The sequence below is a fragment of the Vanessa tameamea genome, chromosome 24, assembly GCF_037043105.1.
Source record: "Vanessa tameamea isolate UH-Manoa-2023 chromosome 24, ilVanTame1 primary haplotype, whole genome shotgun sequence".
NCBI classification, from domain to species: Eukaryota; Metazoa; Arthropoda; class Insecta; order Lepidoptera; family Nymphalidae; genus Vanessa; species Vanessa tameamea.
In genome coordinates, this window is record NC_087332.1 from 5140695 (window position 1) to 5269329 (window position 128635).

General features: G+C 31.6%; 7 protein-coding genes across 9 annotated transcripts; 3 read left to right on the top strand and 4 right to left on the bottom strand.

The window, feature by feature from the left end:
• Nucleotides 1-1712: 1712 nt before the first annotated feature.
• LOC135194115 (zinc finger protein 420-like) lies at nt 1713-10019 on the top strand. Its single transcript, XM_064218793.1, has 13 exons — nt 1713-1911; nt 2141-2275; nt 2440-3051; nt 4074-4207; nt 4295-4616; nt 5257-5390; nt 5804-5878; nt 6007-6136; nt 6606-6739; nt 7175-7271; nt 7626-7739; nt 8139-8252; nt 8755-10019. The coding sequence occupies exons 1-13, from the start codon at nt 1804-1806 to the stop codon at nt 8980-8982; spliced, it is 2337 nt and encodes a 778-aa protein (XP_064074863.1). The 5' UTR covers nt 1713-1803; the 3' UTR covers nt 8983-10019.
• A 646-nt stretch (nt 10020-10665) lies between these two features.
• LOC113402710 (sideroflexin-1-3) lies at nt 10666-28982 on the bottom strand. The gene is made up of 9 exons (XM_026643020.2): nt 28798-28982; nt 25806-25971; nt 25006-25160; nt 24605-24722; nt 24180-24255; nt 14782-14867; nt 14111-14238; nt 11758-11942; nt 10666-11202 (listed from the first exon to the last, which is right to left on the bottom strand). The coding sequence occupies exons 2-9, from the start codon at nt 25952-25954 to the stop codon at nt 11143-11145; spliced, it is 957 nt and encodes a 318-aa protein (XP_026498805.1). The 5' UTR covers nt 25955-25971; nt 28798-28982; the 3' UTR covers nt 10666-11142.
• Nucleotides 28983-29370: 388 nt separating this feature from the next.
• On the top strand, nt 29371-35250 carry LOC113402750 (isocitrate dehydrogenase [NAD] subunit beta, mitochondrial). Of its 2 annotated transcripts, none has more exons than XM_026643061.2 (9): nt 29371-29537; nt 29844-29933; nt 31909-32001; nt 32549-32665; nt 32898-33105; nt 33602-33765; nt 33962-34171; nt 34352-34488; nt 34990-35250. In XM_026643061.2, the coding sequence occupies exons 1-9, from the start codon at nt 29496-29498 to the stop codon at nt 35084-35086; spliced, it is 1158 nt and encodes a 385-aa protein (XP_026498846.2). In that variant the 5' UTR covers nt 29371-29495; the 3' UTR covers nt 35087-35250. The 2 variants fall into 2 exon arrangements, with proteins under 2 accessions (XP_026498846.2, XP_026498847.2); XM_026643062.2 differs by having other exon boundaries at nt 29372-29537; nt 29844-29900.
• Nucleotides 35242-37728, bottom strand: LOC113402752 (uncharacterized). Its single transcript, XM_026643064.2, has 4 exons — nt 37397-37728; nt 36601-36856; nt 36157-36276; nt 35242-35442 (listed from the first exon to the last, which is right to left on the bottom strand). The coding sequence occupies exons 1-4, from the start codon at nt 37597-37599 to the stop codon at nt 35353-35355; spliced, it is 669 nt and encodes a 222-aa protein (XP_026498849.1). The 5' UTR covers nt 37600-37728; the 3' UTR covers nt 35242-35352.
• Nucleotides 37729-38233: 505 nt separating this feature from the next.
• On the bottom strand, nt 38234-63992 carry LOC113402749 (ileal sodium/bile acid cotransporter-like). 2 transcript variants are annotated; one of them, XM_026643059.2, is made up of 12 exons: nt 63842-63992; nt 51036-51212; nt 49735-49887; nt 44097-44227; nt 43662-43781; nt 42991-43165; nt 42644-42906; nt 42368-42554; nt 41739-41814; nt 41143-41156; nt 40228-40334; nt 38234-39447 (listed from the first exon to the last, which is right to left on the bottom strand). In XM_026643059.2, the coding sequence occupies exons 1-12, from the start codon at nt 63843-63845 to the stop codon at nt 39421-39423; spliced, it is 1434 nt and encodes a 477-aa protein (XP_026498844.2). In that variant the 5' UTR covers nt 63846-63992; the 3' UTR covers nt 38234-39420. The 2 variants fall into 2 exon arrangements, with proteins under 2 accessions (XP_026498844.2, XP_026498845.2); XM_026643060.2 differs by lacking the exon at nt 41143-41156.
• Nucleotides 63993-68123: 4131 nt separating this feature from the next.
• LOC113402706 (E3 ubiquitin-protein ligase MARCHF5) lies at nt 68124-77287 on the top strand. Its single transcript, XM_026643014.2, has 4 exons — nt 68124-68552; nt 70681-70926; nt 75059-75249; nt 76692-77287. The coding sequence occupies exons 1-4, from the start codon at nt 68373-68375 to the stop codon at nt 77059-77061; spliced, it is 987 nt and encodes a 328-aa protein (XP_026498799.1). The 5' UTR covers nt 68124-68372; the 3' UTR covers nt 77062-77287.
• Nucleotides 77288-88071: 10784 nt separating this feature from the next.
• Nucleotides 88072-91682, bottom strand: LOC113402708 (general transcription factor IIH subunit 3). Its single transcript, XM_026643015.2, has 9 exons — nt 91521-91682; nt 91241-91421; nt 90832-90930; nt 90530-90626; nt 90312-90428; nt 89987-90115; nt 89694-89829; nt 88664-88700; nt 88072-88517 (listed from the first exon to the last, which is right to left on the bottom strand). The coding sequence occupies exons 1-9, from the start codon at nt 91534-91536 to the stop codon at nt 88454-88456; spliced, it is 876 nt and encodes a 291-aa protein (XP_026498800.1). The 5' UTR covers nt 91537-91682; the 3' UTR covers nt 88072-88453.
• Between the last annotated feature and the right edge of the window lie 36953 nt (nt 91683-128635).

The window sequence follows — 128635 nt, forward strand, 5'->3', positions numbered from 1 at the left end:
ATCTTAAAAAGTCTTGCAACATTTTCAATTTATATAAAATGTATTCTGTGACTAATATTTTGGATATTGATTTTCAATGATGGAAATATTTATGTCTTGAATTTGCTGATGTACTTATTTTTACCTTGACTACTCTCAATTTTATCACATTTATCCTATTTACTAGTTTTTGAAGATAAATCTCTGTTTGTAGATATAATGTTGTTAATGATTTTTAAATCAATTCCATCTAACTTAAAATGAAACTGCAAACATTTTTAGCACTGGTAATAATAAAATCAAATGCAAATAATAACAAAATGTTACCTTTTCTACAATTTGAAATGTAAATTTTTAATAACATATTACAACTTAAATCGGAAAGTTATTAATTTTTATGCATTCTGTAATATAAATATATCTTTGTTATAGATAGCTATAAATAATATTAACTAAATAACAAAATATTCTATTACCATAACGTGAGATTAAATAGATCTTGGCACCTAGCTAGTTATAATTTTGTAGCAGCATAAGGTATATATATATATAAATGATTTTATTCAACATTAGTGTGAAGTTATGTAACAAGTAACTTGTAATCATTTAATAAACGTTTTTTTAAACGAAAAGATTAAAATTGTTTTACTTTACAACTCATCCTATGTTTTTGATTGACACGTGTAAATTGGCTGTCATTGTCTGTAAAGGTTTTTAGTGATTTCTAAGATTATACGAAACAATAAAGTATATCTATACTAATATTATAAAAGCGACAGTAACCCTTTTTGTCTGTTTGCTTTTTACGCTTTCGTGGCCAAATTACTGAATTGAATTTGTTGAAATTTGGTATGAAACAAACTTTAACTCCGCGGAAGGACATAAGCTTTTTTTATATCTAACGACTAACTCCTAACTCTTGAGCGCAGTTGCGGGTGAAAACAAGTATATATATATATAAATTATGTATGTATATAATAAATCACACCGATTAGTAGACGAGTCAGAAGCGTAACATACCCCGTATAAAAAATTGTTTGGGGGCCCTTAGGAAGGATAAAGATATCTCACAAAAGAAAAAAAAATGCATAAAATCAAAAGAAATATTTATTCATCATAATAATAATTATCAGCTACTTTTTTTAAAAGTTTTGGGCACTTTTAAGAAATTGCTGTTTTTGACTTTTGTCATGGAAGTATTTTAAATATAACTCTTTCTCTGTACGTCTTATTTTTCTTCTGTCTCATGTAAAGAAATGGGTACATGATGAGTCAGAGATGAGTTAAAATACTTCCAATTCTCATCCACCTACCAATTATCGATATCGCCGCCTAAGACCTAGCTATGCACGCCACTTCGTGCGCGTTTAAATTAAGTAAGTTACTTCTTATTACTTCAGCTATCTGCCAGTGAAAGTCCCATCAAAATTGGTCCAGCCTTTCTAGAGATTAGCCGGAACAGACAGACACAAATTGAAAAATATGTTATTTTGGTATATGTACCGTGTATACATATACATTTAGTAAAAAGCGGTTATTTTAATATTACAAACAGACACTCCAATTTTATTATATGTACATATAGAAGATAATAATAAATCTGCAATATTTTTGTATTAAAAATGTAGGGATTGAAATTATGTCTTAAAATTGTTTTTTTCTGTAACAATATTATTTAATTTATATCTATAATATTCATTATCTGTGTTCATTGTTTAAATAGCAAACTTCAACTTGCGTTGATTTGTGTTTGGTTTGTGGTTATATCCTTTAATATTTTATTTATTATTATAATGTGTAAATGTTGAGATAAAAGTTGTCGATATGTTTGATTTAAAAGCTTGCACAGTGTGCTTGAAGAGTGATGTTAAAATCTTCAGTATGAACATAGATCAATTAAGAAACGAATATAATTTAGCATCAGGTTTAAAGGTAAGCTGTCTAAACATTTCTAAATGAAATGAAATTATTAATAATAAATAAAAAACATTTTACATTTAATGTTATTGAATGTTATTTATAATATGTTTTTACTCTTTTTAGTTTTAACACAATTTGTTATCATAACAATAAAATATGAAGGTTTATATTATAAATTGGTGATGTTATAATGATACGTTTTTTTTTATTATTTTAAATTATGGTTTATGTTCATTTACAGACCCATAGTCATAATGGCTTACCGGAATATTTATGTTATCAGTGTGTTGCCTATGTTAGAAATTTCAAGAAATTTCGTGATAAATGCCAACGCACGTATTATGCATTGCAAGAAATTTTGTATAGAAATAAAGAGGTAAACTATTCAACTTTAATAAATAACATATTTTTGATTTAAAATTATATAAATAGTTATTCATTTTTTTCTTTTATTTGTTGTGTTATATATAATTCGTTTTAAATTTTATTGAAATATCAATGTCTTTAAAATAATTAATTTTATTAATAACTTTATTTCAGATCACCAAGTCAATAATTGCAGAATTAGATAGTAATGTATTAAATATTAAACCATCACTGTCATATCTCGCTCCAGACCATCTCAGGACGGGTTATGAAAGACTTAAATTCAAATGGGTAAATCAGAATAGAATTGGTATAAAACATCAAGATAATATACCTGTTGTACAATATACAACAACATCCGATGATTTTAGTTTTGAAGTGCCTGTAAACAATCAAAAACTCTTAACAGAATTGTTAGATGTATGTGTTAAACAAGAAGACAATGCAATACCACACTATGAGGAGCCATTTGCACCCGACAATATAGAATTAGAGTCTGAAAAAAATGATGAAAGTTTCTTTGATAACAATTTTGATGAATGTGATGGGGAAGATAATGTTTATGAAAATAATGATGAACAACCTAAAGTAGTTGAACAAACTGATGTAGATGGTATGAATTTAGAGGAGGAGTATGCAACAATGGTACCCATATCAAAGAAGGAGGCTAAGGCTGTTGTTGATGTGTACAAAATGTTCGCACACGGCAAGTATCAGTGTAAAGTGTGTAAGAAAGCATATTATAATGAAAATCGTCTGACAGCACACATGAGAATGCACGATAAGGTAACTAATATTCAAATAAATATTCTTTATGTGTGCAATAATGTTATTGTTTTCTATTGAATTTCCAAAACAAAATTAATCAGAAAAAGTTAGTCAATGTTTTTACAGATATTATTATATTAAATTACACAATTGATGTATGTTTAAGCACAAAGCCTCTCACTTTATTTTTAGGTGAAGAGCAACAACAATTTAGTCTGATTGTGTAATAATGTACCTTAATTAATTATTTTATTTCTACTTCTGTCTACTTTTTGGTGTTTTTAGTAATAACTTAGAGTTGAGGCTAATTATGAAGGTAATATTGTACAAGTATATAACTTGAACAAACTTTTTTTATATTAAAGCCTATATAAAAATAAAAAATAGTTACTGTACAAATCATGACCATGTCTTATCGCAATTCCAATACTCTTTCAACAAATTAATCAGTGGAGGGCAATAAGGCGAGGTGTTATACTTGAGGTGTTTCAATTTGTAAGTACATTTATATTAGTAAATAAGCACCAGCATAGAACAATTTGGGCATATGAAAATTTAGCCTTTAGGTTTTCCTAGGTAATATTTGCTACAAATGTTACCAAATCAATAATAATTGGCACAGTTAAAACCCTAGATTTAATAGTTTGTGTCAGAAAAGTGCATGAAGTGTAAGACCCATGTGTTGATACATGTGTTGACCCATGAGTCATAACAATTGTCATTGAGTGAAATAATCAAAGTAACATTTAAATTTGCTGTGAAGTTTAATTTTGCACTATGGCCATAAGTGTTTCATAAATAGGCTTGTATGAAAATATGATAAAATTAGTTTATATAATATGTCAAATGAACATTGTCAACATATCAAATATCACTAGACTCAAAACACTTGAACAAATACCAATTACAGTATGTCATCAGAGTCAATATCAAACTCAAATAGAATATATTCTGCTATTAAAAAATATATAAGCTAAAAGATGTTGCGAAATGTTGGTATGTTAATTGTTAAATAATATTTTAGAATAATTCTTTTTCAGCACACAAGTGGAACATTCTTCTGTGCACTGTGCAGTTATTATTACAGAACTGAATTTCTTCTAAAAACCCATATGACTGAAAAACATATGTATAAATATTTATGTAAAAAGTGTCCTGAAGTTAGTTTTGACAGGTAACATTTATGTACTTCGTGTTTGTAAATGTGTTTCATTCTTACAGAATAAATATGCTGACATAAGTCATTTATATAACTTTTCAGGACATCAGCAAAACAACATTTTATCTGGAGTCACTTACAAAAAGGTTCAAAGAAAGACGCTAGCTGGTGTGAGACCCAACCGTCAGGTGTTTCCAAAGATAGTAAAAAGAACAAATTGTTTATACGTCCTATAAGAAATACAAAAAAACTCCCGCAAGATTTTCCCATTTACTCTCCAATAAGTCAAGAAGAACAATATGCTTTAGTGAAGGACCGACAGAAGACGAAAAACTATATTGATTCACCATACAAGTGCGAATTTTGTTTTAAAGGCTTTAGAGAAGTTGCGACATTTGAAAAGCATATGAAGAAACATGATCCAGTAAGTCTGTCAGAATTACATAAAATTTTAATAAAAAAAAGCTACCAATTTCAAATAAATTTCTGAGAAAATAAATTATAAATAAAATTCGAGCCCATAAAAAATTTTTGTTGGTATTTTTTCAAATTTTAATGGGACCTAATGGGAAGCATGTTTATAAATTTAGCAGTTCAGGTAGCAAACATAAAAAAGAATGCAATTGAGAACCCGCTTTGTTTTTGAAGTTGGTTAAAAAACATATTATTCCAGATCATGAACTATAAAATTATGCTAGTTAAGGCCAATTCTGTTCTATTTGTACTAACTCAATATTTTAATAATTACCTAATTCTTTAAAAAATATGTTATTATATATTATTTTTGCAGTCAATCTATCATGATAAGTACAGTAACAACCTCATTGTTGAGAAGGTTAGGATCCTCCATTAGGTTTGCTTTCAGCATAGAGCTTCTGCGTGGGAAATGAAATATAATAGTAAATGAAGTATATGAAAGATCTGTGGTTGCACGAGCTTGAGCCTAATTTTCTACTAAAACTTGTGCTAACCACCTTCTTAAGGCCACCTTACCACAACCATAAGGGTTGGCATGTTATATAAACGAAATGTGTTATCCCATTTTTTGTTTCCTTGAATTTTAGATATGTTCCGGAAAACTCCAATGTGATGCATGCAAAATATATTGTCCGGACACAAGGAAGATGTACAAACATATGAATATGAGCCATTTGTTTAAGTATTCTTGTCAAATGTGCAGCTATGTGTGTTTTAGCAGGTAACAATTTAATTTTATCGACAAATCTATTACTAGATAATTTTAAAAACAAATGTGAGGCATAACACTATGACCAATATTTTATATATTTATATGGTTTAATGCTATTATAATTTGTAACATATGATAATCATACACTACAAGTAGCAGGCTTGTGCATTGTTCTCCACATTAAGTACTAATGGTAGAATTATATTATATTACAATAACTTGTTTGGCTGTCAAGATACTTCCATTATCATAACTCCAAAAATAATTATTCATTATTAATTTGCTCTCATATTATTTACACAAGGTTGGTGTAGTGTGTTAAAACAAGTAAACACATAATACCCTATCTACTCATCACAACCCTATCTATGTTGGTAGAGTTGTAGTCAGTTCTTAAAGTATAATTCTATTTTTTATTACAGAGGTCAAGCTAAAATGCACTATCGATGGCACAAAAACGTAACATACTCGTGTCCTCATTGTAAAAAAGAATTTTCGTAAGTAAAAAAATACGTTTGAAATTATTATTTTTAGTAACCTCTACTTGATAGAATTATTCGAACCGCCTGCCTTGCTAAATCATATATTTAATTTTATTATTATAATACATATATTTATATTTTAGTAAAGCATCGACAAGACTGACTCACATACGTATAAAGCACCCATCAATGAACATCTGCAATTTGTGTGGCCGTAGCTTTGTGAGCGTCACCGGCCTGTACTGTCACAAGAAACTAGCGCACAGTAAAGAGGTTAGTTAGTTAACTTGTCATTTTTATTCATACTTTTAAAGTATGTGTGGTAGGAATTTTTCTGAAAATCATATAAACCCAATAAGATCTTGCAGTTTAATAAAGTTTTTTTTTTATGACATAATTTTTTCAATACAATTTTTCTTTTTTCTTTATTGTGTCTATAGTAGAAGGTTGTTAATATGTGATATACATTTTAATTTTATTATAATTTTGAAATGAATGTGAAATTCGATTCTTATTTATCCCGTCGCTTACTTTATTTTTTTTATTTAAGTATTAAATAAAAAAAATATTATTAAAGTTGGTTATATTAATATTATATTCTTATAACAAAATCTTATAATCTAATATAATTCTTAAAATCTTATAACCAACATTAATATAATATTATATTATATTAATGTTGGTTATAAGATTTTTTTATTTTGGTGATAACGAAATTTGCAAATGTGCATATCTCTTTTAGGAAGTAGAGGAGACCACAGGTGAAGCAGATACATCCCACCCTCTGTACTGTGCGGAGTGTGGGATTCAGTTCCGAGACGAGACCGCCTTCGCGACGCACTTCGGCTCCTCCAATAAGCACGCCGATACCAATCTGTTAGTACACTTGTATCTGTATATCAATACTTTGGATTACAAAGGGCGTAAAGGACATTTTGCCGAAAATAACTTTTTGATGGTGTCATACTCAGTTTTTCACGGTCTTTCAATCAGTCGTATACACATTACGATTTGTGGTGTAAAAGTCATATATTAGCCCACGTTGGTCGGCACTGCCAATGTTCAATCAAAAGCTTGAATTTTTAAGAAACTTCTTCCAATTCTCAGCCATTATATAATGTCGTAGATTAATAAAGCCATAGGTTTAAAACTTATTTTTCGTTCATTGCTACTCCAGAAAACTCCTGTTTTGTCCCTTACGCCCTTTTTAACCCAAACTATGACATTGTAATCCTCGATTACATACTGCTGCTGTAATATAAGCTCGCCTGCCCCGCGTCGGCGCCGACTGTAGCGTGTGTGTGTCCGCAGCTCTATCAAGCCGGTGGGGGGGCGGCGCGGGCGGCCGCGCGCGGCGCACAGCGGCGTCGTCAACACCGGCGTGCCCACCTCCTCCACCTGCGAGATTGTGAGCACTCCTCCGCCGCTACCCGACGCGGACCCGACGCGGACCCGACGCGGACCGACGCGCGATCGCACATGAGCGTCTTATTACGTTGGCTCGCAGCGATACTAACATTTCTGTAGAAGTTTATCTAGTACGGCTATACGCGTTCCAGTGTTACGATAATTCATATCAATTCCTGGGACGTTTATGTCGGTCATATGTTGTAACTTATTGAAATTTATGTCGAAATTCCACCTAGATTGTTTTCTTAAAAAAATATTGATTGATTACATTATAAAAAAATATTAGAATAATCCTCATCTATCATACTATATCCTTACGAACTAAATTGGCGTCATTGTACCCCGCCCACAGTGTAACAAGTACCTCTTGAACGACTCACAAGCGCGGCGGCACTACGACGCGGAGCACCCCGGCGCGCACTACCTCAAGCGCTACATGTGCGACATCTGCGGACACACCACCCGGGTACGTACATATGCACTCCGTCCGTAGTGCAACTGGTACTTATCTGACGACTTCAATATTATTTTAATTATAAGTAATCTCTACTGGCACGCATCATCATATAACTTTGTATTAAACAGTGATATAAATGGACCTACCATTTATATCACAGTTGTGCAAAATACGGTATGTAAAATTATAGTCAATATAAAAAACGGGATTCTTGTGAGCTGTGCACAGCGTTTTCACTGTACTAGTTTGATAGGAACGCTATCTTGCTATTCTATTTATCGCATACAAATGATTGCTATCATTTATATCGAATTGCTCAAGTTTTCTTAAGCTTAAGTCATGCCCAACACAATCAGTGTCCGTAGCTGTTATTTCTTAAAAAAAAAAATATTTGGTTGTTTTTTCTAGCAATACGCAAATCTGACGGTACATATGCGTACGCACACATTGGAGAAGCCTTACGCGTGTCCGCATTGCGAGCGACGCTTCAGCATGCCGAGCAACAGAGATAGGCATCTAGTTGTGAGTTCTTGAAAATTTCACTGTATTTTTCAGTAAAAATGTATTAAATTTACGAGTGTAATCTAAAGTTGTACAGTCAGTATAATATATAATAAGTACCAGTATACCAAATTACCAAAGACATAGAAATATATAAAGTGATTAATAATATTCATACAACCAAAGTCGTCTAAATACTTAAAACATCCATTTTGCTCAAATATTGTGGGAGTACTTACATACATCGTCAAATATGTCATCCAAAAATAAAGCAAAAATATGGAACACACAATTACCTTATCGTAACACATTTTACATATTTATGACGTATTATAATAGTTTTTGTAATGAAAAGTACAATTTCATTCGTCTAATCGATTAATACACCATTTAGGAGGCATGTGACCTCTTTTCTCTCTCTAAAATAGTTTTTGAAGTAAAAAAATACCAATCCATAATCTAGGCTGGCACTTGCTCTCCTCTCGAAGAGAACAGCATTACATGCAATGGTCGTTTGACGCAGGTGCACACGGGCGAGAAGCGCTACCAGTGCCAGCACTGCAACCGGCGCTTCACGCAGAGCAGCGCCGTGAAGCTGCACATCCAGACGGTGCACCTGAAGATCCCGTACGCGCCGTGGGACAAGAAGAACCGCAAGCGGCGCCGCGAGCCCGAGCCGCCCGCGCCCCCCGCGCCGCCCGCGCCGCCCGCCGGGAACTACCTCAGCGCCTACATCACCTACAGCGAGTGAGCGCTACGCGTACTACGTACTACGCGCTACGTCATTGCGTAACGAGCTTACGGGGGGAGAATGACGAATCAGTCTTTCAACAGGCATGCTTAACATTGTGACGTCACATACGTCAGCGGTCGACGTACCAGTATTATGAAAGAATGATATTAAAACAGTTTCGTTGTGAAACTTTATATTATGTTAAAAGTATATCATTCAATTACTTAACTTGAACATACATTGATATATTAATTTGTAATTAATCGATTGTAATTATTTGAATTGTGATATTTTTGGCAGAATCGACTGTATGTCGCAAATAGTTCCCTGGGTGACAAAATGTTTAAAATCAAAGTAAATATTCTACAGTTTCCTTTTAAACTATGTTTGAAAAATAAAGTCTTATTTGAGTACTTAGTTAGGTTTAAATAAGCCTCGCTCAGTCACTATTCCCCGTTTTTTTACTTTTTTAGTAAGACAAATCTCTAAAAAATTTTTTTTAGTGTAAGGCATGTAAAAATAAATTATTCTGTATATTTTGTCATATAAATGGTATACTTAATACAAATGTAAATATATATGAAATACATAAAGTGCTTAAGATTTATTAAGGCAATAAACTTTAAATATGTTTCCTAACAAAAATATGAATATGAGATGAGGTTAATTTAACGGAAGACCGGCTGAGTTTTCATTACATATATTTTGTTTTATAATTTATCTGAGTAAACCTGCATACTCACCAATCTGAAATGGGGCAGTATAGTAGGTTCAGCTCTTAATTTTTAATGCTTAGGCTTTAGCCAACAGAAGGATATTTATGGATGGTTACTTTCTCATATTATTATTAATGAAATGTATCATTTTGTTTAATTTAGAAATATACATAGGTAACTTAATTGTGATTTAAAATGTATTTGTTCTAATAAGTAAGATATAATAAGTAAACTGTCGCAGGTTGTATAACCATTATGAGTTTGAATATTATTATGCATTCAACATCAAGCTACTTTTTGTATTAAATGAAATTACGTTTTTTAACAATGTTCCAATAAATTTAAATGTATTTTTTTTTAAATCATATTATAAATATTTATTAAATTTTCCATTGTAAAGTATATTTTAAAAATTATATATAACTTGCTATATTATTTCTTTTATTTACCTTTCTCATATATTTTAATACGATAGCAAACTACACGCCCGCTTCGCAAGGCACGAATTATAACAAAGTTAATTTTAATGTTTTATATGAATCAATAATAACAGATTTACTAAATCTATAATTTAACAGGACTACAGCTATAGCTATCTCTTTTTCGAGTTGATATGTATATTTTTAGTTCTCCATAAACTTTCGAGTGATTGCATACAACAGCAACGGTGCCTTTTGGATGTATCGAAGGAATCGACACAAACTTATTAATAAACTCTTACCTAATTCAAATTTAGAATCACAAAATTGACGGTAAAACAGGTTCACACGGTTCGAATTAAATTTAACGACAATGATTAAGAAAAAAATATTGAATTGATTCAACAAAATTCGTAAGCTTGGAAACTTTTATTGAATTAATATTTATTTCTTCAATTTGATTAAATCATTTCAAGTCGTGGAATCGATGCGTGTGAACGGGGCTTTAACGAAATGTTTTTATTGATGTTTTGACTTCGGGTAAAAAATATATTTAAATAATAACATTTATTTGTACATATATTTAATAACAGATAAATTTTATATTTCAAACATAATATGGAACAGCTGTTTATTGTCGCTTTCTCTTATATTAATTGACGTCACAATTGGCAAATAAATAATTGGAATACTTCATAGTTATTGCTAAATTAATCATTTGAGCCGTTTGTTTTAAACTATATCATTAAATGTACAATCATAATTCCTATTTTAAAACGATAAAACCAAAACTCAACATACAAACTTATATAACAATAATAAAATAAATACTCAAAAAAAATATTGAATTCCAAAAATATTCAGATCTATATTAGAACAAATCACATTTAGGAATGTTTTGTTGCCAATTAATTAATAAATGCATTATTTTAAATTAAATAAAAAAAACATCTAAATTGCTTCTAAGTCTTAATTACGTTTTGACTGCGTTCACAAATTTCTTCTTTACAATGTTTATTTTGTACTACATTTCTGGCGCAAGCTTATAGACCCTTGTTGAAGTATACTTCATTAATCTTGGGGTAATTCTTCTTAACCGAATCCTGTAAACAAATCAATAAAAAATTATCATTTAGTCATTCAATCGTTTAGTTCACTTTAAAGCGTTATTCGATCAAAAACAAAAAGATTAAAAAATGTCGATGATCCCTTAATCATTGCTTTATAGTCATTTATGTAAAATTAGTCCATGTTATGGAGGAATAACGTATCACATTTCTTTAATTTGGAAGTCTCCGTGACTGTTCAAGCTAGTAAGATAAATTAATCATAATAATCATCATCATCATGATGAATATATAAATATATATACCGACTCATAAACTGTATCAAGGTTCAGGATTACTTTCGAATATTTTTGATGAGTATACAAACTTTTTAGATACTAATCTACTAAATCAATCAATACAATTACTAAATCTAAATGAAAATATCGAGAGTCGAGACTATCCATTAATTATTTTAAAAAAAAATACATTTTAAAAATAGAACTGCAGTAAAAGTTATAATTATAGCCGAGAAATTAATGTATGCATAGAATTCTAAAGATTTCATTATCGTGGTGGCGGGCCCGCGTATAAAGGTAAAGGCATGCATACCCTGAGCTCTGGGTCGAGACTGTCGACGGAGATGGAGGCGCGCTGGTCGAAGATGGCGCAGCACAGCGGCGTCGCGAACGTCACGCACAGACCCACCATGAACAGCTGGAACGGCACCACCATGGCCGGCCGGCGGTCGAACAGCCCGCGCCGCGCCGCGATGCTCGTGATGATCGGGGTCACCGCTACGGACGGCGAACAATATTCATATTTGTTGATTGGGGAAGTACCGTCGTTGCAGTGCCATTTTTGATAGTATGCTTTTATTAAATGCTGTTTGTCGCCCGCGGCTTCACACCAGCGTTGCAGAACAGTTTGACTATCGATAGTTGACCTCGAAAACTATTCAGGATATCGATAGTACTATTGATAGTATCGTTTTGATTATACTATCGATAGTACAGCCGTAATCAGTGTTTCTCAAGGAGAGCTATCGATACTACCGACAGTTTTGGACTATCGATAGTTTAGATTAAAAGTAATGGTTTTTGTAATACTATCGATAGTATTGCTCATGGGGAGCTATCGATACTATAGATAGTATAGACACGTGACAATACTATCGATAGACTATAGATACTATCGCTAATACCCTAACTATCGATAGACTATCGATTAACCATCGATTGACTATCGATAGTTACGGTATTAGCGATAGTATCGATAGTCTATCGATAGTATTGTCACGTGTCTATACTATTGTCACGTGTCTACACTTAAAAGGTATTACTCGTGTAAATATAAATGTACGTACATTTGTGTGTGCTCGTAAACTCATTCAATCAATAGCTCGCGAAAGATTGACAATTTTAAATTGAGTCTAATTTGTTTGTATCTTATTTTTAACAACAATAAAATATATTTCGTAACAACCTCTGTTTGCAATTTATATCCAAAGAATATTTTCTTTTCAGAATTCTTAAGTCTGCACGTATTATATTTTGTATATGGATAATTGTTTCCATCTATTTCTTATATATGTACACTAATATTATAGATGCGAAAGTAACTGTCTGTCAAGCTAGTTTGAACCTCAATAACCGATATTGGCTACTTTTTTATACCTATAACGTGACGACAAACCCCTAAAACGCGAGTCAAGTCGCGGATGACAACTAGTCAGTGGCGTAGCATGGGGGGGGCTCGGAGTGGACGGTCCGCACCGTGCGGCACTTTGCCGGGGGCGGCGCTACGGAGGTGGCAGTTAGAGAAAAAAAAGTTAATTTCTTTCAGTGTTTTTTTCGTCATTTTTTTTGTTGTTACCAAATACCCAGGTACCTATGCAGGTTCTATGCATGGGTGATGCCAGCGCAAGCTTTCTCAATAACTATTATTTAGGAAACTTATTTCGTTTCAATGTTATTTTAAATAAATATAAAATATGTCTCCTTACGCATTCTTTGTACTTCACCGTAATACGGTAATGACAGACCGTCGTTTCAAAAGGCATCGATGACTTTGAGTAAAAAGCAAGATATAAAAACAAGCTTGCGGATTGTTGCCCCAATTTGTCGATTTCGCGGCTTATGAAACTACGTACATATTCATATTCTGCGTATCTAGTTTGCAGTATAAATCCTTTGATGAATTGACTTGGGCAGTACATACCTAATATAATAGTTGGTAAACGGCCTTTTGAGCTAAAAGCTACTGGTAGAAAAACAGCAAAGATACGCGTTACGGTTACGCGTACATTGTTGCAACACGAATTACACCTTGGAGGCAATCGACAGCATTTTTTGCTTACAGTACCCCTAGTACGAGTTACAATACTTCATGCGTTCAGGTTAGTGTTATTCAATAAAAGTACTCTTTTTAGCATGCCTCAAATTTTTTATAATGGATTGCAAAAATAAGAGGGCTGCTAATTTGGAATCGGCACCGGGTGATAGTGACCTATGCTACGCCACTGCAACTAGAATGTAATATTTCTTAAATATAGACCAAACGATAAGCATATCAATAATATATTTGCGCAAACACTTGTACACTTAAATATGTCCTGTTGTGTAGAATATGGTGCGTCTCGTGGTCGAAGATCGTGGCCGAAATCGGTCATGAGGAAACCACTACATTAATACGTATATTATGGAAAAAACATAATCTATCCTCGGGTGAAAAAAGTAAGATAATCATATACCTATACTAATAATATAAAGAGATAAAATTTGTTTGTTTGTATGTAAAGGGATAATTTCCAGAACTAATGATACAATTCTAAAAAAAAAAGATCACTGGTAGAAGCCTACTTTATTCCTGTCTTCATTTTCTATTTTCATAAATTGCACCGTATGCAATTGCAGTGGATTCAATGTAGTAAATTTTCAAAAAATATCACATAAATAGTACTCACTCATTCCAGGCAACGCCATGAGAATACGTGAAAAGCAAACCAAGCCGATACCGTATTTGGCGGCTCTCTTGGAGTTACCCACTCGCGTTCCGTCAGCCGTAAAAACTGGCGTACCGTTTATTAGCTCCCTGGAACAAAAACAAATGGTAGATTATTGCTAGTGACTTTGCAGGAATTACTACCTTTGTGGACAAAAATTCTCAGACTCAAAAATCACTTAGACTCAGCCTTAAGTCTTCACTTAAGCCTAATTGATACAAGTATATCTCTTTATAATAATATTCTTTATAAAGTTTACATTGAATCTTGAATCTAATCAAATACATTAAGATGATCCCAAAGACATATTCCAAACAATTTTCTACTATAATTATCATCTGTGTAGTTGGATTTCAGAATTTCGTATTTCGTAATCAAAGTTTTCGTAGCTATGTTCTAAAAGACGTATCTGCTCATTTTGACCTGATGATTAGTGATATCTTGTGGACATTAATGCCGTAGTCTGTGTTACAAATATTTAATGATGCCTCACATCAACACTGGCACAGCACGAAATAGGTGCGAATCTCTTTGATGATCCTTCCGTCAAAGCGTACCCACGTTTTCCTTTCAAATTAATTTGCTATCAGGTGTTTGGTTAAGAATTTTATAGAGAAATAAAAAATATATACCCGCTTCTCATCATGGGTATATTGATGAAATTAGCTCCGCAGACCGCCGCAAACGGTACCAAGCGAGCGTAGATTGGGCTCATATTCTGTAATAAATAGAAAATCAATGTTAAAAATTCTCGTGAGATGTGTATGTAGTATTAAATCATTGGATAAGTTTTAAAACACAAATATTGCATCAGAAATCGGTAATAAAAACTTTATATTTTATTTAAGATTATCTGGAAACGGAATGGATTAACTTTTACAAATAAACAAAAGTTGCAGCAAAATGTCGACCATCATTGGATAGACAAGCTGGCAACAAAAACTACCATTGAGGAAATGTCCAGAATAACTTCTGTCATTGAGGGAGAAGTTTACTAGTAATGAATCTTAGTAGTTAAATTCACAAATTATTCTATAGTAATGTCTTCATCACCTTTTGCGTTTTTCAATTCAAATATATTTCATGACTGCCTTTGGCCGTATATACATGAAAAGATTATGAATTTTAATATTTATTTCCTATTAAAAACCAATAACTTTCCGTTATTTTCAGAAATCGTGTTTTATGACGGCCATGTTTTAAAAGATTCCGCTCCTTCGTACGCAATATCATCTATCAAATTATGCAACAGAGTTTTTTCGGAGAAAAATCACAATTTTTTTTTAAACGATAGTTATGAATTAGGCAGTAACAGCCTGTGCATGTCCTACTGCTGGGCTAAGCCATACTATACTAATACCAAAACGCTGATCCAATGCAGGTTGGCAAATAGGGAAAAATTTAATTGACAGTTTTTGGTTATTATCACAATACTATGCTCCTATACGTAAGAAGGCGGTGGCCGTGACGTGAGCAGAAGAAATTGTGTATTTTGATTTATTAAACGTTGACATCATATAAGTGATGAATGGCGAGCCATGGCGTTTTGTATACAAAAATAACTTTGTTGTTGCCGAGTGCAGTTCCAAGGTACAGTGGTTCACAAAGCAACCTATACTATTTACAGTTAGTAAATAACAGATAATAAAAAGATATACCTACTAATGACCTGATAAGCTACTTTTGTTGATAATAATAAATACCAACAGTTGTGTATTGTAAAGACGAAAAATTTACAACGTTCAGGTTTTTTTATTATTCATAGATTCATAAATTCAAATCATTTATAAAAAACCATTACAGAGTATAAAACAAAGTCGCGTAGCGTTGTCTGTCTCTGGGTATGCTTAGATCTTTAAAATTACACAACAGATTTTGATACGTTTTTTTTTAATAGATAGATTGATTCAAGAGGAATCTTAAAATGTATACCTAATACATGCACAATATAGTAGACTAATAATTTTAGAGGTTTCTAAAGTGATGTCGTAAATAAACACATTTTTTGCGCTTACATTACATAGCGGTTTGTATTGTCTAACGACTGAAAAACTGTGAACGTTGTAAGACATTCTGTAGTATATTTAGTATCAGAATTGCAGCCGTGCGAAGCCGGGCGGGTCGCTAGTATAAAAGCATATTATTCAAAACGGGATTATATTATATACATATATAATTGTATTTGGCTAACATAACTTTGTATTTTAAATGTTAAAAAAGAGTAACTCCCTACTAAATTTCTTGTATTGTTATATAATTCTCCGGTAGAATCTACATTCTGAACCGGTGGTAGCTTCACCTGTTATAGTTTGTAAAGTGACGATTCCAAAGTGCTTGTAAAAGCCTACTTGAATAAAGTATATTTTGATTTTGAAATCATTTTGACCCTGTCAACTTTTCCCTCTAATTGTTTATGAAACGTTTATCATTTTTAAAAAAAACATGTCGAGGAACGTATGAATTGAGGCAAATAACGTAATCAATTATCATATTTTAAAAATTCAATTCATTATCATTAGCGTGATAAGATTATTTCACATCTATTTAATACATGCCTTAGTAATTTTTTGTCGTGAATAAACACGAATAGGTATAGGATACGTAAGTTGGTACTTTATATAATTTCTTAAATAGTATCAAGTAAGTACTAATAGACAAAAAAATAATTAATTAGTTTTCGTTCGAAATGTTATAATTCTGGCTAATTTATAATTCAAATATTAACAATAATTTATTAAAAATAAAACCGAAAACAATCAATCAATGTCGTCTTTCTGTAAGGTTGATTGATTGTATGGGCAATTTATCAAAATTAAGGAAGAAACGAAAATTTCAGTAATAAGTTTAAAAAAAAACAATTGAACATAAAACATACGAGTACCTAGATAGCTGTATTTGTCGTTCACACGTAAACACTATTCGCGTGAGCTGCACTCTGCAAGCCTGGCGACCTAGGTAATAATATAAGGCTTGAGTCTCGATGTTTCCAGTGTGTACACTCCAGTGCCTCGGAAAGCACGTGAAGTCGTGCACTTGTACACCATAATATGTCTAGCGTAGTTGGCTGGTCTGCCTTGAGATTGGCCAGGAACAAAGGACGGCATTATCATCATCATATGGCGAGCAAAGGGAAGGAGTAGCATCTCATGTGGGTCTCATCCGACAGTGTACTCAGAAGTTTGAAATAAGGGTGACAAAAATTGCCAGACTGTCACCTCCCGAAGTTTATTAATTGGGATTAATATATTTAATGAACAGAAAAATGTAATTAAAAATAGCGTTTTTGAAAGCAGAACTCTACCTTACCCTGTCTTATTCCATTCAATTCCACCGAGTATTAGTGGAATTTAACTCCCTAAAATTCCACCCTTTCAGTTTGAGGGCAAATTGCAGAATGAGAGTGAAAATATCTATTTTCACGAAGAGACTATGCGGCTACGAAGTAATTAACAGTTACAAAACGCTGATTAATCCTTGAACTCGGAGCATTCTTAAATATGCATGTATCTATCTATCAATATGTTCAAATTAACGCACCTTTTTTAGGTATCTAATATTTCACACCTTTATTTCACAATTTAATTACTACAAGTCGAAGCCTAAGCTATTTTTTGTTTAATTATAGCCAAAAACAAAATTTCAGAAGCAATTATTCCAATTTTTATGAGAAAGATATTTAAATAGCCCAAAAACATGTCCTCAATGACACAAAAAAATATAGTTTTATCTGATTATGATTACGGATGAAAGCATGTTCTGTTTGAGCCCTTGAACTTACAATCTAATCATATAAAGAATAAATGATTGATAGAAAGAAACCCCACTTAATAATGTAGGATAACGAAAACCATTGTAATCTATCGTTCTGTAACTAATTACCCCTCTATTAAATACTATCAACGGATTATGTGTTTAGGTGGTTTTATCGTAAAATCGCTCTTGCATTTTAATTTTAATATCAATCGTATAATATACGTATTTTAATAGTTACAGTAAAATGTACAGTCGTGTTTTTTAGGTGATTTTCCTAATCATTGCAGACAAAGTTCCGGTTTCGAATCCCGGAGGAATAATATGATAAATCAAATCAAAATCAAAATATTCTTTATTCAAGTAGGCTCATAAAGACATTTTTGAATCGTTTTGTAATTACATTAAATTATTTTATATGACATTGTCTTATTTAACTTCAGATTCAGCATAGATAGTCTTAGATAGACTTCTGGTCTACTGCTAAATATATTTACGTGATACTGTTAAAACTAATCAAAGTAACTCATAAGAAAGTAAACTGTAACTACCCGATGTCACAGTTAATAACTATTTTTTGGGATAATACATACCTTTTTACATCAGATTCGCCAAAAACTTAATAAATGATAATAATAAAATTTAAAACAATCGTTAAGGAACGTTTGTGTGCTAAAAGACAGTACAAAACAAATTATTTTTTTAGACGAATGTGCGCCTTGGAAATGATACGTATAGGCTATATATTAAAAAAAAAAAGAATTTTGCCATATTAATAAAAATCATAATTGTTACACTTGAACCATAAAGAAATTCCCGCAAAATTTACGCTGGTTCTTCTCACGTCCTAGGTGTTTATTTCCGTAATGACGGTAAATTCTTGAGAATTAATAAGAAAGAGGATCGCTTCTATTACGAATAAAGATTTCAGACTTTGACTTAAATGAGATTGAGATTTAGACTAATTTAACTACTTTTTTTATTTCTATAATTTCGAAAATTATAGAAAGGGACATTGGGTACCTAACTCTCGAGGTTATATATACCACCCCCTCTAAAACTCAGGCGAAGCAGCAGGCGGAAACTAGTACGCTACGAGTATAAGGAATACTAGGTTTGAAATTTAAAAACGTGGAAATAAATATTGACTTAAATTTTAAATGATATCTGAATTAGTTTTCTAATACGCTAAAACGAATCTAAATCTTTGTAATCGATAATAATCTATATTCCATAATACACTGTGACAGATAAAAAATAAGAATTCAAAACGTCATTGAAATTTAAAAATAGAAGCGCTAATATGGAAACAAATTGACTCGAGTCATTTAGTAAATATATCGTATTGTAAACATCGATTCACTCACGAAGGCGCGTCCCTCACGTCCCCGGTGTCCTTGTCCTTAGATAAGGACAGCAAAAAAAATACAACAGTATTATATTATTTTGAGCCGAGATGGCCCAGTGGTTAGAATGCGTGCATCTTAACCCATAATTTCGGGTTCAAACCGAGGCAGGAACCACTGAATTTTCATGTGCTTAATTTGTGTTTATAATTCATCTCCTGCTCGGCGGTGAAGGAAAACATCGTGAGCAAACCTGCATGTGTCTAATTTCAACAAAATTCTGCCACATGTGTATTCCACCAAACCGCATTGGAGCAGCGTGGTGAAATATGCTCCAGACCTTCTCCTCAAAGGGAGAGGAGGCCTTAGCCCAGCAGTAGGTAATTTACAGGCTGCTAATGTATATTATTTTGGTAATGCACGCCTATAATTTAACATGGAGGCGCGATCCTTCGTGAGTGAATCTGTAAGTCAAATCTGAGAGATTGTGTACACTGTATTTACCGCATTATACCCCGCGACACACCTCTCTGACGTTAGTTGTTGACAAATCAAACAGATGTCGTTGATAAGGTGATATTATTGTACAAGTTTATTGAGGAATCGCAATTTTCCTAATCTTATCTTTATGACGCGTGTGTACACATGGTCGATTGACGTTTCAAGAGTCAAGACTAAATAGATGTTCTTGAGAGTATTTTCTCAGCTCTCCGAGATCTCTGGATTTTGTAACTGCGATTTATCCCAGAACGCTTTTTTTATTTTTTTGTTTATTAAATAGGTAACGGGCGGGCAAATTGCCCACCTGATGGTAATTGGCCATATATATATTACACCACACATAGTGGTAAGATATTTTAACTATTACTTTCATCGCCAATGCACCACCAACTATAGGAACTCAGATTTTTTATCTGTGGGCTGTAGTTACACTGGCTCACTCACCATTGCTGTTTGGCGATAGAATATATGACGAATGAGTGGTACCCACCCATAATAAGCCCAACAAAGCCAGACGGGCTTGCACGAAGCCCTATCGCCAAGTAGCGATTATTACGATTTGGCATTTAATAATATAATTTAAAAAACAACTTTAAATACAAGTATTTATCCGTCTTTCATACAGCGAGGTGGCACATAACAGAAGATTAGGTTCGTTCAGAACTTCAAACCCAGAAGAGCTAAATCGTAGCAATCTGTTTATTTTCCAACCGGCATTGAAACAGCGTCGTGGATAAGCTCCAAACTATCTAGGCTATTTCTATTAATTCCTTAGCCCAGCTGTGTGATATTAAAAAGTTACTTGATTTTTTATGAAATTCAGTATACTTGATTGTCTTGTCATCGTACTGATGTCTGATACAATAGTGTGCAAAATATATTTAACAACGGTTTAATGATTTTTTTTAAAATTATGTTGAAATATGTGACTCACACATACTAATAGGTTAAGTTAAATAAAAATTGTAGAAATGCTGCAGCATCACGATCGTGATAAACATCGTGGTAACCAAGATTTATGAGACTGTAAATATTTAAGATTATGGCTATTCAAGCCTCCAAATAAGTTTAAAAAGGTATTTCGTCTATGGATTTTATAAATATACATTATAATTTCTAACATTAGGAGTAATCTTTAATACATGATTTGAAACGACATAATTAATTGAATTTTAGTTAAATTAAACTCAGATCGAGATAAAATATGAATTTTATGATAAATGTACGTAAGAGAAATATTGACAGTTAACTTTCAAATTCATCAATTAGAATTAATAAATTAAAAACAAAAGATACGTCTGATAGATTAAAAAAGGTACTTTGTAAATATCTATATACAAAACATATCTCATTGGGCAGAACACATTTTTATCTTCGTATGAAATTGTTTTACATTTTAACAGGATACTAAAAAGCTATCTCATCTAAATCCATAAGACTGGTAAGAGCTTACATTTATCAATCTATTGTATAAGCCTACATCATTTACGGTGGCGAGGAGCCAATGCAAGAACCTTGCCAAGGAGGGTTGGCTTCGATCTAGTAAACGCCCGTAAGTCTGACACATGATATTTTTCATGCTTTCCGCCGATCCCAGTAAATGGAATAATTGCTATCGACCTAATCTACACTAATATTATAAAGTAATTCTGTATGTTGCTGTGGCCAAACGACATAACCGAATTTGATGAAATTTTGTGTAAAGAAAGCCTGAACTCCATAAACTCGTTTAACTCGAGCGAAGCTGCGTGTGACAACTTGTTTTATATAAAACGGATGTTGGTATTGTTAGGCTATATCATATTAGAAAATAACTAGTAATTTTGTCTATGTCTAAATGTCATTATATTTGATTAGATCGAAACGAAGAAGAAATGAAATTCTTTTTTTTTATGAACTAAATATAACGACTCAAGGAGTATGCTATATTGGATACGTCTTATGTGCCCTATCATATAATCATGACGTCGATCGTAATGTGATCTTTCGTTGACATAACAATTGCACGACTGATTATGATAAATATTTGTCTTTCGTATTGTGAATTTATTGTAACGAAACGTTCTTGAATAATGAAATGTCATAAAAAGATTGTATAGCATAACATATATATATTCAATATAAGTATTTTTTGACTACCTCGTTGGTCTAGTGGCTAATCATAAGTAGGTTCAAAGCCCTGGCCGGGCCGATAACTTTTTGTCAAAAAAAATCTTGATAGCAGGCCGGAGTTCTCGACCCAGTGATATTCATCCTTATAACTGGCCTTACCCAGCCAAGATCTGGGCATCGCGATTTTTCTTATAACACCAGAAATAGCTCATCCCGGCTACCGGGTCATTTAGTTCGACAGGGGATAGCTATATTCTTTATTGTAATTCGCCGCAAGATGGCGTTACCATATATCGTAAAATCGATTGCCATGACAAGTCTTATGTTTACACAGGCGGGGCAACGTTTATCCGATTTTGTACACAGTGTATATGACAAAAACAACTTTATTCATATGATATCCATATATACCGGCAAACAGCGATACTAAGATTTGTTGTGCTCTGGTTATAAAGGTGTAACTACCAGAACCGTCTCAAGCTATGTTGGGTCCCTTGGGCACCCTTGAATTTGGGTCCATTTTGGTAGATATTTACTACGATGTACAAATAATTTGCTTATAGCCAGGCCTTAAGTATAGTTTAAAATAAACGGTGCGGTAATTTTCGTAAATTCCTAGGTATCTGATTGGTTGTACAATCTTAAGGCTATAGTATATATATTTCTATCATGATGAGCACGTCTGTAGCTTTCTACTTTTAATATCGGCTATCGTCACAAGCCTTTTGTTAAATACGTTAGTTATTTCTTACAAATATGACAATTTCGAAAATATAATGTATAGCAGTCAACGTGAGCATAAACGTGTGAAACAAATTGTTGGTTCTTCGGGGCCCTCTAAGGACGGGGGCCCTAGGCACGTGCCCGTGTGCCTTGTGGTAAAGTAAGGTAACGTAAGGTAAAGACGGTATTGGTAACTACAAGCACAAGGAACATAACATCCGAAGTCACATTGATGGGAGGCGCATTGGCGATGTAAGGAATACCAAAAATTTCTTACGGCGCCCACATATATGGGCAGTCACGACAACTTACAATTAATATAAATAAATAACTGTATAGCTTTAGTATTTTATAAATTGAAACTCAGTCGGTAGGTAGGAATAATAAATATTCGTCAGTTTTTTGAACCGAGTTGATAAGAGATGCTATGTCGTCAGTTGAGAGCTAAGCTCGGAACGATTGCGCAAATTATATCAGAGAGTGTTATTCATAACAAATCTCTGTAAATATACGATAATGAAAACTATCGTCGTGAAAAACAAATGCCACGCGTGACGTCATACAAGTTCGCGATTGGAAATGGATTCCCATACCTCGACGACCTTGAAAACTTTGCCATTAATTAGTTATCAATCATTTATCTCTTTCTGTGATCGCTAATCTGACATTCGAAAGAAAAAGATGCAAGACAATATTTCTTGATTAATTTATAACACAACACTACTCCTCTGAAATACTTATATCGACTTTAATTATACTTCCAATAGACTGGGGGATCGCTCTCCAAGTTCTTTTAAAGATTTTTACTCTTTTTTCTTAAAGAATACTAAGAATACAATTGTTTGTCATTAAGCATATAATTATGTAAGTTCAAGATGACACACGCTTGAGATTTATACATATTATTGCTAATTATGTTCCGTAATAGAACAATCTTCGCGAAAACATAAGGAACTTAGGTACAAAAGAGCCTGTAAAAGTCCCACTGCTGCGCTAAGGCCTATGCCTTTGAGGGCGCTAGGAGTTGATTGCAAACGCTGCTCTACCGCGGGTTGATGGATACACGTGTGGCAGAATTTCATTGAAATTAAACACGTGCAGGTTTCCGCACAACGTTTTCCTTCACCACCGAACTCCATTCGACATCCATTATAAACATAAATTATTCACATGAAAATTCAGTGCTTGCCTCGTTTGAACCCACATCATCGGTTAAGATGCATGCGTTCTAACCACTCGGCCATTTCCGCTCTCGAATTAGGTATACTCTATTCCAACCATAACAGGATAAAAGCCAAATAAACAACATTTGACAGCAAATTGACTCGATACCATTGGTCGAGAGCTCGATTTATCTATGATATTCACTATGGATTTACGAAAAAAAATTGCGTTTTGAACGTCGACGAAACTGTTATCGGAATTTTGGAAGTGGATATAAGTAGTTAAGTGTTGTATTATAAATAAAGATATATTAATCATAAACTCTTAGTAGGGCACAACATAGCTGAGTCATTAGAAATACGTAAATCTAAAGTTTGTTTATATTCTTTCCTACTTCCATTGGAATGGGACATAAGTTGCGATTAGTAATTTACCTTGACTTTGCTGTTGAGGAAGAGAGCGGTGGACAGCGCGCCTCCGCAGGCTGCGCAGTAGGACGCTACCAGCTGTCTGGTAAACGAAGTCTTAAGTTACTTCACGAACGGTTAAATCAACAAATATTATTTTCTTTTGTTTATTATAACATTTTTTTTTAAAGTTTAACTTTAGAATGCATTGACTTGCATGCTTTTAGTACTTTTAGTCTTAGGGCTTGACGGACCGCCATCCCATCGGATTATAAGAATGCATTTGCGCTTTAGCTACTCGTTCCACCCTTAGTATAAAAATAATTACATTGTATTGTGTAACACTGTAATTACTATTTATTAAAATTTCGATTAGTTCATTCGTTTACGTGACCTAGTATTATTTATGCAGCAAAGTTAAGTAAATTTATATATAAAAGGACTTTACTCACGAGGTAGGTAGAGGCGCGTCTCCAGATCTATTCGTGTAGTTAACGACGGCGTTGAACGTTTGATTCACCCATTGCCAGAACGCTGTGGCGGCGGTCGTCTTGTAGAACGTTATCATACCTGCACGATGGAACATTATTTTATAAACGAAATATGAACAAGTAAATGTATTTACTGTATTGTTGAAAATCGTTAGGTTAACTGACAAATTAAGGGCCATACATTAAGGGCCACTTAATGGTAGGGAAGTATTTCTTCACATAAGTAAACTATCTCTTCAAGAAGGGATACATTTTAATTAAAATGATACTCATGAATCATAATAAAAGTTAGAACAGCTTTTTAAATAGTCAAGCTTAATTCTAATCGTAATAATTCGTTAATCATCCCGATATGAACTCACAGCCAGTGATGATCGTGTTCATCGGCGCCTGAGCGGCCATGCGACCGAGCACGAACATCTTTTCGCCTGAATCCGGATGGAAGGCACTGTCGTATAAATACTTAGTCGCCCAGAGTTTATCTTCGTTGTAACCAGGTGGCATCCTACGTGACTTTCTACAGAGTAAAAAAGATAAACTAAGCAATTAATAGGCATTTTTATGGTAAACCTGCTGCCTAACATACAAAATTATATTTAGCTGTACATGTATATATGCATATCTTTTTTATGTTTTAGGGAGGCGAGCAAATGGGCCACCTGATGCTAAGTGATCACCACCCACCGCGGCGGCGCTGGTGGAAATGTTAACCATTCCTTATATCGCCAATGCTCTACCAACCCTGACTCACTCACCCTTCAAACACAACAATACTAAGTATTACTGTTTGGTGGTGGAATATCTCATGAGTGGGTGGTGCGTATCCAGACGGGCTTGTGCAAAACTGATCAAAATAACATTTGAATCAGGTCAGACAAGCAGCACTGAATTTTCAAGTATTACGTTGTTTTTCTAATTCATCGTGCTCGGCGGTGAAGAAAACATCGCGAGGAAACCTGCATATGTCTAATTTCAATGAAATTCGGCATTATGTGTATCCACCTACTCACGTGGGAGTAGCGTGGTGTAATAAACTCCTAACCTTCTCCTAAAATGTAGATAAGACCCAGTAGTGGGACATTTACAGTGCAGTTGATGCTTGCTTTTTGAAAAAAAAATTGTTATAGTTGTGAAATATATTATACTGAATAAATATTAGTACCTGAATTCGGTGACAACACGCTTTGCTTCCTCCAAATCCGAATTGCTGGCAAAGGCGTTCATGGGGTTGGTCAAGAGGAGGAAATGCTTCGCACGACCCATATACGTGCTCTGATCATAGCGGGGCTTGTCCAAGTTTATGTGGCTCATTGTAAAGGATGACTAGGCTAGAAGATAAATATTACATTACATTCACAGGCATTTTTCTTCTATACTTCCACGGATTTGTATTTTTGTTTTCATAATTCGAGCAAGAAGTTCGTTTGGCTCAATATAAAAAAAAAAAAAACATATTAAGTTACTATAATGGGTTTTAAGTTTTAAATTCACCGAAACATTGAGTATACTCAAACGGAGAACGGCAATATTGGGTGGGTATTCCATACAAAAGAATACGTAAAATGTTTTTGTACTGTTAAATATTGTATTTTTTTACGAGTAGTGTTTTAAGTAAATAACCGTACTACGTAGTACGTGTCCTAGAATGCGTAGGTAATTTTGAAATAATTAAAAGTCATGTTGAGTCGTAGTGTCTCGCCGTAGGTATGGTAGGTCTCTAGGTAGAGGTAGCATTTAATCTTTCCAATTAAGTAGACCAAGACAAAATAATCTTGAAAACAAAGATCAATAGGTTTTTCCGTTAAAATGAAACAAAAACGGCATCGAAGCTTTATTTTATGAAGATATGATTATCTTATTATTAAATATCAAACATTTTTAACACATCATTGTGACGTCGAGTGATTAGCGTCAGGCACACCTCTATTCGCCGTAGATTTAACGTGACGTGAAGTACAAACGAGCGTCGGGGAAATTTTGGATATATTACGCTCAATGTGACGTAAAATCATAGCTTTTTTCATACATTAAATTAGAGATAGAGTTATAAACATCACACTGATTAATAAATATATTGGAAGAAAATTTTAACTGGGACTAATAGACTTTACGAACACTACGTAATATACATATGACTATCAACTATAGACACACTGGACGTACATTCGGCGTTTCCAATAAATGTTTCCAAAGTTTACATAAATATGCCATTTTACCAAATTTCGCAAACAACATATTTTTAAATATTTTTGATTAATCGCCAAGTTTTGTATACTCTACATAGTCAATAAGTAATGAGCAACGTTATCCGTGAATTACAAGGTTTATAGATAAGCCCTGCTGCAGCAACTAAATGAGTTCACAGTGTCATGTTCGTTCGAATTTTAAATTCTATCTTATATTTTATAGTAGTTAATAAAACGTATTTAGTTTGCTTAAAAGTGATTTGCATCATTTTGCTATCGACGTATTTTAGTTTATGAATACCGTAAACATACTAAAAGCTCAAAATACATTGAAATAAGTAATATGGCAGATGCTAGTTTATAAAATTACTTAAATAATTTATACTTTATAGTAGAACATTATTAAAATTGAAAATACAAATAGTAGAAGGATAAAGCTCTATTCATTTCCAGAACCGCTAACCGCTATTTGATAGGATCAAAATTAATTTGATCCTATCAAAATAATTCACATTAGTGAATCCTTAATGTAAATCTTACATAATAAAATTAATTATTTTATTTATTTTAAATGTTAATTAGATATAATTCTAAAATTGTTCTGTAATAAATACTTTGTTTGCGGTGATTTTAAATCAATTTTAATATTATGTTAAAAGACCATACCGATCTAATAAGTTCGTAATAAATTTGTATGAACAATGGTAATGATTCTGAACTATGATAACTTAATGAAACAAATAAACAAGAGCATGTCACGGACATGTCTTATCTAACGAAAATTCTACTTAAGTAATGTAAACGATAACAATGTTCCATAAAAAAAAATCAGTACAAAGTATTATTCATTTAACGTAGTAAGTTTCTATGGGATTACTATAGTATTTATGACAAGATATTTATTTGCCAAAGGGCTATAATTCAATATAAGGGTCTATGCCGTATGTCCTTATAATATTAAATATATTCAAAGTATTAATACATATACGTGACAAGCCAGATACACTACACAGTGTGTAATTTTCAGTGTAAAAATTTCAATCAGTTTTCTTACACATTTAGTTACCGATTACAAATATTTCTTTCATATTAGTACCTACTTTAAAAAAAATACAGTGTTACAGATAGTGACACTTATATATACGTATACTAATTACCATTAATTTCTTAAGCTGCGTCATAATCGGGTGAAATACAAATGAATTAATTAACAAGAAGGAATATTTATGAATAATAAAAACAAAGGGTGATTATTAATAAATAATAAGATAAATGAAAATGAATGATAATACATATATTTTTAAAATAAATTATCGATTTTGAAAGAGGATTTGTCCAAACCTCAATCCGCCGTTGTAAGTCGCAAAAATTATTCAAACGTATAAATATATGTTTATTTATTCGAAATACGAAAAGTAGTCAAATTATACATATTATTTTATGTACAGAAGGTCACTACTTACAAGTAATTCAGTGAAGTATTTTGTAAAATTGATAATTTTCTATTAATCGCGTCTCGCGTGTAATGAATTTTATCGTAAATGTATAAATCGTAAAGATGATAATATATTTCTCAAATACTCAATAAAAAATCGCCAAAACTTCGTCTCCATTGATTTCGATTGATACATACGGATTCCATTCCATTGATACATACGGATGGATTTATTGATTATTATATATTGATAGTAAAATGTAGAATACTATGTAGACCGATTAAAAAATGTCCTTTTTGTGCACTTTTTCTAATAATTCTGTTTAAAAACTACGTTTATACGAATGACCCTTGGTCGACTACTATTATGATTGATCAATAAATGAAACAATAGGTATGCTATGTTATAAGAAAAAAAATATATATTTTAAATTACAGATCAATTTTATTATTTTTAAGGGCCATATTTTTTTTATTATAATACCTAATATTGTAGAATTAAATGTATAATATATACATATTATTTCACTTACCTATGAATTTTATAAAAAAAATTGGCAATCTAAAATTTTAATTAGTAAACAAGATTTATTCACCACGTTTAAATGATTACACTCATTGTTTTTAGATTATATATTCACTTATAAAATTTATCGCAATATTAAGTTCAAATGTTGCGCCGTCAAAAGACCACGAAAAATGACGTAAAAATCAATCGACTGCTGAACAGATGCCTCAAGAGTTGCCAGTTCTTAAAGTAAATAAAAAGTTGAACTTATTACTAAAACTTTTTCCGTTATTAATCGAATGGGAATTATTTCCTTAAAATAGTAAAAAAATATTAGAATTTTAAAAATTTTGTCGTCAAACCATATTTTATAACGCAACATGAAAGTAAACAATTAAAACACGTTTCATTTCAATCATTACATGTTTTTCGTCAAATTTTGAAATTAAAAATTTATGGCATAATTATAAAATAATTTTTGGCCATCATAATGATTAGTATTGTTAACTGAAATATATACATAATATATAATAGCGATCGTTAGTAAAAAATAATGATAAATAGATTTTCGTAAATCATTTATGTACTATTTACATTTATTTGACGTTACAGTGAGTTAACGTCAAATGGAGTTGGCGAAGTTACGTCTTGTCAGCTAATACGATCCAAAAATACTTTTGCTGAAAAATTAACCTTTTTTGAAGGTCTTATACATTACAGACAATGTCCCTTATAACCAGAAACGTATTCCGTGCCTTGGTCCAGGTAAAGTATTAATCGTTTCTTATATACCATTATAATTTAAATTAAATATTTATAATAAAAAAAAATTGAAGCTGTTTCGTAACTACTATGTACGTTAAGTTGAAATTTATTTTTGTAGTAGACAAAGTACATAAAGTACATACATAATATGTATATGTAATAAAACTAAATTAATCTATCAAATGCAATCTATTGCGACTGTTCTTGAGCCTTGAGATTAATTTACACCAAGTAGCTCACGTGATCGCAATGTCACTTATAAACATTTTTAAGAATTCCAAATTTCTTATACGTAATATATTTCAGGGAACACAACATGCCAGCAAAGGTTTGCACACGAGTGCGGTAAACTCTGACAAAAACGTATGTTTCGCGCCACTTTCAATCAGCACCTTGGTGAGAATACTAACTGTTTTACTAATGGTGCGACCTTTCAAAATAAAGCAGAAACATCCCCTTGTAATCCATTCACAACAATGCAATCAATTATTAAAGAAAATAATAAGTTTAAAATTGAGTTGTTTGTATTCTTTTAAAAAAAAAATATTGTGATGATTTACTTTCTTCCAAAAGTATATTTTAATTTGCACTAGATTCTTAACTGATAAAGTTGTTTGTTATAACTATTAAATCAATAAATTACTATATTAATAATATATAATTCATACAATATAATAATAATAAATATGGTATTTTGATTAAATTTCAATATTATACATATAATATTAAATTTGTATTGCATATTTATCTATAAATTTAGTAAATGTCCCACTGATTGGCCTTCTCTACTTTTGAAGAGAATGTTTTGCAGTTAATTCCACTATGTTGGTCAGAGACAGTGTGATAGATACACATGTGGTTCAAGTTCCTCGCAATGTTTTCCCTTACTACTTGGCAGTAAGGGGGTGAATTTTTAAAAAAAGGCACGCATGTAGTTTTGTTTACTGAAGCTAGAAACTGCAATATTAATTTGATATTCATATGTCATAGCTAATGAGCCATTTTGGCTCATTAAATAAAATATTATTATTATATTTGTAATTTCATCAACTTTTCAGAACAGAATTCTAAACTCCATAGTTGTTTTTACTAGTTCTGTATACTAGGAAAAGTAAATGAACCTTAATCTTTAGAAAAATATTATAGATTATCTCTTCACTTTTATATTCATTATTTTCTGCTTTATTTTATATTCAGAACAAATATTGTAAAAAAATCCTTTAATTTGTTATAATTTGAATGTAATTGGCATTTAATTTTATCCTTATTGAGTTGGAATCAAAATTCTAAATTAAAAAAAATAAATAAATATGTAATATTTTTAAGTTTATTTATCAGGATCCACATGTTCATCTCAAGATGAAAATGTAAGATTATTTGTTTTAAAAATGCATGAATATACCAGTGTAATAAAAAGCCATTCTATTCAATTTTTAAAAATTTTGAAAATGGACTTTTTTAAATTTAGACTATTGAATAAGGCAAAGGGATATTATATAAAGAATAGAATGGTTATGAATAATTAGCATGAAACATGAGGTCTCTGGTTGATTGAAATTAATTTTTATTAGATGTTATATTTATTGTAAGAGGCAGATCCAGAAACAAATTTATAGTGTGAACATAGCTCTTTTTAATTGTTTTTGGTTTAAAATTGGGGGTTTGGACCTACTGGATCATTAACCTGGATCTGTCCATAGCATGTATCCTGCACTCTCATATATGATTCAAGCCTTTGTGTTGTCCAGTGCATTGTAACAAGTAACACCATGTTGTGTGTTGTCCACAAACATTACATAAATATACCTTGCTATTAAATATATATATTTATAATTTCTTGATATGTGTATTAGTTAAGATTAAAAAAATATTTATTCTGTTTTTAAGTTTTTGGTAAAATTTGTATTATTTTATTACTATAATATTAAACTGTTTATATTAATTATATTTTAAAGGTAAACTGTTTCGATCCACATCCGAAAAGGTATAGATGTATTATGTGGTATAGGTTAAGTAAAAGACATTATTTTTACAGTGGATATATTATTTTAACAGGTAGGTATTTAATATCTTTATAATTCATATAGTCGTTGCATTGGAAAATAAATAAAATGATATATTGTACATAGTATAAATTATATCAATGTTTCTTTTTAATTATTTTTTTTAAATATGTTAACTTTTTTTAACTTTATATTGTTTCGATAAGTCTATTGTATATATTAACTGTGATTATTTTTATTACAAGTTGAAATTGATGCCAATGCTAAGCTAACTAAGTATCGATAAATAAAATGTTTCACAAGTTTTAAGTGTAAAAATGTCGGTATTTTTAATGTTGCCATAAATAAAATAAAGTTTTATGATACAGCAAACAAGCAAGGAGGGACGTATCAAGTGCACACTTATTCCCGGTGATGGCGTCGGACCAGAACTTGTTTATTCCGTTCAAGAAGTTTTCAAGGTATGTTTCTTTGTGTTTAATTTAAATAATATTTTTTTACCTTTTTTTTTAAGTAGAAAGGCAAATGGGCGAATAAAACCTTAGAAGTTTGTCACCTTAATAGAAGAAATAATAATTATTTTAATATTTTTATTTCACCTGTGATGATGAAAACCAAGATGATATGTCCCTTTTACCTGTTATTACACTAGTCCACTCAGACTTCAAACTAGAATCAAAATATAAAGTATAACAAAAATCATGATGGTAAAATATTGTGAACATGTAGAGTTAGTGATACTCAGACTAAATCAAAATGAGTGCAGAATGTAAACAAATACGTATATCGGTAGAGCATTAAAAATATTGTAGGTTTTTTTTACCATAGGCTTATGAAGATGTTTCGCTTGAAAAATGTACAAGTTGACTTAATAGACGCTATATTTATTTATTGGCATTATGTAATCGCTATTTTTTTTTAAATTTTTAGTGAAATTATTGAAGTGCTACACTACAACTTTAAACTGCAACTTTTTTTCGTGAAATATATATCTTTGCTCCTTTGCAGGCGGCAGGCATCCCCGTGGACTTCGAATCCTTCTTTTTCTCCGAAGTGAACCCCACGTTGAGCGCGCCGCTGGAAGATGTCGTAGGCTCTATTGCAAGAAATAAGATTTGTATAAAGGTCAGAATTAAATGTGGAAAATAAATGGTAATTTTTGTACCAGGCAAATAGTTATAAACAAAAACATAAAAATTGAAAAAGGATTAATTCTGATTATAATATAAAGGTTGATCTAAAATATTAATTTTTTTTTTCGTCTCTTCAATTTAATGATTTCTGTCACTATCAATGTATATAAAGTGACTTACAATTAAAAAAAAAAAAATGTATATCTATGTAATTATATTTCCAGGGTATCTTAGCAACTCCTGATTTCTCCCATACTGGCGAGCTACAAACTCTTAACATGAAACTGCGTAACGCTTTGGATCTGTATGCCAACGTCGTCCACGTTAAATCGCTTCCCAATGTGAAGAGCCGTCACCAGGACGTCGACTGCATCATCATCAGAGAGCAGACAGAAGGCGAATACTCTGCCCTTGAACACGAATCTGTGCCTGGTTAGTATTAATTTAAGTTGATTCATATATTTTTTAAACAATAGTTCTGTTCTGCTCTGCCTGCTCTTGTCTATAAACTTTTTAGAGCACAAATAATAATATTATAGTTTATATCAAGATCTCATGGCAGCACATATACATACAAAGATACTTGATAAGACTAGCCACAGTTGACCCTTAATAAATAATAATCAAACACCCATTTGCATTATCTGACTTAAACTGAGGAACTGAATGTAATTTGGCACAGTGATAAAGATGCGGATCCGGAAAGATCATGTCTCCTTTGGTATGGATTTGTAACCAAACACCCGCACAGCGGCCCCTCCTTCCCTCACACGTGGGCGAAGCTAGTAATAAATAAAAAGAAATATCAAAAGTATTATAAATATACCTTTTAGTTTTGCCAAACGTAATTAACGAAAAGATTTTAGTATAAAAACCCTCCAAACATTCAACATATTTACTGTATTGATCCGCGCCATCACGAACACAGGAGTGGTGGAGTGTCTGAAGATCATAACGGCCGCCAAGTCGGAGCGTATCGCGAAGTTCGCGTTCGACTACGCCGTGAAGCTGCGCCGGCGCAAGGTGACGGCCGTGCACAAGGCCAACATCATGAAGCTGGGCGACGGACTCTTCCTGCGCAGCTGCGAGGAGGTATCGCCGCTCGTACATACACCTGCCGTTTTGTTTCGGCTCATAAGAATAATTTCTCAAATTGCAATTAGAATAATAGTATAGTTTCCAAACGACGATGTCCGGAATTTTCAATAATCATACTTTTCGGTTTTAAATAAATTTGATGTGTTGGATTTCCTCTCTCATAATTACAATATAATTTTCCTTTCTCTAGATTGCGAAGCTGTACCCCCGCATCCAGTTCGAGAAGATGATCGTGGACAACTGCACGATGCAGATGGTGTCGAACCCGAACCAATTCGACGTGATGGTGACGCCCAACCTGTACGGTAACATCGTGGACAACCTCGCCAGCGGGCTGGTGGGCGGTGCCGGCGTGGTGGCCGGAGCCTCCTACAGTGCAGACTGCGCCGTCTTCGAGCAGGTAAGGGTCGCTACTGGTGATACCTTCCACCAATCACATACCGACACATGTGGACGAGTGGGTGATGCAACAGGTGTCGTTAGATTGATCTATTGAACAGTAGGCTTTTATACGAAAATAAATATTGTCTACACGTGTCCCTTTGTCGGGCCGATTCTAAGTTGCGTGCGCGTGTCGCAGGGCGCGCGCCACGTGTTCTCGGGCGCGGTGGGCAAGAACATCGCCAACCCGACCGCCATGCTGCTGTGCTCCGCCAACCTGCTGGCGCACGTCAACCTGAACTCCTACTCCAAGATGATCAAGAACGCCCTTAACAAGTTTGTACCTCACATTTTATTTTACCCCCTATATATTTACTTATCATAGGTGAGTCGCAAATGACCACACTTTATTAGCGCTGATTGGCTGATATTAACTTTACGGACGAATGCGATGATAGGCTACTATGAGGTTATAAATCAATTCATAATCTATGAAGCCAATCAGCGTTAATAGTTTCCAATTGTCCTATACCAACTAGGATTTTTGTTATGATCCTAAAAGTAGCTCTGACGATTGTCAAAACCTTCCTACCTATTTAAATGATTCCGGACATTTGTAATTGTTCTAAGATTCGATGTACATAGTTGCCCTAATTTATTTATTTTTCTTTTATAATTGTTATTTATAAAAACCTTAAGTGGGGTGGCATCATTTGAGTAAAGAGATTGTATATAAAACAATCAGCACCAATGTTTATTTGTAAGTCATATTACGAAACGTTGTGATAATAACACTGGGAAACGGTTTTATTTTAAACTTTTTTTTCCTCATTACAGAGTCCTGACAGACGGAAAAGTCAGAACAAAGGACCTCGGTGGTCAGTCCACAACTAAAGATTTCACATACGCTGTCATTCACTGCCTGACTACCTAAACCAAATGTAGACAATTTACTCATAGAGTAATAAGTGTAATTTATTTAAATGTTATTTATATATTTTTTTGTTCTAAAATGTGATCTGTAATCAATAGACGGCATAGTAACAGTATTGTTAAGTATTTAATGTTACCAGAAATAAAATTCCATAAATTGGTTAATGGTTTATTATTTAAAATATGCGAAATGATTATCTGGAGTAGTTTTCGAAGTATTTTTGTATGTCGTGTTGTTTTATACAAAGTTTTAAGACATTTAGATGTTCAGTCAAAACCAGCCTGTGGTATAACTCTATGAGCAGCTAGCTTCTTTATTCGATCCGATATCACATACTTGAGCGCATTCGGTGGTACCTAAAAATATAATATTATTTTAATATAACTTTATTACTGTAGCCTATTCCATTAGCGGGAGAAGTAAAAATATACTTTATGGATTCGCGAAAAAATACCGTTATGAATGTAAATACGGCATAAGTAGGTAATAGTCTCGAATTATAAATCACCACCAATAGATTCCGTATATAAGACGCACTACAAATCAATGCAGTTGCGTTGATACAACTTGGAAAATTATATGTTATGAAAAAAGACGAGTAACATTTTACCGGTAGAAAAATGTTATTCGTTATTAAATACGTCCATTTTAGCAGAGTTCAAGTTATAATGGTTGACGAGTATATTGTATATGGAGTATTTGCTATATGAAGCCGTAGCGCTCGTCACCTTTGAAAAGTATGTCGGTATAGTTACTACTCTATATAGATCTAAGATTTATTTATCTCTACTAGGACCATGGGCCATACATGTGTCTTATACGAATGTTTTACATTTTGATCTTCAGTCCTAAAGTATCTAATAATGGAAATATCTATTACGAGCCTTATGACTTATTTAATTGGACGTACTTGCAATAAAAATTGTATTGAATGTGATCATCAATTAAAATTAGTAAAGACTAAGAATTTCTTTAAAATTAAATTATATACATTTATTTTATAATTTCTCATCTATGAATATAGGTATTAATAAATTAAGAAATGTATACCAAATATTTTTTTCGCATACCTTTACAGGGTCTCTGTACCAATCTTCTTTAGATAATCTTCTGTAGACTTTGAATTCAGGCAAGTGGCAAATTTGATTGATTCTTGGGAGCAAAAGATCCAAAGGTTTACCTTGGCCTTTCTGATAAATAAGATCAACATTTTTTAAATTAATTAGTTATACAGTATATTATTTTATCCAATTACATATAATTTGATTGCAATTATTCTTTTTAAAAACTCTGTCACGTAAATAGTATAAAGAAGTAAAACTGCGAAGCTCAATTTATATAATAACTTCATAGACTAAAACCTATTAACCAGTTTTTCAGTTAGGCATTACAATAAAACCTTTCCTTATTATTAACAAAGAATGAATTTTGCCCGACACGCGCAAAAGGAATGCTAATTTTTTTTTTATACCAAAAAGTTTATATTTCAATACTTGTTCTGTCTTATTACGTACCCTAACTGGAGTCGATCTGAAGTCTTTTTTCGGTCCAGCGATTTGACTGATATAGTCCATGTGCTTTTTCCATTCACTTTCTGTCCATCCTCGTTTCTTCTTGACGTCTTTCGTATCTTGTTTCTTAAGATCAAGCACGCAGTTCGCTAGTTTAGAATAACAAGTCGCATTGGCGGCTTCGATCATACGATCAATTCGTTCTATACGTTCTGCACTGAATCTATTCTTGTACATTCGTTTTATTATAAGGAAACGACTGAAAGAATGAAAATTTAGAATGTATAAAAACAACGACATGTTTTTTATTGTTCGTTATATGCCTTTTGTTTATAAACTGATAATAATAATGTTTTATTAATAGTAATCATATAAGATTTTACCAATATTTTTACTTACTATTTTTACAATGCTGAAGTAAAAATAGTGGTAAAATATAAAGTACGAAGGTACTTTATAGAATAGGACGGTCTATGGTTAGCCAAGAATTAAAGTTCTTACAAAATTATGAAAGATTCATAATTGGTTAGAACATGTGAATCATTATTAATATCACTGACTTTTATGAGCTTAATTTAAATTATACGTCCGTTTAAAATGTTATAATACACTATCTCTTACCCGCTCGCTTCGCTGGGGATTAAATAAAACCTTTTTTCAATATAGGGAAATTCAAAAAATCAATAAACTATAACGTCGATTAGTTATGACATATATGCATGTAATACTTCTATATCTTGTATTCTACGGCGATAGGTACGCGTTGTTAGCATATGAAATATCTTATATTTTTACCAACCGTAAGTAGGGCCAAGCGGCGTCATTCACTCTGTCAGATATGTGACTATTAATTGCAGATTTCCTTATTCCCCTGGGAGTCAATGCTGGCATACCTTCACCTGTATCTATGATGTATTTCCTAGGTATGCTAAGAATATTTAACCTCTTCGATATCTTGTATGGGTATGTGCTCGTCGGAGGATCATACTTAGGCTTACCCATTGTGCTAGCTACTCAGAGAGTTATACGGTTCGTGGGAGATGGTTAGGAATTACATTTTTCACTATTTATTTTATTGGCTTATCGGCCATTGCAGTATAGTTTTTGAACATGTCTGACAGATTAACTTTTCTATTATAAAGTTTGTCAAAAACGATGTATATAAAAAGAAGGTTTAATATTAAAACCGTAATGTTTACTTTTTAGAATGTTAATTACAATCCAATATAATTAAAATTTTCAATCATATTGTTATTAACGACTTTTTCGAATTTAGTTTCTATATGTAGGAATATAAGAACTACTTTTGTATGACTGTGATATGGTAGAGAATTTACTATACTTATATGGTACAATTTTTTGTCAGAAATTATCATAATAAAATAATTAATAAGAGCTTAAGTGATCTCGTGGTCCCACACGTATCATACTCGAAGTTTGTTGGTTAAAATTTAGGGAGTGAGTTTTCATGTACTTTTATAATTCATGTTATTATTAAGAAACCTGTCAGATTAAATTCATTGACACGTATCCAATAACACTGTAACATTATGGAATAATCCTCCTCTTTAGGCTAGACTTTTACTAGCATTCACACAACGGGTTCCTTTTTATCGTTTGGGAAATTAAAACTGCATTCTTTCATTCAATAGTTGTCTTTTATAGTAAATACAATGACATCCAATAACAAAATACCGATCTCATAACAATCATTTCTTATTTCAAGTCTTTTCACATCTGTTTCACCTATAAAACCAGTCATATGAAAATCCGACATGTTCTGCTAGAGATCACTTTACTACAACAGAAATAATTTTTTTTCGAATTAAATTGAGAAGTCGACATTAACATTTAGACTTCATTGAAAATTACTATTTTCGCTTATAAAGTTGATGAAACATCAACTTTTTTAATAAGGTACGTAAATACTGCCTCATAAACACCCGATAAAAAAGTTCTTAATTCTACACTTATAGTTTATTTCAATAGAAATCATACGAATTGAAAAGTACATAATTGAAAGTTTCATTGAATTGACGTAATTTTTGAGCTGTTTTTATGTACCTGCGCTATTGAAATATACTATAAATCAATAATAATTCAATAAAGTGTAACAAACTTAAAAATGGTACAAAATTACAATCATATTCAAACATACATATATACCGAAAATTTTATAGGTGAATTTTAACAAACGATATTTTAAAAATATTTTATAAAAAAAACCACGTTGGAATTAAAAAAAAAAAAAAATTTAGAATAGAATAGTACACTTACGTGTACTTTTAATTTTAACAAATAATAATTAAAAAACAATTTTTATTTAAATAAATAATTCCCGTAAAAGATTTTTATGTTTCGATATTCTTTATACGAATTAGACTTTTTTTAGTCCATAGACAATACTGAGCCAAAACATATGAAGGCCCTGCTACGATATGTAAAGTAAGTATGTTTTTGTAAATGCGTTATCAAATATAATGTATACGAAACGCATATATTAAAAAAAAGTTATCAAAAAATTTGTTCATAAATTTTCATATAAAATATTTCAAAACATTTTTATTCATTCATAATCAATTAGTTTCTCCATTAAAATTAGTATAATTGTATAAAAGAAAAACAGCAGCACCACAGACAATTTTTTTTATAGTTAGACATTTCCTTTAAAATAATAAATCGCTACAAAATCGAAGAATACATCAATATATCAATCATAAAAAATATTGATATATTTTCGCCTATGGCCCTGATTAAACGTGAAGATTTTGTTGGTAATAATTGTAGACTCTATTGCAACGTAATAACTGGTACACGGTGAGCTTACGAAGAAGATGCCCAATTCTCCTCCTATAAACAAAATAATATATATATGAAAAATAAATGGATTGACGTTAAATAACTTAATAATGTTTAGCCAATAAAATAGGCAATATTAATGCGTTAAAAAAATTTAAGATTCCGTATTTAAAAACACGCAATTGACGCACTTATATTACGTTGTACATTGAATTAAACATTACAACGTATTTTAGATAAATGTATCAAGTTTTCAGATATTATTTTATGGGTTTGTTTTCGAATATTGTAAACCCAAAATTAAATAAAATAGAATATTATAATATTACAAAAAATATTTTTCCCATAATATTTCAATTATACGTGCAGTGCAATTTATAGCTTCAAGAAGTATCAACATTATTTACAAAATATATAAATAAATAAAAATAGTTCATTAATATTATACACATAATAGATAAATATATTTGATAGCTTCAATAATTAAGTTATTTGAATATATGTACCATACCAAATAACTCAATTATTGAAGCTATTTGACCATATGGTCATTATATATACTTTGTAATGTTGTGTTCCGGTTTAAAGGGTGAAAGAGCCAGTTTAATTACAGGCACAAGGGATATAACATCTTAGTTCCTGATATTGCTGCCTTGGCGAAGTAGGGATCCGTAATATTTCTTACACCGCCAATGTCTACGGGCTGTGGTGACCACTTACTTTCAGGTAGTTTTCAAAAATATTTCATTATGAATAAAACTTCACGTATTCTAAACTGTTTTGGTAGGCAGTTAAACTAAACTTGCTTCTAAAGTCCTAAAGCATTGAGACCTGTTTATTTGACATCAATGGTAGAGATGACGCCGGGCTCAGGGGCCTCGGAAACTGGTTTGAGGTCGTCTTCCAAGATTTTTTTGTGGGCATTTTTGTTTCTGACGCTGTGGATATAAATTTGTTGGTTATTATATATTTATTAAATATAATTTAGCTATTTACAAAGCTGAAAATTACTATTAATTTTAAAAGAATACTTTGTTTATATGCTGTATAGAGAAATAGAACCAAAGACGATTAAAAATATATTAAACTTCAAATTATATTTGATAAAAATAAAAAAATAAAATAAAAATAATAGCATCATAACAATAGCCTTATTCTCTACAGCAGTAGTAACTTCACCATAAAAATTGCTTAAAGCCATTTGTAATTCGAACATGAGAAATAGTGTAATTTATTTTACCTTTAATCTTATAATCTAGTTCAAATTATTTTAATAGGAAGGTAAAAAATTACTTGTAAAGTTATACTGGTTAAGCAAAGAGAGGTATTATATGGTATAAATTGAATAATTCGATGTCAATCTTAAATCCATTGAAAATATATATTTCTTCATATTAATATGGAGAAGGGACTCAAATAACAACACCCAAGTCAATTAATTTTAATTACATAAATGAATATCGTGAAATTTATTACTTGAATAGTTAGTAAATTTATTAATAAATTTAAGATACTTTAGTAAAACAAAATACCGAACGCTCATTGGTCGCCTCGCGTCATCGGTTGCTATTGACTAATGACCATTTGGATTAATCTCAAATTATTTAAATTGACTAGCATTTCGGAAACTAGAGCTAAAAGTTCTGACATTGAAAATACGGAGTATACACATTTCTCATGTTTAATATCACATGCATTGACAACATCCCAAGCGACCACCACCCCTTTATGATATTGAATACGTACGCTTACATCCCCTGCTATGGCGCGTATGGGAATGATGACATGGTATGGAAAATAGAAAATTTAGTTTTAAAAACTTTTGAATACCGCATAATTTTTAATTTTTTGGTTGGACTAACCCACAGATAACATTAACCCATTCTGTACTTTTAATAAGTGCATTATTTGTGCATTTTACCAAATTTTTTGTTTTTGTATTACCATAGACAATAATGTGAAAAACGGTTTTACGAAGAAGATTTTATATAAAATAAAAGAAAGTTTTGTTTTTGAAATGAGTTTGATATAACTTCCATCATAAGATTTTCGTGTCATATAAAATTTATCTCCTTATGTCGTCGAGTAAAGTCGATAATTCTTAATTAACACATTTTTTGTGCAAGAGCAAGGGCAACCGTAAACCCTGTACTCAAAACATAAAAATGATCCCAGAACAAAAACCCAATCAATCGAATTAATGAATCCCCCAGGAAAGCGTGTCAACCACTTGAATCTTATTTTAAGAAATATATTCTTTGCAATATATCTCTTAGCATTTTGTTTAAAATTCACAACAACACATCAACTACACGCTTTAGTTAATATAGTTTTATACATACCAGGACATAATCTTCTGTATTATGTATACGATGGTATTTGGTACAGGTGTCATGATCGCTACTGACACTGGTACCACTGAAAAAGCAAAATATACACATTTAAATTTATGTTATAAAGGATATACATGTTATGGACAGTATGCGATTATTTTGTAATGTTTTAGTTTATTTTTCATCTTTATATATATTTTATACAATGTAATACAAATTAAAGTAATTCTGATTCGGGAGACAAAACATTGTTCAGAAATTACAAAAATAATATTTTGGAGTTTAAACGGCCTTTAAACGACCTAGCTTGTGAAGGCTATGTGATATATTGTGGCCCTAAATATTCCATTGCTCTCGCTACTCCATAAAACACGTGTAGATAAAATATGGCAGAATTTCATCCAAAACATGATTTATTAACCCAAGTGAAGCCGACGTTCCTTTTACCGCCGAGATTGTAATGAATAAATAAAAATTACGCATGTATGACTCATTGACGTCTAACCGGATTTGAGTTCATAATCGGTTAAGAAGGTTTTTCGTCCAGACGCAGGAGAAATCATCGTAAGATGGCTTCGTATCTAGCTATCTAAGCGGGTTATCTCGGCTCAAGTTTGCTATGAAGTTGCTCTGCTCACCCGTGGTGAGGTCGGCCTCCGGCTGCGGCAGCGCGTACCGCAGCAGGAAGATGGCGATGCCGGTGTTCTGGATACCGATTTCGACAGAAATGGCGATTGCGTCTTCGTGCGACTGTCCCAGCAAGCGAGCACCCACGTAGCCCACAGCGTAGCCTAGCCATGGGATGCATATACCCGCTACTACTATCTGCAATCATAACGATTGTTGACATTTTTTTTAGATTCTGATGTGATAGAACATTACGTACAAAATCTCATCAATAATTTATTACTAACCTCCCAAGAGAACAGTTCGAAAATGTACAAATTCGTCACTATTGCGAATATAATGATGAACAAGAGAAGTGTGGTCGAAAATCCTTTGAGGATCCGGACCATGAACGCTGCCACCCTTGGCGTGAGCTTCTGCATGGCCAAGCCGATCATTAAGGGGATAATGAGGCCGGCGACGAACGTAGCTATGCGAACGTATGGCACCACGATGCTCGCATTTGCGAACACAACTTGTCCGAGAGAGAACAGCCAGGCTGGCATGAATGCTGCAAAAACATTACAAAATAAAATAAAATATAATTGTATTTTTTTTTAATCAGTCAATTCGAATATAAATAAATGAAACCTACCGAACGAAGCCAGGGTAGATATGGTGGTCATGGCCAGCGATAAATTAAGATTTCCTCCCAATATGAATGTCCATATATTCGACGCTCCGCCACCGGGCGATACGCCCGTGAAAAACATTCCTAATCGCATAGCGGGCGAGTTCGGGAATATAAGAAAACCGAGACCGAATGATATCTGCGGAAAAAATTTAAGACAACTTATAGGTCATCAAGTATTATTATTTAACTTCCTTATAAAGTATTAGGGATATAATACTATTGACAAAACACGCTTCTGACTTACGCCTTGTAGGCATTTCTACCATCCTCTCTAGAATATAGTAAACGGGGTTAAGACAATAGTCCAGTTGATTCTTATAATCTTGTCACGTGAATAAGATCATCACCAACATCTGTGATCAAGTGACCACCGGAATAGATTCATTGACTATTCAAACGACCTGAAAGTATTCAGGCGCACGAGCAACTGTTTTAAGTAGACTGCTACTGGAATTTTCCGTGAGAAAAATCCAATAACTTTTTCAATCCAGGACCTTGAAGTCTGCGGCCTTATATACTAGGTAATAAATCAACAAGAGTCAAAGGTTTGAATATATTCTACCCAACAAATAAATAAAGTTTACTTAACAGTAATAAAGGAGTTGAATAAGTAAAGGGTAAAAAAATCTTACCAGAGGCATGAAGATGAACTGTCCAAACATACCGATGGCTGGACCGATGGGTCTCTTCAGCACGCCCTTAACAGTGGGCCAGTGCATCGCACATCCAAAGTTAATGAAGATCAATGAAACCTGAAAAAAATGTCCATTGCTTCGATAAGTTTTTTATTACTTAAAACTAACTTTGTTTTTACACAAATTTATATGAGTATGTAGCAGGCTGTACTTAAGTAATGGCTTAGTATTTTATACTCGTGGATAACACAGAGAGATGAGTTAGTGTTTTACTTACAAATCAGAAATAAATAAATGTATGGCTTACTTAGCAATTAAGCCGCAATACAACAATATAAATTATTCGTATTTGGTGGCAAAATTGGTGATAAATATGACTGGTGTATGACCAGCCATATTTATCCTACAAAAAACATTTAAAAATGAACTTACAAATACAGCAACACTGGTTGTGAATATTGTATCTATAATACGCTGTGGCCTCGTCACTGTAATTGGCAGAGTGCCATTTACGATATACTGTGCAGTACCACGATTTGCTTCGACTACTAATTCTGTTCGACCTGAAAAAAAAAGAAAATAAAAATCATAAAAATATTGTCCTATATATATTTGCTGTACTTAAAATAATATAGTTTTGTAGGTTTTATTTTTTACTTTAAATCCACAAAGCCACAAGTTTAAAATTATAAAAATCATATTACGAAGTCTTTAGAAAAGAGAAAGGGATTAATCTTAGGTAGAACCAACATTACGATCAGGGTTTAAATTAAATTATATCTTATAAAATGATTGTAACGATGATGTCCTTAAAACTTTCGGACACGGCTAATCAAGGCCCAATACCCAAATGCGCGGGACATATTATGTAGTGTATTTATTTTGCCTTTTTCTTTTTCTCCATTCCTAAAATCCGATAGGGAAATCGAACACGACTGGGAAGAGTTCAAGCGCAGAACGAACTACTTTAATTACTTTCCGAGACACGTGAGTATAATTCCTGCAGACTATCTATCTTTTTTTGGAATTGTAAAAACAGACTTTGAAACTGCCGGCCACGTTTCAAGCAAACCCATTAAATAATTACCCGGGCTTGATCCCAAAAACCTTTGCACCTGCACTATTACAAGATATTCGCTAAACCAACGAGACGGCGATGAAAGTGATTGTGAGTCTACTTGGGTAACGTACTTGTTGTGTGTGAAAGGACAGACATCCAGATCAATGAACCCAGATGCAGTAATGAATTCGCATTTTCATAGAAATGTTATAAATTTCTATATACAAAGTAAATAACATGGTAGCGTTTTTTTTTTCATGTATGATATATATATGTATATAATTATTTATTTATTTGGGAAACAAACAATTATAATTACACTTAATAGTAAAAAAACAAATATAAGAAAAACATAAATGAATCAAGTTTCCACTTAAAATTAATACAAACAAATGACAACTTACATTAAAAATAAAAACAAAAACAGAAAGTATAAAAAGCAAGTGAAACAGTTACAGTTTAGTAATATGATGTAAACTAAATTTAAATTCACTAATTTTCGAGTTAAATATATCTAATTCTTTACAATGTATGTTATAATTTTTACACGAACTTAACAAGAACATATTCTTTGAATAGTCACATTTACAAAGGGGTACAAAAAATAAAGTTTGGATCTCGCGTTAAGGCGGGGACATTTAAAAAGTACATTATTAAGAAGACTCTTAGAATCAACAATGTTATGGACAATTTTATATTAAAAAATTTGGTCTCTTATATTTCTACGCACGTTTAACGGGACGATACCATAGACATCACTATTTTCAGTATTATCGGAAGAGCCACCTCTAAATTGCAAATGTTTCAAAAATTTTGACTGAATTTTTTCTATTTTATTTATATACGTTTTATAATAAGGATTCCAAACTGTAGAGCAATATTCCAAGATAGACCTAACAAAAGCATTAAAAAGTAGAATAAAGGTAAAGCTATTTTTAAATTCCTTAGTCAACGTTAGAATAAATCCTAGCATTTGATACGCTTTAGCTGTTATATAATTAATATGATAAGTAAAGTCAGAAACTCTGACCAGACCGGTATTCTGCAATTTATAGTCAAATAATATTGGCCTCAGTCTCCTTGTGAATGTTAGAATGCTACATCTTTTTATATTTAAGCGTAAAAGGTTTTTATCACATTAATTATCCAAATTATTGATCAGATCAGTTTGAAGTAATAAACAATCTTGAGGCGACTTTATTATTTTGAAAATTTTCATGTCATCCGCATAAAGTAATATGTTACAATTATGAATATATCGAATAATGTCATTGATAAAAATATTAAATAATAATGGCCCGAGATGAGATCCTTGAGGAACACCAGAGGTAACGGGCACAAACGATGAACAAAAACCTTTGTTAGAAACAGCTTGACTACGATCCCTCAAATAAGATTCGAGCCAACGAAGCAAGTCACCGTGAATACCAACGGCAGTGAGTTTTTTGACCAACAGAGAATGAGAGATCTTATCAAAGGCTTTCGAATAGTCAGTGTATACAACATCCACCTGACCACCATTGTCCATCACTGTAGCAAGTTGATGAGTAAACTCACAAAGATTCGTTTCAGTAGATCTACCATTGATGAATCCGTGTTGCTGGTCGATGATAAGCGGCCTTAGAACGAAATATAACTGATCATATATAATTTTTTAAATAATTTAGCTACAGTATTTAGTTTAGATATAGGTCGATAATTTTAAATGTAATGCTTATCACCGGTCTTATAAATTGGTACAACAAATGATTGTTTCCATGCTTTTATGAAATTTTAGTTTTTCATTAGTTATAATTATTAAAGCCCTAGTATACCAGGGAGGATACCTTAGACCATAACATTTTTTGGTAGGAACGTACTTTTTAATAATAACGCTAATTACTTGGTAGAAATTACTTAGTGCTGCTTCTATGTCATTCATATCTATAACTTCAGACCAATCAATCTGAGAAAACTCTAAATTTATGGCATCATAATCAGCAGCACAAAAGATAGACACGGTCTGAATAGGAGGGCGCAGTGTAAGGGTGGCTGATGTGCGAGTATTTGTAAGTAAAGCAGGGTGATGACAGTCCTCACTTATCAACGGTTCTTTACAGTGACTGACGTTACAGTCAACATCACTGATAACCAAATCAAGAAATCTATCATTAATATTGGGAACAACATTAAATTGATTAAAATTTGTAAATTGTAGAAAACTATATAATAACTGAACACAAGTATCATTAGTATTTGCATTTAAAATATTATTAGAACAAGGATCAGAATAGCTCCACGTAGCGGCACTAATGTTAAAATCACCTAATATCAAAAAGTGATCATGAGGTTTATTCACATAAGAATTTGAAACAGATTCAAAAAAGTTATCAAGGCTATCCGACTGATATCGGCAATGAGGAAAATAGCAACAAAAGAGTTGTAGCACACTGGAAGTAGGCCGTTTGTTTATCTGCAAAGTAACCTGTATCACATCTGCCACAACACCAGGGAATGCAATAGGCTTAGATTCGATGACTATGAAACCACGTCTAACTGCTACAAGCACACCTCCACCCATCCGATCCCCTCTCAATGCATAATCACGGTCACATCTGTATACATTGGAACGATTATCGAATAGTTCAGCATCAAAGATTCCAGGAGCCAACCATGTTTCACTTAAACTAATAAGATCATAATCATTATTCAATAAGCTCCTGAACCTCGGACATTTTGGTAATAAATAGAAAGGTTATTCGAACACATTATATAAGGAAGTTTTTAAAATACACATATTAATGTCATTAAGTAGGAGTGGCAATTCCGACAACACTTACAGTAGACAATATGATATAAAAATAATAAATAAATATCCCAGACGTGCAAAAAATGTAATTTATAACATGAATAACAAAAACAATAATTAAAATTATACTCATACATATTAGAAAAAATAAAATAACTATAACAATACGAATAAAAAAAAAACATATTAAACAATCTCTGATAGCAAACCTTTTGTCAAATAAAATAATCTCAATTGAGATCATTCCTACTTTATTTTGTTTAAATCAGAGACGCTAGAAATATGTATAATGGGACTTGTATCTGATCGACGTACCATAATAGCACAATTCTTAACCCATGTTTGTATATAGATATTTGTTCTCCTTCGCTTTCACAAAGAAACTTATTATCACTAGTCAAGTGATCATTAAAAAATATTTGCGCTTTATTGTCATTAAAGCCAAGATCTTTAGCGCCTAATTTAAATTTCCTCGCTTTACTTAAGAAATCGTCTTTTTTATAGTGACCGACCAATCAAAATCAATATAGAAGTCACTTGAAATTTAAAATAGATTAACCGGTCTTGCAATGTTAAATTCCAGAAATGACCTCACATAAACCACTTAGCATACACTTTTGACATTAGTTAAGCACTGTCAAAGTTGATAGAAAATACACAGTTAAGGATTAATTCTAAATCTGTTTTAAATTTTTTGTAGAGACCATACATAACACAATTTCACCTTTAGTATAAAATGTTTGGTCCAAAATAGTCACAAACGATAGATGATAGCTATTGACTCAAAACTTTATAAAATAACACTGTTTCACTTTACTAAATTAAGTTTTACTATTTTTATTTTAAATACGGAGTCACTATAATAGTAATTAACAATATATGCATCTCTTTTTAGCAACAATGCTTTTATATTTAAGAAAATCTCTATCGCTCTGTGAGGAACACATTGTATAAAATCTGATGCTAAATTCGAAGTTATTTCATAAGAATATCGCTTGTTTAAAATGTAAATTTAATTGTATATAAATATTTAATCCACATCAAAGGTCATATGGGTAAACGATAATAACCGATAAACGAATGCAAAGTATAATAATCAAGGAATTAATGTTTATCGAATTTTATGAATATCATTTAAAAATAAATGAATATCAGCCCGATTACATTTAGTAATTATAAAATTATACAACAATATATAATAACAAGAATATTAAACTATATATATATAGCTATATATACTAGCAGTGAGTTTATATATATAAACTCACTGCTTGTTTACCTACGGTCGGCACCTGCGTTAAAATTGTATACATATCCGTTTTTATTAAACTAACAATCTCTACAGGCTTTTGTTTTGTATCATGTTTGTAGTAGAGCTGGCCCTACTGGCCTTTACAGCGTCACCGGAAGATGGGGCGAGTGCTAGACTCAGCCGTTTGAAGTTTGAGCCCTTTCGAGCTCGCGAGTGACGTTCGTCCTGAGGGTGTCTCGTATGAGATCGCACCTCGGCTCAGACCGTAGTCGTTGGGGAAAAATCTTCACAGGTGTATTTGCTGTACCTTTGGTGTATTTATTTTTTGGGTCGACATGATTTTATTTCAAGGCTCTCAATTGAACTTTCTCGATCAAAATTTTAATGCCTTAAATTCTTTATACCGTTATATTTTTGTTTGTGTATTTTTGGTGTTGTTTGCCAGTTGTGTTTACGGTTTACTTCTTTGCCTAAAGTTACATAGCTTATAACATTCATCAATAACACTATCTCTCTATACTATCAAAGACTTATCTAATGCAAAAAATGAAACAGGTATGCAAGAGGTATCTGAATGTAGACTTGAATTAAATTAATTGAATGGGTTTTATTAATTGCAGGACTCGCAGGGCTGCAAACCATACGATTTATTTAATTTAATAAAGTTATGGATTATTTCGCATTATCGTCTATTTTTGACTTTGACTTGACTTAGCTGGGGGGCCCTTGAACCCACGGGGCCCTGGGCTGAAGTCCAAAAAGCTATATGGTGGATCCGGCCCTGATCACAGTTAAGTAGTATGAACTATTCCAATTTCAATTTGACGAGTCAGCTCGCATTGTGACGGTAACTGAAGTCTTTACGAAATACATTGTGTATTCCGTGACAAACAGTAAAAGTTAATGTTATTAATAAAATAAACGCTCACGGTTCATTTCGTATTAAAAATGAATTAATAAGTCTACTTACCAAGAAAATGTCCATCTACCCTCAATCTGCCTTCAAAACTACCCTTATTAACATCTAAATCTGTGAGGAGATACGTCGAATTCCATTTTCCTGACGCTATATGTTCTTTTTCCGTAATTAGCGATAATTTATCACCTACTTGCAGATCTGATCCTGTAAAAATACAATTCATGTTATTAATAAAGCAATAAAAGCTGGATTACGATTTATTTACTTTAGTACCAATACGCTGTAAATACTTATGTTTGTGTGTTACTCACATTATGGTATTCAGATTTTTTTTTTTTTTACAAAAATGCAAAGATCTTTATTCACCAATAGAAATATGCCAAAAAATTGTTTGTTCACAATAGTTATATTTTATAACACTCAATTTCTTTAGTGTTCCATTACTTAGATAGTATGAGAATAATTGTTTTGATTAAAAGGAATAGAGGTATTCCAATAACAGGAGGGGTAAAGACAAATAAACAATTTTGACATTGAATTGACGGGATGTCATTGGTTTTTGGAGATCTTGAATAAATAATCTAAAGCATTCATTATGTATTCGTGAAAAAATTGTGTGTTGAATATCGGTCGCTTGCAACCGAGAACTTTGGAAGTAAAATAAAAACATTCTAAATAAGTACTGTTTTTGTGAATAACATAGCAAAGCAAGTCGCATGAAATATGTAAGGTTTGCTTATGTACTCCTTTGTCTATTGTAATAAATAAGGTGTATACTTTTTTCTACAATATCTGCAAAGCAAGGTACTCCGAAAGTACACTATTAAATTTGTTGGTGTTTACATATAAAAATATATAAATTGGTCCATAATTTGTACAGAGTGATTTTCGATATTGATGATAAAATCAACTAAGTATATTTATGGAAGCTGGGCTATTATCAACAATAAAATATTCAAAAATAATAATGAAAAATAAACTATTCGTTCGAAAAAAATAATACTCTACATTGTAATACCACGGCTAGGTTACTTATTTACATAACATATATACAATAGTATTATTAACAACAACTAGAACTTGTTTCTAAAATTTGAATCATGTGTTTCCTCTGTTTATAAATGTTCAATGAATATTAATTTCATTTATTAACAAATAATAATGATTAAATTTAAGAATGTTTGCATGTTATATATCATTAAATGTATATCGTGTTGTTGCGTAAATAAGTAAATATACAATTAGTTAAAAAAACAGAAGATTATTTTTTTGTTTATTAAATTTTTTGGCTAAAGTTTTGATTAAGAAAAAATGTATTTTATTTTATGGCTAATTAAAGTATACTTCCTTACCTGTGACAGTAACGTTGACGTAATAATATTCGCCCATGTGAATCTCCACCGTTTCCGACAGGAATTTGGCGAGGTAGTTCGGTGCTGCTTGGCACAGCACCCACATAGGACAAATTGCCACTATGTATAAAATTATTAGATGTAGTGGCCATATTGGACACATCCTGGATGCATACACTAAAACAAAGAAGATATGTATCAATATATATGTATATACTTTATACCATACGGCTAAAAAAAATTACGAAGACAATATTCTTAACATCCACGATAATATTGAGACGGTTTTTGGGTTTGGACTACTTGTGGGTTTTTTTTATACAATTATGATATATGAATAATATACCCTGGAAGCGATATCTTTGCGTTGAGACATAAGTTAATTAGTTTGAACTAATCCGGATCCACTATTAACTTCGACGTGTTAACTCGAGTGAAAACCGAAGGCGAACGTCAAATAATCCTTAAATAATAACTTAGTGTAACATAAGAATAAATCATTCAGTTATGTCATGTTTGTAAGCATTGATGGAATACTTTACTTTTACGCGTATAAAATACCGACAAAATTAACTCACTTTTGTTTAATATATTTATTATTCCTAATTAATAAAAACTAATATCACAATATTTACTAAACTAAAACACTTTGTACATTATATGTACAGCTAAGCTAATATTATGTCTGGCTGGACTCGAAGCCAGACTTAAAGAGAACTTATAAATTTTTTATTTTATTAATACCATATATATATTTATAAATTAGGGTTTAATTAAATTATTTTGACGATCATTGTATCTTTATGTCAATCGGATAAGGTTTAAAATTGATAAGCAATTTCGCTTTGTTTTCGAACCGATCGTGGACGATGTCACGTAGAGATAAACGACGATAACAATGTATTTAGTTAATTTATCACTAATTTATCTTTAAGCTATTATCTAATAATATAGGAGTTACAATCTGTAAGGATTCTGTGGTTTTACTAAAAAAATACCTGTTTCATTTTTTTCTTATTTATTTTATATGTAAAAATAACAGTCAATGAATGTTCCACTGTTGGAGAAGGGCGTCGTCACCTCTCGAGAAGAAGGTTTGGAACTTTTTCCATGAAATTGCTACGTGTTGTGGGTTAGTGTATACACACGTGTCGTAATTTCAACTGACACGTGCATTTCCTCACGATGTTCTCCTTTATCGCCGAGCACGAGAACGACTATATAATTCTTCATAACCATAAATTAACTACATGACAACTAAATGGTGCTGGGTCGGGTTTGAATATATTTCGCTAACATTTTTTCTTTGAAAAAACACATCGGTTCTAGATACAATTGCAATTCATAAAAGCTCTTAAAAAGTGTGTCCTTCGTGCGGTTTACTCGACTGTTATCAGAATATTTAAATGCTTGACCTTGATGCGAATCCTAATGACGTTCCACTTAATTTTTCTACTGAGTGCTACATAAAAGGTTTTATATGTTAAGGATTTATATATAAAAGTTAAGAATAATTATAAGGTCCGTTAGTTTATACTAGATGTAACTTACTAGATTGTAAGATAAGATAAGATCGAAAAATAATAAAAACAATATCCTAACCGAAAGTATCGGATATATTTATAAGTTTTATTATAAATTAGTCGCCTGCGATTTCGCTTGCATTTTAGGGGATTAGTTATAAAGATGTAGTCTATGTCCTTTCCTTTAGCTCAAGCTTGCTTTATAACAAATTTCATCAAATTCGGTTCTGTTGTTTTAACGGTGAAAGGCCAACAGACATAAAGACAGAATTACTTTCGCATTTATAATATTAGTACAGATTAAATGCTCCGATCACAATTTTCTTACAATTTACAATCTGTCTCAGAACGATTAGAAACTATCAGACCCTACAGTGCAATGAACATATACAAACTTTAAAATATATTGTTGGAATAAACATCTTAGCCGAGCGACATCTGCGTCATGTCAAACAACTTTAAAAAAAAAAAAGGCGGGAGTTGTTTTTTGGCGGCAGACAGATTGGATCGCAATTATCATATTGACTGTGTAGTGTTGAGGTTATTTCTCTTGTAGATTAAATGTATTTTTTTCTTTTGTGTTAGATTGATTATTATTGTAAATTAAAGGTCATTGTTGTAAAGGTTAGCCTATTTGTTTATTTTTTTCATTCAGTACTTCCTATTTCTGGTTCTAAAAATATACATTTATTTAAATATGATAAATATTTAAATAAATCTATATTTAAGTTGCATTTTTATAAGATAATAAAACATACAGAAACATATGTAGGTGTTGTTATCGTTACGGAATAACAAATATTGTAATACTATGCAAAGGTGAACTACTTGTTATAAATTATTTAAATAACGTTATAATTTAAATAACGCAATAGATTTTGTGTATATAATTTTAAGATAGTATGCCTTTATTATCTGCACAATAGATTGAATTGTTGAACACAGTTTTCCGGTTATAAAACCTGTCCCCTAAAGACGCATTTTGTCAGGAGCAAACTTCAATGGAATCTTGTTATAATAATAAGAACAATTTCTTTGGATTCATTCGATTTATTTATTTAAAAGTAGACTGGCAAGTTGCCACCTAATGGTAACTTGACACCACCGCTCAAAGAAGAAGGCACTGTAAAACATTTTATCTATCCACTAAATAGTCAATGCGTCACCAACTTGAGAACCAAGAAAGTATTGTGCCTACTGTTACTAATATACTGTTACAAGGGACCACAGCAGTTTCTCGAGCAAAAAAAGCTCTGCCGAACAACATTAATATACATATATTACGACCTACTGGGAAGAACTACATGGAAAGCCAGTCTACGATTATTGACGTCACGACTTAATTGATAACTAAGTACGTGGTAACTCTGACTGTTATTTCGCCTTGTCTTCATGACTTGGTATGACGGTAAAGGTTATTTTCAATTACCATCGATAAATTAAGGACGGCCAACATATATAACAATTCGTATTTTTCTCGGGCAAAAATATTAACAATTCCTTGTATGTATATGAGCCTTGGGGACTATGTTATATACCTTGCGCCTGTAGTGACATTGGCTCACTCACCCAGAAAAACAATAATACTAAATATTGCTGTTTGGCATGTTTGTGGTACCTACACGTACAGTCAAGTCAAATAAACAAGGGGTATTTACGAGGATACTACCTGAGTTATCTATGACGTATAGGAAAACACGTATAGATAATAGATAGATAATATCTTTTGCAATATAATGTTATCTCACTAAATTGGGTCATTTATCTAAATGTTGTCTTTTAACGTGGGTACTCGTTATCTTGTTAGGAATATAGTCAATACGATAACTCATCTTCGTTTAATATCCTTTTGACATGTACATAGCGTATTTTTTTTACAATAAATTAAAATACCCTTCTTGGTGGTAGGGCTATGTGCAAGCCCGTCTGGGTAGGTACCACCCACTCATCTGATATTCTACCGCCAAACAGCAGCACTCAGTATTGTTGTGTTCCGGTTTGAAGGGTGTAACTACAGGCACAAGCCTGTAGTTACACTGGCTCACTCACCCCTGGACGTAACATCTTAGTTCCTGATGTTGGTGGCGCATTGGTGATGTAAGGAATGGTTGATGTTTCTTGTGACGCCACGCCACGACGTGGGCGGTGGTGACCATTTACCATCAGGTGGCCCATTTGCTCGTAAATTTGTACTATTATTAATAATAAGTAGTCTTCACTATCATAAATAAATAATTCTATATAATAATAAAGGTTTATGCTTGAAGGATTTATGACTATTAGCGATCATGTAGGTATACCATCAGGTGACCCAACAATTGCTTATTTGCCTATCTTAAAATAAATTCTACAATATGAGCTTCAGCTATGGTCCATGACTTGGACATCATCGGCCAGATTGGCCCCACCCCCACTTGCAACGCTTGGGTTTACTGCATCCACTACACCCTGGATTAAGAAGGCCCTTGGGTGCCGTGAGCTTAAATCAGTCATTAATGACTGTTTAATTATGTATCAAAATAATATTATACTTTTTTTTAACTTAAAAGGTTATCTATTCTATTATTAATATGTATGCAGGGGATAATATCTGGAACTAATGATATAATTCTAAAAATGTTTTCACTGGTAGAAAGCTATATCGTTCCTGAGTGCTATAGAGTATAAATTATATTTATAGCATATTATTTACTTTATTAATAAACTAAAAGCGTGCGATGCCGGATGGGTCGCATATTATATTATACACAATAACTTGGAAAAGTAGAAAATCTCGAACATGTGTTACAATCTAATCGTTTAAAGTAATAAAATATGAGTAAACGTAAAAAAATACCAATATATTTATTTATTAGTAATAGTGATTAAGCTTCTAAAGTAAAGTGGTGTTCTGTTTAAGGCTTCCTATCCGTCATATATTGAGTAAAAATGTAAATTAAGCTACAGCTTGCAAATAAAACCTTCACGAATACATAGTAATACATTTTGAATAATCGTAACTTTGCTGTGTTGTCCGTATTTTTAGTAGTTCATATAGCCACGTGTTTATGTTTTAAGCCAGCATCACAATCGAACTTCCGGGATTCCAATTTTAAATGCCATCTTCATTTTTTATTTGCATTTTTTAATTCTTGTATGCCAGTCTTATTCACTCCAGGAAGTGATATTGATCTTAGGAATCTGAATTTGTAGGCTGATTTGTACCTATTCAGCCTGCCCTGGCCATACGACAATTAAAACTAAATGTTGTTGGAATATTAGAGCCTTAATGATAAAGTCATTAAGGCTCTAATATTCCAACACACTAGCCACTAATTTAACTGGCCCTAATCGCCCTTTAATCGAAATTATTTGTAAGCTATTCGTATTATTCGTTATCATGAACTCGAGAACAATAGACACTTGTTTGTTAACAGGACATCGTCTGTCATTGTCAGGCTCGCTTTAAGATTATTATTGCCTCTAGTTATTGAATGAATGCGAATTCCTGATAGGCAGTTATTGTTTAAGATTATCAAAGCTATTTATATAAGTATAACCTTACCATGCGGATGCTGCTGTAATGTCTTAACGTTTATATCATAATTTTAGCCAATCTCATTTTTTGAAGACCCTTTGTTCTAAATATTGCTGTCTATGTGTTTGTATCTTAATAATAAAACTATATCACTGACGGATTGACAGCGTAAGCAGCGAGTGGGTCTGGAAGCATACAATTTTGCAAAGAAGCTACTTATGTAGGATAAGCAAACATTGTAAAAATAATTTTGAAAAATGATCTCGTAAGTTGGCTTATGAACGACCAATATTGTATGAGACTTGGTTATTTTTAAAGTATGAAATATATTAAAAATGTATTAGGTTTCGGTATTGCGGATCCGGATCTAAACACATTGTTTATATTTTTAGTAAGAATATTAATTGACATGGCTTTAATTCCAATACATAGTATAACATCACACAAACAAGTGGATTAAATATTTTATTCTGAAATTTCAATTGTATTGACTCTCGGACCGCGCCTGGCACATCTATCATATCGCACATATTAATCAAATAATTAAATTATTACACCAAAGATACAGACAAGTGACTATACCCAATGAGCGCCAAATGCATATATGCCAGTTAAAAAAAAAAAAAAACAATATAAAATAAGAATTTATGTTGATCGTTTATGTCAATGATAAAGTAATTATTAACCTTGAAATTGTCATTGATATTAACATTACTTTGCACGCATAGACCGTACGAAAATTGTATACTTGTGAAACGAAGAGTTTCTTAAATTTAATATTAATTCTCAATAATTACTTGAGTGAAACACCAATTACCACTGCAACGGAATTAGTCATCGCTTTAAATGTTCTAAATAAAGAGACTTCGCAATTTGCACATAGGCATTAGATATCGTGCAGTGTAATTTTCGATATCATAGTACACTTCAAATATCGTCTTCCTAACTGAAGTTTAACACGAAATAGTAAAAAATATACCAATATGTATGTATTGTATGTACACGATGGCTATGCCCTTATTTTTAAGCCCTTCCAAAGAGTGAGAAATTTGAATTTAATAATGTTAAAATCAGGATCATTTGTACTTTATAAATTGGATTGTAAAAACTGCAAATAAAATAACCGGTTTAATTATAAGTCTAACAGGCCACAAGATTATTTTATATATTTAATGATGCGCTTGTTCTTAACTGTATCTTGGAATGTGTAGCATTTCTTTACGTGTTGTCAATCAGTTTTAAATTTTTCAATTTCAGTTCAAATTTATAAGACGGGTAATGATTTTAAATGTCGTAAAAAGTTGGATACAAGATGAACGATTTGATACACACAAACACGACATGTTAAAAGCTTACAAAAATAAGGGGTTTTGTCTAAATCTGATGATGATTCACGACAAGATCGAGCTAGGATATTTTTAATTTTAGGTTCTTTTTTTTTTTTATTGTTATACATACATACAACAATTTTTTTCACAAAGTAATAAGCAAAAACGCTTTTCACCCTCTCAACCCCCTAGCGTTCACCCCAGAGGGTTGAAAATTTTAATTTGTTATTATTTTAACGTCCCTAACCACATATCAAAAAATCATAATGATACTAATTACTTGACCTTCACGGGCTTTATTGACTGGCCTATAAACCAAGAATGTAATTGAATCGAAAATTCTTTACTACTTTTAATTATTTCCGTTTGCTTTTATTATGAAACCCTGATGATGAAGTAAGTACCTATTTTTCTATATTTATTTTCTATGTTCGAAATTCAATAGTGCGAATGAAACCGATACAGTATAATTATATAATTTTTACGTTATATGGCCGCTACGCTGGTCATTAAATATATGCCTATGTAGATTTACTGTATTCTTTCATTTTCAAACCTAGCTGTACTAAATGTATGCTGTATAGATAACATAAAATATGTATTTATTAAAAAAAATATGTTTATTGTTATAACGAGCAGTCATCGCACCGGTATAGCAAGTACCTACTACTTTATAAAGGTTTCAATTTAAGTGTTATAATTATAAAGAACTGATAAACTTTATAACTTATGAGGTTTCTCCGCCACCTCAAAAAAGGGGTAAGAATATGTTTTTCGCAATAACTGGGTAATTACTTTCCGTCATGATACCAAAATTTGGACTATAAACATTTTAATTTTTATACGCTCTACAATTTAGGTTATATGAATTATCCACATACGGTTAGGCGTTATTGAGATATCGAACGAGAAAGTGATGCCGTATCGGTTTACATGTACTGGACTAAATAATGAGTTTATTTGGTGGGAGGGCTGTTTGCAAGGCCGCCTTGGGCGGTACTCACTCATCATATATTCTACTGTCAAGCAGCAATTCTCAGGATTTTTGTGTTTCGGTTTAAATAATGAGTAAGTCAGTGTAACTACAGACACAAGAGACATCACTCAGTTTCCAAGGCTGGCGGCACATCGGCGATGTAAGGAAATGTTAAATTTCTTACGGAGCCATTGTTTATAGGCAGTTATGAGTGATGACCACCAATGATGAGGTGGCACGTTTTATTGTATATAACGCTTTAAAAAAAACTTCTGATCTATATTAATAACATTAATATGCCATGTAATGATTTGGACATTTTGTCACACGAATACATAATAAACAAATATAAATAATATATTTAAATTTATTTATATAAAATGTAAAAACTAATTTAAATAATGGATCGATAAAATTCATTATCAAATGTATATAGTAGAGTATGTTTTTGTGCTATTCTTACATATAAAACGACTACTTAAGTGCTCTTTTGAAATAATATTTTATTTACAAGTAGGTATAATGCGGTTAATATAAAATTCTATCTTTTATCACTGTCCCTATATAATATAAATAACCCTTTCCCAGTCCCGTATATGTCACTCCAATTATTGACTGTAATAAGTAATCAATTATTATTTTCTACACACACAACGAAAAATAGTTGCTAGCATTGAAAAAAATAAATATTAATCCAACTATAAGATTACGATGTTTAATCTATATTATGTCAAGGATTATCAACTCGTGGCTCTACTAGTTAGTTGTAGTATTCCATTGAGGTTTACAAGACTGCAACTAAATTACCTTGACCATTCTATAGCGTTACATATATGTATGAATCGCTTTGCATAGCATGAATCCGATTTATATATATCATCAATCATCCTATCTACTGGAAACTTTTAGCATGTGTGAGATTTATGAGGAAAAAATGGAAGATTCTGTTCATATTTTAAGGCTTTCTACTCGTTTGGATGTAATTAAACACAAATAGAAACTCATTAGTGGTTGCTCGGTTTTAAGCCCACAATCTTCTAACAATGGGTCACATCGGCTAAATATGCTAAACATTTTTGCAGATAATTTACCAAACATCAACCAATCAATTGTTGTGATTCAATTTGAATGCTTAATGACCTCGTGATATTACAGAAACAAGGAGTAAAGATTAAGTTATTTAAAGGCGCCCCAAACCATGGAATCTAAGATATTTATAGTAGCGGCACGCTATGATGGCCGTTTTGACGTTTGCCCGCTCATGAAGTTTCGTATTTAATAAATAATTACATCAAAGGAGCAAATTGTTGTTCTTTATTGTCAATAGTGACGTGCAGGTAGTCATAAAATTTATCGAATGTGATTTCTAAACTACAAATATTAGGGTACCGCGAAGATAACTTTTTTATTTATTTTTTTGCGTAAACGTGTACGTCACACTCTCACACTCGACCTCGTAGTCGGTGTTATATTTGTGTTGACAGTAAATATTTTATCTATTTTATAAATTATTTAAATTATTTTATTTTATTTATATATGTTTATTGTAGAAAATGATAATAGAAATAATATTAGTATTCAGAACAGGCAACAGAACGTTTTTATAATTCATTCTAATTCCAATTTTTGATTTAAATTGATTTCGTTCGAATATATTACTTAAACTTATTTTATATTTTTTTTATTAAACCTTTTTAATCAGATACTACTTGCAACAAAAACTTGAATTAAATTACTTGCAAAAAACAAAGATTTGAATATATTATATCGATAATAAATTTACATTTCACATCACTTTTTTAATGTGTCAAAACGGCCATCGTATCTTGCCGCTAGAATAGTAAATAAAATCTACTTCTTTCAAAGCCAATGGCTATGGACGATTCTCCCGCAAGTAAATTATTTGCGAGAATCTTCATAAGATAATTAAAAAAAACAAATAGTCTAAGAGCTTTTATTGCAAGAGATTAATTAATCGGGACTGTCCGCAAACCATAAAAGATGCCCGGCACTGAACTCCAACCTATCATTGTTGATAGCAATTAATGACTTTCCTGCCATTTGATAAGGATTGTTAATTAAGCAACTATATTCAAATTGTTATAAATTATTATTAAATATCTTATTTATTACAAAATGCGGTATAAAAGGTCTTTGGTTCTTTTTCAGATTGATTCACTTCCACCTTTATCCAGCCATATGTCAGAAAGATATGCAAATATAATATTAAGACAAAATTATATAAGAAAAAATATTCCTTTTTCAAATTCTTGACAATAGACTACTGCTGCCCCTAGTTGATATTTTTTTAATCGTCAACGGAAACAGGCTAATTACATTCGATCATAAAATATTGAAATCCGACTTCAAGAAGTTACGCTATATTGATACGAACAATCGTTCAATTTACTATGATATCCGTGAATATGAAAACCAATAGCTTGCATTATTTAATCATCATTTATTTTTATCTGCGTTCTATCCACTTGGTAAGAAATGGGTTATTCATTATAATAATAACAATTGCATGTAATCAAATAATAAGATGAATACGTTTGTTAGTTTATCTAATTGATAAACAGATGCCATGTTTTATCTTTAAAACAGTTTAGGCTTATTTTTATATATTTGCAATAAATAATAGTTGGTAGGTAGGTTACAACTAGTGTACGACCGAATGCAGTCATAATCACAGGATATATTTATGCTGCCGAGACGATGTGTCATAAACTCATATGTTAGGATCTAATAGGTGAGGTTCAGTTGTTCCATAGTATATATTTATGGATCTAATCTATGAACTTAATTACATATTTATAATATTTTTGGTTAATGCAAAAATTAATACAATAACAAAATTTGAAGCCAATATTTGGCGCCGTTGTAGAATTGAAAGTGATTTGCTAGTCGATCGATAATACATCGAACAATAATAGTTTGTACTTTGAAAAATACTTTTTGGTGAAATTTTAATGATGGATTTCTTAAGTCGTTGATTGCTTTCAACGTCAAGTTTGACAACAAGTTTGACAGTTTCTGTATTTTTGTGAAAAAAACACTATTGATACAAGAATCGAAGTTTATAATCATACTTTATTTACAACTAAGAGTGGAAAGTTTCGAATTTGAGTGTTAACTTTTTTATTTTGCTACATCTATGTATAGTTATACTATTAGTTTCCTCTTGACTGAATGCATATTGCATTATAACTCATAAATATTTAATACAGCCAAAGCAAAATGTTTCCATAAGGTACCTCGGATAAGCCTGAATAAAACATTGCTTTTAAAATCCACACTGAGACGTATTGACGAGAATAAAAACGGAATATGCAATTGAGTGTGAATGTACGTGCGAAGGTGTTTATAAAGCTCTGATATTTCACTCTAATATAACTCTTATAGGGATAGTCATAAGATCTATATATTTCTACATGAGTACCATGGAAACCAGTTTTAGCTGCATCGATTATTTTTTATACAGACTCGCCGTGTAATGTACGTTCTGCGTTATCGAGTCTACTTTGAGAAAGGATCCACTAACATATTTTCCGACGACGATATTAATTGCTACAAAGCATGCGCTTTTTCTTTTCTTTTCAACCAAAAATAGGAGCCGACCCTATGAGAAAATCTTCAATTGCGACAAGCTTGTTGGTAAGTAGGTCTTAATCTAACCTAACAGTTATAATATGGTATACAATAAAATTACGTTTCCATGAGTTAACGAACAGTATCAAAATGTAACATATTATGTCAGTTGATGTTCAATATTGTTTTAAATTATTTCATGACTGCAGTGGATAAACCAATAATCTATTATGATATTATTAGTGTCCATCTAGAAATTCGACCATATACATGATATTTTCGAGAAACATTATACCTATAAACTTGTATGTTTCGTTTTTTTTTTTATTGATAACACTATAGCTCGTCAATTGACAACAGATGAGAAAATTTACTTAACAGTGTTGTCTTTGCCTATTATAATATAGATTAAAAAAAAAAACTATATATTTGTCTTTTTAGTGCGTCTAAAACGATCAATGAAAATAAATAAACATAGCTAAAATTAAATTATGATGCGGACTATACAATATTATTTCCAACAACATTAATTCGTTTAAACTATTCATTAATTCATGAATATTAAATATTCGTTCAATTATATTTTTTCAGGGAAAAATTGGCACATTTTTAGGTAATATCTATTACACATCCACATCCGTTCAACCCATCAATCGACATTAAGAAATATGAATCATACGAGGATATTTATAGATAATTTTAGTAAATGTTTTTAAATTCATAATTACAATTTTATAAACATGTTTCTATCTTCGGTCATTAATACAAATAAAAAACGCATATCATGTAGCGTATTTATAAACTTTTTTACTGTTCAGTTATCTTTATGCAATTGCTGTGCAAATGTTTTGTACATCGAATGCTGTGTAAAAAGTAAAACTATATAAATGTTTAATTGTTTAAATGCCATCCTATAAATATCTTTCAGGTGGACTAAAACCTCTTTTCTTTAGACTGGTTTGAGAAAAGAATGATTTGACGCGGCTTAAAGTAGAGTGAACTGGCAACAATCGTCACGCAAGGAAAAAGCTTTATGCTTCCCTTCTCTCTATTTTTATATCTATTATATCTCTTTCTATATTTTGTGTATAGGGTTTTAAATAATATTATTTAAGCTACATATTTTAGTATTAATATTTTTATTCATACGAAATTTTTAAAAATATTTTTATTTTTTGTCATCTAATTAATCTCAAACGTTGTTAATTTTTTTCGTTTTTAATTATGTCTATCATATAATATATAACGTCCAACCTAGTGACCCACGATGCAACTCTTTTTTCACGATGTTATGCCTAAGCATCGAACATAATTATAAACACAAATTAAGCACACGAGCATTGAGTGGTTTTTGCTCAGGTTAGAAACAGCAATCTTTGCTAAAACTACGTATCTTAATGACTACAATATCAGTTAATGTTAACGAGATCATCCAATCCAAGATATCCATACTGGTTTCGTAAGTGAAACTTCAGCAAGAAGTGAAGATCATCCTGATTATGCATCATACATAATGAAACGTTATACGAAAAAAAGTATTTATAAATTAATTAGATCGATATAAATAAATGTTAGGATAATATTATTTTAATATGCACATAAATAATACGAAGGTTTGTAAGATGATTTGTTTATTATACCAATTAAATGTATGCATATATTTTTTAAATACCTTTTTTAATTGTTTGTTTAATCTTATTCTAGATCTTCCACATTACGCAATTCGAATATTTTTCAATGGAAATTTATCCGGAAACTACATAAACCAATCATTATTTACATACCTTATTTTAAACACTTTATAATTATTTATATGTTCAGGCATAATAACATGTAACGCAATATTAAAGTAGATCACGTGATCGACTTACCCATCAAATGACGTAACAATAATAAAACAGGCTTCTAATTCAATTTAAGAGAAAGTGACAAACTCGTAAATTTAATCGTCAAACGCGAGGCGGCTATCGCGGCACCGCTTGCTTTCGTCACTGGCATAAAATAAAAAATTCGCCGTAAGTTCGCACAACCAATCCGAACGAATGCTGTCCCCCACTTAATGTATCAAGGCTACTGAGTATCATACCGCATTCCCGCTCCAAGAAATCGCGACTCGCGATTGTATCAGTTTTTTATAAAGTTTAATTTTACTTTACTACCATTTTAATAAAGTTATAATTATTAATTACATACTACATTATAATTTTTACGTTTAAATATACAAGTTTTATTTCATAACTTTTTACTTATTTATATTCAAATTAATTGTAAAATAATAAAAACTACGTATCACATTTTAAGACAATTGGGTAAATAAAAATGATTACTCCTTATAAATATTTTATGCTATGCTATACTCCTTATTACTATTTTAATTATGTATATAATTTTGTCCCTATTTATAAAAATAATCTCTTGTGGGGGTCCGGGGTTATAGCCTTGGCCCTCCTCTAAATTCGGTCTCGGTGGTTACTTAAACTCTAGCTCTGCACGCTGTTTGTAATTGATAATGATGATCAACAACGTCTTCTCTTGCTTCGGAAAGCATGAAAAGCCGTTGGCCCTGCTTGCGACTAGTTTCTGGAGTTTCTGGCCGTATCTAACTTCCATCAGATTATGAGAATTTGGGAATAATGCTTATTTGTTTTTGTAGGGTACACATTTGAACGTTAAGAACATTGTTAACATATATCTTCTGCACAATTGCTACTGTTCTCTACTTCAAATCGACCCCAACTAGTCAAAAGAACATTATCAATCACAGTAGTTCACTTCAAACCGGAACTCATAAAGTAAGCATAATATGATTAATGTTACGTCAGATATGATCACGAGTCCTTGGAATATTTTCCTAACTTTTCAATTGAAGGATATACGCAAATTGGATTATTTGACATAGGTTATTAATGTTACACCATTAATTAAAATAATTACAAAATAAAATTAAAATGGGTTTTCCTCTGACTGTATATTCCTGTTTCTAGTAACTATTTTTCCTTATATAATAAGTCTTAAATATAGTAATATCAATTAACACATAAATAACTGTGATTTTTAAATATGACTAAGGCGAAGGAGAATGCTGTATAATTTTGAAGATATCATCTGTAGTAATATTACAAATGCTGTAGTCTAACGTCTGTCTGTCTGTGGCTCATTCACGACCAAAACACTGAACGTATTTGATGGAATTTGGTATGAAGCAAACTTGAAGCCCAAGAAAGAAGACAGGCTACTTTTTGTGCCTTACACGTGTAGACGAAACCCTACAACGCAAGCGAAGCCGCGGGCGACGCGGACAACTTGTTAATTACTTTAATAACAACAATATTAAATGAATGGAAATGCACTTTTTTATGATATCGTTAAGTGGACGAGCAAATGGGCCACCTGATGGTAAATGATCACCACCGCCCATAGACAATGGCACTGTTAGAAATATTAACCATTCCTTACACCGCCAATGCGACACCAACCTTGGAAACTGAGATGTTATGTTCCTTGTGCCTGTAGTTACACTGGCTCACTCACCCTTCAAAACGGAACACAACAATACGGAGTACTGCTGTTTGGCGGTAGAATATCTGATGAGTGGGTGGTACCTACCCAGACTTGCACAAAGCCTACCACCAAGTAAAGCACTATAGCCTGCTCTACTGAGTGACAGCTCATAGGCCAGCTGATTAAAAGATCCCATACTGTTAAAGCACTAACCATCAGGTGGCCTTTTTGGCAGTCCAAGTATATATAAAGCACAAATATAAAAAAATGAAGTGTTAATATATTAGAATCAGTCACAAATCATGGTTTCTTGTAATGGATGAGATCAAAATAAAAATCAGGGTTATAATTTTGTTATAACAAGAATGATCTGCATGTGTACCCTCATTTTGGATGTGTCCCTCTAATGGGAGAGCAATGCCTTTGTTATAATTTTTCACTGCATATAAATAAGCGAAAGAAACAATTCTGGTGTGATTCTGAGCAGGACCAATGTTTGTTTTTAAAAATGAAACTTCATCTTGAACATTTTGATTTGAGAAATTTATTAAACAAAACAATGAGTCATAAACACTGGAGGTTAGTTAATTTCTCGTTTTGGTAGTCTCCTCTCAAACAAATTATTTTACATCAAAATATTCGAAACTTAATAAAATATTCGAGCTTCTGTTACTCTGTTAATTAGTTTCTTTTTATACAGTTACAGGGCTTACCCATCATGTTAGCATCATTCGTTCAGTTTCTTAAAGACATATATATTGAGTATCAATCCATTTCAAAGATTGTACTGAATCGATTTACGAATCGTGTTCAGAACAGAATTCGTTATTGTAAGATAATTATGACATTGAAAATTTAAGTGTATCGATATCTGGGTAGAACTTTCTTCAAATTAATCATTACACTGTATATCGTAATATAGTATATCTTTAAAATATGCCGCAGATGATAAGTTATGCTTTTTGGATATTTTGTCCTGTTTTTTCATGGTGTGTAACCTGAAGGTTATTCTAAAAAATATTATTCAATCCTTCTGCCACTTGCATATCAATATTTTCAACTTAGTAGCTAATGGAGATAGTGTTTCATTGCATTGTTCATCCACAGGTTCTGAAAATATAAAGCAATTTTGTTTCAATTTTTATTTGTTTTCAGTTGATGTATAATAATAAAAATTAAAAAGAAAATATTACCAAAGAATAGGTGTAAAAAATGACAGAAAATAATACTTTTTGTAGTAGAGCCGATTCAAAAATTAAAAAAAGAAACTACTAAATATTTGTTCATTTTAAATGGATCTAATGTAAATTGCTTACCTTCAATAACTTGGTTTTCTATTTAATCTGGATTATTATAGAAATAATTACTGCACTGGAGTTTCAGGTTAATTCCAAAATTCGTTTTTACCGGGAAGATATCAAATACAACCAGACAAATTAAGAATACAGTTGTCAATGATGGAACAGGTTCATTTTGTCTTGATGAACCAATACTTGACTTTAATCTACTTCAATTTTAAAATCTAAGATAGTCTGATAGTAGATAATAAACAACACAAAGTATGAATAACTCATGAGATGATTGCTTTTGTCTGTTTAAGGTCCCTGGGCCAGTTCATGTACATTTTTTTTTTCTTACTATGTAACACTTAAAAGGATAGGATGAGTATAAGCATTCTAAAGTATTATATTTGAAATTGGCAAAAAAGTCACATCCATTGCTGTAACTTTTTTTAAGAAGGCATTTTTAAGAAGGCAAGAAACGTTGATTATGTAAAACATTTGGAAATGTAAAAGGTACTTCGAGGTAATTTTTGATGCTAAGTTATGTCATCCTTATGATCATACAATAAAGTAACTTATATTAATTGCAGAGCAAGATAATACGCACATCTTTATGCATTACAACTAAGTAACTAAATGTTGTAAAAGAAAATATACTTACATTATTTCTTGGAATTCCTTACTTTAAATTCTTGAATGGAGGATAATTCTCCAATGTTAAAATCGATGAATATTTTACACTATTTAATATTAAGTCTTTCATATAGTTATTTCGTGAAATATTTAATACACATTTTTATTCATACTACAACTTTGTGGAGACGTTTGCCCAAAGTTGCAAGTCGATTTCTAGTTTCTACACAGTTACACAGTACTCTACTGCCTAGACAGTGACAGATGACAGTTGGAACACGAAGTTAGACATATATAACATGAGGTATCACGAAATAATCTGTGCCTTCTGAGTACACATAAAAACCACAAAAAAATCAAGTGTTTGACATTGGATAATTGACAGTTTTAATTGTCGATGAGGTTATCGCGGATAAAGATTCGCAGATAAAAATATTTCTTTATAATCTCGTTTTTTAATTTGTTTAAATTAAACTATTAGTCGTCATATAAAATATGAAATAAACATTTTTCTACTATTATGTATTTAAAAAAAGCAAGAGACATATCTATATATAAGATAAGGCTAAATTATAATGAAAGCAAAGCGTTAGTATAGAGCCTAAACATTTCGAAAATATACATGTGTACTAAGAACTGTATGGTGCAATATATTTGCTTTTTCCAAGATATAAAAACTACAACAAAAATGAAATAGTGCCATAAGCCATTGACAACTTGTCAAGTGCCAAGTTAATTGAAAGATTATCAAAGGAAAGTTATGTCGAAGTCGAACTGTCGTCTTGATTGACGACCTGTCGGTGACGAAAACGAAAAACACATTGATTTCAAAAGTCATACATTACAGAGACCAACCATTTGACTAATAAGTTTGTTTTAATAATTATAGTGTTGTTTCCACAATATATTTTAACCCCTTAATATTAATTCTTAGAGTTTTTTGTATTACTATCCGTTTTTCGCCTGTGTAAATACGCAATTTATAATGCCTAGTGAGGACAAAGCAGTTTTTGGACAGCAAGGTTCAGAAGGAGTTAATACTCAGGCGTTGCAATCTCCAGAAGATGAAAATGCTAAGTCTTGTTGGGTTTGTTTCGCCACGGAGGCCGATGATAGGCTCGCTGCTTGGGTTCAGCCATGTAAATGCATTGGCACTACGAAATGGGTGAGTAAAAGCAATAAAAAAATATTTGCGATCTATTTATTTATAAGTGACAATATAACGTAGTACAGCCAAGTAATTTTTACAAATTCTAAAAAAAATGTAGAAAACATATTTGATGTTAATAATGTTCAATCAGTCGGAATTTTGGGACAACTATCTGCTGTAAATGTTGTTGTAATAATTGTTATCTTTTCTATTAATGAATCATATAAGTTATTTACCTAATTATTTAAATGCCAATAACTAGAACCATTTTCAAAATTGGACAAAAAAAAAGTGATGTTACTGATGATATTATATTATGAATTTGTTGGTAGATTGATTTACCTCTCAGTATTTATTTTGGACTTGTTTTTTTTTTAATTTTAAATATATGCTATAAATTATAGATTATAAATACACATTTATGTTCAGTAATCCTAGTAACTTATTATCCTAATACTAAATACCCTGGTGTTTTTTTAGCATCTTAATTTCTGCATAAACAGAAATCACTATTGTGACAACCCAATCTATTCCCCCAGTGTAAACTAAAATATATGATTTTGATTAAAATATTGAACCTTATTTTAAAATAAATAAAGACTATTTTTATTTGTAATTAAGTAAATATAATAAACATGTTATTATGAAGTCTGAAGGTCATTTTACAATATGTTATAAATAAATATATTAATTTATATAATATAATTGAAGTAAAAAAATTTTACAAAATATCATTATTAATATTTGAAACAATTAAAAGTTTATACTTTAAAAAGTTATTATCTTAAATCCATTCTTATAGTATTTAAAATAATTTTGTTTATTAATTTTGATGAAATTTGGTATGAAGCAAATTTTAGTCCAAAGGATGGATAAATGATAAAAAAGCTAGCTTTTTTACTCTTCAAGAGGGTAAAGTTAGAGATGAACAGTCACATGCAAAATCTTGAAGCATTTTCATTACAAACAAAAAAAATCACACTTTAATAGTGTATTCAGCTAGTTCATTGAGTATGGTACAGTCCTACTAAATAAGAAACTTTGTGTAAGCATGTCTAGGTAGGAAAGATCCGCTCATATTCTTTAACTGCAATGTTGCAATACTTAGTTTTTTGTTCCCATTTGGAGGGTGCATGTACCAGTACTGTCAATATCTTAGGGCAGTGTTGACTACTCATCATAGGGTGGCCCATTTGCCGGTCGGCAAAATTGATGAGACCTGATTCTGACACAGACATGTACTAATTAAGTACTGATTTCAAAAATTGTTATCAAAATGTAATCAGAAAATTTTTATATGATTTAGTAAAATTATGGATAAGATTATACATAAACAATTACATTTTAAGTGTTCTTGGTGTAAAGTAAGTTATTTCTTTTAAATGCATATATTGTCATGTCTGCATTTTTATATTATTGTATATTGTAAAGTATTATGCACAATTATTCACTTTTTTATGAACAGTCTAGTCTCTTTTATAAATTATTTTTGTGAGAAAGTTCTTTGACATATTAAAAACTCTTGACTGATAGGATGTTTTGCATTCAGGCTAACAATGCATTTAAAACAAATAAATCAATGTCTTCCTTGTCTGGATTTTATTCACTTATATATCAGATATGTGTTTTTTTTTGTTGTGAAATTTTTATTTCAAGATTGCAATTCTTGTTATCTATTCACTTAGAGCACCAAGTTAGTCTCCATGTAGAATAAAAGTATATTTGTGGAGTGTGTTATATATCTTTGTTGTTGTTTTTTTCAAACAAAGAGCATATATAAGCCCACTTTCAAATAATCTGTGTCCTATCAGTACAACTCAGCCATAAAATAAATGTATAAAAAAATTATGAACTTTGATTGTGTTATGAGATATAGGGAAATATATTGATCTTACAGTATGAATATTTGAATTAATGTTAACTGTGTAATTTGGTTGACTTGTTCGATATGTTTATAACACCAGATTTGGCTCATAATTTGCTATTTAAAAAAAAAAAACCATGTTACAGATATATATCTTTATATAAATTTACATTATAAATTAAAATTATTTTTGTATTTTGAATAACACATACATACTATTGTAGTAATTCAAATATTAAAAAGTATTTTTTATAAGCTTAAATTTTATAATCCTTCCAGGTTCATCAGAGTTGTCTCCAGCGGTGGGTAGATGAGAAACAACGTGGAAATATAAGCAGAAAAGTATTGTGTCCTCAGTGTAAAGCAGAATATATTGTTGTCTTTCCTTCGATGGGCGCTTTTGTTGCACTACTCGATGCTTTGGAAGAGATCACATATAAAATAAGCCCGTTTATAGCTGGCGGTGTCTTACTAGGCTCAATATACTGGATAGCGATTACTTATGGTGCTGTTACTGTTATGCAGGTTAGTTGATACATTTTATAATCATTGTAGATACTGAGATTGCTCTGTTGATACAAAACATGAAAATTAACTGAAGGTTGATATTTTCAAGGCCTTGTTTTGGGTTTAATAGTAATTAATATTAATTCATTCTACTCATATTTTCCCCTGGCTACGCCAAAGGGCATTGTTATTAAAACTTTGGCTATTTAAACATTTATTTACTAAAGTTGTATACTTCATTGAAACTTTTTACTGTACTATACATATTATAGTATTTTTCTGAATTTTCTTAATTGCTTGCCAATTATATACAAGTATCTCTAAACGTTTAAAGTTTAACATGATAATTATTATTATCTAGGTTGCGTAATAATATTCATCTTTGGCTAATTAGACTTTCGACTAGCGAGTGACAAGTGCATAAACGGAATATCATCGTCATTTGTATACAAAACAAGCTATCAGATTAACCGTAAACTTCGAGTCATTTCATTATAGACTATTTTGAAATATCGTTAAATATATACGAACGTAGTATATAGTAGTAGTTCACATTGAAACGTGCATACGATAAATTTTATTTGTAGAAAATGTTTATATGATAAATTTAACATTTTATTATTTTGGTAAAGATTCATACTGTGTTTCAAATCAGATCTAAAGGTATTGGGGGAAGTGGGCAAACTTATAAATATTTTTCTCTATAAATATAACGCAGTTTAATTCATCGACATCATCTGTCGCCTGTTATGTTATTGAGAAATAAAATGTAAAGCAAGAAAGGACACATTTATGGTAGTCTTATTGTAAAACATTTTTTTTCGTCTTTTTCCGTGTTTCATTTTATAGTACATAGTTCGTTAAGGAAAGAAAAACTGTGATTAGCGGGAGACTCAATTAAGTTTAATTCGTATTAATTGATCTACTCGTTTTCGAGTCATTTATGCGTCAAACATATAACCTCGTTTATTTTGTGTTATCTAGAGTAAATAAAAACAAAACACAAACGAACACACACATTCTTACTTTTACACACACATTACACAACACGTTCATTGCACACATGCATTACACAAGAGAAAGGAGCGGCTTAGTTAGATATTTACAAGAAAATGTGTAACTAATTCTGATAAATGACCGTTGGGATAAGGCGCTGACAGCTGATGAATAGGTCTCCTAGTTTGGCTGCAGATGGCTTGTTTTATTTAATATCTCAGTAAACTCATGAGTGTTGAGAGAAATTCTGATGTACTCATCTCATTTTCGAAAATAAATAATGATGTCTTATTAAAACCAAAAGAAGATTTAAATCAATTCAAATATTTTTTTTTATATAATCGGAATGATATAATAATAGGTTTGACAAAATTATTTAAATCCCAATACATCCAAATTTGTCAGACGTTTTAAAGTTATGATGGAACAAAGAGACTCACATATATATAATTGGAACCCATAAAATATTATATTTCTTTTTTGTCTTTAAAATCTATATAGAATATATTATATCGCAAAAGTGTAATGAAAATAAATTTGTTAATCTCGGAATAATTATTCAATATCTGCGTTCGATATCAGCGTTTTATTGAGAGTAGTTTATCAGAGTATTATAAGTACTTATATATTTAGGGTATAGCGATTTCATTAATAATTGGATACAAATTAATTGGTTTTCTTATTAATGAGCAATATCTTTGAATAATACGTAACGCAATGAAAACAGTTTATTAGGAACAGTGTGATTACGCACGTAATATTTATTTTTTTACAAATATAGCTTTTTTATAGTAAAGTAACATTTTTAACGCAGTAGGAACTGCTTGGCTATGGTTTTCATTCGGTTTGAGGAGAAGATTAGGGTCTAATTCCACCACGATGCTCCAATGTGGATTAGTGGGTACACAAGGGACAGATTTTCATTCAGTACATGTTGTTTAGGTTGCCTCACGATGATTTCACCGCTGAGCACGGGATAAATATTAAAAACAAAATAGGCATATGACATTTTAGTGGATAATTGCTTGCCTGGGTTTGGTAATCTTCGTGTAAGAATGAGGTGTTAAACCACTCGCCCATCTCGGATGTAATCTTTTTGAAGCTTATTTAATTACTGAAAAATAAGATTGGACATAAAATGTAATTGAACCAACTTTGTGGTTTGTTTGTTGACAGGATTATTTATATATTTTTAATTTAACATAACAATAGCAACTGTTTCAGCTTACAGTGTCTGAACTTGAATTTTTGATTAGTGTGATTGGTTACGGTTAGGCCATTGTCAAATTTAATAAATATTCATAAAGAGCTGATGCGCGTTATGTCTTGCGATGCCTGTTAAATGTATTAATTTGTAAACAATTATTCGATACTATCGGCGGGTCATTTATGTATATTGTACATTGATTATTTTTTACTAGAAACTTTTAGGTATGTATAGCAGAAATATTTATCGCAATAAACGCAAACATTGAAAAAAAGCTAATGATTCTTCGATTTGATCTTGAAAATAAAATTTGTTGGTGCTTTGACATTCGTTATCCGCGCGTCGAAATACATAATATGTATACCAATATTTAATTTAATCGGAGGTATGGGCGGTAATTTATCCGGAAGTAACATCTTAAATAACATAATAAGTATTTTTTTATAAAAAATAAAAAAAAAACGAAGTACAAAGTACAGACTAAATATTAGTACTAATGATTCTCGATTTTCCATAACGTACCGAATTTTTTGTTGTTATTAAACGTGTTGGCTGTTTGTATAACGTGCCTTTACCGTTGTGTTCTAATATTGTGTTAAACTCGTGTTTAACCACTTAACATGTTTATTATACTGTATACAGTTATTGTATTAAATGTTTACAATGTTTAAAACTATTTCGAAAGATTTTATATTTTTTTTAGTTGATGAGTCTGTTGTTTGTTTGCCGAACAGATAATATAGATATAAGGAATTTTACAATGTCTTTGTTTCGTAAATTTAGAATTACATTATTATGTCTTTGTTTTACAAATTTTCTAATTTTTTAAAGAAAGTAAAGAAATGAACAGTGAAAGTACTTATACTAAAAGCACATGCATGACAAATGAAAACATGAACATTTCCAAAAAAAAAATAGTAAAAAAACGAAACTCAAATAAGATTAACAATTTCAAATTTTCAGCCTCATACGAAACATATAATAACGATCTCTCAATATATGAATATATTGATAGGAAATAATATAATCTGTATAAATAATTTAAATTACGATTGTTTAAATTTAATAGAACACACACAATACACACACAAACACAAATTCCAATGGTACCGATACTTAACAATTTTGGTCTTGAATTGACATAATATAATTGGTCGAGATTTAAATTACTTTTTTCTTTCTTGCATTTTTTTTATTTGTGCCAAAATAGCGTATTTCGCCAATGTCACGTGCAATTCTGGCATTTTAAATGGAGGCGAAGTTATTTGAAAGTAAAATTGAATTAGATGTCAGTAGTTACTGACCTTTATTTATAAATACACAGGAACTGATCGAATACTGAAGAGGAACTTTGTAATATTAATAAGCCCAGCTTTATGAGCAAATCGTATAGAAAATAAGTTTTATATTTGTTGATGCTCATGCTGCTATTGAAATATAGTATACGTAATTAATATTAATGGGCTGTAATAAAAGAGCGAGTGTTGTTACCGGTTTTTCTCGGTTAAATCCACGTTTCTAAACGAATTACCGTAATCATGCCTTTCTACGGACCTCAACTCTTGACAATTATTCTATCACTAAACAGTTATATTAAGAATTTATAAGCGTATCATTCATTTATTACGTAAGACGATTTAGGGGGGAGTGGGTCGACCATGTCTTATGTTTTCTTACAAGAGGGTGGAAGGAGACTCGATAGTTGTTACGTAAGATAAAAAAAATGCTCAAAGATTATTTATTAAAAAAAAATGTTTCTTTGAAACATATACATTGAAATAAACTAAACGTGTATTCATTTTTTCCTTTAGATTCTTATGTACATACGTAATAAATATTAAACAGGGGGAGGGGGTCGGCCTGTTCTTATTTTTTCTAATAATGGGGGGGAGGGGTCAAAAACAAGCGAAAATAGTCTTACGTAATAAATAACTTATATATTTTTAGGTGGTTGGCCATAGAGAAGGTCTAGAAATGATGGAGTCAGCCGATCCTCTGGTGCTACTCGTCCTGTTACCAACAATACCAGTAACGCTGATCAGCGCTAAGATGTACAACTGGGAGGACTCGGTGCTTCTCTTCTTGAGAAAATATTGTGCGAAGATCCCAGCTCTTGCGTATATACTACCGTTTGGAAAGTGAGTACAAAAAACAAAACTTATACAATTTTGATTTGCTGAGTTTTGGTAATACAGAAAATTAAATACTAATTTGTATTGGGGATCTAAGTTTTAGAACCTCAGATCATCTCTTTCTTATGTCATGATATTATCTATTCTGAACCAAGGTATTTTTTATTTTGAATATTGGTAAGTAAATGTTTTTTTAGATTTTAGAAATGAATATGAACAACCTTATTATAAGCCCATTTCGTATACAAGAGAATCCGTATCCGTCTTCGTCATCTTAATATACAGGTGTGTGTTTTACACGTTTAAGAGCCAACAAATCACTCAGAATTTATCCTGAACGGTTATACCATCCGCATTTATTTACAAATGTGTTCTATATAGATATGGGCTTTAAAAACTATCCTTATATCTCAAGTCAATCGGATTATTGGTTGTTTTGCCTGTTTGCTCTGGGCATTCGTATGCTTTCATACAAAGCACATGCCCTTTGCCCGACCCTACGTATGTAATTATCCTTTCTTGAGAAGACTATTTAGGCGGGTTATCTGTTCCGTTCTCAGTATTGTCTCGTACATTACTGGATCCTTTTATGATATGCTTAAAATAAATCGGATTGGCTACGGGTACTTTCTAATTTTGTGACGTTATTCCGATCTTTCTTGCATTTATAACCATTCTGAAAACCAAAAAGGCTATTGAAAAATATTGTAAGTATAATTAATTCAAAAATTCTATAGTTTTGATTGTTAAAATCAATCGTTGTAAATAAATTATTACAATTAGAATTACCTTTCGGAGTTGTAGAAATAGACAATAGAACAACAATAGACAATAGAACAAACTATTCACACGTTTTTAACCCTCCAACCGATAGAAGAATCGGTAGTTTTATTTAGCTAGTAAAATTATGAAAATGAAAAATGAAAATGAAAATAAATTATGATTGAATGATGAAAATTATGATCATGAATATGAAGTTGAACATTATATGTTTATGTTATGTTATGAATATGAAGTATTTATAGTTCGGAATAAGTATAAGTACTCGTTTACCTTAATTAGTCAAATATATAAATATAGATAATATTAAAATAAAATTTAAGTAGGATTCCTAATATTATAAATGTAAAAACAAAAATCTTGCTTTCGTGCGAAAATGTAAATTTATTTTTTCCAATTCATATTTAAATTTTTCTTGTATATTATATATTAGAATTAAAAAAAAACCCTAAGAACAGATTGAAGTTATCGCAAATTGTATTTTTTTTTATTGGCTGAGCCATTCTTCAAACCGGAACATAACAATACTAAGTATTTCTGCTTGGCGCTAGAAAATATGATGAGTGGTTGGTACCTACCCAGACGGGCCCGCAGAACTAGTATTTTTCAGTCTAATATATTCGTTTTAGTATAATAACAAATTAACAGTGTTTTCTGTATTATTTCAGCGTGGAGGGTGACAGAGGTGCGATCGTATCAGGACAAAATAACAACGCAAATCAAAATGGAAACTCAAATTTATCACCAACTAGAATATTTTGTTCCGCATTGCTATTACCGACAATTTCAACATTAATCGGCAAAATATTTTTCCGTTCAGTCCAAAATAACCTCCACCGAACCATACTAGGTGGTCTGACGTATATCACAATCAAAGGAGCTCTCAAAATATATCACAAACAAATGTTATACATTAGACATTCGAGTAGGAAAATTCTAGATTACACAGAGTCGAATTTAAAATTATATAGAAGTGCAATGACTTCGAATACAACTGATGTCGTTTCCAGTACTAACGACTCTGAACAAGTTATATAAATTTTTAGAAATTGTTAAAAATAACGTTATTTTTTTAAACGTAAATCGTGTGACGAAACGTCTTGTAACGGTTGTACTTACAGTACATATGGCATGTGATAAACACGTAATTGACTGTTGTGTATTTTTATTCTACCTTTTTTATAAGATAACTTATAATTCTTTTATTTTATTGCGCTAGAATATTTAAAAAAATCATTATTCTGCGATGACAAGTTTTTTTTTTTAATAATAGCAGCTTCTATAAATAAATGAATACTATATTTTTTAATTTGGTTTTTAATTGATCAGTTTTACATTATAATCAAACGGAATATGTTGCTTTAATTAAATTAAAAACAAAAATTAATAAATAACAATTCAATACTCTTTACATATTTAGGAAATAAACGAAGTAAACGACTTGTAATACACCGTCTAAAGTTGCATGTAAACGTATATTTTTATTATATTGTACTTGCCAATAGACAAATACTAGTATTGCTAAACTATTTTACTGTTTGTTCTTTATTTTTAACACGTGGCAACTAATACGGAACGCGTTAATACGCCATACGAACATTTTTATGTGCCTAAGTTTAATTTTCTTATGAAATATTGAAAAAATAAATAAAAATTATATACCACACTTATTTACTTGAATAAGTTGGCCCATATACATTTTATTACCTGCGGTTTATTTTTACATTTTAAAAATATCATTTTTATTTCATTTCGTAAACCGACAAATTGCATAATTTATTGCATTATGAATCGGCACGTTTTTTTTTATAAAAAGATATATTCAATACTTTATTTCGATGTTCCCATAAAAGCCTCTTTGAAATAATTTTGGATAACGAGATTGATCGAAAATGATTCGAGTTTAACCAACCATTTTTTCATAAGGCAATATAATTTGGCGGCACCTAATTTGACGTAGCGAGTTAAAATATTCACATTTAACAACCGAATACGACATCATGTAGACCGATCTGCTTCACTTCCACAGATATACCAAATAACGCAGTGCCAAGTAGAAAATATGTCCGTCCAGTTGTCGGTTTTCAGTTGCATATCAAAGGAGTCATAAGATAAATATTTATATTTACCGTCCACACTCGGTTCGATCAATAGCAATACACTATTTGCGATATTTTGGCATATTTGAGTTATTTGTGCGTTTAATATATGTGTGCATTCATAATGTACGTAATATTTGCAAAAACATTGAATATTTGACAAAGTGATACCGCTGCGAAAGTAAGCTAAGTCTAGTGAAATGTTGCCATTAAACTAAAATTCTCATTTAAAAGATAAATTTCTGTTTAATTATTTGAATAATCTACAATAAAATATAGCAATTCAAAGAGATCCTTTTCGAGGAAGAACTGAGAAAATAGTATACGATTTGCATATATTGTATATCTTTACTTTACGGCAACCTTTGTCATTGCCATTTTTATATTTTGTATAATAATATATGTATGTAATATCTGTGCCTGTAACAACAGAAACTATTAGATGAGCCGAACAGTTATGATTTAATCATTAGAAATTTAATTAATTAGTAAGTACGTTAAATTATTTGAGTGTTGATTAATTTAAACGATATTAATAAAGCAACACTAATACTAAAATGTAAATAAAAATAGCTTATGTCAAAAATAAAAGAAAATTATATAAATATTGTCATCATGTTTTTGTTTTATTGAAAATTGTAAATATTTTGCTATCATAACATAAAATTATAGAATAATACTAAATATATAAATATATTTTTTCTGTGCTCTTTTATAGCTGTGATCATTATATCGTCGCTTTGGAAAATGTAATAGAAAACAAATATCACAAACAACTCTGTGTGAGAGTGGTAAAACATTAAATAATATTGATTCATTGTAATAATATCATATAAATATAAATTGAAATATGTATAAAGTCATAAAAAATCTCTATTTTCTTCTATATTTAGAGTATAAACATTGAGTTCGGACTGAGAGAAGCTTCTAGTGCTAAATTAAGCTACTGCATCTAACGCCGTGAAGTTATTATGTTACTTGCGCCACAAATGATAAATCACGATTTTCTACAATTGATATGTGTCCATTATTGTCACCGTGTTTGCGTTTAATATTGCCTGGTATTCATACTAAAGTCTATTCCAATCGAAGAAGGAATAAAGATAAACGTAAAATAGATTCACGTATGCTACGCGATATGCTTATAGATCAAGTATTTGCAACGGGATATTTACAAGTTTTTTATTTTTATTTGGTGGAGATCGATATTTCGACATTATCTACGAATGTCTTGTTCATGAGAATCTTAAAATCTTATGCTAATAGATCATCTATACTGGGCACTACTAACAGCTCTGGACCAATATATGTTTATAATATGCCACTATTCCTCTAAACTACTTATATCCAAAGTTCCGATCGTAGTGTTGAATATCATAGATTATTCAAGCTCTCGACCAATGATATTGCGTCAATTCTATGTCATGTTTATTTCACTTTTGTCCTCTTTTTAGTTGGAATAGACTATAGCTATGATACTGACGTCAATAGCATTAATTTCACGATAAGTATATTTGACTTAACATTTAAAACTGCAAATGAAATGTCTCACACTCGTCAGTCACAATCTTTAAGCTAATCAAAGAGTAACCTTATTGAGATTAAGATTTATTTTCGCCGTAACAGATTATATCTTCTAGCTGAAACTACTTGAATATTACTTAATGTAGAAACTTTTTTGTTAATTATTTATTTCATAGACACATAGCGTTGTCATTACACGATGGAAGTCTCACATAAGTGACCGCTCTGAAAAGAACCGCAGTGCTCGACGAAAGCCTGTAACGAAGACCAATCAGTACTTTTGGTACCACGGTCCTCATGATTGCTGTATTTTGTATTGTTTTCAAAGCTGGATAATTCGTTCAATCCATTCTCCATGTTCATAGTTTAGAAATCTACCATGACAAATGAATGTTTTTAGATAGACAGGCAATCAAATTTATTACTAGCATATTGAATGCCAAATTGTCTAATATTATTGTAAAACTGTATTTTTAACGCTGTCCTGGTAAAGAGACTCGTAGGGTTTTGTCGTCATAAGCGTGAAGAATTAAAATCTATTTTATTAAATATTAATCTCTAGAATTCGTCACTTTAAAATGTATAATGTGTTACTATAATATAAAATTGTACAATCAGTGACAACACTATGGGAATAAAAAAATTATTATTAATGATTTTTCTTTGAATAAATTAACGGATTTTCATGAAAATCTGTTTTTTTTTTCACTTTGTTTTAACTATCTATCATTTTGGCAGTTAAGCACTTCTAATTTTATTCGTTTCTGACAGATCTGCTGCTCAAAACAGAAACTACTAATAGTTAACAGTCACTAATATATATATATTCCAATGTCAGGATGAGTAAAGATAAACAAAACTTAGATTTACATATTCTATGTGATTTGCTATTAGCTCAGCTTAAAACAGCTCCTGATAAATATATGTTTATTTCTAATACTGCTCTATTTCACTTAACGACTGCTTCTAAAGTACCGATCACAAGTCTACCGAAATTCAAAACCAAACGTCAATGTCATGTCAATTTATGGTCAAAGAAGTTTATTTAATTTAACTCCTCCTGCCATTGGAATAGGCTGCAGTTATAACATGGCGCTTATTATATTATATGTTTTGTTATAACGTTTATTCTTTTGTTTTGTACAGTTATCGTAATAGATATATTGAAATGTATTATAAGTCTTATTAATTATTATCCCTACATATGATTTCAGTGAAAATTACTCCAATCGAATGACTATCACTATTCGTTTTAATTTCTTGGTAATGTTCTGAAAACTATGGAACATTTTTACAGCTTTAATGTGAAAATACTGCGTCTCCTTCTTTTAAATGTCAAATCTATTATGACAGAATGAGATAAACTAGTGTATAACTCGATACTCAACAAAAAGGTCTTAAGTACTTAATCCCTCAGTAGGTACTTACAAATACACCGGTAGACCTAATGCGACACTCACGTTTTGAGTGTCATTACTTGCTCGTATGTTTTCCTATTATATACTAAAAAATATATTCATATACTTAAAACAAAAATAACGTGAGTAAATAGTTATAGCCAATTATAATGTTCGCGAATACTATATAATTAGGGTAATAGCCCAATGATACTGCTTATCTACCAAGCAATCCTCTATTTCCGTTAAAGTTGCATAGCGTTAAATTTAATATAAAGCAACAACAAACATTAACCTTATAATGATAATATAATTCATTATCTTAAAAACTTTATCAATAAGTATATCAATCGTATCGTTATCAAACACGGTAAATAATAGAGTGCAGTGTATAACCATTTGCACTTGTATTCGCGCGTGTTATCAGTAGCGAAAAGATTGCATTTTCAAACAAGCTTATCAAGCGGGTGAAACAATTGTCGGTAATTAGACGTGTTTCAGTTTTTAATACGTGTTTATCTTTAATTTCGTGTAAGGTCCATATTGCGGTATTGTTATTTTTGCTGGAATCAACGGTTGGTTTATTTCTTCACTTGTAAGAGTACGTAAGTGTTTTATTATTTTTACAACTTTTAATATAATTAAACGTTTTTTTTTGTTTAGTTTTTGGATCAATGTTTCTTCGGTGTCTTGAAGTAATCTTGGATTTTATTCTATATCGAATACTCAATGATATGATATATGTATATATATTTATCTGTGCATGCATGTATTTATTTTTAACTTTGAAGTGTTAAATCTAAGTGAAATAAAACTGAAGTGAACCATTGCATAAAATAAATATTCTGTTTTAGAAAACATCGAAAATGTTCAGATAATTGTGCACGGATTAATAAGATTAGGAAATATGGCCAAGTTCATAAAATCCATCTTCCACACGACTGATAGAAGGAGGACTTCTAGATATGAAGAGTCAGAGGAAGATAAGCCAAATGTGGCACCGCCTTTAGACGGCAGAAGAAAATTATCTATATCAAGATCTGGCAGAATGAGACAAGCTAATAGAAAACGTCACTCATTGTCTTTAGAATTGTATAATCATGTAAGTTTTATTTACACATTTTATATAGTTACAAGTTTTATAGGTAATGTTGAGATAAAAGTTGCATTTATTATTAAGGGTTGTAACACTTCTAAGAACCAATTTTATTCAGTATGGCACTTGCACCTTACCATGATTGGACTGGTTCTACTTGCTTATCAATTGTTTTAGAGATTTTTTAGAAGCGGACGAGCAAATGGGCCACCTGATCGTAAGTGGTCACCGCCGCCCATAGACAATGGCTCTGTAAGAAATATTAACCATTCCTTACATCGCCAATGCGTCACCAAACTTGGAAATTAAGATGTTATGTCCCCTGTGCCTGTAGTTACATTGGCTTACTCACCCTTCAAACCAGAAGTCAACAATACTCAGTAGTCCTGTTTGACGGTGGAATATCTAATGTGTGTAAATAGAAGTGGCACCTACCCATACGGACTTGCACAAACCCTGCCACCAAGAATAATGCCCAAATTAGAGTAATACTCTAATTTGAAAGGCGATTAAGGCAGTGCAATTCGGAACTTAACATCTTAGGTGTCTATGATTAGAAGCGCATAGACAATGCTGTGTGTTAGGAATGTTTTATATTACTTATAGTGTCAATTAGGGACAAAGATGACTATTTACCATTAGATTGCAAAAAGTTTTATTGACGATTTTCTTTAAGATCACATCTACCAGCTTGTGAAGCTTATACATTCCCTTTACGAAGAATTTGATGCATATTCCATGTTGATGATATATGATAGAATTTATTTCTCAGGTTTCCTTGCGTTGTTTACCAAAACCCTTAACTATTAAAAAATGCAGCAATATTCAATTACAATCCACGTATTTAAAACGGGATATTTACCGTGTTTTTTTTTCACTAGTCAGTCTCGTGAACAAGACGTTCGTAGATAATATCGAAATATTGAGCTCCACCAAATAAAAATAAAAAAACATGGTAAATATTCCGTTTTAAATACTTGTAGTAATAAAAATAACCATGTTAATTTAAAACCTTATATACAATCCACGTGAGACTTTTTAATAAGATCCGAAATATTGGTTTATTTTAAATAAAATTGAAATTTGTAGCTTAGAGATATTTCGATGAAAATAATCACTTATACTTTCTTATATTTTCTAAATTTTAACATTTAGTCTACTAATTTCCGAGTGTTTATGTTTTTAATTAAAAGACAAACTCTACAGAACTTTCACGTGTTTCCTTTGTGTTTATAATTTATCTCCTACTCGGTAATGAAGGAAAACATCTTGAGATAACCTGCATTTGTTGGATGATATTTGTCACATATTAACCACTCTCCTGCACTAGCAGTTGAAAAAGTCAAACCAAACCATCGTAGGGGAGGAGGCCTTTGTCTTTTAAACCTTTGGTCATCTCTTTCTATTAGAAAAATAATTACGAAAATACTCGTCTCACAAATTTGCTTAATTTCTAGGAAATACAAATGACTGAAAAAAGTAAATGTAATGAATATCATACGAATAATCAGAAGCAGACAAGTATTGAAATTAATCAAACCACAAACTTCTCAAATCAACTTAATCAAACAACAGAAATTAAAAGTCCCGAAGAAGAAATAGACAGCGCGTTTGAAATAATTGACAAAATATAAGTAAGCCTGTGAATGTTTCATTCAATTATTTAGATTATTATTATATGTAAGATATTATATAAGGGAAGCTTAGTGAGTTTCCATAAAATGTATCAACCAAGATTGATTTCAGTAATTATTCAATTGATAGCACCAATTTTTAGATAAGGAACAGTAAATTTACAAACCTTTAAGTGTAATCGTAAATGTGTGTAGTGGTCTTTTACCGACTGAGTTGTACTTTTGCGGTGCGGGTGAGAAAACAATCTAGAATATTGTGATTTCTTCTAAATGGCAATAAATATTTTGAATTTCGAACCTCATGTCTGTATTAGGCAATGTGCCAAATTTGAATCATTAACATGACTTATGCACTGAGAAAAACATCTATGTTAAAATATAGGCACCGAGGTGAACATTCACACCGAAGATACGTATTTACAAGATCGTTTTAACGGCTACATCGCTATTGAAGGCTATGTTTACACCTAGCTAGCTATATGACCGTTTTTAACACATCAGGTTGTGTTGGATCCGGAATAATGTCTGTGTGAATTCGTTTGTACAAATACATACGCCAGCACCAAAAATATAACGTGTTCGGTAAAAAGGACTTATAGTACCCTAATATTACGTGTACATGTTACTGGATTATGACTTTGGGCAAATTTGACGACAATTATTGCTATATTATCGTCGTAAGTTTTTAGTTGTTATAAGACGTTCCTAAAATTTATATTTACAGTTTTGTATACGTTCTCATAAGAAGCGATTTTGTCTAGATTTGTACTTCATTTGCAAGAAAACATACCTATTTATAATATTTTCTTGATAATATCATATCGATTACGTCACGCATCTGTTATCGATATTAATGTCTTTATTCTAAGCACGTTTGAAAGATGTCAATATTATCTTTTTAGATTATAAAAATAGTCTCATAACTTTATACGTTAAATAATGAATGAAAAATGTCCATAAAAATTTAATATAAACATAGGTATTATTCATTTTCATTTAATATAGCCATAACATGCTATTTTCGTAATTAAGTTCTCGCATAATTTCCTTACAAATGACACTAGTGCTTGTCGGGATCAGTCGACTGTTCCGTAGCCAACATTGTGGCCAGTGTAATTGTTGGCACGTATTGGGACACGTTGGGTCCAAACACCCATACACAATACGATGTCGTATCGCGATGCCTTAAAGGAACTGCGTCTATTTTAATCATTGATTAAAGCGTGTCGATCCTAATCATAATTACAGTATTCATGATAGTAGCTTAATTGAATTGTCATGTAAGATTTTGCGATTCTTGTAACAATTAAATATAGTATAACAAAGTTATAAATAAAATTAATATGCATCGATAATTTTTATATTTCGCAATTATTGTGTAATGTTAAATTGTATTTTTTTAATATATATTCATCCATATAGTAATATGTACCTACTTAGTAATAAAAATTGATTAAGTAATTTTTTTATTAATACTTTTATTGTTTTCAAAGCAGTTAATATTGTGATATAATATGGATAGCTACATTATGTACGACATTAAAGACTGATTTCACAAATTTGATATGCATTTTTTAATCTTTTTACCTTCCGATAACGTTTCATAATACTTAATAAAAATTCACTTTCGCAGACATATAATTCACATAATCACATGATCATATAGATTACTATATGATCGTCTTTTGTTGAAATTGGGCCATATTTCAATTCATTTGATATTGTATCTTTTTTTTGTACATAAAGAGCAAGGTATTTTTCAAATTATGTACTTTCTAGGATATTACAATAGCGAAGTCAATGGAAATTGTCTAGAATCAGCCAAGATTACCGAAATCATTATATTCACATAACAATTTATTATAAACAATATTATTATTTATTTAATGACAAATATTAAAGAGAATTACGCTAAATTTTCGACGTTCACATTTTCATATATTAATATATAAATAGATGTATAAAGGCTTTAGTGGAAAATCTTGAGTGACACAATGTTGCACAATTTGGTCCCGATTAAGATCAATTGAACAACATTTTTATATACCTACATTAAATATTAATGTATATATCTAATCGAATTTGCCTTAACGGTGGGTAACGCAGAAGCGTTATTAAAAAAAATTACTCAAATGTCAATGGTTCAGCCATTTTAGCCATTTTGCATATTACTTTCAGTATTCCCACGTACGAATATATCTGTAATTGGGTATCAATTTACACGATTACGCTTTTATTGTGCTCCGACGGTTTCTTTAGAAGTCTTAGAAAGCTGAATACTATCAAAGAGTTTATCGGTAATTGTATAGATATGTGATAAATATACAGATGGGAAAAGCGATATATTTGCTTATAATTAAGGTTAAAAAACAAAAAATGTTTCCAATCCGACAAAGCATGGCACACTATTTTGTTCTGGACTAATTAGAAAATGATCGCGTAGGTACGTTATGTTCAATTATAATCTACTCAACAATCAAATCGGGCTTCTGATAACGTCAAATCGATTTAATTTCATGGAACCCAATAAAATTATCAACTAACCGTTGATTCAAAAAATTTTTTGATGCTCACTTCGCCAAAAACACTACTTTCAATAGAAGTTAAATGAGGGATGTAAGAATACATACATATATATATATAAACAAACAAACAAATTCACATTCACAAATGTAGGGTTTAATTAGGATAACAGTAAACCTCCGTGGTCGAGTAGTGTGTACACCGGTTTTCATGGGCACGTTACTCCGAGGTCCCGGGTTCGATTTTCAGCCGAGTAGATGTAGAAAAAGCTCATTAGTTTTCTATATTGTCTTGGGTCTAAGTGTTTGTGGTACCGTCGTTACTTCTGATTTTCCATAACACAAGTGCTTTAGCTACTTACATTGGGGTCAGAGTAATGTATGTGATGTTGTCTAATATTATTTATTTATTTATAAATGATAAGTTGTAAAGATTTACGAGACTAAAGATTTAATGTAATAATATAATTATTATTATGAATATGAAATATATAAAAAAAAGTAACTCGTGTTCTCAATATGTACTCAGTAGGTCTCTACTTCAGTTGTTGTTATACAGTAAATTGAATAAAACAAATAACCAATTAGGTTAACTTCAAAAGATAGAAACTGAGTGCTATTTACATTACTGTAGTTTATATTTACATTTCGAACCGGTGGAAGCTATACGTATAATTCATCATACAAATATTATGTTTCAAAAGTACTTGAATATAGTTTGTTTTGAATGATTAGGTACACCACTACATTGTTTTGTTTACGTCTATAAATCTAGAATGGAATTAGTGCGAATGTACTGCTTAAAAATTAAAATCTACGCTCAAATAACTCGACGTAAAATTAGAACGAACTACACTGTACGGGCGGTACAAAAGCTAACCGCCCATACGAGTCGAAGTATCAACATAACTGACTGCTGAGGAAACATGGAGACATAAATAAAATGATTCCTTTTTTTATTTCTATATAACATATTGCTAATTTCACTCTAGTAGAGAACTTTGTGAATAATTGATGTTTTAGTTGTCACCTATAGATATAATTTTTTTACGATATATATGGCAAACGACTATGCATGTCTAATAAACCGGGGGGGTTTGCAGGTTCGGAAAAACCACCGGATTTTGGCGTTGAATTGGGATAGGTTTAGCCGGCCCCAGTCTATACTTTTAAGTCAGAGTTTAGAATTTAGGAAGCTTCGAAAGAAGTGCTTAGTGCCACACGCGATCGAAGGCCTCCGCTAAATCCAAACTGGCTGCTGATACCTCTTACTTGGACTCAACTGTCACTTCCGCCCATCTTTGTGTCAGGTAAACTAGGTCACCAGCTGAGCGATCCCAACGGAAACCGTACTGGCGGTCACAAATCAGCTGGTGCTCCTCTTGGTACCGCAGGAGTCGAGTTGGGGCGTTTTTTAAGTTTTGACATAAATGTTTGATATCATTTAAATATGTATATCTTTTATTAAAAGAGCATAATAAAATATATTGTGAATCTATCATGTGAATGAAAGTAATTTAGTTAATTACTGAAAATGTGGTGCACGTATATTTTATAGTTTCAGTAATCGATGGCGACGGGTATGAAATTGTTACGAGGAATTCTTATATTTAACATTGTATATATCAATGTTGTTTACACCTTTAATGACGTATCATTTTGTATGTTACCCAACAGATATTAATTTTAAGTGCTTAGTGATATGTTGATGGTGTAACTTTTCCAATAAATAAATAAATAACCGATTCATTCCGGATCGGTGATAAGTAGAAAATATATTTTAAAAAAATCATTTTATTGTCATAAAACTATTTATATACACATCTATAACCTATTCCATTGGCAAGATAAAAAAAAAATGACTTTGAATTTACACGACACCATTGGTTACAATTGAATAATAAAACTTAAATAATCTATGGATATGGATTGAATGATGGCGCTTTGTCAAAGTTATTCTTGAAGTTTTGGAAGTAAAATTAAAGTGAATATAACCAGTAAAGTAGAGTAACGTTGGATTATACATAAAGACATATTCATGAAGAACTGTTTGTAGTACATAATATAGCACAGTCGTTATGAAATTGGACATGTAAATTTAGGTTTGTTTATCTATATCTGCCATTGGAATATATTAAATATTATCTTATACCATAAATTAAATTTTCATTTTCTTCTTCTTGGGCTTAATCGGCAGCGGACCAGCGATTTTGAATACGGTGCTGAAATATTTATTGTCATTATTAAAAGACTGAAACAAGACTGAATATGAATATTCAGCATATTATACATAAACGATCTGTTTTAAAAAAAACAATATTCGGAGTCTCTGTTAATGATTTAAGATGAATTTTATTTTTATACTCACTGGCATGTTGTGCATATTGGGCTGAACTTGCAAAACACTGAAACATCAAATATATCTCATTATAATTGTATGGTATGACACAATTAAATAGTTGCATCGATAAATAAAAAAATAAAAATACAATTAATCGTCAATTTGGCGAATGTATTTGATTATTAGACATTACAAATTATTACGTTTGCGTAAAGATCATTTTCCCACAAGAAATAGATAATAGATTGAAGATTTTGAAGACGCTTTTAATTCGGATGTGATTCGGTTTTACGGATTTTGCCGATGCTACGTCTAAGTTGTGTCGTACTATACATCACAAAGTGAGAATAATTGTTAGGGTCTAGTAATTGATATTTAAGTGTAAGAATACTCGTGAATTACATCAGAATTTATTTTCATTTTACTCAGAATCACATACAGTATTAAAAATTTGTTGAATTATTAATCCTTCTCTTTTAACATAATCATTTGGTACTTAATCAACTGTTCTATTTTGGTTGCACATATCTTTCATAAAATATCTTGCAAAACACACACGCACACACATACACACACACGCACACACACACATACACACTTCTTTATACAACTGATACTTTTAATTCTTGTATTTTTAAGGGGCCTTTTTAGCCGCCTATATCAGTCCCACTGAGACATATTATTAATTAAATTATAGCCTTAATAGCACTGCTGAGCACCAACAACTCTGCTCATAAGAAGTTTGGAGCTTTAATTTAATTTATTATTACTCGATAATCAAGATACATAGACAAAAAATATTAGTCGTTTAACGATCAGTGCAGTTTATGTGGGGTTTGTACCTCACTACTCCTGTGCTCCAAATATGCACAAAACAATACAGGGTTCTTCATGATTACCTTTACTGTCGGGGATTAGATGAATTATGTACACAAATTAAGCATGAGAATAATGAGACTGGATTATTGACTCGATTTCAACCCGGCGTCCAATATACTATACCTCTTGTTTAAAAAGTAGTATTAAATTTAGATAAATTGGAACAGAAAAATCTTACCACTAAGACAAACGGAGCACACATAGCCTATAGTGAGCAGTTCCCTGTGGCAGAAGCAAGCAGCGCGGTAGTCCACCCTGCCTCGACCTGGTAGCACCAGCTCCTTGCGTTCCCACGCCTCAGGTAAGAAGACCCACTATATGTTGAAATGAAAATAATATAAATTAGTAATTCCCAAAATTTCGATTGCTCTGCAGTCTGGAAATAAATATGTGCATTGAAAATATTGAACAAAATTTTTGTTGAAAAATAATGAAAATTTGTATGTATAATAATTGTAATAGAAAGCATACCAATAAATATTGTAGTAATCCCTCCAGTGAAGGTACTTTTAGGTAGAGTCCACCAGTGATGTCACAGCCCTGTTGGAGTAAGCTCAGATGTTTGTCCAGAGAGCAGACATCTATCAATACCTGTTGTTTCTGAAAATAAAAGTTAATTTTCTTTTGTTTTTTCAATGCCTTTTGAGCAATAAAATCTAGAGGTACAGCCGTTGTATATGTAATTTTAACACTATACTTACAGTTTAAGCCAAATGCTCAAAATGATGCAATACCATTAATTTAGCATTTTTATAGTAAAACCTTTATGTATTAATTAATGATCTCATTGTTTTACCTGAGCAGTAAAAAACACATTCATATAATTGATGTACTGGGCTGCAGTATCTGAGCTCCCTGTCACTATGAGAATGCGACTGCTCAGTCTCAGGCCTGGTGATGCTTCTCGGCGCATCTGTAAACAGCGATTTATTAAAAAAAAAAAATGTTTGGATTTTTTAGAATATTATATCATTGATTAAACTGCAAATAGTTAAGATATTATTAGTTTATTACCCTGGCTATGCAACAGAGTGCCATTGCCATTGCACCAGCAAGCAGAGACTCTCCTGGTCTCTCTTCTTGTGGCTGACTTTTAATTAAGTTTACGAGCCTGAAAAACCATTTATTAAATGACATATAGCATTCAAACTAATTTTTATTTAAGAAATTTATCCTAAGATCAAAACAATTTGGACATTCAAAATTTTATCTCCAACAATATATTATGTATGAAATATGACCAATATAAGTAAAATGATTATAAAATATAGTAAAGTGAAGAATAGTAAAATGTTATAGCAAAAGGTAAGATTTACCTCATTTTAATAGTTTTCTCAACCAAAGTAAACAGTTCATATTGTCCATCAATTTGCCGCACATCCAATGGCTTTCCAGGAGATGGATATAAGTATTCACTGAAAACACAATATGCTTTCCATTAAAAATAGTTTTTGAATATTTCAAAATATTCTTTATTTTATTATTTATTAAATCATACAACATTATATTTCGAATGTGAATAACTTCTTTCCAAAGGACATAAAGTTCCAAGTAATGAATATAATTAAAAAAGGGGTAATTTGCTGCCCCTCAAGGCTGATCAAGGCTCAAGCCCATTCAGCCTGCTGGTAAATCCACAATGAGAATAGGTGTTAATACTGGTGTTGTTTTTTAAACTTCACCCAAACTTCCTACTAAAATAGTTCGCTAGTAGTAGTGGCGTACCTTTTATGAAAATGGCAACCGATCACGGCTAGCTGGTTTCTGGATTTCTGCATCAGATGCGAGTTGGCAAATGCTATTACGGCATCGAGACAGCCGGTGAGTACTTTTGGATCTTCTGTAATATATCGCTGGTTCGGGTTTGTATCCACTATTATAACTAAAAGACTGCTGTCCGAAGGCGCTAAAATGTAAAATTCATTATTTCGTATAAAATTAGTTGTTGTAAGAGTTTAATATACAAGTATTTTAGTCGTATTAATTGAATTCGTCACAAATTTACCATCATCGTCTGCCATTTTGCTAAGTTATTCTATAAAATTACTTTACTATCACTAATTATTTTATAATAAAATGAAAGTATTTATTTTTTATTTTATTCATTGAAAACGGGAAGAGACATGCGTTGTTTTTGTTATTCGACAATAAAGTCATAATTATGTCATTGTCAATTTCATGTAGTGATGCCATGCTTTTTGGTCAACTCGTCTATAACATAAACAATCCACAGTCTATGGTTAATATTATTATATGACGTAAGAACTCTTATTTTTAAAACCACAATATGCGACTGAGTCCTGTATTAAATAATTTATTAAAAATATACTTTTTTTAAGCAATTTTTTGTTTTGTTTTGATATGGTTCACTTGAACTCATAAATCGCATGTTTAATTTAGGTATATTGGCTAATTTTTATTTAATTTATAAACTGTACCTCTCTATAATTCTATCCGATGTCTATTCGGCATAGATATCTGAGAGATATAGCATCCTTGCGTATTAGTATGAGTCTAAGTGCCGCTTTTATTCGCACAAATAACTATCAAAACTATCAAGACACATGTATAAGAAAGTCATTTAAACAAGTCTACATACATACATACTACATACGCAAAAAAATAACATCACAAATACATTATTTAATAGAATTATCTATATCATATATAAATTGGACCGAGCTATCTCTTGTAGACTACAGTCATTCAAAACACACTTATACAATTAAGGACATCTAGAGAATAGAAAGAAGTATTTAACAGTATTAACTAAAAAAAAACTATATCAATATACAAAATGTGAAATAAAAAAAAATCTTTAAATGAAACAGTGATATAAAAGCAATTAGAATTTAGATATAATAATATTAAAAATATTTTTATATAATATTTTGTTATTTATATTATTATTAATTATATAGTATCCATAGAAATCATGGATATCAACAGGATTTGAATGACAATGAAAACTATCAGAATAAAGTAAAGATAAAAGTTCGATATAAGTAATAAAGGAATTTCGAGTTTCGTTACAATTCATAACACATCACTATAATAAAAATAGATAATACGTTTTCCTTTTCTACACTTTTTTGTGTCTATCTTTTATATAAATAATTATATTGCGCTCCAACTATTTTTATTTTCGTTATCATTGTTTGTAGTTATTGCATAATTTATTTAACAGGCGTCTTAAAAAATGTTACATAGTATTCTGACAATAGCATAATTAATAATTATATCTACACATATATTATTATAAGTATTATTATATTAATGTTTCATTTAATTTTAATCGTATTTTCTATAATATAAGAATAATAATCTAAGAAACCTATGATCGATAGATATACTCGTAGAAGCCTAGATACGGATTAACAAAAACTCTTTCTGTGCGGTCAAGACTTGGTTGTAAACAGCAGTTTCTTGATAATACATTTTTAAAGCACCGACCATTTGATTTCTATGAAACTGACTGTTATATTTTATACATATAACAGTTTCTTAATTTGTATATATAACAAGTTAAAGCTTTTAAATAATTACCAACAATTAATGGAGCATCATGGTATCTACCATGGTACCTACCACGTTACCATCACCCATAGATAGATATTATAAATAAGAAATATTTACATCGTTAATTCCACACCAACATAATATGTTTTTTAACTTTTGCTTGAAGTTACACTGGCATACTCACCCTTGGTGCTGTTGCATTCGGGTTAGAATATATGATGAGTAGGTGGTATCTAACCAGAGGGATTTGCTCAAAGACCTACTCCAATTAAAAAGTAAATACAAAAAAGTATTTATATGATTTCTCTATAACGACTTTTTTTCATGGTTTAAACAATAGCGTAGCTCTACATAATTATTGTAAAAAAAAACAACAAAACAAAACGTTAGTTATTGTACGATATGTTTTAATTTACAATTCGTGTGTAGAGTTATGTAAATCATATCTAAGCATTTATAAGAATTTAAATGATTAATTAATAGTGTGATGGCCACTTGTGGACAGATGTCAAGATGTCATAGATTCATATTTGTCAAATGGGCATTCCTTGCATACTTGCCCACGCAACTGTGACTTCAATATAGGGCTCATACACACGATATAACAAACATCACTGTTTATAATTTACAAAAGATTTATTTTTGTATATTCAAGCTTAACAGAATATTAAACACTTTTTTTTTAAATATAACAAAAAAATAAAAGTACGTAAAAAGCATAATTCGAAAGTGGTCAAAATTGGTAATAAAAATAATAATATAAATAATGCATGTTAATGAGTTCTCTATACTATTGCACACGATTTGCTTCTAACTCTGATATTAGATCGTGCACTTAAAGAGTTTTTGAATAATATAAAATAATGTTTTTGTTTATAAAAATTAAGCCGTCGTGGGACGCCTTACATGTGAAATATTGAAATTACAAAAGAGACGCGTCACCAAACCGTATTAGATATTTTTTATCATCTTATAGCGTGGCGACGCGCCGCGTTAACAGTCTGTTTGACCTGCCGCATTATATATTTCACATCAATGCGATTCTATTCCACTAAATTACTTATAACGACTTTAATTCTGCATCCCACGCTCCGATAAGTTTTTTTGCGAGTCCATAATAAACAACACATGTTGTTTATTTGTCTTTATTTCTCTTGTAATTGGAATAGGCTGTACATACCTTATAAATGTTAGGTATTAGTTAAAGGTATATTTAATTTAATTATGTTAAATTGTGAATCAAACTAACATAAATTAAACCTTACTTCAGTAAAGTATATTTTGATTTTGGAACGTTCTGTGCGACAGCCCTACACACTAACGTTATTCAAATGTTTATGTAGACGCACGAATCCATCATATAACGATGTCTCGGTTATGACTCGTGCTCTTGTTGATAAAATCAGACCAACTTCGAGGCTGTAATTAAATTACGATTTTGTACGATTGTTTTTTAAAAACATCTCGATGTTTCAATATTATTTTCTTTAATATTAATTTGTTGTTACATTATGTGTCTATACAATATAACTAAAATATTAAAATATGACAATCAGTTCCAATTGTTCTATAATTAAGGTATAATATTCGCACGGGTAGGGAGTATACAATACTGTGTGTGTGTGTGTACTGGCTATTAACTGAGTGTTCTTATATTTGTGATTATGATTAAGTTAGTAATTGAATGTCTCGTATTATCTCGGCAACGACTAGGATGACTTCATATTACATATTATGTTGCATAAGTGCGTGCGTAATCATAGATCAATTTCCTTATATGTATTAAATAACTCTCATCCAGGGCTACTATTGACAGTCTTTCGACAAATACAATAACCCTTAATTCACTTGAACGGGGGATAGAATTATTAGCTAGCCTCTAGACCAATGAAGGAGTCAATAACTGGTTTACCACCTCAATATATAATTATAGTGATACTTAGATATTCTTTTTCATTTTGAGTGCTTTATCTCTGCAGCCACTTAGATAATTTTATACCATTTGTATTAAAAAAAAACCCTTTAGATTATTAGAACTTTTCGTAAAATAATGGTCAAGCCAATGTCGAATGTTTCTTAGTTGGTCGACTATCAACGGTCGAGTGACAGTAAATTACCTTCGTAAACAATATGGTCGAGATTACTGTAAAAAAAATTAATTACTAACGAACTTGCCAATATTTTGTAAAAACCCTTAATTTTTAAATTGTATAAATAATATTAAGCCATAACTCATTAAACAAAGGGACATCAATTATTTTTAAATGTACCAAAAAAGGTACTTCACAAGAAACCATTACATTGATTTACACAAACCGCTTTATCAGACGTAAGACGGGAGCTTATTATTGGTTTCAAATTGTATTTCATCGGAGATAGGACTTAAACTTATGTCATCTGTCAAAATATATGTTAACAGTAACCGGGCGAGATGACGTCGACCGATAACTTGAATAATACAGTGTGTTTGACAAGCTGTGCTACCTGTCATTTTACGACATTGTTTATACACGGCTAATGATATGGTTCATTTGAATGCCTTGGTGGTCGGGCTAGAAAAAACTGTGTAGTGCTACAGTTTTTAGTATCCAGTCAATACAAGTTTATATGAGTTATCATAAGGAAATATTGTATCAAGAAGGGTTCGACGCTGTATAATTTATTATGACAACTTACATTTGTTTTTTTTTAAATATTTTCATAGAGTTTATCATGAGTTAATACAGACACTTTACGAGATAAAATTTTTTGAAACAAAATTCAATTCAAATAACACAAACCTATTTTAGGAATAGGCCCAGCTACGTAAACAACAAGTAACAACGACATTGCTTAAATTAACTATTATTTAATGAAAAGGTTACGTGGTTAATACGGTAATAAATTCATCTATTCACATACGTACATCCCTCGTACTAATGTAGCGCTGATATTTGTGTTGCCCTTAGCAAAAGTTCAAGCAAGGTTTAAAGGCGCAACTCATTTTATAAACAGGTAATTTCTTCAGTAAAAATAATTAACAGTTCGCAGCCTATCAGTTTATTAAACGCAGTCGGTAATTGAATGAGATTTTACGAGAACATTGTTTACAAGACTTCGTGCCAGAGGGCAGAGACGCTACATTAGCGAAAGCTTTCGAAAATCGAAATGGTAATAAGAAAAAAAGGCGGGAACGAAATAATTATGCACGTTCCGTTTCGTAATGGGCGTCTCGCTACCGTTTCGCTTTAATAGCTCGCTTGTTCTCAGAATTTAATTATGCACACAGCGTCTAGATTAGCCGAACCCACACCCCTTTTAGTTAATAATTCTAATAATGGATGACCGGTGTACTATTATTTATTTTGTTTTGCCCGCGGATTACATTTTTATCATTCATATGTACTATGCTTTATTTAGTTGATATTTAAACATAATATGTACCAAACATTTAATATTAATAATTCAATAACGAGTTCCCAAAAACAAATTGTCTAAACGATAAGACGTCCGACGAAAACAAAAACAGAAACGATTCAACCTTAATAAGAACCGGGGACCGAGATGAACACAAAAGAAAAAGATAACAGCCTATTGTTTTTTATCATGTTGTCAATATCACGCGGCCAAATTTTCTATATTGGAATGCCACGATTCGCCAATAAGAAGCGGGGAAGAATTGATTTATTGTCCAATTAGCGTCGGTCAGGTGTGCCAACTGCCAAGATAGCATCAGGCTGGCCAACCTAACTCGGCCGTAACTACTATTTCTTTTGGCGCTTTCCGTTTAAATGGCATATTGGAATCAAAAAAGAACCTTTACACGGTGCTGCCAGCTTGCTCGGAAGGTCAATTTGAAATTCTGATCATTCGCGGCCAAGGCCTGCTTAAGTGGAAATCGATTTGAATTAATTGTGATTCGGCTTTTTTATTGTTTAGGAACTTTAATTTGATAGGAATTGTTTTAGTTCGTTACATATACATCGAGGTTAATGTAGTCTTCATTAATAAAATAAATATAATTAATATATTCTATTACAATTTCGACAATTTCTTTTCATGTTTGTTTTTCGAATGATTTATGAGTTTTTTTATGGTAGAGGTAGAGGGACTGTCTAAGAGTCGTTTCATTAATTGTGACAGATAAAAAATATATAAATCATTGGGTACAGGTGTTATTAGTTCGTTTATATATCTGTCACTTTTGTCCGTTTTTAGGTCGCCACATAATAAGTAATTTGATTTAATAGCAGCTGATATACCTTTTAGTATCTATTAGAATAATTAGAAAAAATATTTTATCCTAATTGATTGTATCATCTATATAATAAATACATGTACATATAATTATATATTTATATGCAGTATTGTTTGCGCTTTTGACCAATATGTTTTTTTTTGTTATAATTATACTTACAAATGTATGTCAATATGAATAATAATTTTATTATATGTGTTAATAATAATACTAATGATAAATAAATAATATGACTGACTTAAGAATACAAAAAACATATTTTTGTTTTCGTACCAAAGAAAAAGTATAAATTAGTCGTAAATAAAATTTGTGTATAATGTTTATGGGCTACTCTAAGGAGTAAGTCTAAAAATAATAAAAATAGTCAAAGTAAGCTTTGACTATTTTACAGAAGAATTTTAAATAATTGCCAACAAGCAACCCTAATTAGAATCTATTAAGAATCTTTACAAACTATTAGATAATATATTATCTATCTATCTATCAGTTTTTATTTTTGTTTTTTTTCTTAGTCATTCAAAAATTAATTTTTCCCTTTTATATGTACATTTATGCACATGAGTTCAATTAAAATTTGCGTATATTTTTTATAATATTATCTTAAAAATAATCAAGGAAAGTGTCGTTATTACTAAGTTAACATAGTAGTGATTTCATTTAGCGTCGTGTTAATAGCCCCTCAATAGGTTCTCCAGTTACACGACATCCGACCCAAATGGCTCAGCAAATTAAACTGCACTTATTACAGAGATTGTGCGCTTGTGGTAATATTGTGATGGTTTTATGTTTTTTTTTTAATAGATGAAGCAAAAACATTTGGTACTTAATTAAGTAGTATGGCATGGCGGTGTATCATCTACCTTGGGATATAATTGGATTGAGAAGAAAAAAACATGTGAACACCGACGAGAGTTTATAATTTCGAAATTTAAGTTTTTAGTAAATAAGTCATTTTGAAAGTGAGCGTACGTGCTAACGCACGTATTCGTGCCTATTGTTTTTATTTAATGCACGTCAATTAAACAAGTAATTATTTAACAATAATTACACATAAACTGTTGGACGTTTTATTACAAAATACTAAGAGCAGATTGACACATTAAGTTTACAATACCATAGAGAGTTTCTATCTTGGCACATTTTATAATTTTATTTTTTGATATTCAAAATCCAAATTTATTCTAATACTTTATTCAAGCAGAGCCTTGAATAAAGTATTAAAGTGTTGACTCGATTTCATTTAATTGTGCTAAAACCTAAAGTCAGTGTTATCCAAACACAATTAAAAGACGAATAATCATTTTCATTGCAATAATCACGCTGGTCACACAGGTTAACTTATTTCTTTATAAATATTTTTTGAGGTTGGTATGATATTGATTTATAGTTACTTTTTTAAAACAATTTAATTGTATTTAGTTAAAAAAGTATTTTTTTAGTCATACCTCATTTTACAGCTTGCTTTCTACTCATGGAGGTTACAGAATAATGCCTCAGGGACTGAATGCGGCCGGCGGGTGGCTTTTTGACACCGATGCCTTAACTAATCGGTCCTTACTTAGATTTTGTTTAATTGTTTTTATTGATTTATCAACATTACTTTTACAACGTGTAAAGCTTAGATTATTTATATATAGAGTGTGGCGTTACAAAACAACTAAAACAAATGAGCAAACTTTATTATCTGCGTGACAACTACGCTTGACACTCGCCAAACCTCAAACTACTTTACTAGTGTTCCTGTACGTAGTGTCCAATGGTTGGCTATTATTATTATATATTTTTTGACGCGCTGTCAGCTTTGAAAGTAATGTGTAATAAAATATCTTAGAAGTTATATTATAATTTCGCGTTTTTATTTTAGATATTTCGGATCATGTTACTTAAGTTAATAAATTATTATTACAACTGAAAATTAATTAAAAATATAAATTGTGAGGAAAACCCAAGGGCTATTGCTAGTGCAATATTAAATTTCATTCCATTTAGCTCGGAGTAACCGACAAGTGAATTGTTCACAGGTTCCACTGAGGTCCGGTGTCCAAGCAATTGTTGTAGCAATGGCATCGCTATTGGACCACGTGACACGCGCCGTATACCGTGACTTTACTATTTTGTATTTATATTTTAACATTTATTCGTTTTTACGCCGAACTTCCATAGTGCTATGTAATATCAGACTAAAATACATACTCATGACATTATTGGAAACAAAAAGTAGCACTTCTTTAAGTTAATTTATAAGAAAAATTGTTATGTTATAAAAAAAAAAGTAAGAATGATTTTCAATGTCTTCTAAATGTCCCAAAGCTACGTAAATAGTTCCTCTTCTGTAAAGGATTTCGGAAAGGGATTTTGAGCTCATTCCACGACACTCCTCAGATGTGGATCGGACATAGGTCAATACTACACTTGACAAAAGTACGGTTTCCTTATTTTATTTACTTTCAGCTAACACGATACATATTAGATAAACTCATACCACCATTAACAATACATATTCCATGCCATTTGATTATATCTCTGTTATGCTATGCACTACCCTGACACTGAAGTACTTTGTTAATATATCTTTAGATATAATTCAACACTTGCCTACTTAATTTTAATTACAAATTACTGACAGTAACTTCGTGACGCAATTTTTTCGCAAGATCCCAATTAATATCGTAGACTATTCAAGATTTCGACCAATGATACCGCGTCAATTTAATGTCAAAATTGTTTATTTTCTTAATGTTTCTCTTGGAATAGACTACAGACATTTTAATTCTTACTCACACTCACTTTAATTATCTCTTATGTATCTTTGAAAAGTGCAATATGGTTTAGCATGTGACAATATATCCCTTTCCCTTTAAATCGATTTAAATCCCTCCACAGATAAAGCACCTATTGTAATATACATTAAAACTCCTCGCATAAAGATTGCAATGAGATACTGTGCAAAAAACATTGAAACCTACTACGGGATTATTTTACAAATTCAGGGTAGCTCAGTGTAGTATGGAGCAATTTATACTTGCCTTTACAGTATTAAATAGAAATATATTATTTTGAGTAAGGGCGGAACTACCGACATATCTTGTAAAATTTGCAAACTGAAGTGCTGAAGCTGAAGAAGACGAGGAATTGATAGGAGCCTGGGATCTTTTCAGCAAGGTGGACTAATGATAGAGGACAGGGAGTTTTGACATAGATACATTTGGAGAGGCCTATGCCCATGTAAACAATACGATAACAATACGACAAAACAATGCTCTAAGCAAAATGAGACTCTGTTATGACCAGTTTATTTATAATAATTATGGGTACAGGACCTATAAGAATACCTATTCTATCGTAGTGTTCACATAGGCATAGACCTCTGCTAATGTTGCTGTCTAATTTGCAATAAAAAGTAAAATTTCAGCGATAATTAAGCACTGACTTGGCACTTGGCGTTAAACGTTAAGGAATAAATATTTTAGACTGTTATTTTTTTCAATTTAATATGAAAGTAAAGAATATTAAAAATAATACAACGAACATACAACACTCGTTTTTTTATTAAATATGTATATTTTAATCGGAATAGCTAAATCCATTGAAAGCTTGAAGGGGAGTCAGATATTGAAACTTTATCAACATTGCAGAATAGAGTTTCGACTTTGTTACTAAATTGGAATGAATATTGTTGGATGTCATTGGAAGATAAATCTTGTAGGTAATTACTTTAAAAAGTTAAATAGGTACTTACAGGAATCTTAGCAATTTTAAAGTATGAAAATTGACATTTAGAGAATGTTGTAGTTATCATAACTTTTGTTAAATATGAAATGTACATTCAGCGTTACAAATGTTGCTGAATTTGGACAAGAAACTGAACAATAACAATGAAATGGAAATTAAAACTAAATTGCAATTTGCCGTACCCATTGCATTGCTTCACGAACTTGAACGCTTCCCCAACACCCCGTTTCACCGCATCTATTAAAAGTCCACCACACGACTGAAAAAGATAGCACATACCACCTCACCCGCTCTCCCCAATAAATGTGCGGGAAAGAAAGAGACGTAGTAATAGCCGGAAATTAGCACTCGTCTATCTTTCATTTTACACCCCAAATTTTCTTATTCCAATTTCCTCTCGCTACGAGCGTCCTCCAAATTACTGGCCGTAACTACTTTATTTTATAACACAGCATAATGAGTTCTCACTATAAGTACATAAGGTTTAAATCTGAACGATTGTCTAGTGACCATTTGCAGCGTTTTACGTTTCGAAGCACTTTAGAACACTCTGTCATTTGAAATGAGTCATTTTCTGATAAGAATGCTCTATTGGCTGAGACGTGTGCGATTCGGGCCGCTCGGCCGATAATGCCATTTCCGAATATAGATAGCGAATAAGTCGGGTGTCGGTTTTTGCCGGAGTTTTAATAAAGCATAGGGGGTGGCCGAGATATGGAAATGAGAGTGTGGAGAAGAGGAAATTTGAATTTATACACCAGCTAGTTTCATTCATGAGGGTACCGAGAGATTACGAGATAGGGATTTTTGAACTTTTATGACTGTTTATATGAGGCTTTAACACTACCGAAGGAAATCAATATAAACTTTTTAGAGCGTTAGTTATCTGTTCAGATTGAAGATATAACAAGCGATTTGTTTCGTTTTTTACCAATGGTCTCGTTTTGAGAAAATGACACAACATAGAGATATTTTTACCTGTACGGAGTTGCGGCGAGTGGATACATAAGTTTAATTATGTGGAATGCTTCGGTCGATTATTTAACACAGGTGAATAGAAAATGTTGCTTCGTGTCGTGAGAACATTGTGTCAATTTGTATCTCTTGGGTATCAATCGATGACAATTTTTGACAATTCTTTCCAAGCGATTGATTTTGTTGAGCTATAAATAAACCCAAGTAACGCCTGCGGTTAAGCTTTTATTACAATAATAATTTATAAATTCATAGTTTAACTTGAGCAAGGTTTTTTTTTATATACTTTAAGTAAGCCGATTTTATTTATAAAATTTGTTAAATAAAAAGTGTTAATTAAGAATAAAGTATTTTAATAATGTGTTCGAGAAGTTTATTTGAATAAATCTAAGACTAAATTTGTAAGAAAAAATATTTTATTATTATTTTAAATGAACTATTTTAATACATACGTACTAAACGAAATTCTTTTTATATGTATTTGATTTACGCAGTCCCCAAAATGTAATACCATTGCTACACGCTACCATTCAAAAAAAGTTAAAACCATAAATAATAACACATTCAACAAAACAAATTTTTATCGTCCGAACTCACTGGTACAAGTGGCAATCCATTCAATAGTTCCATTCATTCATGACATGCAAAAAATGGCCAGTAAGGTATCTCATTTTATTGTTAAGAGTTAATCTATTACGTCTTCATTTTAGTATCCCGTGGGATTTGAGAATGTGATGATGAATTTTCATTCATTCAATATCGTGAGGAATTATGACTCTAAGTTAAACCTTTTCAAAATGTTATTGCCCTCGAGAAAAAAAAAAACTTATGAAACCTTTTTATAATTTCTTTTTTTCGTTATATTTCGGCTAGCTTCTGCATTCTGCAACAAATTCAATCAGCGTTTGGTATATTATGCCACTACTTTATCTTACTTATAACTTCAAGTATTCAACATTCATTTAATAGTAATTGTCAATGTGGCAATAGTATTTATCAAGATATTTTAGTATGTAGTACTTACGTGAAAAACTAGACAATATCTTTGATATATGACATATGAGGTTGAAATTGCTCATAATTTAATTAAGTCGAAACAGCAACTGAATGTTAAGTTATAAGTAATTATAGTAAATATAATTATGAATATAATTATAAAGATTGTCACAAAAAAGTCGATTATATTTGTGCTAATTGTGCAATGGTATGCCCCCGACATTTTGACGAAAAAGTTCGTTAAGTGGTGGAATTTTTGAACAGGCAACATTAAATGCGAAATATTGTTTCAATTATAATTTATATAGTTTTATTAAAATTTTGATAACATTTCTACGCATTTCAGTTTATTAGTGATTTTATAGTAGAAAGGTTTGTGTTTTTTTAATTATTCAATAGACAATGATGGTATTTGCTATAAACTGCAAATTTGATTCGTAATCGCATAAAGATTATATTCATCAGTTTGTTTTGTTATGAAAAAATGTGGATATTGTCACTAGAGCCTCGAAATGGAAAGTAAATAGTCTGTGCCTAGTCAAAGTAGACTAATATGGATTTGTAAAAAAAGTCCTAAATCGACTTTCTTTCCACGATGACGGGTAGAGGTAGTCGCGTGAATATTCAGTCCCAAGAACGATCCGATTCTATAAATACCTATCGAAAGATTTAGGTTTTCTGTGGAAAAAAGGAAATCGAAATTTTATACTAGATAAATTCAAAATTTTCACTCTTTATATTTCTTGCTACTTATTATTTACCTTTTAGAATACTTAAATTCAGAATTCAAACTTCTTGTATTTAGATTTCTAAAGCTAATGATAAATTTAGGTTAAAAATTAAATTGACATTTCGATTTTTTATACCATAAACATATAATTTTAACATCACCAGGGATATGATTACGACAGTAAATAAGTAATAGAGTCAGTGGTCTGAGAGAACAATGATGATAACATTGAAGCGAATTCAAAACTCGTAAAGAACGTTCAGATTACTAGTGACTTCCTAGCGATATATTTATATATCGCGAGGGTGTCTGTGGGATACCAGAAAAAATATTTGGTTCACTAGTGTAATCAGTAAAATTTATTTTTTAAATAAGAATAGAAATCCTTTTTTAACAAAATGTATTTTTCCCTGCATTTCGAAGATCTCTAAAACAACCGTGCCTGATATTAAATAGTATTTTTTTATAATCACAGAAGTTCTTAATAGGCAGATCCTAGTCGCTGTGGTCGAATACGGTACGAGATAGATTCAAGTAGAGCCTTGAATAAAGTATTAAGATAAAAAGACTAGGTACAGTAACAATCAATCTAGTCGCAATTATAATGAAAATAAAAGATTTCTGCACAGATTATAAAGACAAATATATTTTTGTATTCATGTGTTTGGATATTAAGAAATTTAATATATTCATTTTAAGTTCTTATTATTAATAAACTGAACGCATTCACTATATTAGTGTTGGCTAATGATTACGCATACTTTGCTCGCTTTAATTATGCCAGAAGGTTTTTCTTTAGGCGCATTCATTTTTATTAAATTAATTAGTCTCTTGTATAAATAGGGTTGCTATGAATAAATATTTATTACTTGTCGCTGTTGTTAGTCGCTTGTATTTATTTATATTATTTTAAAATATAAAATTAATATATAATATTTGGCGTGGGATGATTCAGATACTAAATTAGTTTATTTTAATATTTATAAGCACTTTTGTACAGTGCTATTAATATATTGCTTAGGGCCCTACTTATATCAACAAGAAAAGTTTTTAATAATTATCAACAAATTAATTACTGTTTTATAATTATACTTTAAATAATGTTTTATTGTGTTACGAAAAAAATATAGCGTAAGTAATTACGTAATATCTGACAATTTTACTGTAAGTCATTTTGACAACCCTAACGTAACATGACAGAAAAACATTTTTCTCCCATAAAGAATGTTAATATTACTCAGCGCCAATCTGCTAACGATTCTCGTTACATTGGAGTTTGGTTTTTATCGCATTTCTAAGCCAATACAATGTTCTAAATCACAATTAAATGGATATATAACGGTTACGAGTATGGCGTTGTATATGATGAGAATGAATATTACAGTTTTTTTTTGTCAATATCCAAATATAACAACAATTTATAGCAATTATTTATATTAATAAATGACATTCTTTTGTTTTTAATGCTTGATTGATAAACTATTTAACCAACATGGATAAGAATTATAAGAAATGTTTTAGTATTTATTTATTATATATTATATAAGACTATGTAATAAAATATGATCATATTTCTCTTTGATACTACTAAGGCGAAGATAAGTTATTTTCGTAATGCCTACCTTAAAAATCCACTAAGCCAATATTATAAGTAAACGCAGTTTCAAATTTAGTTCACTGCCGTGAAATTAAAAAAAAAATTAGTCAATTAGATCTTTTACGTTAGGAATAAAAAAAAAAGGTTTTGGTAAGACTTAAAAATTAATTAATCGAAAAAAAGTGTTAATAATAGTCTTTGTTGTTTAATTTATTTAGCATCGGTGTACTTTAAATGTCTACGTTCCTAAGTAAAACCGAGGCGGAGATATGATTTAACGTGTGAAACTGAACAGGGTTCTTTGTAACAGTTTTGTTCTATTGTTTTGTCGTCGCGTTAGTTCATATATAATTAATAAATTAACTGATGAAAGTTTCCTTCGTACCTTTTTTTTATAAAATAACTGTTATCGAACGTTTCAAAAGAATATGGTGTCTTTTATACTTACGCTTGTTCTAATATGAATGAAATTTATTGAACCGGAATAAATAGTACCTTTCATTTCTTACATTAATATAAACATATTACATACAACAAAACAAATACCAAGGTTTTATTTTTAATATTGTTTTTGTAATTAGAATTATCTTACTTTTTTTTAAATTTGTTTAGCATTCCTTCTTCTTAACTTGCCGTTTCTAAACGAATATTGGCAATCGTTGGGGCGATTTCAGCTTTTGAGACCGCTACTCTATGTAGATATATCGTGTTCTTCCCAAGCCATTGGCTCCAGTTTGTAAGACATGAAACCCATTTCCATCCATCCGACTACCTTCTCGTGCGTCATAAGTTGAAATAGTTCATATTTCTTCGTGTGATGTATCATGTGTCCAAAATATTCTAGTTTCTTTCCTTAATTGTTGTAAATATCTCTATAACATTCCCAATTCTCTGTAACACATTGCTATTCAGTACGCGATCTGTCCGTGGAATTCTCAACATACATCGGTATACTCACGTTTCGATCGATTCCAACTTTTTAAAAATAAATTAATTTTTACATTCCGTTATCATTATATTAATTAATAAATGCTGCGTTGCCAATACAAGGATTAATTTATTTTAATTAGACAGACTATTTAACGTAAATTATAATAAGTATAGATTTATTTCATTTTTTTGCATGAAATTTGTATGAAAATAAAAATGTGTATAGATATTCATATTCATAAAAATAAACAATTATTCAACAAAACAGTCAACATTTTTTATTTAAATTTTTATTCAAAAAGAAGTATTAATGTTTAGTGTTATTCACAGTCTCTAAAAGCTAACCACATTTTTATATATAGTGCAATGAAACGTGTGAGGTAAATCAGATAACAATCCACTTAGGAAAATAATAGAGGTACTTTTACAGTAGTTCAATAGAATAAGTGCAGAAAAATATTTCTATTTACTATTTCATTGAGCGAACTGAGCAAAAATGGTTTGCAAAACCCGCTGTGATATTGTATCTGTAGTCATTGATGTTTACGTCAAAGTATTTTGTACTAAAATTAATGTTGTTAGACGAAAACGTCTTGATCCTTGTTATTGAATACGTAATAGCATTATTGTACACAGTTAATTTGAGATTGTTATCCACGAAAACATTTAATAAGTAAAATATCAAGATTTCTTGTGTCGCTGCCTCATTATATATAAAAATTATTAAGTTTCAACAAAAAATAATTTAAATATATCTAAGACTGCGTAGCCAAATTTCAAAACTATTTCTTCTAACTATATAAAGCCAATTTATAGCATTATTTGAAGTTGAAATGGTACAATTATTTTCCAGGAATACTGACAATTTTGCGTAAACCAATGTTTTGACGGTGGCCACACGCCGCTATTTTGGCAGATAACTTATTGATATTGCAAAGTAAGGGTTTGGTCAAATAGATAAAAGGCAATTTTCAATCATTTACTCAATGTAAAAAAGGTCGACAACTATATCAGGGTAAATATAAAAACAATAATTAGTAAACAGAAGTGTAGAATTTATTGTAACATTTGATATTGTATTTGTATATTTGCTGTAGCTTTACATTTAATTTAACTCTGTAACATGTCGATTAATAAGTGCTTTCATGAGCCTACTTGAATAAAGAATATTTTAATTTTGATTAAAGGATTTTTGTGTTCAATTTCAGATAGGAAAACAGGACACGACATATGGAGCTTAGCCTATGTTATGGATTCAAATACGGATTCATGCGAATAACATAATAGCCTTCAACTAAATAAGCAATTTATCTTATGGTGGTAAACTTAAAATATATTTTAATAACAAGTTGTCAACTTAAAAGGATTATACATACAAACAAACAAGCTGCAAAATTGCTAACAAGTCGATTATAATTAAATTACGTTAGTTATATGTTTCAAATCATTCTTCTTTTAAAATGTAAGACCATTCTTCTTTACGAATTTTAAATCACCTCTCTGATCTCATCTTTCCTTTGTTTGCAAATCTTCTCAACAATAAGAGAAAATTAGATTTCGATAACGATTCTTTCAAATGATTCACTCCGATTTTTCCTCTGATAACAGTTAACACTATTTGCACCTATCATACGAAAAAGGTTTACAAAACTATCGCGCGTAAAAATAAATTTTATAAGTATATTCAATGAAAAACGAAAACTATCAATAAGTACTATCGAAAAGTTGCTATAAAAAATATATCTGTTTTCCATAAAAGGTTTCAGCTGCCCCAATAACTCTAAAATAACGATTGGGAATATTCGATTTTTCCCATGATCATTTGCATCGCGGTAACGATGTTTTCATTTGCGTCAGCCATCTTGTTTTTGTGATTATGCAAAGCAGGCCATTTGCATCCCGAACCCAAACACGACCTAATTTGGATGCACCCGCTATCTCCGAAATCGTTAAGCACGCACAGTAGCGAGAACGAACAATAAATATAACGAGAACAATAAATATATATAAGAGAAAAAAAATGAGACAAAACGTCCGTCTTCACGACTAAGGAATTGCAGTTTCCAACCGACATCGCTATGGGCTATAATTACGCGAATATAAATCCGTGAAACTCGTGTAATGTCGATTGAAATATCGATTTAATTATCAACAACTGATGGTACATTTTGCTAGCTCTCTCGATGATTATGCAGAATAATTTAAAAAAGTAATTACAATATCTGTCAATAAAAATCCTTGTTCTTATCATTCGGACACGTGACACACTTCCGGCGTTTAAGATCATCAAGTATGACGGGTGATTTATTTAATTATGAGCCATTAATCGGTAATGGCATTTTTTAATTAATATCCGGGAAAAAATATAAAATACGATTTAAAAGACTTTTAGGCTTCATGTATGTATGTAAATTTACTTGCTAAATAAACGCTAAAAATTGGTTATTCGATGTCTGTATTATTTTTTTTCAACTTCGAAATGGAATTTAAATGAGATGACAATTCTTTATTACGTCCGATGTCGAGGCAAATCTGCTCGCCTTCTTCATTAATTGGGGTCAATAGAGACGAGAATCGTTCGTTCCAAGCAGCCGAATTTGACAGATTCTTGTAGTCTTGTCTATGAGATTGAAAAATATAACGTTCCAAGTTCAAAATAGGGTTTGGGATTACTAATGTATTCTGACTTGTCGCGTTCGTTCTAAATTTATTGCACCAATTAGTAGAGTCAACGTGAAAGGGTTATCTTATATTTTGATCACACTCTATTTGGGAGGTAACGGTCAATAATGGTCGAATTTCGGGGAACGAGCCTTTGATATACCTTTTTTTACAAGTAGCTATTTTCGGAAGCGAGAATGTTACAAGTTAATTGGATGAAAATATTCGGATGGTAACACTAACTGGACGCAATATGAAGATCATTATTATAGATTAATAAGGATTTTTGTGGTGTCAATTTAAGAGGAATTCTTAGATAATGAGAAAAATCATTACTCGGACGAGTTGACTGATGGTTATTTTTTGTAATATAATTATGTTTTAAGTAGGTATGTACTTTAAGTTGCGATCTTCATACAAATTAAGTTTAATTATGAGGAAATTTATATCAAGAAAAATTCTTCGTCCCGACGGGACGCAGACACGACAAAATTCACGAATTTTAATTTGGGTACAAAATTTTAAGTGATACTTTTTCTTGATACGTCCAGACCGATGTTGTGGTGCATATTTTTTAACGGCAATTTTCAAAATGTCCACATTATTTTTATTTCTTCTACACTATATTGGTAATTACATTTTACATTACATTAGCAGCCTGTAAATTTCCCACTGCTGGGCTATGGTCTCCTCTCCCTTTGAGGAGAAGGTTTGGAGCATATTCCACTACGCTGCTCCAATGCGAGTTAGTGGAATATGCTCCAAACCTTCTCAATAAATATTGGTAAATATCAATATTGGTAATAAATATATATTATTGCATAAGAATAAATAATAAGGTTACTGTATATGAATTTTGTATGATCAGTCCTATTCGCCTTGCTTAAATTAAAATATTTATTAAAAAAAATTACATGAAATCTTCTAAATCTGGGTTATTTTTTAGGTTGGTCGTAATACTGAATTCTAAATAGTTAATTAAACAGTTAAATTCATAATAATATGATAGAACTAATATAATTTCATACTCAAATTAATTAAACGGTAAACTAAACAAAAATATCGAAACTAAACTCACCTATAACATCAAGTTGGGGACACGAAACACCGTTGTTTTTTGTGTCCACCGGTACTCAAGCAACTTTGTCACACCAACCTTTTCCACTCGCTCCATGGATTTACCTATAAGCGTGTATTGTGACAAGGTTCTAAGCGTTGTCCGGTGTCGATCTTAAAATCCGGTAGCTAAAAGTAATTTGTGAAATTACCTTCTTAGAATTGAAGTCAATTAAGGCGCTTGTGTACCGACCGGACCAGTTCGGATAAGCGTAGCGTTCGGCAATCTTCGGTTCGAATAATTATACGAATGATGATACACGATACAGTGGTTGTTGAGTAATGATCGTTATTGATTTGCTCGTTTAATATTCTATATGATGTATTTAATGTGTCATGCTTGAGTTGGATTGGAGTGTTATACGGTCGACTATAATGTCCTCACAACCCAGTTCTCTCTGAGTAATAAACGAGAAGAATATTTGTAATGTATGAACCGAAAAAACTACTAAAACAATATACATAATACTTATACCAGAAGATGCATAGCCTTTAGGAAGTTTTAAAAAATAATAAATGGCGGACAATCACTGCTGACGGTTTCGCTTGTAATATAATAACAGTTTGGAGTTTAATACATAATTGTATTCTTTTAAATATCCTGTATTTATGATAAATTCCTTGCCCTTCTCCCATTATTTAGGTTAGGCCCGTCGTATGAGATTTGACTGGCTTCTATTGTCCAGCGCTGGTGAAGTCAATCATCCTAGGGAATAAATAGGTTGGCCGGTGGATTGGTAGCATATGGATGTATGAGGTGTTTACATGATAAACTCATGGATACGTTGAACAATTAAACTGGTTTTCAACACATTCATGACTACAACTCGAGAAGGGTTAACCATTCTAGTCTTGTTCAACGTGGAAAACTTGTAAACTTCCCAATTCTAGGCTGCTACTAAGAACATCCTCTTGCAAAAATATAAAAAAAATTATTCACCCTGGTTTCGAAATCAGAAAAATCAACTTTATAAGCCAGACACTTAACGAGGCAGTTAATATTAGATCAATAACTAAAATTAATTTCAATAATAACAATAAACATCTCGTTAATAATCAGTACACTCCTCATTAAGTCGAGTAATTACGGACTATTAATATTCTTTTTATAATTTAAATTTGTTCATATTCATTAGTCATATATTAACAGCGATTTATTGCCATTAAATAATTTTATTCATTTGTATATAAATTAACAAATTATGCGTATATTATTTCAAACCTAGAAAGGGCCTTGTAGCTATACATTGTAGATGTTTGTTAAACTTGTTTTTTGTTAAAAAAGTATTTATTATTTATTTATATAATGTAGAGTTAAAAATGTAGTGCAGGCTTAAAAGTACCAAGTATTCAATGTGAAAATGATACATTTTACCTAGTATATAACGGCCTGTTGTACGCGCACGTATACAGTAGTATGGTTTATAATTGACAATTTTTATTTATTTATTTTGTATTAGTTTTTTTTATAGGTCTCTAATTGAGCTGACTTCATTCTAAATTGCCACAGAAAGACAACTTTTTAATAATATTATTCATAGTATCCGTTCTCTTTGTTGTAAAATAAATTGTTATAGTTCTCAAACAATAAAAAGCTAGAAATATCCAAGTTCGTTGGTAGCAGCTAAACTATATAAAGCAATTTAATAGACCTCATTAAATCCACAGACCGGGCAAAACACGTTCACACTTAATACGACAGCTACGGTATTACCAATTTATCGGAAAAGTAGACCCATCCTAACTAAGATTGAAGAAGGCGCCTCTATACATTATTCAGTCACATCACAATGTCTGTACATCGACATAATAGGCGTGATGCGCAACAGGGTGCCGAGTCTTGTATTACGTAGTAAAAGTTGAAGAAGATTTTTTGCTATCACCCCATATAAGTAGAGTCATTTCGAAAGTTTAATTGGCGCTCAAAATGGTATATACGCGATGGGAAATTGAATTCCACTCATTAGTACTTTTGTAGGTGTATTTTATATCTATAAAGAATTATTGTATCACTTTTATTATGTTGGGCATAAAGTTTAAAATACAACGTCAAACTAGGATTTGTATGAAAAATAATAAATTTTTGTACTTGTATTTGCAAGAGTATAATAACTGTCTAGAAAATGTTTCCGCAAATGAAACCGCATTAATATTTATCGGGTAATTTTCAAGTTATACACAGACAAGTAATTAGACGTTGCCTTTTATAAAAACATAACTGTGTATGTATTATAATAAAATTATAAATAAAAATTTACAATTAATTAAAAAATATATATATATATATACTTTAGAAAAAAAATATGTTAACAGCAATATTTTGAGACGATCAGGTTGTTTTAATTTTTTAATATTATATAGTAATATATATTTCATAGTTTCTTTAATTTTATGTAACATAACAGTATTTAAATTGTGGAACTCGATTAAATTCATATCGTAAAACAAATAAACATAATTCATTCGAGATCGTTATCGATATTAAAACTGCGATTGAAATCGATTAATCGCGAAGAATAATAAAGAAGGCGGCGCTGTGTTAATTGCTTTGCACAAATAAAACATACGCTCATACTTGATAACTCACTTCGGGATACCTGGGTTTGCATGTTATGTTTAATTGTCTGGCGGACCTTGTAAAAACTGTATTCCAAGTATGTATTTTGCACGTTCCTCTAAATAAACATTTTCGTTAACGCAAACGTGGTAGATTGCATTTAAAATTCACACTATGAAGACTATACTATAAAGCTGCGTCTCCATAAAACGAAATTTGCCATCTTTTGTGTCTATATATTGTCTAATATCTAGATATTACATCACCAGCTCGTATTTTTACGGTAGATTAAAAATTGTTCAATAGTTATTCAGTGCGAGTTTTATTTTCATCGTAAGTCTAAATCATTTTTACTTATTTTAATTTATAATATATGCATTATTTTAATTTGAAATTCATTCGTACCGCGTTACTAGTCACATCTTGAACACTTAGGTTTCAATTTAGCTGCTAAATGAAGAGGTCCGTCGACACTGGAAAGGCGTAAAACAATTTTCATGGCCTCTTAGCAGTAACTAACCAATCGCACTGTAGGGTTGTCAAAATACTGTAAAAAATATTTTTATTTAATAATATCTTAAATAAAAATGATAATGTTTCTATTGCTAAGAGTTGTAAACGTGTGAGACTTTAGTGTATACAACTCCATTAATGGCGGTATATTGGGAATACTTATTGTCACTTATAATAACAATCTAGTGAATTTAAACTAAAGGCAGAGGTACCATTTGCCAATTTTGTTCATCTAATAATCGTCAACTCCACTGTTTCGTCCACTCTTCAAACTGGGATAGGGAAAGTATTATGTTTCACAGTATAATGTCGTATGGCATCCTACTCCGGGGTAATGCAACTGACATTAATACCATTTTTGTACTGCAGAAGAGGGCTATTCGTGCAATTTATATCCTGGGCCCAAAAGATTCGTTAAGAGGTAAATTTAAAGAAATTAAAAAAATGACTGTCGCTTCTCAATTTGTTTTTGATAATGTTATGTATGTACGCAAAAACATAAATGATTTTCCCAGAAATTGTGACGTACATTCTATTAACACTAGGAACAAGTATAAACTTGTTACTTCAAGTACCCGATTACACAGGGTTAGTAACTCTTTTTTGGGGCAATGTATACGTTTTTACAACAGAATCCCAGAAAACGTTCAAAATTATTCAATTATAAAATTCAAAAGAATCGTTAAAGAATGTTTGTGTGCTAAAGGATATTACATACTAATGACTTTTTAGTTGACTGCACACCTTGGGAATGAAATGATCGCCTCCAGGCTGTTTCAAATAACTAAAATATAATTATTATTGTAGATGCAAAATGGAAAAAAATAGATATCCCGCTGAGTTTCTTTCGCCGGTTCTTCTCAGGTCAGAGGTGTTAATTTCCGAACCGGTGGTAGATTTTTGACAATCAATAAGCAAGTGTAAACACTTTTATATTGAATAAAGATTTTTGACTTTGACTTTGACTCTGTTTATATTTTGGTGGTAGAATAATTGTAGTGCGGTTGGTACTTGACCTTGCAAAATTCCCTGCTACCTTACGTAGATATTTGTTACAGATCCTCATAGAACAAAGGTACAGCTCATGACCCGCATTAAAAAAAATAGTCTCAGAGTATGTAAGCTGTAACCGCTGCTGTAGCATATATTGTTGGTTTAAAAACGAAAATATATACTTATTTTGCAAAGTTGAAGTCCTATGAAGACTTCAAATGCGCTTTTTATCTCATTAGTGTTGCATACATTAATTATTATTAGCTTATTTTATTATATAGTCGATTAATTGGTGCCAACCCTTAAAATACAGTTCCAATTGGCTGTCTGGCTAAGTGTTCTTGCCTGTGGGCTAATTAAAACATTCAACCGCCATTTTGCCCCCGAAACATAATCTTTCATATTTTGTCTTAGCTGACAAACGTAGCCTTTGGGTTGTTGTCAATTATAAATATGAATTTTGTAATAAGAACATGCTTATTTTTTCATGATTAATAAAATTGTTAGGAATGCTAATAATCATCCTAATATATCTTTTTTATGTTACTGTTCATTTATTTAGAAGCTATATTAATAATATGTACAATATTTTATTTTAATAAAAATGTAATATTGAGAACAGCAATTCGTTATTGACTGGCTGACTGGTGAACTGAACATCTATTGAAAAAAAAGCTAAATATTATTTAGTATAAATTGTATAGTGACAAAAATCCCAATATTATTAACAAATGATCACAAGCTAAGGGCGTGGTATCAAGTATTACTTATAAATGGCACATGAAATTACTTAGACGCCTCTGCCTCGGGTCTGCCTCTAAATTATACAGCGCTTGATTAGACGCCACGCCTCTTTCGATTGCGATGCCAATTATAAACCAGAGACATGCTAAGATGAAGATGTCGATGGTGTGATAAGTGACGGATTAACGTTATACATATTAAAACGAATATATTATATATTATTCGTTAAAACGTCATAAAAAGTAAAGCAAACAACAGCTGCCTACTGCTGGGCTAAGCTCTCCTTTTGAGAAGAAGGTTTGGAGCTAATTCTTCTACGCTCCTCCAATACAGGTTGATGGATACACGTTAAAGTTAAACGATATAATTTATTTATAAATGTTGTTTAGGGGAGATTGAATAAATGATGACAGAAATATAGAAATCAGTTCAGTTCAATGTTTACCAAACTGTTTATCAATTCACAGATGATTTAAATTATTAATAGTTTTGTTTATTTCACAATTAACATTTACTTAACGTTAAAGGTACATTATATTAGGTTAATAAATACTTAATTTCATCAGAAGATTGGGGTCAAATTTAGTACAATGCAGGTTAAAAGTCTCATGTAGCAGGTTATTTTTATATTACATAAGTAATTGCTGATACTGGCTTTTACAGCGTCAACGTTCGGGTCGTTGTGCCTATTGAATCAGTCTGAAAAAAATAAGGTAAGTTTATAATTATAAAGTCGATTGCAAAGGCGTTATATAAAAGGCACAGTTCCTTGTTTAATTTCATGATCTTTTTTTAAAATATATTTTCATATTTAGAACAAGCTGGTTTTATTTTAAATATCAATTAAAAAGAACACCATGTGTAACATGTTGGTACCTACTTTGTAAATATTTAATTAAAAAGGATTGTAAATAATCTTATCCGGGTATTGAGTTAGAAATAAACCGATTAAAAATGATCATCGTTCGGTCTATATAATGTTGTTAAATGTTAATTCACCTGTTAATAGGTCACATAAAATTTCCGCTAAGATACCATCAGCGAACGCGGTGGTCACGATCTGACGTCACAAATACTTTTACTATCTTCTACGTAAACGGACTTGTAAGAATTAATTTAATTAATTATACTTATTTTTTATATTATTTAAATGTCATTTACTTAGGTGACATTTTGAAATCGCAAATTTAAAATGGACCATGTTGATGAATGATGGTATCGTAATGTATCTGTATATTAAATGTAATTTTCGAAGTGTCGCAATATTGCAATGTTTGTGTAGTGTTCGTAAAGCTGTGGCCTCATTCTTGTCCCAAGCATTATAACAAACATCCTTAGTACATCAAGTATAACAGCAGTCAGTATGCTTGACATCTCACTTTTCCATTCCTTCCCTGGGAAGGCACCACTTCTCTAGCTGGGTATATACGTATATAGTCTTAGCGTTTTCTTATTTTTTTTACTTGTGCACCTTTTCAGCTTTAAGTGCAATTCACTTAGGGTGTATGGTACGCCCAGTGGTTGCCCGTGCGTGCATAGCAACTGCTAAGTGATGTTGGACGGCTATATTTCAATTGAAATGAGTTATTGCGGTCGATGAATGGCAACTGGTTGATAACGTCGATAAGCAAGGCCTTCGGCGTGTGGTGTTGCGGGAGTCGTATCGAATAATTGCTTACAAAATAATTAAAAGAGGTATTGCAATGCATGTCGGCCATTATAGTAATTTGCTTAATAAATGCTGTAAGATTACCATCGTTTTGTAGAAACATATATAGGCATAATATATAAGAACCCTGACTCACTTTTATGTCCGTTCGGATATAAATATAATAATTCCAACTAGAAATATAAAGAATTTGCTAAAGTTAATTACGTCCAGACGTGATCGGTTAAAATAAAAATAAAGCAATAATTTGGCGACAGAAAGTAACCTTAATAATAATAAAGTAATATTATTCGTATTAACTAAATTGTATTTATTGGTATGTTCCAAATCACATAGTCGTTTTCTGTTTCCTTCTGCACCTCCGCTTTCTTCTTTAAAACCACTCAACAGATTTGGATTGAGGGACGTAGCGGTTTTCGCTAACAGAAAGAGCGATACACGAAGAAGGTCTGTGTATTATTCAACACGAAATTATATAGACGATAAAAAAGCGTGGAGATAATAATTGTTGACTTTTAAGCAGGATATATTATATGTAATTGTATTTACTGACATAATGTATTTCAAGTGTTGAAAAGAATGACTACTGAGTTTCTTGCCGATTCTTGAGCTTATTGCTTTACTTTTAATATAGTTCTGTAAAATGATGATGTAAGATTTTTGTACATAGTTACTGAACTGGACGATACTTTAAAAAAAAAACAAACTTTTTTCGTACGCTTACACAGCTAACACTGGCTAAACTTAAGAAGATCTATCAAAATAAATGTACTAGTTTTATATAACGAAATAAATATCTATTTTTTTTCCGTTTAAACTCGTTGAATATCAATATATAAAAAGGTATTATAACATATTTTATTTCTTTTACAATTTATATTCCAAGAAATAATAAATCGAAACTAATTAGTAATTTAGGTGTTTGAAATTTTGATTGCCATATGACAAAAAGTTCGACAATCATTAAGAGTGGGCAGCTCTTGGCCAAAGGGTTATTTTGGTGTGTATACGATCAGATAAATGGAATGCTTAATTAGTTTAGTAATTACAGCGAGCTAATGAGCGAGTCCCGTCGAAAGGAGTTTTTAGCGTGTTAATTATATCAAATTACGAAGTATCAAATTAGTAGACGTCTCAGGTAATAGAAATACGTATAAATTACTCTTGAATTGCGTTCGAAATCGTTACGAAAATCGAATTTAGGTTTTAGGTAAAAAGTATCCTGAATATTTAATATACGATCTAGGTTCCTTATGTATTCAAATACAGGGATATTCAAATGGAATGTTTATTCGATAATTTTGTGGTTTTTTTTTGTTGTGGTATCGAAGCCGAGCATGTACCAAATAATTTGTTTTTATAATTCATCTCGTTTTCCGCGGTGTTGGGAAACATCGTCAGCAAAACATGTTTGTGTCGGATGAAAATCTTCCACGTGTCTTATCATATGTAGGATGGAATAAGCTCAAAACATTCTCAAGGAAAGTAAAGCTGTGGTACATTCTCCAATTCTTATATTCATCATACATTCAATATATATAATATTATTGAAAATGAACCTAATCTTCTCACGAACACATAATCTAATTATTTCACGTAAAGTTGGGACAAGTGTTAAACTATTTATTGAAATAACACTTACATAATAAGTAGAAATGAGGACATAACGAGTAGGTACGTATGTTGGTATGCAACGACCGAATAAAGTGATTTCTATGTAACGTAATTATCTCTAATTAAACTTCGATCGCTCGACGCAATTAATTAAATTTAATTTTAACGAAACGTTCACTTGCAAATAACAAACAGTTTAATTGCAAATATTCGCGATAACGACTTTGCGCTATCCGTTGAATGCAATGAGATACATAAATGGTATATAAAATGTGTAAGTTGTTTTCAGAACGACTTACGCATTGAAACATTTACTTTATAATACTTACTTCTGTAGCTGGTCCTAGGAAGCCTTCGAGTTTCTCGTAAAAAAATACCTAGAAAAAAAAAGAGTTGTCCCGGAGGTCGTGTGGAACTTGACGTACACATTATTCAAGTTGCGAATGAAGTGACCAATTACGATAAATTGTTGGCCACGTATAGTAATAAAACCGCCATTTTGGTAAATAAATAAATGAGTAATTAATGGCTGTACACAGTTGCGTTCCGTTCGACGCAGCATACGAATCTGTGCATTATGCGAATTAACATCGCTCAAAATGTTCGTAGTTTTTTTTTTGTTGTCGACGACAGCAATTAGTGGCTAGTGGGGAAGCGAGTATGTAAAATTGGAAAGCCACTGGGCCGAGTTGACTCGCCAACTGTGAATGTGCCTTTTACGTTTGGAAACGCATAGGGCTGTCATTTGTTATGTTTTAGATAACATAATGAAGTATCGACTAAATTAGAAAGAAGATCTATTTATTTCAACAAAAGGAATTCAGAACACGACCTTAAAATATTCTTCTAAAATATTAAATTCTACATATTTCAGCACAATTCAAAAGTTGTATAGGTCGTCTAAAACGTAATTGAAATGATATTGCAATGAGACACTAGAACAGCTTCAGTGTCAACCCTAGACATACTTCAATTACTAGTATAATAGTTCTCGTTAGTCCGTCTATATATGTTAAGTGGGGAGTGTCGATTATGCCAATTGCTTTTACGTGTAAAAATAATAGCCCATTGCCTGGCTGCGACAGTAATGCGACCATTATATTAAGGTTAATATCTTCAGCCTTACGAGTGACATTATAAAATTATTTTAATGTTAAATATAGTACTGCGGATAGGTATGCGTTCATTAATTGTGCGATTTAATCCAACCGGTCGGGCAGGAGGGCATTTTAATTATTTTCGCAACAATACTACGTATGTATATTTTATCATATATAATCGTTACGTAAAAAGCTCGCAACTGTATGCTTATAAGGACATAAAACATCCAAGTTTCTAGTTGAAATTGTATTTATTATTTAATTGTTTGAATGCTTTGCCATTGAAAAATGTAACATTCCTCGGTAGTCAGTTATAATATTAATTATTGGACATGTTCGTTATTTTATTACAGTGATTGCTTGATGAAGTTATTATTGAACCAGTAAAATATACCGTGAATGCAGTATTATATATTATATTTTATTTAAGTAAAGGTGTAGTAGTACTAGTGTGTATGAATAATAATTACGTATTAGGATATGCGTAACTAGCTTTATGTCTCGACATCGTACGGGTAAAATTTAATACAAAGTAATTATTCCATTTTTTCTCCTTATAATTGAATTTTCCATAAGAGTTTTTGGATATTGTTGCAAATTTAAACTTTTTAGGCTATGCGTTGATCGTCAAATTGAACGAACGATTTTATAAGGGTATATGTCGAAATAAATTATGATTGGCCCTGAGGTTATAGGTATAAAATCATCCTGCAATTGGGGTCTTTATTTACACTTTTTTATAGTGTAAGATGGTAAATTAACAGATGGTTCACATGATGGCTAGTGGTCTCTCTCGCTCATGGACCACCATACGAAGAGCTGTTGATGACTTGTCGGCATTGAAGGACACTCAAAAGGCCTCTGGAAGGTATAATTTTATTCGTGCACGTAACAGTGAGCAAAAATTTCATTCCTTATTAAAGTTTGGAGCTTAATTTAGTCACGCTGTCCCATACTCAGAATAACACGTGGCAAAGGTCGACAGATGTAAATCCTGAAAACGTTATTCTTAATATCCGAGTATAATTTAATTTAAAAACATAAATAATATTCGTGGAGTCAGCAGTGCTCGTCCGGACTTAAGCCCGCATCCTTTAGTTAAAATTCACGTATTCTATCTCCTGAGCTACCTTGGCATATTGCTAAAATATGATGATCTAAAAGCACCTTAATATAAATTTACTTATCTAAGTATATATATTTCTTGTAAACAAATTATTTATACATCAGTAAAAAACTTTTGATGTTCTATAGCTGCAATAAGGCCTTCTTTTTCTTGAAGGACAAGGTTTAGAGCTGGTAGACCACCACACTGCACCAACGCGGCTTTCCGCAGGATGTCTTCCTATACTGCCGAGAGCGAGATGAATTCAAAAATCAAATGAAGCACCAAAAAATTCTGTGGTGCTTTCTATAATTAAATAAAAAATATTCTCTCCATTTTTTTATTCATGTAGACTTATACAATTACAATTAGAAAGTACATTCTACCGAGAGGAACCGGCAAGAAACTGAGTAGTTACTCTTTTCCGCCATTTTAATTACAAAGTCATATATACCCTGCCTAGAAATCAATAAATAGTACTAAATACTGCACGATTTTTTATCTTTAATATAATCTTGTATTGAGTATATAATATAAGCCATATTCCTTTATGAATGTTTTTTATTTGACATGGGCTTTATATTTTTTAATAGGCCATGGTATAAGTAACTGTGGAATCTTATCACAGAAACGAATACCGTGCCCCAGGAAGGATGTATTAACTTTGCGAAGTCGGAAACTAGGTGTTATAAGTTTACCTTTCCTCCTCGTATCTATACAATGATTGTCACCGTTTCCTTCGAAAAGATCTATATTATTGTGAATATACATCATATTGTTGTTTATTAACAATATCCTGAAGTCTCGAGCTCCAAGATTATAATTAGATCGAACAGCTCTTTTTTACAGTATAAAAACTGTTTCAATATCTGTAGCGTTACCCCAAAGCAAAATGCCGTAAGATTTAATACTATGAAAAAAAGAGTATATTTGTAAGTCTTTTTATTTTCTGTAGTAATAACTAATTATTGGTATTATCTGTCCAGGGACTTAATAACAACCCGGAGTGACGAAGTGGTATTTTACACTCCGTCAAGTAGAGTCAAGGACTGTCCTAATCATTTACCAATGGAATTGTTATCCATTTGCTTGGAATTGTTATAATTCTTGAGTGAATAGCATATATCTAATATTTGACCCATCAGACTGTAGAGTTGAGTGAGTCCAATGTTTGCGCATAAACGTATGTATAAATGTACTAATGTTCTGCATAGGTAACTGGGTAACATAGGTCTTAGTCTTCTTTAAGAGGGGCCGCCTTCTCGGCCATCGCCTTCAAACATAGCATTTTAAGTTTGCTTAGTATTAAAGTTATAAAATATCTCTTCATTAATTACAAATTAACATTGGAACTATGTCAATATTTTTCATTCGATATATGGGAAAAAAACATAAAAAATGATTAGGGTGTTGAGCAAATGAGTTAAAAGAAGGAACAGGTAATTATATAATGAAATTAATTATATATTAACGGAACATACGAGAAGATGAGCACTATGCAAATTATTTTCGCATGAAAGTTTTTTGTTTCAATGACCTTAACTAACACCATAGTTATTTCAACTTATGGATGATTGGCGGAAAATCATAATTCATTAGTTTATAAACCTTGACTGAAGATTGAATGACCATAAAAGGAAATTATCTATATATTTTTCATTCAATTGAATGTAAATAATAACATTATCATCATGTTAGACGGTCGTTTAGCCGTCAATCATAGCAGTGACTGTCAAAACTGATAGCAAAGCGTAAAGGACGTCTTACCAAAACAACCAGTGTCTCTAAAACTATGAGAAATATATTGTCTTGTATATGAATATGGAAACAGAACCTTGCTTATAATATAAATATTAGTAAATAGATATAATTCAATACATATAGGTATTTAAATATGGGTCAGTCTTTTGATTTTCATATGTAAGCTTTTTCTATATAAGTATGTAACTAATTTTAATGCAATTAAATATATAAAATAGTGTTACAAACAGAAAATGAAAATGATCTTTTTAAAAATATTTTAATGGCGGCCAACAGATATTTTTCTTCTATATCAGGCAATCGCTATATTCGGACAGCTAAGCGGTTAGACAAGTGCCGCCAACCGTCGTCCTTATATATCCGGTCGTAGTGTTGCCATTTGTGACTTAAATTTGCTTCTAACACGGCTTCTCCTGACGGGACTGCGTGCTCGAAGTCCTTAGCGGTAACTCGAGGATGATCCAGCAACAACCTCCGCGTTCAATGGCTGCTCTGCGTCATCATCATCGGTTTCTGTGAAGATACACACAGTCAAAAATCACACTTATTTACATCTGTTATTATTAGCAGCTGGCCTAATTACACATAAAAGCGTTAGATTACGTACGAATTAGCTAAGTTCAACATGACCATCAGAAACGCCACACATAAGAATTTCAGATCACATAGGCTTTACACAGGTCTGTTCCCACGCAACCAAATACCCCGCATATACTCGTCTATGCACACAGGATTTATATCGGTCTCTAGTAGGTCACCCCAGATACCTAATGATGGCTGTATTTACACAGGTCTGTTGTCGGTTGCGCCACCGACTCACCCCAGAAACCACCAGTGTCAGGGTCAACCCAATACCATGGCGCACAGGATTTACACGGGTCTCTTCCACTGAACACAACACTTTACATAACGTGGCCAAAACTCATAAATATGGGCTAGTTTAGTACATAATCTAACTCAAGAATAGGATAGAAAACGAGAGATATATCAGCTAACAAAGCAAACAGCGAAACAAGTACAACAGGTACCTTCAAAAAATGCAGCGCAAGTGTCGGGTGTCCATTCACCCTTCCATAAGACCATGTATGTTGCAGCTACCTGACTAGTCTTTCCATAAGCTCCAGCTAACAGTTGAACCTCGTACCGATCGTTAGGGAGGATCTTAGTAACTTTATAAGGGCCTCTCATACTGCTATCCAATTTTCCAGTACTTTGAGAGTTCTTAATCACATAGACCAAATCATTAATTTGAAAATTTTTAGGCGGTTTCCTATTTTTATTTACATATAAGTCTTGTTTTTCTTTATTTTCATAGATAAGTCGTTCCGCATGTTGCCGTCTTATCTCGCGAATTGCATCGCGGTTTGGATTCGAGCCTTCACAAGTTACATCTCTAATCAACGAATTTATCAAAGGAGTAGTGGAATCAGTGCCGATTAAGAGATTTAGTGGCGAATATTGAGTAGTCCTATGTTTGGTAATGTTTAAGACTAATTGCAGTTTCCATAATATTTCAGACCAATCATTTTTGTTATGATTTACTTCGATTCTTATCATATTTAAAACAGTACGGCAATAACGTTCAACTTGACCATTTTCCTGATGCATTTCAGGGGTAACGAAATGCATTTCTATTCCATAGTTAGAAATCCAATTAATAAACTCATGGTTATCAAACATACGACTTCTATCACACACTAGCCTTTTAAAAGTACCAAACAGAGATATTATTTGGGTCATTACGCGTTTTAATTCGCTACTATCTTGTCTCGGTAAGGCATAAAGTAGACAGTATTTAGTATATGCGTCAACTATAATGAGTACATGTTTATGACCATTACTTTCTCTCAGTGGTCCGAGTACATCTGCGTGTATTGTATCAAACGGTATCGGAGCCTTTTGCCAAGAGAATATTGGCTGCAATGGTGCGCGAGGTACTTGCTTATGTGAAATGCAAATTATGCAGTGTGTGACATACTTCCTAACAAAGTGTCTAAGACCGGGGAACCAAAACTGTCGCAGGATCAGATCGATAGTTTTATCTACACCAATATGTTCATGCTCGTCATGGAAAACGCGTAATAAACTTAACCTAAATGCTTTTGGAACATAACATAAAAACCGCGCTTGCTCACCTGTGACGTCATACCTATAATACAAGAGGTTATTACGTTTCATGTAACGCGTATTATCTAATTCACCGTTATCTAATTTTTCGATTAATTTTAACGTCTCCTCGTCACCCGCCTGTGCCACTTGAGCCCAATTTTGTGGTTTTTGAACAACATTAATTAGATTGATCGGATTCCTACTCAAGTAGTCTACGTGTGGCATTAGTACGCCTTTACGGTATTCCAGAGAGAAATCAAAATCCTGCATATACATCCACCATCTTGCAACTCTGGGTTGAAGATCCTTTTTACGTTGTGTCATTTTTAATGCATTGCAATCTGTAATTACCTTAAAGGATTTACCAATCAAATATTGCCTAAAATGTAGCAATGATTTTACTACCGCGAGGGTCTCCAGCTCATAGCTGTGATATTTGGATTCCGCACCAGTGGTCAACTTACTAAAATAAGCAACAACCCGTCTGCGGTTGTCTTTGTGTATTTGCATAAGGATTCCGCCATAGCCAATAGAACTAGCATCTGTATGCAATTCCGTTGTTAATTCTGGATCGAATATTGCCAAAATCGGTTCATGGGTTAAATAGGTAATGATCTCTTGACGTGCATTTTCGTGATCATCACTCCAATTAAAGATTACACCTTTTCTAGTTAGAGCGGCGATTTGTGCAGTCTTCATCGCGTAATTAGGAATGTATCTTCGGAAATATCCTGCGAGGCCAAGAAATTGGCGAACCTGTTTGACATTATTCGGTCGCGGCGATTTAACCAATGCGTCAATTTTATAATTACTCGGCCTAACCTGACCATCTTTTATAATCCTACCTAAGTATTCTATCTCATTGGTAAGGAAAGTACATTTCTTTAAATTAAGTGAAAGAAAAATCCTGCATCAGTTAATGTTTTTATAACAGAATCTAATAAAACGAGGTTTTCACCAATCCCGTCAGTAAAAATGAGTACATCATCAATATAAACCATGACTTTTCCAGCATCTATGAAGGGTTTAAGTGTTTTTGAGATAGTTTTCTGGTAAAAAATAGGCGCGTTTGCTAAACCGTAAGGTACCTTGCAATATTCGTATTGAGCATCAGGTGTAACGAATGCGGTCTTGTGAATAGACTCTTCAGCAACTCTGAGCTGGTGAAAGCCGGAAACCATATCTAAAGAACTGAACCAGCGAGCGTTACCTAACCTATCTATATAGTCGCTGATCAAGGGGAGTGGATATCTAATTTTGACAGTAATTCGATTCAGTGCACGATAGTCCACGACCATTCTATCTGAACCATCCTTCTTTTTTACTAGTAGAAGCGGACTAGCGTACTCTGAGTCGGACTCGCGAATAATTCCTTTATCGAGCAAATCCTTTACTATAGCACGTACTTTTAATTTTTCGTCGTGAGATAACTTGTAAGGTCTGTAATATACAGGCACGTCAGTTGTTAACTTGATATGCATCTCACTATCTTTTACTGTTGTGGTCGCGGTACCACTTAAAAAGAATTCGGAATACTTAGTTAAGATGTCTAGTAACCGTTCCCTATCATTTCCAGATACCGACGTATTCACTTGATCGGACAAAGAAATTGTATATACTTGCATTGTATAGTTTACAGTCACATCACTATGAACTAAACGTTGGCAGTTACCGGTCCTAACATAAGTAATACCTTTTCTATTCAGTACGTCTGTACCGATTATGACGGGTACATTCAAACTATCGCTGTCCACAATACAAAAATCAATTTCTATTGTTATATCGCTAAACTCAACAGGTAGGGTCACAAATGATTCTGATCTAACTTCCGTACCGCCTAAACCGCGTAATAATTGATTAGTAGACTTTATTTTACAAGAAAAATGTTTGACAACATTATTTGACATTAATGAAACACATGAGCCACTATCAATTAACACGTCTATCGGTATTCCAAGTATGACAGCAGTTGTCACATCACGATTTTTATAACTGCCACAAATTTCGCGACAAAAGTTGACACCGTTACTATTTCGAGAATTTGTGCGTTCCTTAGCAAAACAAGTCCTCTCGGAATGACCCATTTTTTTGCAAAATGTACACTTCAATACATCACTACGAGATGTCGTTGAATAGTTTGTCTTTTCATCGCTATTGTTTGAAATTAAATTCGACCGTTTGTTACAATTAACGCTCTTATGACCGAACTGATTACACTGGAAACACTTTATTGATTTTAAATCTTTAGAATCATATTGACGTTTTAACGGTTTGCGATTTGAATTATTATTGTTGAAAGAATTGTAAGTTTTCTTAAAGTTGTTAAAAGGTTTAACAAAGCTTGATAAAAACTCCACAATAGAATCAGGCGATAGTTTAGCGTTAGTAGCCATAGCACGAATTTGTGGATCCGAAATTCCACGAATAATAATAGCAGTAAGCAACTCATTACTAAGACCTTTAACGATGCGTAACCTTAAAAGCGATTTGCGAGCATATTCAGCATATGTGGAGAATTTATCGGACTCTGTCCGCATTACATCATAAAGAATGTTCGCGACATCGACTGATCGTGGGCATAGCGCTTTTAGTTCTAATTTAAAATTGGACCACGTGCGAATATTGCTTGTCCATTGGCTCAGCCAGGTGCGAGATTCCCCTTTTAGGCAATGTCCCACGCGAGCAAGGCATTCCCTATCGTCCCAATAGTTCGCAATACGAGCTCTCTCTACTTCATCACACCACGAGTCGAAGTCATGAACACTCGGATCAAAATCAGAGACAAAATATCGGTTGGATCTGACCTGAGCACAGTTGATGGCGGTCAAAAGACGCTCCGCGGCGTGCGTCACCACGTCCTCAGACTGCGTTGATTCCATGTTGCTGGTGCGTGGAGTCAGCGGCTGCGTCCCCACTTGCGCGGACACCAGCTCACGCAGCGGTGTAGGTGCCACAAGCACCGATGCCGATGGTGTTGTGTTGGATAGCTCGGCGGCGCGGCTAGGGCCAGCGCTGGTCGTTGCGATAGCTTGTGTCTCCACAGACGCACGGGGTTGGTCTTCCAACGCGCGTAATCTTCTCAAAATCTCTTCCATCGGATTGGGCGAAAGAGTGCGCTCGCGACGCTTTCGCTTGTTGCGTTGGTCGTTGGAAGGCATCGCAGAGACAAAAACTCGTCAGAATATTAATTTCACTCAACAGTACTAATTTAATTTATAAAATGAGAAATGTAGGCTTTCAGTGGCTTTTCAGCCTTCAGATCCCACTTCTGATGTTACAAACAGAAAATGAAAATGATCTTTTTAAAAATATTTTAATGGCGGCCAACAGATATTTTTCTTCTATATCAGGCAATCGCTATATTCGGACAGCTAAGCGGTTAGACAAGTGCCGCCAACCGTCGTCCTTATATATCCGGTCGTAGTGTTGCCATTTGTGACTTAAATTTGCTTCTAACAATAGTTAAATTAGTTTTAATGACTCATTTTTAAAATCAATGATACAATTTAATAATATAATTACAAATGAATTATAAAATAAATCGATGTTGAAATTTTTAATAGAATTTTAGCTGTCAGAAATAGGATATGATGTTATCAATGAACAGTCACAATAAATTAGATCGTAGTCCAACAAATCCGGTTATTTCTAAGCTTGCGGTTTATTACCAGTTAAAAATACTGATAATTTGTTATGATAAGTAAATCAAATTGACACATACGGACTTTATATATATATATTTTTTTCATTTAATGTTTAAATTTTGACAAAAGTATTGCACCGTACATCCTATACAATTCATTAAAAATAAAATAATTTGATATCGACTTATGACTGCCAAAAAGTCAAACAAAGATATTGAAAATAATTATGATCGCAAAAAAAAAAGATCTAAATTTATATATTTTATACTACACGTTATTAGAGAGACAGCTAAGTTAATAGAACAACTGGATCTTGACATGAGATCGTGAACTTAAATCCGGGCAAGTATCGCTGTTTCACAGGTTTAATTTGTGTTTCATCTTGAGATCGGCGGCAAAAGAAAACATATAATACAAACTTGTATTTGACAGATAAAATTCTGCTACATGTGAATCACTCATCAACACGCAGGGTAAGAGCGTGGTGTATTAGGCTCCAAATCATCGTCTTCAAAGGTAGGTCTTGCCGGCAGTGGAATAATTACAGGTTAAAGTTATATTTTTATAGATAATAAATATTAATAACAGGTAATAAAAAACCAAAACGGAGACAACTTCATTTTATTAAAGAGCTTAAACATTATGTTTAATGACTTATTTTTTCCAATTTACAATATTTCCTAAAATATGAATAATCGTATAATAATTTTATTAAACGTTATTCATACAATAATTCTGTTTAAAAAAGTTTAATAGTATCGTAATTCGACATTTATTCGTACGTATTCAATAAATTAATTTATAAATATTTACATTGA

What these genes read in the sequence shown, in the direction of transcription:
- LOC135194115 (XM_064218793.1), top strand. Translation starts at nt 1,804, where the DNA reads ATGTTTGATTTAAAAGCTTGCACAGTGTGCTTGAAGAGTGATGTTAAA. An exon ending in ATTTAGCATCAGGTTTAAAG is followed by an intron (nt 1,912 to 2,140) that starts GTAAGCTGTCTA and finishes GTTCATTTACAG; the next exon opens with ACCCATAGTCATAATGGCTT. An exon ending in CCTGAAGTTAGTTTTGACAG is followed by an intron (nt 4,208 to 4,294) that starts GTAACATTTATG and finishes ATAACTTTTCAG; the next exon opens with GACATCAGCAAAACAACATT.
- LOC113402710 (XM_026643020.2), bottom strand. Translation starts at nt 25,954, where the DNA reads ATGAGCCACATAAACTTGGACAAGCCCCGCTATGATCAGAGCACGTAT. An exon ending in GAACACGATCATCACTGGCT is followed by an intron (nt 24,723 to 25,005) that starts GTGAGTTCATAT and finishes TCCATCGTGCAG; the next exon opens with GTATGATAACGTTCTACAAG. An exon ending in GACGCGCCTCTACCTACCTC is followed by an intron (nt 24,256 to 24,604) that starts GTGAGTAAAGTC and finishes TTCGTTTACCAG; the next exon opens with ACAGCTGGTAGCGTCCTACT.
- LOC113402750 (XM_026643061.2), top strand. Translation starts at nt 29,496, where the DNA reads ATGTCCCTTATAACCAGAAACGTATTCCGTGCCTTGGTCCAG. An exon ending in CACTTTCAATCAGCACCTTG is followed by an intron (nt 29,934 to 31,908) that starts GTGAGAATACTA and finishes TTTATGATACAG; the next exon opens with CAAACAAGCAAGGAGGGACG. An exon ending in TCCTGCGCAGCTGCGAGGAG is followed by an intron (nt 33,766 to 33,961) that starts GTATCGCCGCTC and finishes TCCTTTCTCTAG; the next exon opens with ATTGCGAAGCTGTACCCCCG.
- LOC113402752 (XM_026643064.2), bottom strand. Translation starts at nt 37,599, where the DNA reads ATGGGTAAGCCTAAGTATGATCCTCCGACGAGCACATACCCATACAAG. An exon ending in TCAGATCGACTCCAGTTAGG is followed by an intron (nt 36,277 to 36,600) that starts GTACGTAATAAG and finishes CTTATTTATCAG; the next exon opens with AAAGGCCAAGGTAAACCTTT. An exon ending in GGTACAGAGACCCTGTAAAG is followed by an intron (nt 35,443 to 36,156) that starts GTATGCGAAAAA and finishes TTATATTTTTAG; the next exon opens with GTACCACCGAATGCGCTCAA.
- LOC113402749 (XM_026643059.2), bottom strand. An exon ending in CGTCAACGTTACTGTCACAG is followed by an intron (nt 49,888 to 51,035) that starts GTAAGGAAGTAT and finishes GTATTTTTACAG; the next exon opens with GATCAGATCTGCAAGTAGGT. An exon ending in TCGAACTGTTCTCTTGGGAG is followed by an intron (nt 42,555 to 42,643) that starts GTTAGTAATAAA and finishes TTATGATTGCAG; the next exon opens with ATAGTAGTAGCGGGTATATG.
- LOC113402706 (XM_026643014.2), top strand. Translation starts at nt 68,373, where the DNA reads ATGCCTAGTGAGGACAAAGCAGTTTTTGGACAGCAAGGTTCAGAAGGA. An exon ending in GTGCTGTTACTGTTATGCAG is followed by an intron (nt 70,927 to 75,058) that starts GTTAGTTGATAC and finishes ATATATTTTTAG; the next exon opens with GTGGTTGGCCATAGAGAAGG. An exon ending in TATATACTACCGTTTGGAAA is followed by an intron (nt 75,250 to 76,691) that starts GTGAGTACAAAA and finishes GTATTATTTCAG; the next exon opens with CGTGGAGGGTGACAGAGGTG.
- LOC113402708 (XM_026643015.2), bottom strand. An exon ending in CACTCTGTTGCATAGCCAGG is followed by an intron (nt 90,429 to 90,529) that starts GTAATAAACTAA and finishes CGCTGTTTACAG; the next exon opens with ATGCGCCGAGAAGCATCACC. An exon ending in CCAATATGCACAACATGCCA is followed by an intron (nt 88,518 to 88,663) that starts GTGAGTATAAAA and finishes TAAATATTTCAG; the next exon opens with CACCGTATTCAAAATCGCTG.